Source organism: Gigantopelta aegis, chromosome 6 (genome assembly GCF_016097555.1).
Source record: "Gigantopelta aegis isolate Gae_Host chromosome 6, Gae_host_genome, whole genome shotgun sequence".
NCBI classification, from domain to species: Eukaryota; Metazoa; Mollusca; class Gastropoda; order Neomphalida; family Peltospiridae; genus Gigantopelta; species Gigantopelta aegis.
In genome coordinates, this window is record NC_054704.1 from 70,842,120 (window position 1) to 70,986,298 (window position 144,179).

At 36.8% G+C, this 144,179-nt stretch overlaps 3 protein-coding genes and 1 non-coding gene across 4 annotated transcripts in view; 2 read left to right on the forward strand and 2 right to left on the reverse strand.

The window, feature by feature from the left end:
* The first annotated feature begins 16,148 nt into the window (after positions 1–16,148).
* LOC121375736 (DNA repair protein RAD50-like) lies at positions 16,149–80,634 on the forward strand. Its single transcript, XM_041503341.1, has 40 exons — positions 16,149–16,262; positions 20,418–20,560; positions 21,093–21,176; positions 22,544–22,645; positions 23,325–23,429; positions 24,238–24,311; positions 24,814–24,919; positions 26,476–26,544; positions 28,533–28,622; positions 29,351–29,411; positions 30,286–30,363; positions 31,691–31,767; positions 33,107–33,208; positions 33,544–33,613; positions 37,817–37,917; positions 38,821–38,925; positions 40,184–40,285; positions 40,952–41,064; positions 42,221–42,319; positions 43,100–43,186; positions 44,461–44,553; positions 45,281–45,315; positions 46,181–46,271; positions 47,180–47,315; positions 50,513–50,626; positions 52,061–52,156; positions 53,344–53,491; positions 54,179–54,236; positions 56,834–57,035; positions 60,434–60,463; positions 61,872–61,952; positions 62,298–62,356; positions 63,172–63,319; positions 64,146–64,319; positions 65,858–65,983; positions 67,742–67,794; positions 69,562–69,647; positions 72,717–72,990; positions 74,356–74,484; positions 79,772–80,634. The coding sequence occupies exons 2-40, from the start codon at positions 20,432–20,434 to the stop codon at positions 79,821–79,823; spliced, it is 3,939 nt and encodes a 1,312-aa protein (XP_041359275.1). The 5' UTR covers positions 16,149–16,262; positions 20,418–20,431; the 3' UTR covers positions 79,824–80,634.
* Positions 80,635–86,114: 5,480 nt separating this feature from the next.
* Positions 86,115–86,196, reverse strand: Trnas-uga. Its single transcript has one exon. It is a non-coding gene; the product is annotated as a tRNA-Ser (tRNA).
* Positions 86,197–108,220: 22,024 nt separating this feature from the next.
* Positions 108,221–121,334, forward strand: LOC121375501 (G2/mitotic-specific cyclin-A-like). The gene is made up of 9 exons (XM_041502981.1): positions 108,221–108,626; positions 108,854–109,091; positions 110,374–110,501; positions 112,527–112,750; positions 113,644–113,719; positions 114,517–114,645; positions 116,377–116,490; positions 117,432–117,565; positions 120,392–121,334. The coding sequence occupies exons 1-9, from the start codon at positions 108,441–108,443 to the stop codon at positions 120,444–120,446; spliced, it is 1,284 nt and encodes a 427-aa protein (XP_041358915.1). The 5' UTR covers positions 108,221–108,440; the 3' UTR covers positions 120,447–121,334.
* A 5,262-nt stretch (positions 121,335–126,596) lies between these two features.
* LOC121375786 (exosome complex component RRP45-like) overlaps positions 126,597–144,179 on the reverse strand; it is a 17,891-nt gene continuing 308 nt past the window's right edge. Inside the window, exons 2-14 of the mRNA XM_041503431.1 lie at positions 140,421–140,515; positions 139,718–139,837; positions 137,805–137,907; positions 137,155–137,252; positions 136,009–136,048; positions 134,136–134,218; positions 132,773–132,905; positions 132,469–132,557; positions 131,302–131,448; positions 130,017–130,047; positions 129,206–129,383; positions 127,737–127,815; positions 126,597–126,790 (exon numbers count right to left, since the gene is read on the reverse strand). Coding sequence (XP_041359365.1) covers positions 126,664–126,790; positions 127,737–127,815; positions 129,206–129,383; positions 130,017–130,047; positions 131,302–131,448; positions 132,469–132,557; positions 132,773–132,905; positions 134,136–134,218; positions 136,009–136,048; positions 137,155–137,252; positions 137,805–137,907; positions 139,718–139,837; positions 140,421–140,515 — 1,323 coding nt within the window. The 3' untranslated portion in view covers positions 126,597–126,663. The remainder of the gene's footprint in view (positions 126,791–127,736; positions 127,816–129,205; positions 129,384–130,016; positions 130,048–131,301; positions 131,449–132,468; positions 132,558–132,772; positions 132,906–134,135; positions 134,219–136,008; positions 136,049–137,154; positions 137,253–137,804; positions 137,908–139,717; positions 139,838–140,420; positions 140,516–144,179) is intronic.

A 144,179-nucleotide genomic window follows, 5' to 3' on the forward strand; every position in this document is an offset into this window, starting at 1 on the left:
TGCATGTTTCCATTAGTTGCGAGGGATCTTTTATATGCACCATCCCACAGACAGAATAGCACATACCACAACCTTGAAAAACACGCACTCAACATATTTTCAACACATTTTAATTACGGTTATATATGGCGTCAGACCACAGAGATAATTAGAGAGGAAACCCGCTACCGCCACTCCATAGATGACTCTTTTCGATTAGTATCAAGGGAGATTTTATGTGCAATATCCCACAGACAGGTTATTTCATATCACGGCCTTTGTTGCACAAGTTGCCTACCAGAATACATACAATTATATAAAATCAGTAAAACGTTGGGGGGGGGGGGGGGGGTTTTGGGGGGGTGTGTGTTTCCATGGTGTCCTTACAAATACGTACCTGATTGGTGAGTTTTCAGTGAAATTCGATATATTAAAATGTCCACACAACCCGTATGTCATAACTCGTTTGTACAGGATCGGTGATAATAACGGAAGTGATGTCATAAATATAAGATAACTCACTTGCTTGCACAGGATTGGTGATAGTAACGGAAGTGATGTCATGAGTGTCTCCCAAACACACAATCCAATACGGCATGGTGTCGGAGCACGCCGTGTGACTGCAACTTCCGGCATACAGGTTGGTGTTCTTGTTTCCGTCTATGGCTTTGTCGGCGCTCGTCTGTGGTTTCAGTGTCGAACTCTGTGACGCTTTGCCGCCAATGGCTATATTTTGACCTAAATATGAATTATAAAAGTCAAATATGCAGCGGCTATTAAAGACATATTGTCACAGACCACTGACCTATTTAATGGTCTAACAAAGTATTACCTGAACAAAAATAATTTGATTTGTCCCTAAATGTACTTTATTCAACCATCATCATAACCACCATATTCCATTTATTCATGATATTTTTTAAAAATAATTGAATTATGGCAATGGTCCATAATTCAAAAACTAAAATTGCCGAGAGGGTTGACATGGATTTCACTAAATCATGGTTCAGTTAAGGTAATGTGATAGCTAGATTTGGTTTCCAACAATTAATGTAATTTTTATTTATTATCCATTTTTAGAGAAATAAGGTCCTTAAATCTGTGACATTATGCCTTTAAAGTGAATGTGTTTGCAAGCTCTTGTTTAACTGTTAGTATATCATATCAATGTCTGTATTTTGTACTAATTACGAATTATAACAGTCAAATGTACTGAATTTCATATCATCCGGCTGTTAAAGCGAATGTCTTAACACCATCTTGTTTTCTTCTTCTTCTGCGTTCAAGCTATAGTTAATCATGCTTTAGATTTGGAGTCCGGTTGTTGTGATAAAAAAAACGTTGCCTCTGTCAGGTCTTCTTTGGAACCCCAAAGCTTGACAGCCAGTGTTGCTCCGTTTGGCCAGTGCTTTATCCTGGCTTCATCGTAGAGGGGGGGGGGGGGGGGGGGGGGGGCAGAATTGCAGGATGTGCTCTGGGGACTGTGGTTCTGTTTGACATGGACATTCATCAGTGTCTGCCAGTACCGTCTTGTTCAACTGTTAGTATATTATGTCAGTATACGATGTTGAAACCATAAATTATATAAATGTTCGGCCAAGCAGTCAATTCCTTTTTATTTTTTGCTTGTTAACTTTAAAACGAATTTAAATTCTATTAACTTTTTCACCAATTGCCATTCCAAAAGTCTGCCAATTTCCAATTCATCACCCACTCCTTTCTGTACTGGACCCAGTCACTGGCGAAGTCAGAGATTGTGTCAGGTAGAGACGTGCTTGAGACTTAATTGTATATGGGCATGTTAATATGTTATCCTATCCTATCCTAAAACCATTTTTGTTGTTGTTTTAAATACACATTAATTTTACTTCATCAAACTAATTTTCAGTCTGTAATGTAAATAGCCTGATTGTCCATGCAATGTTGAAAAATAACAACTTTCGTTAATTTCCTTAGTAAATCAGTCAGTTTAAAAACAAACATATATGACTGTATATGTTACACACTGACGTAGGAAGCGGGGGGGGGGGGGGGCAAGGGGCATGTGCCCCCCCCCCCACACTTTTCAGATATATTGCTTTATATTTGCTTTATAATAGTGTAAAAGTGCGTAAATATAAAAGTGTGCCCCCCCCCCCCCCCACACACACACACACACACACTCTTTGGCACCTTCCTACGCCGCTGTTACAGGAGATACATAATATTTATTGTTAAATATTGTGTATAATCATTGGAGTTTTCACGTAATATGTCTTTATGGCAGATTCACTCAGGAAGTATGATAGAGGATAAAATAAATAATAATGTTGTACTGTTTAACGTACGATATCATAACAATGCATACGAAAAATGTACATTTTCCAACATTTTAGAAAATACCCTAGAATTTAGTGTGAAAAAGGAAACGAGGAAGACCGAAAGAAACATGGAGGAGGATAATAGAGGCAACAGTGGCGATCTTTGGTTACAGCCTTATGTGCTTGTTAGCACGAAGGGGATTAAGTAAGAAAGTAAATGTCCCAGGTATTAGACGTTTTAAAGTATTGCAATCAAGCGATATCATTCTATAAAACTAAAGCTTCTCCATAACACGATATCTGTATTGTTATATTTGTGGGTTACTATATTTTTATATTTTACACATATGACACGAGAATTTCAGGATTATACATCATCCCTGATAATACGTATTGTCTGTAACATATATAATATTATAATTTGACATGATAATGGTCTCAGAGATAATAGAACATGGTATGTAAAATAATTTAATAAAGTAAATAATTCTGGACTGATTGTGATAAAACGTTTGATTTTTTCTTTCTTTTATGACACAACCAGAGCACTTTAGTTAATCATCGACTATTGGATGTGAAACTTGTGTTAGGGTCTTTTTTTTAAATTGTGTCCAAAGAAATTAGGTATGGTTGGACGTCTTTTATTACTATTATTTTATTAAATTAATGTGTATCATTTTTACTACACTCAATGCTATGGCTCCAGATGTTCTCTTATCATTTACATATTAATAAAAAAAGAAAGAAAACAAATTAAAAAGAAGAAAAAAACATTTGTAAAAAAAAAATATATATATCGAAAACAAATTATAGTCGGTCCTTCAATCTAAGTAGGGTGGGGTTCCCGGAAACATACAGTTTTGTTTAGGCTTAATCAAGTTATATATGTGTTCATATAAAAGAACTGGAAGATAGCTTACCTGTAGAAAGAGAGTACAGTAAGGTTGTGAAAAATATGCACACTAAAGTCGACTCCATCTGAAAATATATGAGCGTAATATGCAAGTTAGTACGTGAGCATGCGGTACTTATACATTAAAAATAAATAAATACCATCCGAACTTAAAACAAAATTAGTTGGTATGTTTATTTGGCAGAAAGCAAATGAAAGTAATAGTAAAAGAACACCCCAGTACAGATCAAACTACGGCTATTTGGTGTCTAACATATGGTTATTTTCACATTCAAAGTTTGTTTTGTTTAACGGCACCACTAGAGCACATTGATTAATTAATCATCGGCTATTGGATGTCAAACATTTGATAATTCTGACACATAGTCATCAGAGAAAACCCGCTACATTTTTCCTAATGCAGCGAGGAATCTTCTATATGCACCATCCCACAGACATGATAGCACGTACCACGGACTTTGATATACCAGTCGTGGTGCACTGACTGGAACGAGAAATAGCCCAATGGGCCCACCGACGGGGATCGATCCCAAACCGACCTCGCATTAAGCGAGCGCTTTACATTGGGCTACGTTCGCCCCATTTTCAAACTTAGTCAAGAGGAAAAAGAAAGAAAATTCACTTCCACCAATACGGGATACTTCCGAAAAAACCAACAAGGGATATTTTATCTGTAATTTGTCATAGACAACCGGCCTCGGTGGTGTCGTGGTAAGGTCTACAGGCTGGTAAGTACAGGGTTCGGATCCCAGTCGAGGCATGGGATTTTTAATCCAGATACCGACTCCCAACCCTGAGTGAGTACTCCGCAAGGCTCAATGGGTAGGTGTAAACCACTTGCACCGACCAGTGATCCATAACTGGTTCAACAAAGGCCATGGTTTATGCTATCCTGCCTGTGGGAAGCGCAAATAAAAGATCCCTTGCTGCCTGTCATAAAAGAGTAGCCTATGTGGCGACAGCGGTTTCCTCTAAAAAAACAGTGTCAGAATGACCATATGTTTGATGTCCAATAGCCGATGATAAGATAAAAAAAAAATCAATGTGTTCTAGTGGCGTCGTTAAATAAAACAAACTTTACTTTTACTTTTGTCATAGACAGCACAGTACAGCACGACGTGTGGTTTACCAGACATGGGACACTTGTTGGTACGGAGAAAGAACCCCGAGTCTGTCGAGGGTAATCGATCCTACGACCCATCACGTCTCAGGAAAGGAAAACAAAAACAAAAAATCCTAATTGAATTTCTTAATCTCTCCGCTTTCCAAACACTGGAGAATATTTCGTAAACGTATAATATATAAAAAGCATGTCCAAACCCCCAATTTTGCATTTCAGTATTTCTTCAACAACCATAACAGGGGGCAGGATTTAGCTCAGTAGGTTGAGTGCTCGCTTGAGGTGCTTGCATCGCAGGATCGAACCACCCCGGTGGACCCATTCAACTGATTGTGGGGGTTTTCTCGTTCCAATCAGTGCACCACAGCTGGACAAAGGCCGTGGTATGTGCTTTCCTACCTTTTGTAAAGTGCATATAAAAGATTCCTTGCTGCACTAGGAAAAATGTAGCGGGTTACCTCTGATGACTAAGAGACAAAATAACCATATGTTTGACATCCAATAGCCGATGATTAAATTAATCAATGTGCTCTAGTGGTGTCGTTAAACAAAACAAACTTTTTTCAAACATAACATTACAGTTAAGTACATGAAGTGCATATTACTAGTAAAACCAGAATTTAGTACTCCTAGAATAACTGGGGAATGATGGAGACTTCTGAAAATATCGATCTAGCAAAAATACTTTACGTACACAATAACGAACACACTTCCCCCTATATAAGCAAAATATATTAATATTAAATTAACCACACAAAAATTAAATTAAGTTTAAAAAAAAAAGAAAACATTGGACACTTACCTTGCAGCTGATTTCTTGTAAGTCGATGAAGAGCCTCAGTATCTGGGTATGTCGGTACAGTGTTTAGGCCGGTATATATGGACGCACGTTAATAACCTCCGGCCAGGTTTAAAATATAGTACTCCTCCTATCAGATTTAGTCTGACCATAACCAAGAGCTTCAGATTATAGTCACTTCGATAAGAAGTGCATTAAAAAAGATCAAAGTAAGTATGTTTAAGACTTTTTTCTTTCTTTTTTAATTTCACATCATATTTCAAAATAATGCTTTTTTCTGTTAGTGTTTCTTTTTTGTTCGTTCATGTTTTGTGTAGTGGTGTTGGTGTAAAGTGTTCGTAGTGGTGGAAACTAGTGGGAATCTTCTTTTCGTTCACTCTAATAAAAAAGAAGTTTATTTTGTTTAACGACACCAGTAGAGCACATTGATTAATTAATCTTTGGCTATTGGATGTCAAACATCTGGTAATTCGGACTCAAGAGGGGCGGGACGTAGCCCAGTGATACAGCGCTCGCTCGATGTGTGGTCGGTCTGGGATCGATCCCCGTCGGTGGGCCCATTGGGGTATTTCTCGCTCCAGCCAGTGCACAACAACTGGTATATCAAAGGCCGTGGTATGTACTACACTGTCTGTGGGATGGTGCATATAAAAGATCCCTTGCTGCTAATCGAAAAGAGTAGCCAATGAAGTGGCGACAGCAGGTTTCCTCTCTGAATATCTGTGTGGTCCTTAACCATATGTCTGACGCCAAATAACCGTAAATAAAATGTGTTGAGTGCGTCGTTAAATAAATTATTTCTTTCTTTCGTATTCCTCAAAGGAAACCGACTACAGTTTTCCTAATGCAACAAGGGATCTTTTACATGCACTTTCCAACAGACAGGAAAGTGCATACCACGTTTGTGGTGCACTGGTTGAAACGAGAAAAAAAACAATCAGACAAATGGATCCACCGAAGTGGTTCGATCCTGTTTTGTTTAACGACACCACTAGATTTATTAAACGTCGATGTCAAACATTTAGTAATTCTGACATAGTCTTAGAGAGGAAACCCACTACATAATGACATTTGTTAAATGGTGCAAGGGGTCTTTTATATGCTCTATCCCACAGACAGGATGGCACATACTACGACCTTTGATATACTAATCGTGGTGCAATGGCTGGAACAAGAAATATACTCAATGGGCGCACTGACAGAGATCGATCCTAGACTGCCCGCGTATAAAGCGTGCGCTCTACCACTGAGCTATGTCCACCCCCACCCCACCCCCCTTAATGGGGGGATGAATGCATGAATATTTAACGACACAGCGTTAAAAACACATCGACTATTTGGCTATTAAATAACAATTGAAAAACGATCATTGAAGCACAGTTTAACCTGTCGGAAAAGTCATATTTATGAAAAGACAACGATGCATATAATGTCAGGGCCACACAACCAACTGTCTGAAGGAAGATGGCCGACTTTCTGCTGTAACGACTTCTGTGACTGGCCATTTGCTAGTCTGAACGCTCTTACAACGCGATTCCCGTCGTCTAACCCATTAGCTGTTCGATCCGGAAGGAAGGAAATGTTTTATTTTATGACGCACTCAGCACATTTTATTTACGATTATATGGTGTCAAACATATGGTTAAGGACCACACAGATACTGATTGAGGAAACCCGCTGTCGCCACTTCATGGGCTACTCGTTTCGATTGGCAGCGAGGGATCTTTTATATGCACCATCCCACAGACAGGGTAGTACATACCACGGCCTTTGATATACCAGTCGTGGTGTACTGGCTGGAACGAGAAATAGTCCAATGGGCCCAGACCGACCGCGCATCGAGCGAACGCTTTACCACTGGGCTACGTACTGCCCCTCGTAAGTCGGGAGTTGGAGAAATCAACTTTTTACAGGAAGTCGGTGGTCTCAACCTACCATTACGTAACAAACCAAACATACATTATCAAAAAGACATGGATACAGTACATGAAGATGTGGTAAAAAAAAAAAAAACACACATAATAATACAATATTGCACCAAACTAGCAACACAAAATAAAACACATATAGTGGGGATTTCCCAATTACTAGTATTTTAATTGGCAGAAATATTAGCAGGAGGAGAGTCTAGACTATAGCGAGCGAATTTTATGGGGGTGGGGAGGGGGAATTTGTTGAAAAAAAAAGAGAAGAAAATGTCCTTGAGCGGGTAGGGTTTCGACTCTCAAAACCAACCCCCTGCACATGCGCCTGGATAGAAAGCTAGACTCGCTAAGACCATAGTTCGAATCCCTTCAGTGGATGTTGGTTTATCTTTTACGTTTATTTTTACTTTCGTTTTCATTTCATTATTTCATTTTCATTATTTCATTAGCAAGCTGTTTTCACACTTATATAATTTAAATGGTTTAACTATACTGGTTTAGCTAAAACACGTTTGGCTGGAGATGACAAGCGTCCACACAATATTTCTGTTAGGTTGGTCGTCCTGTACTTTCAATAGCTACATATCATAGGAAGGAAGGAAATGTTTATTTAACGACGCACTCGAAAAAAAGTTGTCAAATGCTGCATATAAAAATCTATTTTGTAAATATGAATATGCTGCCCCCACCCTGCCCCCAGTATTGGTGTTTTTAATCTCTTTCTTAAGGTAATATATCCAGTTATTACTATTGATTAATAAATCAGTGTGCTCTAGTGGTGTCTTTAAACAAAACAAACTTTTTATATGAACTGAGTGGACATTTTGCTCAATGTATTGTAATGATTCACTATTCAAGTTTCAGAGTTCACTTAACCCTTATCGTGCCGTTGACGTGTACACGTCAAGCGTCATCACAATGACGTCACTTAAACTATTATCGTGCCGTTGACGTGTATACACGTCAAGCGTCATCACAATGACGTCACTTAAACTATTCTAAAATGTTTAATACAGGTCTCTGAAGATTGAAAATAACTTAACCAATTTATGCGTTACACGAACAACATTTCAGGTCACCCATTTTATTTTCCACTAAACAAGAAGGAAATGGTTTATTTAATGATGCACTCAACACATTTTATTTACGGTTATATGGCGTCGGACATATGGTTAAGGACCACACAGATATTGAGAAAGAAAACCCGCTGTCGCCACTTATTGGGCTACATTTAGCAGCAAGTGATCTTGTATATGCACCATCCCACAGACAGGATAGTACATACCACAACCTTTGTTACACCAGTTGTGGAGAACTGGCTGAAACGAGAAATAGCAAACGTGAAAGTCATAACAACTATGGACTGCTTATTCTGTCTATGACGTCACTGTCACGCAAACAAATTGACTTCATGCTAAAGCCTCGGTGGCGCAGTGGATACGCCATCGGACTACAGGCTGGTAGGTACAGGGTTCGCAGCCCGGTACCGGCTCCAACCCAGAGTGAGTTATTAAGGACTCGAGTAGGTGTAAGGCCACTACACCCTCTTCTCTCTCGTTAACCACTAACCATCTTACAACTAATCCACTGTCCTGGACAGACAGCCCAGACAGTTGAGGTGTGTGTCCAGGACAGCGTGCTTGAATCTTAATTGGATATAAACACGGACTTCAGGCTAACGCTTTTCAGACTGAGCTAGATCCCGCCCCGGCTAGTTGTTAGAGATTAGTGAAAACATATTTGAGACCCTTCAACAATAACGAAACGCTCAGGAGGGAGTGGCATAATGGTACGAGACAGGGAGGGGCTGAGGGGGGGGGGGGGTAGGTCAACTGCCCTCTAGTGCTGAAGCAAATCCTCAAATTCGGGAAAAACAATAGAGATATTCAGGGAAAACAGCTGGCCTGAAACCTTTTCACCATGTATTTCCATAATTTGACTTCCAATGTAATCCAAATTAACATGCGTAGGTATTCGTTTAAAACCCTATTTAGTTGCTTGGCTGTAATGCTAATATGAATTATGATACTGTTGTTATCCTGATTCGGCTATTTTCGTTTAATTCGGGCAAAAATTATTCTGCCGGTGGCTTATACCATATCCACTCATCATAAACTGAGATTGAACTGTGCATACGTCAAACGGAGCAATCGTTTCTGATACCTACTGATTAATCAGAGATAGGTCAGATATTTGTTCCAGTCCAATTGTCTGATGGATGTCAAAGGTAGGTAAATGAAATCATGAATGAACCACATCAGTATCAAATCGGACCTCTCCATGACCGACCTCGGTGGTGTAGTGGTTATGCCCTCGGACTTAAGGCTGGTTGGTACTGGGTTCGCCTCCTGGTACTGGCTCCCACTGGCTTTAACAACTCAATGGGTATGTGTAAATCCACCACACCGACTTTTCTCTCACTAACCGCTAAACCACTGTTCTGTACAGGCAGTCCAGATAGCTGAGGTGTCTGTCCAGGACAACATTCTTTAACTTTAATTGGATGTAGGCTTCTCGTTTGAAATTAATTTTTTAATTTTTTTTCAGAAATATTTAATTTTATTCATATTTAAATTGCAAAAATATATTACTGTCGTAATATGTATGTATTTTGAAAAGGCCTAGTAAGTTATGTAACTTGTGCCTAATCCATTTGTTCTTTAAAAAGCAATAAAATATGTTTCAATCAATCAATCTTTCTTTGTCAGCTTAAAATGATCGCTCTTCACCAAAACGTGACGCCGTGGATGTGTGCTGATAGTACAGAGGTCGAAATGGGGGGGGGGGGGGGGGGGGGGGGGGGGATGGGGAAGTGTTTTATTTAACGACGCCCTCAACACATTTTATTTACGGTTATATGGCGTCAGACATATGGTTAAGGACCACACAGATTTTTTTTAGAGGAAACCCGCTGTCGCCACATAGGCTACTCTTTTATGACAGGCAGCAAGGGATCTTTTATTTGCGCTTCCCACAGGCAGGATAGCACAAACCATAGCCTTTGTTGAACCAGTTATGATCACTGGTCGGTGCAAGTGGTTTACACCTACCCATTGAGCCTTGCGGAGCACTCACTCAGGGTTTGGAGTCGGTATCTGGATTAAAAATTCCATGCCTCGACTGGGATCCGAACCCAGTACCTACCAGCCTATAGACCGATGGCCTGCCACGACGAGGTCGAAATGGAGAACATATATTACAATCAAGAATAAATGAATGTGTCAAAAATGTAGGGCCACTGTTAGCGCGACATAAGATCACTCCATCCTTCCTGCACCGTGGGCGGGATTTAGCCGAGTCGATTTAGTTCTCGCTTGAGCTGCTACTGTCGCAGGATCGAACCACCTCGATGGATCCATTCAACTGATTGGGTTTTTTCTCGTTCCGACCAGTACACCACAACTGGTCAAAGGCCGTGGTATGCACTTTTCTGTCTGTGGGAAAGTGCATATAAAAGATCCCTTGCTGTATTAGGAAAAATATAACGGGCTTCCTTTGATGAAAGAAAGAAATGTTTTATTTAACGACGCACTTAGCACATTTTATTTACGGTTAATTGGCGTCAGACATATGGTTAAGGACCACACAGATATATAGAGAGGAAACCCGCTGTCGCCACTTCATGGACTACTCTTTGTGATTAGCAGCAAGGGATCTTTTATATGCACTATCAAACAGACAGGATAGTACATACCACGGTCTTTGTTACAACAGCTGTGGAGCACTGGCGGGAACGAGAAATAGCCCAAATGGGGTCACCGACGGGGATCGATCCTAACACGACCGCGCATCAAGCGAGCGCTTTACCACTGGGCTACGTGCCGCCCCTCCTTTGGTGACTACGTTTGATTACCAAATTTTTGACATCCAGCATCTTCATAAATCAAGGCTAATATTCGTTCCTCGTATTCAGCCTTGATACATGTAGTCAAGATTACTGATATCCACTACTAGCGCCCTCTATTGGATAAAAATGTGTAACACCGATTATGTCCCTTACACGATGACATCGCTGACCAATCACAGCATCGGTAACATGTGACAATCTTGAAAGCAATATCAGTGTCCGCCCGCCAACATGGAGTTTACATAACAAGAGAATCTATAAGGAGCGTTGCGATTCGTTGCAATCAGATTTCATCGCATCCAATGAAATTTAAGCATTTTGTGTCAAGGCTGAATACGAGGAACGAATATTAGCCTTGATTTATGAAGATGGACATCCAGTAGCCAATGATTAATTAATCAATGTGGTCTAGTGGTGTCGTAAAATAAAATAACAAAATAATTACTGATATATATATTATCTTTCTTCGTCAGCTTAAGATGATCGTGCTTCACCAAAATGTGATGCCATGGGTGTGTACTGATGGTACTAAGATTGAAATGGAGGACATGTATTAAAATCAAGAATAAATAAATGTGTCAAAATGTAGGGCCAGTGTTAGCGCGACATAAGACCCTCCATCCTTCCTGCACCGATTTTATTTTTAATTCCTTATTTTATTTTCTGCACTTATGACAGGTGGACTGATTTGTCAGAATTCAGGCTATTATTGGTTGCTTCAGTGATATTTAACGACGCACTCAACACATTTCATTTTACGGTTATATGGCGTCGGACATATGGTTAAGGACCACACAGATATTCAGAGAGGAAACCCGCTGTCGCCACCTCATGGGCTACTCTTTTTGATTAGCAACAAGGTATCTTTTATATGCACCATCCCACAGAGAGGGTACATACCATGACCTTTGATTTACCAGTCGTGGTGCACTGGCTGGAACGAATTAGCAGCAAGGGATCTTTTATATGCACCATCCCACAGAGAGGGTACATACCACGGCCTTTGATTTACCAGTCGTGGTGCACTGGCTGGAACGAAAAATAGCCCACCGACGGGGATCGATCCCAAACCGACAGCGCATCCAACCCCCAATGATAATGGAGCTTTGGTCGTACGGTCGAACCTCGTCAGTGGACCCATTACACACACACACATCAGTGCCCCACGACTGGTATATCAAAGTTTGTGGCACATGATGTCCTGTCTATGGGAAAGTGCATATAAAACATATCTTACTGCTAACTGAAAAAATACACAAATACAACGGATTTCCCCACTAAATTTAAAAAAATGTAGCGGGTGTTTTTCTGCAGACTACATGTCAGGATTACCAATTTTTGACATACGTTAGTCGATGATTAATTGTCAATGTGCTTAAACATCAACAACAACAACAACAAAAAACCACGTGGTTATTTAAAAAATAGTATCTACTACAAAGTTTAAACTTTTTCGTGGATACTATTTATAAATAACCACATCTTTTTTACCTCTTTTTTTCCAGATGCACATGATAAAACATTTTAGTTGCATGATACGCAAAGGTGGAAGAAGAAAAATATCAACGCTTTTCCAAAATTTTACTTAAATCGATGTTCAAACTTCTCCTCTATTATGTACTGCCAATTTTAACGTTTAAAATATAAAGGACATTTCAGCTCAACCTATTCTTGTACTCTAAATGAAGGAAATGTTTTTCTTTAACGACGCACTCAACACATTTTATTTACGGTTATATGGCGTCAGACACAGATATTGAAGGAGGAAACCCGCTGTCGGCACTTCATGGGCTACTCTTTTCGATTAGCAGCAAGGGATCTTTTATATGCACCATTCCATAGACAGGATAGCACATACCACGGCCTTTGATGTACCAGTCGTGGTGCAGTGGCTGGAGCGAGAAATGTACTCTAAATGAGACAAAAAGACAATCTAATTAAAATTAGCTCCACAATTACATGTGGATCTAAAGACAGCCAGTTGGAGCTCATGTCCACCAATCAAAACCTTACTTGCAGAATCCTGCCAGTGATTTAAAAATAATTTGAAAACATTCCGAATTATCCTGAGGGTATACGACATGTTTCGTGTGAATTACGAATGCCTTAAAACATGTTTTATTTTATAAAATAAATAATTTGTAATGTAAAACTGAAGACTGATTTAGGTTTTTTTAATTTTATAAATAAATAAATAATTTTTAATGTAAAATTGAAGACTGATAACCCACCCCGTACGTATCGGTATGGTTCGCTGTACTGCGGCCACTAAAATAGACTCGCCCGATATTTTTAGAATTTGTATGCTCCCAAATAACGTTATAAAAGGCGAAGTGTGATTGGTCAATATTTAAATTATTATTTACAGACGAAATGTTACCTGGACATTGGGGACTACGCAGTGTTGTTAGTTTTTAAATCACTGGCAGGATTCTGCAAGTAAGGTTTTGATTGGTGCACATGAGCTCCAACTGGCTGTCTTTAGATCCACATGTAATAGTGGAGCTAATTTTAATTAGATTGACAAAAAGATAACTTCATGTCAAATATAACCCAGAATGTATGCTGTTTTCAGCCAGGCCACAAATACGAATTAAGGATGAATTTGGCAGATTAATGTATTAATTCATCATCCATCCATTTTCATTCACATGGGTTTTTTTGCTTAACGACACCACTAGGGCACATTAATAAATCATCGGCTACTTGATACTTCTGACATTGTCTTCAGAGGAAAACCCGCAACTCTTTTCCATTAGCAGCATGTGGTCTTTTACATGCACTTTCCCATTGGAAACTGTCCTTCCAAGTGAATTAAAGAATTAGTTTATCTATCTGGGATTGTCAGTACAGCGACTAGATCAGTGTATACAAACACGTGTCCATGGCCATCGGCTAGTTCAAAAGTGGTCACCATATCTCATCTTAGCCAGTAGCTTCAGATTACTATCATTTCTTATAAACATTAAAATATAACTTTAATCTTCTTCTTCATATTTTGCTGACCTTGATACACCGGCCAGTCATTATCTTTGATCACTATAGGACTTCCGCTTCTAAACCGGTCAAGTATATGTCACCGATAAATGACACCAATAGGCGCGTGTGCAGGAAATTGCGGGAGAGGGTTCTAGACTGTTGGTGATTTCAGGCCATAATGACCCGAAAAATATATTTTAACAAAGAAAATTTATCTCGAGAGGTGTCGAGTGTGTGTGTGTGTGTGTGTGTGTGTGTGTGTGTGTGTGTGTGTGTGTGTGCGCGTGCGCGCGCGCACACGCGCCTGGTATATTCATGCAATGCCAAAAAATATATTTTGTTATTAGACCCCCAAATCTGAATGAAAAAAAGAAGAAGACATTACCATATATTAAAAAGTCGTATCTCTGCACAAAACAGATTAAAAGGACTGTTTTGACAAATGCTTTGATGTCATATTAAATCTTCACCATTCAGTAAACACACCTGTACATGACATGGGCTTTGCTACGAATTGTGTTAGTTATCTACACCCATAGAATTAATGCACGTGCAAACTGATTAGCAGATAAATAAAAATAAAACCGTAATTGGCATAAATATCGCGTGTAACCTCAAGGAGAATCAGTGCAGGTTTGTACACATCTTGACATCGACCAAATGAGACGATTCAGCTGTCCTTGTGAAATGTTGCGCCATTCTTCAACCAGAACCTTTCCCAGCTCATCTAACGATTGAGGATGGACATGGCGACGATAACCACGCCTACCAAGAATATTCCAGGCATATTCTATAGGGTTTAAACCAGGGGAACGTGCAAGCCAGTCCATATGAGTGATATTGCTTAATTGCTTGGTGTGCAGCATGCAATGAGTACTTGTGAGCGATGGGGTCTGACCTTATCATCGATGAAATATGAATTACATTATAATGATTTCATCCTGTATTCCACACCGGCCACCTGATGATAACAAGATCATGATCAGTGCTTTGATCGACTTGAATTCCAAGCCTATTCATAAGGCTTTCTCCACCAAAACGATTGCGCTGGGCAGAGAAACAATGTGCGAAGCGTTGTCTAAGTTGTTTCCATACTCTTCGTCGTCCGTCACACAGAATAACAGGGTCGTATGAACTGGAACGGGTTGGGGTACGAAAATGTACCGTTAAATTTTAATTCCTACTCTATATAAATAAATAAAAAAATATTGCTCGTGCCACCTCAGTGGACATTTAGTCGTTATATGACGCCTAATTATTGCCGAAGATGTCTAAATCACATGGGCTTCCACTTTATAAAACAAATTCAACTGTGCGGAAACATGTATGACATCCACGAGCATTGTGTTTTGCACAAGCATTTCCGTGGGTGTTGTTTTCAAGAGTAGATAACTATAGGGCGCAAATTCCATGTGTCCGTAATCCGTACACGTGTACGTATACGTAATTCATAAATGATCTTATACGCAGAAGTATAGGCGTACGGACAGAGCCAGTTTAAGGATCCGCGGGGCCTGTAGCACAAATAACAGCAAGACTGCCTTCCCAGGATATATATTTTGCAACCCCCTCGGGAAGAGGGGAAAAATGATCTGGGGAAAATAAATGTACACATCACCTAGGGTTCCCCCTGAAGCGCGATGCCCGTAGCACGTGCTACATGTGCTACTAGGACAAACCGGCTCTGCGTACGGAGACAAAATAAATAAATATAAATCTACTCAACCTATTTGCATAAAAAGTGATTGCTACAGATTACGTATTGCTGATTACGCATACGTATATGCATACGCTTACGGGCAAATGGAATTTGCACCTAACACAAAACGTGGGGGGGGGGGGGGGGGGGGGGGGGTACTGGATGTTGAAGGTTTAATACCACATCCAATAATTTTAAGAATATTTACAATTTGATAATTCATTTTCATACTAGATTGGTAGAACTGTAAGTAGCCCACTGGCGGTCGGTTTAGGATCAATCCCCTTTGGTGGAACCATTGGGCTATTTCTCATTATAGCCAGTGCACCATATGACTGTAATGCTGCATATAAAAGACTCCTAGCTATTAATGGAGAACATGTAGTGGGTTTCCTCTCTAAGAATATATGTAACCATTACCAAATGTTTTATATCCAATAGCCGATGATTAATAAATCAGTGTGCTCTAGTGGTGTGGTTAAACAAAACAAATTAACTACTTGGTTGTTGTTTAACTTTTTGTGAGGAGTATATATTGCTACGCTCCTCTATCCTGTTGCGGTCTCGCAGGACCAGTCTATGGCGGGAAAAATTATTCTAGAGGATTTGTTATATATTTTGTTTTGTTTTTTATTTAATTAATAATAGTATTAATTAGGTGTTGCGCCTGTGGGTGTTTCTTTTGACAAAGTCATTATACGGTAAATTCAATGACTTAGATGTCATGTCATGTTTTATACAACAATACAGTAACAAAAATGATACGTTTATCATTATGAACTTTATCTCCTATTTTCGTTTTGTGGCTGTATCATTTTATAGTATCTAATAATCTAGCACTAAACTATTTGTACTTTGACAAGTTCAGCAAAATATAAGTCCATGTCCAGGGCGACCAACCTAATGGAAATATTTTTAATTTTTAAGCGCGCGAACGCCCTTTTTAAAATAAAACACGCAAAAATGCCATTTTCATAAAAATAATTTAAACAGTGCCATGTTTGACACAATTGCAAAATGACAACAACCAAAGAAAGAAAGAAAGAAAGAAAGAAATGTTTTATTTAACGATGCACTCAACACATTTTATTTACGGTTATATGACATCAGACATATGGTTAAGGACCACACAGATTTTGAGAGGAAACCCGCTGTCGCCACTACATGGGCTACTATTTTCGATTAGCAGCAAGGGATCTTTTATTTGTGCTTCCCACAGGCAGGATAGCACAAATCATGGCCTTTGTTGAACCAGTTATGGAACACTTGTTGGTGCAAGTGGTTTACACCTACCCATTGAGCCTTGCGGAGCACTCACTCAGGGTTTGGAGTCTGTATCTGGATTTAAAATCCTATGCCTCGACTGGGATCCGAACCCAGTACCTACCAGCCTGTAGACCGATGGCCTAACCACGACACCACTGAGGCCGGTTACAACAACCAAAGAGATACATAACAATATATTTCTTTATTATTTATTGAACTGTTATGTATTCAATAACAAGAGTATGAATCAATCCATATAAGTGGCAGACTTTTTCTACTTCCTTGTTTATTATTGAACTTGTTAGGCATAGCCTTACTTCATGGTTTGTTTAGTAAAACATGTAGTGCACGGGGAACATTAAGGCAATACTTTTCTTAACGTGCACGTCCAGTTACTTCCCTCTATCTATGTAGCAAATTTAAAATGGTGCAGATATTTTTTATGTTGTTTGAAGATTTATTTTGTTAATGATGCAAGTACTTCAATCAGGATTTAATGAGTACGGTGGGTTATACATTTTTGGCTTGTGTGTCCATTTGTTGCACTATTTTAGTTGAGAAACGATTGAAACATGGTGCCACAAGTTCGAATACCTGCTATATATAGGGTATGTAATAAGATTCGGACTAGTAAACAGGGATTATAGAATTTTTATAAAATCCACTAGCCACAGGTTCAGTGATTTTAGAAATGTACTAGTCACGATTAAAAATTCACTCGCTCTGCGTTACTTAAACTTAATACAATTTTACTATATACTAGTAATAATCAAATATGTTACCTAAAGAAGGAGATAGAGCTTAAAAACACTAACATTGGGGGGTTGGCAGGGGTCGAATTTTACGTTATTCTGCAAATAGCAAATTTCGAAACGGAATAGTAAAACAATTCTTCCAATATTCCGTCATGAAAGTGAAAATAAAGCACGGAATACCGAAAATCACCTGCAACTATTCCGCTTACGCTTTTTCTTCAACCACATTTTTCTGCAGAACAAATCCTCGCGTTACTAAGACCTTTCTCATGCACTTACCGGTACAAAATAAACGTCTTTTTGATCGAGACTAATGTTTAGAGTGAGTTCGTTTGTAATTCCAGCTAGTACGCAGCATAGACTGGTATATAAACAATTGTTCGTTACACAATGTTGTACAGGGTGACGTAGCACAGTCAGGAAAACTAGTGGTACATTAATAATTGAAGGGATAGTACATTTTTAGATGGAATAATGTTTTTTGAAATTCACTATTCTTTTGGGATAGTGGTAAAAAAATTAAATTTTAACCCCTGGTTGGGGTGTGGGCAGGATATTCATATTTACAAAATAGACTTAACTGCAACATTTAACAAAAACAATTCACTAGCCGTCGGGCATGGCAATAGTAGTTATTTACTAGCCCAACACTGAATATCACTAGCCATGGGAGTGGGGCTACCATAATCTAGAAACCCTGGTAAAGCATGCTAAATATATTCATAAGTGTAATAAAGTTACTATACCCAGAGTTCAACAAATCCGCTAGCCCGACGCCCGTGGCTAGTGGTTTTTAAGTTCGGGCTAGTGAGAAATGTAAAACCACTAGCCCAGGGCTAGTGGTTTCCCCCCCTCCTCTCGTTATCGCTCGATCGTGGGGGTTTTCTTTTCTTCTTTTTCTCTCGGCTGGAATTTCGTTTAATATATTTGATTGTGACGTTTGTCATCGAATAATATAAACAACGCTATCAGTATATAATAATAATCTACTTGAGCTAGGTCTGCAAACTGCAGTAACATGCTATCTCTACATCGTCACAGTTACAGCATGAATTGTTTACTTTTCCCTTTGAAGTTTCTGGCACAGGAAATAAGTCTAATGACATGCGTGTTTTGATTGGTTGGACACGTCACATGGTAGTTAATCTCGCACATATGTTTTAGGCTAAGAACTTGGAAATCACCAATCGTGACGACAGGTTAATCTCAATCAAGTAAACCCCAGCCATGCTTTGAATTTCAGTATTTGTTTTATTTACCTATTGTTTTCTAATTTAACACTTCGCTGACATGTGGTTATTGGCAATTAGAAAAACAATTTACTTTAATGGTAACCGCATATGCAATGACTCGGCTTGGCCTATTACGTGTAGCGGTTTGGATAATACGTCACTGCTGTCGATACAAGATGATACCTTTTTTGTTCATCATTTAACAACGGATTAGATGTTGCCGTTATATTCTTTTGATATCGGTCTGACACGGGATAATGCCCTGTATTTGAGCAATTGGCATCACCGACGATGGATCACACTTGACAAAAGACCAAATGTATGACACGACAAAAAACTGAAAGTTACAACATGATTTAATAGTTTGTATTATTTTACTGTTATACTCGTAAATGTGTAATGTTACAAAAATTATATAAAAATCCAGTTATAATTTATCAGGAATTTGGGCTAGTGCTTTATCTTAGTGGGCTAGTGGTTTTGACAAATCCACTAGCCCTGTGGCTAGTGACTTTTCAAAAACACACACATTCTTTCAATTTGATGAGCTGCTATGTCTACAATAGAGAAGTTGTATAGTGTTCTCTGTTCTTTCAGTTTGATGAGCTGCAATGTCTATGAAGAAGTACAATTGAGAAGTTGTATTGTGTTCTCTGTTTCAGTTTGGTGAGCTGCAATGTCTACGATAGAGAAGTTGTATTGTGTTCTCTGTTCTTTCAGTTTGATGAGCTGCAATGTCTATGAAGAAGTACGATTGAGAAGTTGTATTGTGTTCTCTGTTCTTTCAGTTTGATGAGCTGCCATGTTTACAATAGAGAAGTTGTATTGTGTTCTCTGTTCTTTAAGTTTGATGAGCTGCAATGTCTACCATAGAGAAGTTGTATTGTGTCTCTGTTTCAGTTTGATAAGCTGCAATGTCTACGATAGAGAAGTTGTATTGTGTTCTATGTTCTTTCAGTTTGATGAGCTGCAGTGTCTACGATAGAGAGAAGTTGTATTGTGTTCTCTGTTCTTTCAGTTTGATGAGCTGCAATGAATACGATAGAGAAGTTTGTATTGTGTTGTCTGTTCTTTCAGTTTGATGAGCTGCAATGTCTACGATGGAGAAGTTGTATTGTGTTCTCTGTTCTTTCAGTTTGATAAGCTGCCATGTTTACGATAGAGAAGTTGTATTGTGTTCTCTGTTCTTTCAGTTTGATGAGCTGCAATGTCTGTGATAGAGAGAAGTTGTATTGTGTTCTCTGTTCTTTCAGTTTGATGAGCTGCAATGTCTATGATAGAGAAGTTGTATTGTGTTCTCTGTTCTTTCAGTTTGATGAGCTGCAATGTCTACCATAGAGAAGTTGTATTGTGTTCTCTGTTCTTTCAGTTTGATGAGCTGCAATGTCTGCGATAGAGAGAAGTTGTATTGTGTTCTCTGTTCTTTCAGTTTGATGAGCTGCAATGTCTACCATAGAGAAGTTGTATTGTGTTCTCTGTTCTTTCAGTTTGATGAGCTGCAATGTCTACCATAGAGAGGTTGTATTGTGTTCTCTGTTCTTTCAGTTTGATGAGCTGCAATGTCTACCATAGAGAGGTTGTATTGTGTTCTCTGTTCTTTCAGTTTGATGAGCTGCAATGTCTACCATAGAGAAGTTGAGTATTCAGGGCATTCGGAGTTTCGGTCCAGAGGACACAGACAAGCAGATTATTCACTTCTTTACGCCACTCACACTCATCCTAGGTCCTAATGGAACAGGAAAAACTGTAATTACATTTGTCACTATAGTAGCATTTAGAAATCATTTTCTCCTTATGCTATAGAACGGTGAAAGAGGCCTATATTGTTAAGACTTGGCCATCCTACATGTATCTATCTATCCATCCATATATATATGAGTAGACAAAAACATGTTTATTTAAATGAATATATGGATGTTTTGTTTGTTAACAAATTGGCAAAGTGGGCTTATTCTTGATCAGTGTTTTAAATCATTAATAGTGCTTTGGGGGTTGGGTTGTGTTTTTTTTTTGGGGGGTGGGGGGGCGGGGAGGAGGGGCAATAAGGGTTGAGTTTTTGGTTTTTGTTCAAACCAAAGACAAACATGGTTAGAAGTTAAGGAATGAAACATATTGGCTCAGGATGGAGAGGGGGCTGGGTTAAGAGCCTTTAATATTGCTGGGGATAAAAAATAAAAAAAATTCAGGGTCTTTGGGAAGCCCACAAATTAACTTGCTTGCTAATGTGAATATTGAATCTAGTGTAAGTACATATTATTTTATTAACTCTGTGTTCCAGACTATTATCGAGTGCCTGAGGTACATGACCTCCGGATTTTTTCCACCAGGAGCTAAAGGAGGAGCCTTCATTCATGACCCCAAGGTCGGTTTAATTGTTTGCTTTTATATGAATTGAGGGGCGAGACGTAACCCAGTGGTAAAGTGCTCGCTTGATGCACGGTTAGTCTGGGATTGATCTCTGTAAGGTGTCAATTGGGCTATTTCTCATTCCAGCCAGTATACCATGCCCAGTATATCAAAGGCCATGGTATGTGCTGTCCTGTCTGTGGGATGGTGCATATAAAAGATCCCTTGTTACTAATGGAAAAATGTAGCGGGTTTCTTCTTTAAAACTATATGTCAAAGTGTTTGACATCCAGTAGCCAATGATTAATAAATCAATGTGCTCTAGTGGTGTCGGTAAACAAAACAAACTTTTTATATGAATTAAGTAGACATTTTGTTCAATATATTGTCATGATTCACTACTCAAGTTTCAGATATCACTTAAACAACTCTAAAATGTTAAATACAGGTCTCTAAAAATGAAAATAGCTTAACCAATTTATGCGTTACACGAACAATGTTTCAGGTCGCCCATTTTATTTTCCAGTAATTATGACCATGTAAATCACATTCTAGATTTAGTGCATGAATAAAATTAACTTGGTTATGCAAATCAAGACTTGCACAAGCAACGAGTGAATGAAAAGCCGACGTGAGGTGAGCATTTAAGAGAAGCTATCAATTTGGCTCCCTGTGACTTCCCTGAGACAGGTCGATGACATTCATTCTTCACACCTTTGTTTTGGCTTCATACACAATAAATATAACATATCTTACTATAATTTCATTTGAAATCCATATTTCTTAAAAGGTAAAAATAAATTAATCACAAGACTTTCTTCAAACACATTCAGGTGCATTAGTAATGTTCAAACAAAAAACATTCAATAGCAATTTTGCATTGGAATCTTTCATGTATTTTGTTTATAGTTATTGAAAGGAAATGCAAAGTGACGTTGGAATACTGACGTCATTCAAATTCAAAATTAGCTATATTATTACAATGTCATGTTTTTATTTTTCACAATTCGGGACAAAATATTAAGTTTTAAAAGATGAGATAAATAAAAAGTACCTTTTGTCAAATGTATCATAACAAAAAATGACTATTGGATGTTTTATTTATGGTGTATGAAGCCAAAACAAGGGTACAAAAAGTGACTGTTGTCAACCTTAGTTCAAGGAGAATAATTGTTAGCTCCCTTAGCATATGAATTTAAAAAGAAGTACTTTAAATTAATTAAATATCAATGCTCAAAATGATAATATCTTAAATGACTCGTTATAACCTATGTTAGAGGAGCAATTCATCATTTCCCTTTTAAAAAAAATCATGTCACAATTTTTATAGGCCTGAAATATTTATATTGTTTTTCATGAATACATGGGGTTTTTTTTTTTCAGGTTGCTCATGAGCGTGAGGTCAAAGGTCAGATTCGCCTTCAGCTGCGTGATGTGACAAATCAACAGTGTATTGTGCAGAGATCTATGACGGCAACACAAAAGGTACCGGTATTCTATTTACCTATAGTCCATCCCATCATTCTATTAAAATGTAATTTTTTTGTAAATAATTTCGGTTTTGTTTCACAGGGAACAATATTTCAAAACCTTTGGTAACCAGAAGTCTGTTCACGTGAGTTTTACTTAGGTAACTAGTTTTTCGGTTACGTGAATATAGTTTTCGTAAACAATGAGTTAGGCCTACCTAATCCTAAAACATTTGAACTACGGTTCTGTGCTACATTGATAGTTCAAATGTATTTGAAAACAACCTGATTTTCAACTTCATTACTGTAGGGTACTTTTAATGTTAGAATGTAATTGTTCACCACATAACCGATTGGTGGTTCTCGTGATTTTAAAGTTGCATAATTGACAAGCGAACAGAACAATGGTTCTTGTGAAATATTGTGTGCATAAGAAGAAAAGTAAAAGTGTTTTGGAAATAACAAAAACAACCTAATTTTGTGTGCAATTTACAAACCATCTGACTCGGAAATAAATAACTTGTAGTAAATTCCATAGCATGAAAAAAGGCATTCCCTGTGGTACGGACTATAGGTTTCAAAGTGAATATTCAACTTGATATTGGTGGTTAATGTTTGTTTATCATGTCAACCACTTTTAAACTTATTTTAAAACTGTTTAAAACTTTTTTCTTTTTTTTCAACAATGATTTTAGTTGAAGAAAGTTGAAATGCGAACTTTAGATGGAGTTATCACAAGAAGAGGTGCTGATGGCGAGAAAAAAAGTATCACGTCAAAATGTGCTGAGCTAGACAGAGAGGTATAGTAACACATTCTTGATGAAAACGAATATCTTTGCCTATTGTTATTGGCTGAAAACGTTTTACTCCAATTTTGGAAAAAAGCAATTAACATTTTATAATTTGGATTGTTTTTTTTTTTTTAAATATTGTTATTTCAGTTTTATCAATGTTGATGTTCATTAGTATCACATTGCAATTTGCTATGCACATTTTAGAGACAGCTACTGTACACAATTGTAAAATGTTAAATAGTAGTTACTATTCAATTATCGCTCTAGCCAATGCACCACAACTGGTATATTAAAGTCCGTGGTATCTGCTATCCTGTCTGTGGGATGGTGCATATAAAAGATCCCTTGTTACTAATGGACAAATGTAGCGGGTTTCATCTCTGACTGTGTTAAAATGACCATATGTTTGACATCCAATAGCCGATGATTAATAAATCAGTGTACTCTAGTGGTGTAGTGAAACAAAACAAACTTTCTATTCAATTAAAAAACCCATTTAAAACAATATTCCCCATCAGAGAACATGTTATTCAGTATTGCATTGCCAATCGCCATGCATGTTTTAGAGATTAAAACTTTGAAAAACAATTATTCCTAAGATTTAAAAACAAATTGTGTGTTTTTAGGAACCCAAAATTACTTAGAAAAAAGAGCCGACCCTAGGTGAAAAGAGTACATGTATATATAATTTTGTTTTCAAAGCCAACCTGCCTAAATAATATTTTCCCCCATGTTCCCAACCACACAATTGTTTTCATTTTTTATTTCTGCCTAATTATCTATGATTTATATTTTTGTATTTCTCTCTTGGCAGATGGTTGCAGCTCTTGGAGTTTCGAAGGCAGTACTTGATAATGTAATCTTCTGTCATCAGGAAGATGCTAACTGGTAAATATATAAACAACTGTGTACAACTGTGTAAACAACTTTCATGTCACCATTCTGGATTTCCACATACTCATAATTTGTATCATTCCTGTGTCAGTGAGAGTTACATAAAATAGCGAGTCAAGTGTTTTGTTTCATACAGCAATGTTTTACTTCCAGCGCTGTATTTGAAAAGGCTTTCTTCAAGTTGCTTTTCACGTTGAAATGTAAAGATAAAGAGGCTGAATTTACGATGCCAGTAGTATACGATGCTAGTATTGTAAATGCATGTAGTTACACATGGCAATGCCGTACAAATTTGATACTCTCGGCTGAGTTTATTTATTCATATATTATTTACCTTCGACATTCAATAGCTGGTATATTTTTTCGTGCTGGGGTATCGTTAACATAGTTTTCATTTATTCATACATTCTCAGCTGATTTATAATAACACTCCTTTAATGTTTAATGCCATCATGTTTTAGTTAAAACTGTATATATTATGTGTATTTGCTTTCAGGCCTCTCTGTGAAGGAAAAGCCTTGAAGGAAAAATTTGATGCAATATTTGCATCTACAAGATACACAAAGGTTCTTGAGACAATCAGAAAACTAAAACAAGAACAGGTAGTAATTAGAGAATTTGTTTGCTTATTTCTTTTTATTCTTTATCATACTTACATAATTTGCTTTGCTTTCAGTCCAACATTTTGTCTGTGAGTCTGTCATTTATCTTTAAGAAAGATCCTCCACCTCAGTGTGTGCACTGTCAGTGTACTCTGACGGTATGCCACATTTTGGTGGAGTGTAAGGATCTGAAAGAAACTCGAAAAGATATATTTGGTCAAAGAAATGTGATGGAATCGTTTCAATTCCATCCAGAATTTGTATTAAATTTTTTACGTGATACTGACTTTTACTCTAAAGTTTAATTTAATCTATCTGTGATATTTGTATTTTTACACAATTCTTTACACCGTGTTTTAATTTAACTGTTGAATTTTTATATTGATGTTGATCATCACATTATTTTTGCATTTACCATAGTTTGACACCCAATAGCTGATATATTTTTTGTTAAACATTCATTCATTCATTCTGTCCCACATATAGTTTTCCAGACTTTCTTTTTCTTTTTTTGGCTATGCTTCAAGACATTGAGCTAAAATTTTGTGTTCAACTTTATCATGTACTGTTATAGATCAAGTTTAACTTTCATGGGGATTTACCCATTGTTGACAGAATTATGGCCAGATCAGGTTTGACTGATGATAATTATTCAAGGGTCATAACTCTTGTGTAAGATGGAAGTTATCCATGTTTGACAGTTATGGCCATTGAACTTGGGGAAAATAAAAAAATATGTGGAGCTCGGTAGGGGACATGTATTGTTTTAGCAGTATCTCAGAAAGCTTATTTCACATGAGAATATTTCAGTTGAATTTTGTTAAATGTTCTGCACAGGTTAACACCAAAATTAATTCAGGCATTTGAAAACTGAACATTTTGTGTTAACGGAACATTTCATGGGTTATACCACAACAACCTGAAGGGTCTGTGCTTATAAAATGTAAGAGTTTAGACAAGTCTTTAATGGCATCACATACATGCAGTTTGTATGGTATTGCTATGAGATTAAAGTCTCAAGACATTATAAAAGTCGTGAGTCTAGACTAGTGATGTTCCAAAGATCGATTATAATCTAAAATTGGATTGGTTTGGCTCTACCGATTTGATGATCAATTATAAAAATCCATAATCGATTGTGCGGGAACATGTTAACTGTAATTGTACCCCCAATTTGGATGCTAGAATTGATTTACATATGTTGGGGTTAGTGTTTATTTTCATGTCTACATAAATAAAAAGATAGATTAAATGGTTATTAAAGGTAAACTGTACCATCTGTAGGGTCCAGATCCCAGTGAACATGGCAATAGGTACATGACCCTTATTATTCAAATACACCTTATGTCCATATAATTCTAACCGATTGTGTAATCGAAAGTTGATTGGTTGGTGTCAACCGATTATAACCGATGATCGATGATGGAATTCCAACCGAATCCCAACACTAGTCCAGACTAAGCATTGTATAAGTACAGGGCCATTTCATTTTGTGTAACCTATTCAAACACATGAATAATGCCCAAATATTTTATGATGTATAAAATTTCTTACAGGATCAGAACATCAAGATTTGTCGGGAGGAACTCAAATATCTTAAACAACACAAGGAAAAGGCCAGTGAGGTGAGATGAGTCAGGCTACTCTACTTCTACTTTCTTTCTTCTTCATTCTTTTTAATGGAGGGCGAGATGTAGCCCAGTGGTAAAGCACTCGCTTGATGCGCGGTCGGTTTGGGATCGATCCCTATCAGTGGGCCCATTGGGCTATTTCTCTCTCCAGCCAGTGTACCACGACTGGTACATCAAAGGCTGTGGTATGTGCTATCCTCCTTATGGGATGGTGCATATAAAAGATCGAAAAAAGAGTAGCGTGTGAAGTGGCGACAGCAGGTTTCCTCCCTCAATATTTGTGTGGTCCTTAACCATATGTCCGATGCCATATAACTGTAAATAAAATGTGTTGAGTGCATCGTTAAATAAACCATTTCCTTCCTCCTTTTTAATGTCTTTTGGTCTGGGGTGAAATCTCCTGAGGTACTTTGGTCGAATGATCGAATCCCTTTGGTGAACCCATTCTCTGATTGTGGGGTTGTGTTTTTTTCTGTCCTAACCAGTTGACGCCATATAACCGTAAATAAAATGTGTTGAGTGCGTCGCTAAATAAAACATTTCTGTCCCAACCAGTATCCCATGACTGATATTGGTCAGCAGAAAAGCTCAGTGCAATTCAGCATTAAAATTGCATTGAGTTAAGTAGTGATGAAACAAGTTTGAATTTTTCACATATTTCGGATTTAATGGTTGCTGACCTTGGTTTTTTTAATGAAACATTCTTGTCAAGCAGGGTTTAAGCTATAAAAAAAATATTTGCAGTTTGGCCAATTTGGTCAAAAATGTTTCAGCCAAATTCACTTTCAGTTAGCCAAATAAAAGTAAATTAAAGGGACAGACCCGAGTTTTTAAACACTAAGGCATATTTTTCACTTAAACCCTAGTTTCAACCCATAACAATAGACACTAAGTTTGGTTAATTTACAAACCTGTAACAAATTTGGATACAATAGAGTCTGTGACGTTGAAATACTCTTAAAAATAGAATAAAATGCGATTCAATAATCATTACTTCTCAGACGCACATGCATTTTTAAAAATATGAAAAATGTATTATGTGGTATTAGAAATACCAGGATGACCAGAAACACTTCGAATGTACGGTAATGGATAATCTAAACAACAAAAATATAAGTAAGGTTTGATTTCAGTGATCATAAACTGCTCTAATAGTGAAAAATATGCCTTAGTGTTTAAAAAAAAGGGTCTGTCCCTTTAAGATGCTTTAAGATTAAAAGAAGAAGACATTATAAAATCTTATTTTAACAATTCTTTTTATAACATATTTACACAATCACTGTTGTACATGTAGATGCTAAACTGGCAACATGCTTGACGTCAAAAAAATATAATTTACTTTTATATTTCACCGTATAATTATAGAAGGTATTATAATAATTCAACACAAAAATACTATTGCTGATTCGATCTTTGATAAAATTGGCCAATGCAAACAATTCCAATGTTTTCTGATATGTCGGCACGTGTCCGATAAAACTCAAGTTGCTGCAGCCTGCAGCTTTACCAAGTTAAGACTGAAACTCAGAAAGATGTAAATGTCAGAGATGAAATTGCCTGAAGTGTATCGAATCATATGTAACGGAAAAGGACCGAGATATTTAGATTGACAACAATGCTGCTGAGTACGAACTCTTCGTAGGTTGTCTGAATGAACAGTGTACATGCGTACTTAGATGCGCAGATATAGGTGGAAATTACACCAGAAGTAAAAAGTAAATAAGTGGAGAACCAAAAGTCACAACAACGATAAGCCGGTAGATCAAAAGTAGCACACGATTTTCGAATTAACTTTTTGGCAATCTGATAATAAAATATATTTGCCAAATTTCATTTTAGTTTTTATTTGGCAAATTGGCGAATGACAGCTTAAACCCTCGTTATGTACTTTTCAAGACTTCAGTATTTTTTTTCACAATGACAGTCATCCCTGTTTAAGCCATGTTGCTTTTTGGTATATAACAAATAACATGATATTTCAGCTGGAAGGAAATCTGTCTGAACTAGAGGCGAAGTTTGCTGCATCAAAGGAATCAGTTGAGAAAATAAACACACAGCTGGTGCCAATTGAGGTTAGATACATAGAGAATAACTAGTTAATGACGTCGGATATCGGCTTTATCCTGTGACGGTAAGAATGGGAAATTTTGCGAGGCACTGCCGAGCGGAATTTCTCATTTGCCCAGAACAGGACAAAGCAGATATCCGATGTCATTAACTAGTTATTATCTTTATCCTGCAGACCATAAAAATTAAGGGGAAAAGCTATTATTTCTGTTATTTCAGAAAAGCTATTATTTCTGTTATTTCAGTATACGCTATGCGTGTGACGTCACATGAGTGATGTGCAAAGTCATTTCCTGCTAGTAGCAGGATCTGACTTTGCTTTATCCGTCATCCTATTCTGTGAGTAGAAACGGTGGTTGCAGGATAAAGTCTGATATACACTTAGATATAATGTTAAATATTTTGTTAAATATTATCTTAACCTCGCTGGAGGATCTGTTATGTTTATAAATGACTGTCAGACCAGAACTTTTATAACGAGTCAATAAAAATGCAATACATTATTTGTATTATATCAGGTACTGTATTTAATTGTGTTTCAGTTTAAAAAACAACAAATACTTGAAAATACTTTCATAAAATATTTGATTAAAATGGATAGATAGTTTGTGTTTTAAAAAAAAATTATGTTATCAAATTAACACATGTTTAAATATAGCAAACTAGTTGGTGCATCCTAAATTAGCTATGTTTGCAGATGATGTAAATTTACATTCTGTTTTTGCCATTGCAGGACAAACTGCAACAGATAAACACAAAAGCAAATGAAATCCATGACATAAAACTAAGAAAACGTAAGTGTTGCAGTGTTTTACCAGGGCTTCTAGATTATGGTAGCCGCACTCCCATGGCTAGTGATATTCATTGTTGGGCTAGTAAATAACTACTATTGCCATGCCCGACGGCTACTGAAATTTGTTTTGTCAAATGTTGCAGTGTTAATTTTGTAAATATGAATATCCTGTATATCGTGTATTCAGTACAGCTGGGGACAGTGTAGCAGCACAGAGGGCCGCACTCAACCCTGCAGTAGAAGATATGCTGATTTTCTAAAAGAAAAATATGTCCTAAAACATTTAGCCGGACAGCTGAAACTAATAAAGATCATTAAAAAGTTTATGCCTTCTGCTTTCATTAAAAAACCGAACCCATAAATATTAAATTTAAATAATATCAACTATATGGCAATACATATTGCAATATGGTTTCTTATATCACAATACAGTTTTGACCGTATCGTTGCACCCCTACCTATGGCAGTTGATATCGCAGCTATAAATCTTTAGTTGAGTTTCTGTTGGTAGGTAAGGGGTGGGACGTAGCCCAATGGTAAAGCGCTCGCTTGATGTATGGTCTGTCTAGGATCGATCCCCGTCAGTGGACTCATTGTGCTATTTCTCATTCCAGCCAGTGCACCATGATTGGTATATCAAAGGCCGTAGTATATGCTACCCTGTTTGTGGGATGGTGCATATAAAAGATCCCTTGCTGCTAATGGAAAAATGTAGCAGGTTTCTTCTCTAAGACTATATATCAAAATTACCAAAATGTATGACATCCAATAATAATAATTAATCAATGTGCTCTAGTGGTGTCATTAATCAAAACTAACTTACTGTTGGTAGGTAAGATGATAATAGATGCTCTGTTTTGTGTTTTTCTTTGTAGAGAAGGCAACAACAAACAAGGAACATCTGGAAAAGAGTATCGAAGAACTGCAAGAAAATATTGAAAATGATTTTCCAGGTGAGTGGGTGGTCATATCTGATCAGTTCACTCTCTCTAATGAATAATTTATAGCACAGGGCTTCTGGATTATGGTAGCCCCACTCCCATGGCTAGGGATATTCAGTGATGGGCTAGTAAATAATTACTATAACTAGCCCGATGGCTAGTGAAAAAAAAACTCTTGTCAAATGCTGCATTTACATATTTTGTAAATAGGAATATCCTTCCCCCTCTTTCCACCCCAATCTAAGGATTTTTAAGCTCAAGCTCCCTCTTTAGGTGACATATCTGATTATTACTATTAGTAAAATTGTACTTATTTAAAGTATGGCTAGTGAATTTTTAATCATGGCTAGTACATTTTTAAAATCACTGATCCCATGGCTAGTGGATTTTTATAAAATTCTAGAAGCCCTGTAGCACTTCCCTGATCATTTTGTAGAAATTTATAAATGTTTGTTTTGGCCATTTTCAGACCAGCCAGTGTGAAAACAGCACTAATCACTGATTTTAAGTATTATATACATCCTATAAGAAAGGCTGTCAGTATTACTTTTCTGACAGTGTCAACTTTTACGTTAAAGTTTCGCATTTAGATCAGTTTCTCACAAACTGCAAATCTTGAATCAATGAAACTTGGTTTATATTTGCACCTATGAATGTTCATCAGAGTGCATCAAAAAATGTTTATGGTAGGCAAGACATTTATTTCCGTGAAATGCTTGTCGGTTTGGCCCATTGGGTTATTTCTCTTTCCAGCCAGTGCTCCACAACTGGTGTAACAAAGGCAGTGGTATGTACCATCCTGTCTGTGGGATGGTGCATATAAAATATCCCTTGCTGCTAATCAAAAAGAGTAGCACATGAATGGAGACGGCGGGTTTCCTCTCTCAATATCTGTGGATCTTAACCATATGTCCGACGCCATATAACCATAAATAAAATGTGTTAAGTGAGTCGTTAAATAAAACATTTCCTTCCTTCCTTCCTTCCTTCCTTCCTTCCTTCCTTCCTTTACTTTGTTAGTCCCCTACCAGTCCAATCGGAGGGGACTATAGGTTTTATCTCTGTCCTTTTATCCGTCTATCCATCTGTCTCATAATTAGTTTACTGATATTTGTTTTTCACAATGCTAGATTATCGTACAATTACGGATCAAGTTTGACTTTCATGGTGATTTACCATTTTACAGAGTTATGGCCCTTGAACATAGGAGATGACGAAAATATATTGGGCCTGGTAGGGGACATGTATAGCTTTAGTAGTACTCTCAAAGTGCTTGTTACATGTAATGCTGTAGAATGATATGTTTGGCAGCCAACAAAAATAAATACACTGTTTTCAGGTTCAACGAGTGAGTTGAAAAAAACATTGTCACAATTTGAAAGAAAAGTGCAGGACAGTCAGGAAACATTGCAGGAGGTAGAGATGGTTTTATTAACCTACTTTTTATATATTTTTATTTAATGACTGTAGTAAACTTTCACAGCCTTTCATAGATGTGTGTAGCTCTGGGGGTTTTAAGTATCTTTACCCCCAGTGATTATGTGCAGAATCGATATTTCTACTTAATTTAGGACATTGGCACAAAACCACTTAAATGTACTTTATTTTTCCAAGATTCTTTTGACATAATTTCTTCAGTTTTGTTAAACATTGTGATACGGAAAGAACAAATAAACAGTATACATGTGTATCTCATAATTTGGTACTTTATATTTTCTTCTGTGTGGTGTATTGGACAGACAAATTATAAATATCATAACAATAGAGAAAACTAAAACAATTTAAAGGATTATGTAAAATACATCAGATACAGTGCAATCTGTTCAAACCGACATCTGTATAAATCAGCATGCCACGTTGCCGTTAATGTATTAGCAATAAAACTCTGCCTTAGTCACATGCTGTCTATTCCAGGTTTTGGATGTAGATTCAAGAATTAAAGATATATTTATGAAGTAATTGGCTCTGTCTACACCGACGGAGCAGGACGTAGCTCAGTGGTACAGTGCTCGCTTGATGCACGGTCTGTTTAGGATCGATCCCCATCGGTGGCCCCATTGGGCTATTTCTCATTTCAGCCAGTGCTCCACAACTGGTGTAACAAAGGCTGTGGTATGTACTATCCTGTCTGTGGGATGGTGCATATAAAAGATCCCTTGCTGCTAATCGAAAAGAGTAGTCCATGAAGTGGCGACAGCGGGTTTCTTCTCTCTATCTGTATGGTCCTTAACCATATGTCTGATGCCATATAACCGTAAATAAAATGTGTTGAGTGCGTCATAAAATAAAATATTTCCTTCCTTCCTGTCTACACTGGAACGCGATTTTACGTTTTGAACAAAGTGGCAGTTCCTCAGTAATTAGGACACCTAAGTGAATTGAAATAATTGCAGCCTATTAGATTGTCAATAGACAATGAACACCACCTTCTGTAACGTATGCGGCTTGATCATTCGGATTATTATGAGTGTCTGTTCATACCTCAGTGCATTCTCTCATACCATTTTTTTGTTTTTTGTTTGTTTTATGTTGGTATTTTCCGATCATAATATCGCAAGAAAGAAAAACACAGGATGAAATCTGTCTATACTGGAACTGTGTGTAAATTAGCATATTTCGTTGGTCTCAGGTGAATCCAGTTTAGACTGTTCACTGTATATTTAAAGGTATAAATGGTATTCATTGGCACAGTAGCTTATGGTACTGAACTTGATCATTGTTTATATGACAAACTGATGTTTAAACAATTTTCTAGTTCAAACATCGACAGGATGAGCTAAGCAGGGAGCTAGATCGGTTAGGAAGAGAGAAGTCGCAGATTTTGGTCGAAGTCGGGAAACTTGAGCAGGAGGCTGAGGTTTGTAAACTGAAGGAGATACAATACAGTATCATTGGTACAATTCTTTTTAGAAATTCAGTTTGTGACTTTTGTCTCTTAAATGTTTATGGATAAATAGCTCCAGATGAAAGAAAAACAAAACATGATTTAATAATAAAGAAAAGAGTCGAGTAAGAAGATCTGATTAACAGAAGTCCTGTTTAAGTGACTCGTAAAGTACCTTGTCTACTATCACAGTCTTTCTTGGAGTGAGTTGAAGGCATGGCAATTCAAAGTAGACTACTTATAATCTTTAGCTTTAATTTTGATTTTTGTTTTGAAAAGAGTGTACATCTTTTGATGTACTCTTTCAGAATCGTGAAGACAGTGTGAAGAAAAGAGACTCTATCATTCGTAAACTGGCTACAGAATACCAGTTTGAAGGTCAGTATTATTTAATTACACATCAGTTATTTTTGGCTGCATTAAACTCTGCTGTATAAATGTTTTTAGTTTATTGCAGGTACTTGTTAATGAATAGTAATCTCCTTTGTAATCTAATGATCTATTTGATCGTTTGTATCATCCTCCCCTCTATTTTCAAGGGGGTAGGATGAAGGGGCTGAAGTAGACAATCGAACACGTTCAGTGTATTTTGTTGACTGGCATTCATATTTAAGTTGTTATCGCAATATCAAAAAACAAATACATCAAAAAAATTATCTAAATTTGTGTAAACGTAATGTACATATGGGTTCGATTTCTTGCTATTTGTAAAATATTTCTTTTAAAACATGTTGGACATTATTATTTAATAACAATTGAAGATTTTTAAAGGATATATTCTTAAAAAATAAATGATGATACAGATAGTGCTGCAACGATAAACCGGTATACCGCGATAATTGATCAGCTCGATACGAACCGCGGTACAGTTTTGCGTCTCACGATTTTTACACGCTATTTTTTCCTTGTATCTTATTTGACTCGAAATAGGCAAACACACAAACAAAAACAAAACCCCCATAATTTTATTAATTGGTGATGACAGGAAATGTAACAATCGTGTCAACAGTGTTCGAGATTAAAAATTTTGGTCAGTATCCCAGTTGGATACTAACATTTCAAAATCTGGTATCTCACCTGAGAATTTAGTATTATATGGTATCCCGGTGGGATACTGGGTTCTTGAAGTCTGGTATCCAAAATTAAATTCTGGTATCCCCGGGATATCGGGATACCGTTAATCTCGAACACTGCGTCAAGCGTAGTCAGCTTACTTGTTGGCATACGAAGTGATAGGTCGGTTGTACTTGGTTCTAACTTCTAAACAAAACATGTTTAAGTCCAATAAAAATAACCAGTTAACGATAATTACAAATAAATGTTTTGTTACTTACACATTATTATTCATTGTTCATTTATGTTGGAATATGGAGCTACGGCTATCATCTTCAAAGAAATAAACCAACAAATGAGAATCGCTGTTTTTCCCTGAACTTGGAATATTTCGGCCGATCGTTCCAAACACCTCAGCCAATAACCTCTGGTTCGGTTGATCTGCCGAAACATTGCGACTCAATACATACATTTCCGTGTCAAGTGAGCAGCAACGGAAAAGCCTGATAGTAAGGATTTCTGAATGTGATAATTTATAAATAGTCTGACACTGTCACAACGGTGTTCTCGTAGACTAGTATTGTGTTAAAAAATAAAAATGACCAAGAAGAACATTATGCTACTAATAAATGTCGTGGTTTGTATAATCATTTAGGTCTATGATGGAATCAATATTACAAATATTTCGATTTATATACTTAGTATTGCTTATTTAACATCTAAACCTAAAATGTCTTTATTTAATCATGCTTTCAGTTACTCTGGACTAGTACTTTGGAATCAATTACCTAAAGCTATCGGATCATCGCCAAATACTGCTGTTTTTAAATATAGACTCAAGAAATATTTTCTAAAATAATATCATTTGTACATATGTTTATTGCCATATATGTATTTTCTATTTGTTCATAAATGTATATATTGTAATTCTGTATTGTTTGTACCTGAGGGCCTCAGGGAAGATTAGCTTTTGCTAACTGTGTTACCCTCACTAAATAAAGAATTTATTATTATTATTATCTGCTTTCATTAAAAAACCCAACCCATAAATATTAACTTTAAATAATATCAACTATATTGCAATACGGTTTCTTATATTGCAATATATCGCAATGCGGTTTTGACCGTATCGTTGCACCCCTAGATACAGACTTTGAAGAAGATGATGGATAGGATTACTTGTCGTTGAATGAAAGTGAAAATAAACTTTGTGAAAGCGTCATAAACAATGTCAAGAATCATGATTGTAGGGTTTTAAAATATATTTTTAAAATAGTAATTAAGTTATTCTGTAAATTTTATTTGAGTATTAAACTCAATAAGATGTCGCCTAAAATATTACACTCATCAAGAGAGTAAGGATGGGATGGTTGATTTTTTAAAGTTTTCGATTCAATTTTCGGTATTTGGTCCACGGTTCGATTTATTGACGATGCTTTCGACAAGTAGTAGTACAAGTTCACCAATTATGACACATACTTTTTTATAAACTATTTTAAGAGCAAGACACTTTATTTTTAATTTTCATTTGTAAAGTAATTGTGTAAATATAAAATTATATCTTAACTAGAAAACCAAAATTGCATTTTTACCATGCCATATTAGCGTGTTGGGACTGAGATACTTGGGCAGTGTGTTTGCCAAGATTTGAGATCAGAAGGTTGACAAAATAATTTGGGGGCGACATTGGTAGGGGGTCCGGGGATAGTCTCCCATATTTAAAAAACAAAATTCTGTTGTCTTTAGATGCTTTTTGGAGTACATAATATATGGATGTAACTGTGTCATGTACACATTATAGAAGTCTAAAAGAAAGATATATGTCGAGACATATTTCTGTAATGTTTATTATTATTTTGATAGTGTCAAATTTTGGATGAGAAGGGTAGGGTTTTTTTTAAAGTATGAAATAACTCGAATAAGCACATTTACATAATATATAGGCCTACTGTTGATTATTTAATTGAACACAAGTTACATGAAAAGGTATCACTGATTTAAAAAAAAGAAGAAAATAAACAAGCACAAGTACATGCACATGCACATAATATATAATAGTCAATTATTTAACTAGTAATAACTAGTTTTTGGTTTTTTGCTCATACGGAAAGTGAAAACAAATCTGCAAAGAAATTAGCAATGTTGAATCGTTTTAATATGACGGAAATTGGACGCCATTTTATAATTCTTGAAGTTAACACATATACTTTTTTCAATTTTGGGAGGTTATAATTTTTATGGTCCCTGCAAGAACATGCCAGGTTTAAGGGAATCAAGCGCTGTCATTGGCTAAAATACATGTACCATTTTTAAAAAAAGGCGAAAAATCGCAATGAACCGCAGTGCACAAATTGGGAAATGGTGCACTGAACCGTGGGCCTAAAACAGCGATTTTCAGTAACATCGAATAATCATCCCATTTCTACAAGAGAGTGTCATGTTGCTTTCTTACAGATTGAGGTTGACATATTTCAAGTTGGAAACTTGGGTCAGTGATGGCGTTTTCTGATTGTAAAGCTAGATGCATAAATTAAATTGATTTTTGGTCATTGTACAATGTAAATAGGCAGCCTGAAGTCTTGATTGACTACAGGTATTTTACCGTTAGTATTTAATTATACTTTCAAGTAGTACCGTATTTGACCGGAAATTAGCCCATGTCTTTGAATAAGCCCCCCTCCATTTTGATAGCATTTAAGAAATTAGGCCCTCATTCGTAAATAAGCCCACCCCCAACTTTGTCACCTTATAAATAACACAAAACTGCAAGTTTGCTCAAAGTTCATTTAAAAGGTCATACCTCCTGCAAATAATTAAACACACAAATGTAACACAATATTTTACCACCAGTGAGATTTAGTAGTCTAACAGTAACAGTGTGTAACATTGTTTTCAATTTCATGCCTGCAGTATTTCTTTTGAAGTACCCAAACCCAAGTCTGAACTAAAACCAATGTCTATTTTTACCACCACACTGTGTCCGCAGTTAATGCTAATTAGGCAAATACCGTATTCTGATTGGCTAAGAACAATGGCCTAGATTGACAATTCTTTGTAGTGTAAGCTGGCTGCCTGTCAGAAACGTGTGTATACACTATTGAGTTTGTTGTTTTAAGTCTTCTCCGAATTAAATTTTGAATGTAAATAAACAGCACTGGTAAGTAATTGTAACATAGAAGGTGCGTTTCTGATAATTAGATACTAGTAAAAAAAAATTTTTAATTAATAAACTATTATTTATTAATAACAAATGGAACACTAATTAATAGATGTGCTACTGGACGTTTTTCATTTTCTTCCTAGTTCATTTAATTATTATTTATTTTCATTATTAGTTTTTTTGTGTTTTTTTCAACAAAACTGGCCCCTTGTCTGGGAATAAGCCCACCCCATGCTAAGCTTACAATGAGTTGTCTTGGCCCCCTGGGCTAATTTCCGGTCAAATACGGTAAGCTAATGTTTGTAACAAAAAACAGTATTGTCTTCTTTTTCAAATTTCAAATTTTAAATAATTATTATTCATTTCAGGTTTTGAAAGAGGAGATATAACAACTGAGAAATATAGGAACTTTTTTGAAAACATGAAGAAAAAGTTGGAGACTATGATGAATGAAGCAAAAGAAAAAAAGGTATGTTTAATGTAATGAAATATGGAACATATGGAACAACAGTTTTTACTAAACAGATATATAGTCGGAGTAATATATATCTGCTTATAAATGTTTTACAACCATTAAATATTACGATAGGTCAACTTTGTCAGATTTTATCAGATAAAATTTAACTTTTGTATTAGATTGCAAAAATTAAACACTAAGCAGCAACTTTGTACTAAAAACACAAAGGGCTAAAGGTACAAATAATATTTATCTTTTAGTTAGGGGTGTAGAAAGGACATAACTAGTCCAGTCGCCAAATATGAGTTAAAATGCTGATAGATGAGATTTTTATAGTTATAACTACCAGTCCCACAGGCCACCTCCATTTTCTGTCGGGGAGAAATAAATAAAGGTTTTATTTTCCATGTAGTCCAGATGCTACATGTCACAATTTCAAACTGTCTTGAACTGCTCAGAATAATAATGAAATATCTACCGCATCCACCATCTTGTATGTAGTTTTAACTATCTGTGTTCTCCTGAAGTTATGTAGGAATACTGTTTGCTCTCGGTGTCAAATTCATATTAATTTTGAGTAAAATATATTAGTAATATCAGCGTGTGATGAAACAAACAGTTTTTAATTTTGCATGGACACACACAAATGAGAGCAATTGCTCGTGTCAGACCACAAGATCTGTTCATTGAATGAACACATTTGAAGCAATATATTCTGCTGTAGGCTGATAAACTAACAGAGAGTTTTGGTGGACCAGTATGAATTTTTTGTTTTTCGGGTACTGGTCTGGCACACAATAATTAGACATTTCTGTCTCTCTTGTTTTTTCTTCATTACTCATATTAAGCTTTCTGTTGATGATGGATTGTTTTATTCTGTATTTTATTGTGGTTGTTTGTTGACGTTTTTTCTAGGCTCAGTATGAAGATAGAGAAATGGTGATACAGAAGAAAATAGAAGAGCTTCAAGTAAACAAGACAAAACATGAACAAAGCATCCACATGAAACAGAATATAATGGTGAGCAATTCTGTGTGCTTGGCATTTTTCAGCACAAAATGCTGTTCTGAAAGTTACAGTAATTGACTTTTATACAGTCATAGATGTGTTAATGAAGTTTTAAAACAGGTATCTGTTATAGAGGGGTTATAGATGGGTTAAATATTCTTTAATATACTGTGATATATATTCTGTGAAGTTTTAAAACAGGTATCTGTTATAGAGGGGTTATAGATAGGTTAAATGTTCTTTAATATACTGTGATGTATATTCTGTGAAGTTTTAAAACAGGTATCTGTTATAGAGGGGTTATAGATAGGTTAAATGTTCTTTAATATACTGTGATGTATATTCTGTGAAGTTTTAAAACAGGTATCTGTTATAGAGGGGTTATAGATAGGTTAAATGTTCTTTAATATACTGTGATGTATATTCTGTGAAGTTTTAAAACAGGTATCTGTTATAGAGGGGTTATAGATAGGTTAAATGTTCTTTAATATACTGTGATGTATATTCTGTGAAGTTTTAAAACAGGTATCTGTTATAGAGGGGTTATAGATAGGTTAAATGTTCTTTAATATACTGTGATATATATTCTGTGAAGTTTTAAAGTGACAGACCCTAGTTTTTAAATTGTACAACCTATTTTTCACTATTTGAGCTGTTTAGAATGTTAATGTTAAAACCAGGGGCTAGTGTAAATAAAGAATGTGCCAGCAGTGAATGATAAAGCTATGAATATGCTATCCTTCTGTCTGGGGACAGGACTCTCACCCTACAAGGGGCAAGATGTAGCCCAGTGGTAACGTGCTCGCTTGATGCACGGTTGGTTTGGGATCGATCCCTGTCTGTGGGCTCATTGGGCTATTTCTTGCTCCAGCCAGTGCAAGACGACTGGTATATCAAAGACCATGGTATGTGCTATCCTGTCTATGGGATGGTGCATATAAAAGATCCCTTGCTGCTAATCGAAAAAAGTAGCCCATGAAGTGGCGACAGTGGGTTTCCTCCCTCAATATCTGTGTGGTCCTTAACCATATGTCCGATGCCATATAACTAAATAAAATGTGTTGAGTGCATTGTTAAATAAAATATTTACTTCCTTCCCACCCTACAGAAAAAAAGGTTTTGACTTTGCAGTGGTCGGGTTTGGTGGATTTTAATTGATATGCAAGCATGTGTGAATATTTGAATCAATAGCAGCTACACCCCTCATTATTACCACAGAGTAACATAATTGTAAATTTTGGTACATTTTTCATACGGTTGTATTTTTCAGACAAAGAATTCTGCTGAGATTCGAAACATCAACCAGAAACTGAGTCAGATGGACGTCTCCGTGGGACGTCTTGAACATCTCATCCGTGATCTTAAACGAGCTGTACGTTTTGTTGGGTTTCTTCCTTTTATTCTTCATGTATGGGAAGATAAGTATGTAGTTGGTTGTATAAGTGAATGTGTATTGACTTGCTGTTAGACTTCCCTATAAGTAGTTTGGCTCAGTTCATCCATCATCGGCAGTGATCCACATTAGTCTAGCCACTACCTTTCAACCAAACCTGCTAGGGTGACCCTACAAATAGCTGAAGGTCTAGTTGGTATAACTTTCCACGGAGTCATGTTGTCTACTTCACCTCGGCAAGGAATGGACCTTGAAATAAGAGATGAATATTAACACGTTTTTTGGTTGTTGGTTTTTTGGGTTTTTTAATGTAGATGAATTACACGTCATTAGGCTATTATTGTGTAGTTTATTGGTATTACTGGTAAAGTCGAATATATATTTTTTACTCAAAGCATGGTTAATTATGCGGAAAAACATGTTTTTGTGTGTGTGTGTGTGTGTGCGTGTAAGTGTGTCAGAGAGAGAGAGATAAAGAGGGACAGAGACAGACAGACTTTTTGCAGTGATCATGTCTGTGTTGTACTGTTAATAAATCCATTTTGTGCATTATTATCAAATGGGACTAAATACAGAGAGGCTGGGAGACGGCCGTACACACCTGTACTTGTATTGTATACAGATCTGGTTGTTGCCTTGTTTCAGGAGCATGACCTAGAGACAGCAGAGCAAGCTGTAGACACAAACGAACTGAAGAGAGATACGGCTGAGAAAGAGAAAGAACGAAGACGCTTGGATAGTGCACTCAGTGAACTCGAGTAATATTAGACTCTTTTGCTTCTTTTTTTAAAGACACGATCTTGAGTATAATTTTTAGTATTTAAGCATGTACAATAGATCAATCTGATTAAAATTAGCTCTACATAGTCCCAAATGTTTTCAAATTCTTTTCAAATCACTGGCATTATTTTTCAAGTAAGGTTTTGATTGGTCGAATGAAAGGTCAACTAGACATGAGCTCCAACGGGCTGCTGTTAGGTCCACATGTAATAGTGGAGCTAATTTTAGTTAGATTGTACTATAGATTTTTCAGGGGTTTTTTTGTTTTTCAGCTGTTAAGTGTAACCTCGATTTTAATCAAATGCAGTCTCTACTAACTCCATTCTCAGCAGGTGGGCACCATCCTTTTTAGTTGTAGCAGGTTAAAATGTTTGGCAGCAAGACGTGTTTTGTATTAAATCACTTGACAATATGCACTAATAAAAGTCATAGTTGTGATGTCTTTAGCATCAGTAAGGCAACTTAAGTTATGTGGGTGGTTCCAGCCTGTGTTCCATGACTGGTGTAATAAAAGCTGTGGTATGTATTATCCTGTCTGTGGGATGGTACATATAAAAGATCCCTTGCTGCTAATGAAAAAGAGTAGCCCATGAAGTGGTGACAGTGGGTTTCCTCTCTCTATATCTGTGTGGTCCTTAACCATATGTCTGAAGCCATATAACCCGTAAATAAAATGTGTTGAGTGCGTCGTTAAATAAAACATTTCCTTGTTTCCTTATGTGGGTGGGTTAGCTGTTATGTCATTAATTAAATTGCATCCTTAACATGTAGGGTGGTATGGACTGAGTTATTTTAATAAAGAATAACTAGTTAATGATGTCGGATATCTGCTTTAGCCTCGCAGAATTTCCCATTCTTACCTTCACAGGATCCAACGTCAGTAACTAGTTATTATTTTTATCCTGCAGACCATAAAAATTAAGGAGAAAAGCTATTATTTCTGTTATTTCTGCCACATTGTACGATGACCTAAAGGTCAAATGATCGATTTTGTAATGTAGCTATGCGTGTGACGTCATATGAGTGACGTCAAAAGTCATAATCTGCTAATATACGTTTATGACTTTGCTTTAATTGGCCATCATAATCTGTCAGTAGAAACAGTGGTTTCAGGATAAAATGGTTTATTTTCAGCTCTGAAATGAATCGGCTTCATCGCCAGTCGAATGCCCAGGCACAACTCGACATGTTCAAGAAGGACAAAGTGTCGAAGACTGAGAGCATTGAACGTTTGTAAGTTCACGTCACTCGTTTTGTCATTACACTTGTTGTGGGGTGAGAAACTCATTGGCTTTACCAAATTAATAATTGAAACAAGATGTTGCAAGTAATGTGTAATTTGATGGTGGGAAAAAAACCTGTAATAGCTGGAATTATTTTTCACTGCTTTTTAAATAGTCAGTTCCTTTAAATTTTCATTGCTATATTTTATTTATGTAAACTTATTTTACACTGCTTTTTAAATAGAATCAGTTCCTTTAAATTTTCATTGTTATATTTTATTTGTGTGAACTTATTTTACACTGCTTTTTAAAGAGTCAGTTCTTTTAAATTTTCATTGTTATATTTTATTTATGTTGAAATGTAAACAAGACTCATCAGTACTCCAGGGAGCAGAATGTAGCTCAGTCGTAGACCGCTTGCCTGACATGCTGCTTTTGTAGGATCGAACCCCCTCAGTGGACCCAATTACTGACTGATTTCTTTTCCACATCCCAAACAATGCCCTACAACTGGTATATTAAAGGTTGTGGCATGTACTCTCATGTCTATGGGAAAGTGCATATAATTGAAAACATGTAGCAGGTTTCCTCTGAAGTCTACGTATCAATATCACCAAATGTTTGACATCCTACGGCCTATGGCTGTGTCATTAAACAAAACAAACATATGTCAGAATTACCAAATGTTTGACATCCAATAGCTGATGATTAATTAATTAATTAATCAATCAATCAATGTGCTCTAGTTGTGTCATTAAACAAAACAAAAATGTTTTTAAACCTGTTTCAGGAAAGCCAAACATGAGGATGCTATAACCTATCTGATTGGTCACATGCCGCAACAGAATATCCGTGGTCAGATACAGGACTACATGGGGTCAGTATGATTATAGAGTTACTCTTATTATGCAGACATTTCATTGGTCGACATGGTGTGGGCATGATTATGTACTGCGCGGTCGGTGTGAGATCGATCCCCGTCAGTGCTATTTCTCGTTCCAGCCAGTGCACCACGACTGGTATATCAAAGGCTGTGGTATGTGTTATTCTGTCTGTGGGATGGTGCATATAAAAGATCCCTTTCTGCTAATCGAAAAGAGTAGCCCATGAAGTGGTGACAGCGGGTTTCCTCTCTCAGTATCTTTGTGGTCCTTAACCATATGTCTGACACCATATAACCGTGTTGAGTGCGTCATTAAATAAAACCTTTCTTTCATACTCTCATTGGTCGACATGGTGTGGGTATGATTATGTACTGAGGTTTCAACATGGAGTGAGTGCAATTATGTGGTCCATCTTTCAACATGAACTTGAACTGTTTTAATTAAGACTTCAGGCATGTCCATCCCTGGTTGGGTCTCTGGCAAGGCCAGGGACCAGACCCAGGACATAATTACTTAACATCGGGCAATTTTGATATTAACCAAATTGCAGAAAGGGGACATACATACTTTTAAGAAGCATCAATCTAAAAGAATAAAAAATTATTTTATTAAATTATGACGAAATAAAATTTGGAGCAAGCATTCCAAAAACCAAAATTATAATTAAAACAAAATTATAATTAAATTTATCATTTTAAATTTCTAGCCCTAGGAGGTTAGGATAAGGAGGTTAGGATAGGGAAGTTTGGCCCAGGCCTCACAGGGAAGATGGATTATTTAAGAATGAAGAACACCAATCTTATTCAGAACTTTGATGTGACTAACTGAAAGAGAGGTGGGGAGAGAATGGGAGGTCAGAACCAACACTTAACAACCCTACACCCAACCCTCCATCTTTCAAAGTAATTGGGTCAGTCATAAGCTGACTTGCCATTTTACTCATTATTAACCATGTGTCATAAGTAGCCACTTTTTTAAAATACTGTAAAAGAATAAAATAAAATAAAAATAAATTATGTCTGAATTGAAAAACTGAATTGGGCTGATAGTTACAAGTCGTGTTACAGCATGCGAGTTTTAATATACTCCTTTCTATATTGCAGTTCTTGTTTTAGCATAAACACCATATGAATTCATGTTTATATTAGTTACTCAGTTCTATGCTTTATTTCTGAATACATGTTTATATATGACTATCTTACAATTACTGTTTTAGTACAAACAATGTGTGAAGACATACATGTGCTGCGTGTTTGTTATGTTTTAGAACCCAAGATGAGATGGTCAAGTCTTGTTCCGTGGAGCTTCAGAAGGCGAAACAAGAATGTTCTGCAAAAGAAGCAGAGAAAAATATGATTAGGTAGAGCACATTAACTGATACTTCCAGCACATATTAAATGGTTCCATCATGTCACTAATCGCGTCCTGGCACATCATCACATATTCTGATGGTTCCAGTATTTCATAATCTGATGGTCCCAGTGTTGTATACACCATTCTAATGGTTCCATTACATTTAACACTGATTTGTTGTAATATACTGACGTCCAAAAGAAACCATACTAAGAAACATTTATTTAAATTCCTTTATAATTTGGATAATGGAAATGAAATGGTGGTTAAATGTTTCTGCTTTTAGTGAATGCAATTTTGTGCACAACATGCCAAAACACCACTCTTATGAATATATGTCTTTTGGACATGCAAAAGATATTCAGTAGTCTCTCAGAGTCTTGTTATAGTTTCTTTTGGATGTCAGTATATTTGATGCACCACTCAAAGGCCAGAAACAAATTAAAACTGACTCTGGGCCTGGTGAGTCTATCCCTGTCAAAATAAGCTTATGTCTATATTGTATGTTGCCAGATCCATAGTTCTTTTCAGCACACATTTGATTCGGTGCATTTCTTTTTCGACTAGTACCACACTCACCAGACCCAGATTCACCTTTGGTATGCTTTTAGACTTAATGGTCTCCATATTTCATACACCAATCTGGTATAGTCCCAGCATTTCAAACACAACTCCAGTAATCCAAGCATATGTCATGTGACTGAAGATTTTCTTCTTGTTTTGTTTTTTCCCAGTGTTCAGATAAAACAGTGTGAAAGCAAGATAAGAGGTAAGCTCTTTTCTTAACTGTCAGTTTTACTCTGTGAAATTTTCTTTAACACCTTCTGTCAGTTCTGATTTAATTTTTCTAAGTGAAATTTTGTTAACATCTGTCAGGATTACTTTAATTTCCCTTGGTGAAATTTTCTTCTACAATATCAGTAAATTTTACTTCCCGAAATAATCAGTTCACATTGACTTGAAATGTCTTTAGATACTCGTTATTGCTTTGTTGAAATATTTACACGATGGTCAAAAAAAGGTCAGAAAACAAATGTAATAGGATGCAGAAAACAATTACTGAAAGATTTTTAAATATTAAGATGATGGGAATTATAGGCAAAGAGGATGGAAATTTTGAACACTGATCGACATGATAGTCCTCCCTTCAGGACAGTGTGAATTTTAGTCTTGAAGACGGCAATGATGGCATGACTTTTTGTAATTTAGGTTAAGTCTTTATCTCTTTTTCTCAAAAGCTGTAAATTTAAAACCAGTGAAACTTTAGTGAGACTATCTGCTGTGGATGATCCACTCAATTCAGGTTTAAAAAAAAAAAAAAAAAATTGTCTTTTTAAAAGTACAGTGAAACCCCTCTAAACCGGACACCCTTGGGACCAAGACAATTGTCCAGTTTTAAGAGGGATTTGGTTTTTGGAGGTTACGTTCTGTACTTGTGTTACAAAGGGACTTTGTAAAACGTCCGGTTTTGACGAAATTTCGGTTTACAGAGGGTCCGGTCTTGAGAGGTTTCACTGTAAATGAATTTTTTTAAAGTAAGTCTTAGCAGTTTTTACAAGCCAGTCATCTTAAAAGGTTTTCATGTTATTTAGTTCCATGTGGTGTTGTGTATTTTATTGTTTTCTTTCTATCAGATATGGAGGAGCGTTTGAATAATGTGTGTAGCAGTGAAAACTTTGGTGAGGAATTCGAAACAGTTCAAACCAAGGTCGAACAGGCACAAGAGTGAGTTTTCTCTTGCATCAGTTTTATTATAATGGAACACTTTTATAGCATATTTATTGATTGTTTGATCTTAACTATTCTAATTTTTCTTCGTGGGGGGAGGGGGTGTAAAAATAGCTTTGACCTTAAATTGTTATTGTTTGTTGCCTGTCTTTAGCTATGTTTAAGCAGAAATTACATTATTGTCAAAGTTTTGTTGGAAAGTGGGTTGCCAAATTAAGATTGTTTCAGCCAATTAAAATATAACAAAATACAGGCTTATTGAAAATGTAATTTTATCAAATTAATATTTTATAGCAAATTTATTTTGAAATATATTAGCGTATTTCAACTTGAATTTGCATTAACCATCACTCAAAGAGAACAACGGTTCCCATAAAATGTGTCCGTTGCTTAATAGGAGCCAAATATTTGATTACCTTGGTTTATATTTTAGTGCAACATGGTCCTTACTGGAGGCTGAACATTTCATTGTGATATTGGTTAATATTTTAGTGCAACATGGTCCTTACTGGAGGCTGAACATTTCATTGTGATATTGGTTCATATTTTAGTGCAACATGGTCCTTACTGGAGGCTGAACATTTCATTGTGATGTTGGTTTATATTTTAGTGCAACATGGTCCTTACTGGAGGCTGAACATTTCATTGTGATATTGGTTCATATTTTAGTGCAACATGGTCCTTACTGGAGGCTGAACATTTCATTGTGATATTGGTTTATATTTTAGTGCAACATGGTCCTTACTGGAGGCTGAACATTTCATTGTGATATTGGTTCATATTTTAGTGCAACAGGGTCCCTACTGGAGGCTGAACATTTCATTATGATGTTGGTTTATATTTTAGTGCGAAGGGTTATCTAATGGAGGCTGAACATTTCATTATGATTTTGGTTCATATTTTAGTGCAAAAGGGTCCCTAATGGGGGCTGAACATTTCTTCAAGAAGTACGTGAAGGATCTGGAGAAGGAGAAGCCATTTTGTCCTCTGTGTCACCGCGGCTTTGATGACGACCAGGAAGTTCGGGAACTCATTCTGGAGGTAACTGTTCATGTCAGCACTTTTTTGGAAATTTTATTTCACATTCATTAACTGTTCAAGTGCGTACTTTATTGGAAATTTTATTTCACATTCATTAAAGGGAGGGTCAACTCAAATTTGAGCTTCTTGTGTTGGATGGATGCATACCCGGACGACCAACACATACTGACACTAAGAAATGAAAAACATGTAATTTTAGAGTTAATTAAAAAACATGATTATTCCTGCTAACTGAGGGCAGCCATTTTCTTTTGTTTCCGGTGCGTCAGGAATTCTAGCTTGGGGCAAAGTGACGTCAGCTCTGACCAACTCCAGTATGCACAATGTATAAACAAAGGCAATCATTTACGACAAGGAGCTTCTCTTTTATCAACCTGACTTGTAAAACAACATAAATGACTTGTTAATATAATAAACTATTTAACTAAATATACTTCAGCTTGCATTAATAGAATGAAATGGGTTTATAGTATTTTTCTCTCTTAAAAAATCCAAAGAAAAAATGCATATTATTAGGCCTATTGGTAGGGTACGTTGGAGTAAAAACGATCACTTATGATACACAAGTGATAATTTTCTCTCTTTTTTTTTTGGACTGTAATTGATCAGTTTTGTGATTTTAGATGGGGAAAGTCTACTTAATCAAGGGTTTCACAGAATTATTTACAGTAATAAAGCATAACGGCTGGTAATGTCCATTATCATTTTAAGGGTAGCTGCACGGCTACCCCACAATGCCCTGTGATCTTAATAAAATGTGCACTATTTTTTTTGTATGTGTCTAGACACATTGACTGGGGACCGTCTAAATAAACACCTGCCAATCAGGAACCACAGGTACAGGCCACGGAGAGAAAAGACCAATTAACTAAGAAAACACTCCAATTATCATTTCAGTACGTGGGTTAATGTAGGGACAAAACACAATACAGTTATTTCGACACTTTGACAATGATGATTTATTTTGTATTGAAAAATAATATATACTCATTGCTGGCTTACTGGGATGGATATTATTACAGGACATTGCAATGTATCCGCAAAAATCAGGTATGTTTTGTTTCTTCAATTCTAAAGACTAATTCCTGACATGACACGTTAAGTATTAAGTAACCACCACCGGCTCGCCAGAGGGCATATTCACTGGGATGGTATAAAATGGCTGCGCCCGTTATATATACTAGCCATCACATTTAACCGTTTTATTAATTAACTATAAGATTATACTTGTTGATATTAAGCAATATATAATGAACAAAATAAGAAACTTCCGTTAACTTTGCTTGAACATAACTTGATGAAAACAAACCGGGGGAATAATTGTTATATATGCGTTTAAAGAGTATTCCATGATGCATCGTTTGGTGCAAAAATCATGGCCATAGGTTAACAGAAACTGGGAGAAATTTTGACCAAGTGTGGTAGGGGTTAAAAAAAAAAAAAAAAACTTAATAACGGGTATGACCACCTCTTGAATTGACCACTGCAGTGCATCGCAGGCACATAGAATTGACTAAAGTGTTGATTTCTGCCTGTGGAATATTGTTCCATTCCTGAATGAGTGCTTGACGAAGTTCGTTGACGTTAGCGGGTGGGTTGGGACGACGCCTCAATCATCTGTCCAGACTATCCCAGACATGCTCGATGGGGTTGAGATCAGGACTTTTAGCGGGCCAGTCATCAATGAAATCAATGTTATTTGTCCTAAGAAAATTTACAGTGTCTCTAGCTGTATGAGAGGTGGCATTATCATGCTGAAAAATCGAGATGTTGGCATTGTTATGGAACAGAGGAATGACGTGATGAGCGAGAATGTCATCGCGGTAACGTTGAGCATTTAAATTGCCATCAATGACGACTAGTGGTGAACTATACCCATGGGCAATGGCTGCCCAGACCATGACACAACCCCCACCCCCGAAACGATCTCGTTCAAGAACACAACAGTCAGCATAGCATTCATTTCTCCTACGGTAGACACGCACCCTGCCATCACCACGTTGTAAAGAAAATCTGGATTCATCCGAAAAAATAACGGTATTCCAGCGTCGCCATATCCAATGAGTGTGTACACGTGCCCAATTAAGACGATTTAGACGATGACGTTGCGTTAAAACGCATCCGACGTAAGGACATCGTGCATGTAAACCGTTATCCCGCAGACGATTATGAACAGTTTGCCCACTGATTCGGTTATTATGAAGCCCAGGTGTGTTAGCAGCAGTAGCAGTGGCAGTTTGGAATCGATTGCGCAAATGCTTGTTCATGATATAACGGTCTTGACCACGTGTTGTGACACGCGGATGTCCACGACGTGGCAAGTTGTTGGTGCTTCCTGTCGTTTGAAATCTTACGCGAAGATTTCGTATCGCTCGACTAGAACTCCCAACATGCCTTGCAACGTCTTCTGTCGACATGCCAGCATCAAACATGCCAATCGCCTGTTCGCGTAAATTATTGGGTATTCTTGGCATACTAAAAATGCTACAATGTAAAAAAACTTTTAAGTTTTTTACAAATTTTGAAGCGTTTTCGTTCACTTGACAACAATGTCAGTAAGACAAGTAATACAAATTGACCAAATACTACACGGGACATGTCGAACCATGCATGCACGTGCAAATTGAATTTCACGTTGTCGACGATTAACAGTGCAAAAATAATCGATAAAATTCATGAATCCTGATAATACAGCTCAAGACCAATACTACCTATATAATTTCATTACACAATGAATTCTTTAACACAACAAATACTATATGTACAAATCGGAAGTTTCTTTTTTTGTTCAGTATATATCGTTGACTATGCATACCAGGCCAGATGCCTTAATTGTCCCTTTTTTCTAACTGTTCCAAGTTCACACTTTATCAGAACATTTACTTCACATTCAGTAACTGTTCAAGATCACACTTTATCAGAAATTTTATTTCACATTCAGGAACCTAACACTGTAAATTTTTACCTAGAGATGAACACTGACAATCTACATAACATCTCAAGACTTAAATGAGACATTAGAAACATTCCTGAGTTTACTGACAGTGATGCATGTGAATTATTTCATAGTAACATGTTGGGTTTACACAACAACTTGGTGCAACATGTTACGCTATTCAGACTCTTTTCTTTTTTAGACATCAATAAAAAAAATTCCATAAGTTTTTTCAAATTGTTTTCCTGTTTTTATTTTCTAGTTGAAACAAAAGTTGCGTCTTGTTCCGGCCCAGTTAGAGAAAGCGGACAGCAGCTTGTCGGAGTATAAAACCAAGTACGACAACATGATTCAGCTGAAGCCAGTCAAGGAAAATGTAAGTTTAATTTTTTTTTTAAGCATTTAGCTAGCTGGGATTGATCCCCGTCAGTGGGACCATTGGGCTATTTCTCGTTCCAGCCAGTGCACCACGACTGGTATATCAAAGGCCATGGTATGTACCACCCTGTCTGTGGGATGGTGCATATAAAAGATCCTTTACTGCTAATCGAAAAGAGTAGCCCATGAAGTGGCGACAGCGAGTTTCCTCTCTCAATATCTGTGTGGTCCTTAACCTGATGCCATATAACCATCAATAAAATGTCTTGAATGCGTCGTTAAATAAAAGATTTCTTTCTTTGCATTTAGCAAGATGCTGTACATGGGATCAGAATGGACTAGTCCCACTTGCCAAATGCTAAAAAGTTTTTAAAAATGAGCAACCTGTTTTCTGATTGACTGTGCAAATTAAATATCTCTGTGGATGAATATTGTACATCTTTCTGTCGGAGGTGGGATCTAGCTCAGTTGGTAGAGATGTCGTAGGATTGAACCACCTCTGTGTATCCATTCTCTGACATGTTTTTCCCTCATCCCAACCAGTGCCCCATGGCTGTCCTGTATGTGGGAAAGTTCATATAAAAGATCCCTTGCTGCTGGTGAAAAAGTACCAGCCTCGGTGATGTCGTGGTGAAGCCATTGGACATGAGGCTGGTAGGTACAGGGTTCGCAGCCCAATACCGGCTCCCACCCAGAACGAGTTTTAATGACTCAGTGGGTGGGTGTAAGACTTCTACAACCCTCTTCTCATTTACTAACCACTAACCAACTAACAACTAACTCACTGTCCTGGACAGACAACCCAGATAGCTGAGGCGTGTGCCCAGGACAATGTGCTTGAACCTTAATTGGATATAAGCACGAAAATAAATTGAAATGAAATAGTAGAAAAGTGGGGGTTTTCTGAAGTTCAAAAGTCAAAATTGCCAATTTTCGACATCTACTAGCCAAGACCGACCTCGGTGGCGTAGTGGTTAGGTCATCGGTCTACAGGCTGGTAGGTACTGGGTTCGGATCCCAGTCGAGGCATGGGATTTTAATCCAGATATTGACTCCAAACCCTGAGTGAGTGCTCCGGAAGGATCAATGGGTAGGTGTAAACCACTTGCACCGACCAGTGATCCATAACTGGTTCAACAAAGGCCATGGTTTGTGCTATCCTGCCTGTGGGAAGCACAAATAAAAGATCCCTTGCTGCCTGTCGTAAAAGAGTAGCCTATGTGGTGACAGCGGGTTTCCTCTAAAAAATCTGTGTGGTCCTTAACCATATGTCTGACGCCATATAACCGTAAATAAAATGTGTTGAGTGCGTTGTTAAATAAAACACTTCTTTCTTTTCTTTCTAATAGCCGATGATTAATAAATCTGTGTCCTCTAGTAGTATCGTTATATAAAACAAACTTTAACTTTTTAACTCTCTCTCTCTCTTCAGATTGCTAAGCTACAGAACGCTGACCTTCCTGCTTTGAAGGCTGATCTTCAACGACTCAGTGACGAAATCCGCAGTCTAAAGGAAACAATACAAAATGTTAGTAAAATTTAGATTCTCATTAAATGATTTATAGAAATATAGAACATTTACACTGTCTGTTTGTTAGTGATATATATGTTTTAATTAGGTGGTTATTTTCTAATGTAGTCACCAAGCAGATAATTTTACTTTCAACGCTGACTCTTATTGATTTTTCCGTATAGTTAAATGTGTGTTTACAGGCTTTAGGATTTCAAATTTTATGAGAATAACTTTTTAGTTTCATGATCCTCAGAAACTGGGTTTTTTGGGGGGGTTATTTTATTGTTTTTTTTTGTATTCATGGTAATGGTGAATCTTGTGACATGATAATGAGTTCTGTAGAGGTGGAACATAGCCCAGTGGTAAAGCGTTTGCTTGATGTGTGGTCGGTCTGGGATCGATCCCCATCGTTGGGCAAATGGGCTATTTCTTGCTCCAGCCAGTGCACTACAACTGGTATATCAAAGGCTGTGATATGTGTTATCCTGTTTGTGGGATGGTGCATATAAAATATCCCTTGCTGCTAATAAAAAAGAGTAGCCCATGAAGTGGCTACAGTGGGTTTCCTCTCAATATTGGTGTGGTCCTTAAACATATGTCTGTTGCCATATAACCATAAATAAAATGTGTTGAGAGTGTCGTTAAATAAAACATTTCCTTCCTTCGGTTCTGTAATTTTGTCAACACACTACTGAAAACAGTAATTTCTATGAAATTCATGAGCCTGACTTATTGTATTAATTTGATAATAATATGGGGATCCAACTGAAACCCTGAATGAGAAACTTGCTATACATGTTTGATCATTAGGAGAGGGCCTAGTAAATTGGCAAATTTGTGCCCACACCTTTTGTTGTTTATGCAATAAAATCTTTTCTTTTAAACATCACCTGTCCTCTAACAAATGCATATTCTCCAAAGGATTTTAGGCCATCCCATTGGCTGTTGGGGTGTACAAACCAGACTCCTATCCTTAGGGGAATATGCATTGCATTTGTTTGAATAGAATAGAATAAAATTGATGTTTAACAACACCCCAGCATGAACATTTGTTAGAAGACAGGTGATGTATCTATAAAAGAGAAAACACCTCAAGTTTTCTCCAGTTTTTAATCAATCAAAACAAATAACTTTATGGAGTTGTGCGTATTTTGGCAGTGTTGTTGTTTTTAACAACCCGTGTCCTGTTTTGTGTGTCTCAGAAAGAAGACGAGCTTCAGACGAAGGATGATGACGCACAGATGGCAAAGAACATGCACTCGGACATCGTGCTGATGGACCGGTATTACGGGGAGATCCGGGAACTCGACAAGAAGATAGCCAGTCAGCAGGCCATGATGTCGGGAACGGGTTGGTCTATTTACATGTCAGGGGTGGAATGTAGCTCAGTGATAAGAGTGCTTGCCTGAAGTGTAAAGGGTTATTGGTATTTAGTACACAAATTAAAAATCAAATAATGTTGGTGAAGTTATATCACAGCAGGGTGTGGGGTAGGTGTAACAGAAATAATATGTAATTTCAGATGGAGATCTAGAGGTGGTCTTAGCATTTGTAAAAAAAAAATATCTTGTTGCTGTTCTTTGAATTTTGTATATTTGAAATGTACTGATGGAAAGAAATAAGTGAACACATCAAATTGTAGACCATATTTAATTCACTACTAGCGTAGTAATGTCTGTATTTCATACCAAGTTGTAATGTGGGATTGAATGTCTGTAGTGAGCTGCCTATATGTTCCCAGTCATCATCTCTTGTTGCTATCTGTGTGATCCTTTATTTCTTTCCATCAGTATATGACTACATACAGCAAAACAATCATTCAATTAAGTTTATTTGCTGCATAAGTAACTCTTTTTCTTTTAAATGGCATAGGCAGGCTCAAAGTTGCTGTTGGTGGGCCATTTCACCTTGGGCATTTAAAGAATAATTGCCATGGGCAACAAATTCTTATGTTTAAACCCTGGTCTTAAAATGGAGAAATTGTTTGTTGTATCAATCTAACTAGGTTGAACCTGGAGGTTTTGTTTTTTTCTGCAGATTCTGCGAGAACATTAGAGGTTGTCATTCAGGAGAAGGAAGATATCCAACTTAAACTGTACGTGGAATCATTTTTAAATCATGTAATTTCTAATTGGTAAAAGGCTATAGCCATTATTAAAGGGACATTCCTGAGTTTCCTGCAATTTTTAAGATGTTATCGATTAACAAAGACTTTTTAACGATTGTAATTACATATCAAATATATTTTTCTGCATAAAATATTAGTGACTGTATATTGAACGTGTTTCTGGTCATTCTAATGTTTGTACTAGGTTAAATTTCATTTTATTTCCTAAAATATAATTTTTTCGTACATAGGAAATTATTTGAAGACAAAATCCAGTTTGGGCTTCTTACAAATATTAAGACAACCAGAATCAAATTGAATATACAGACACTGATATTCTAAACCAGAAAATATATTTAATATGTAAGTTTAACGGTAGAAATATTTTATTAGTCAGAAACATCTTACAATGCAGCAAACTCAGGAATGTCCTTTTACGGCTGCTCTCTATATTTTACAGCATTTGGCATGGCCAACATTAATTTTACATAAATTTGTCTTGTTAAATATACATGTACATAATTTGTCTGGTTAAATTTAATGTTGGCCATGCAAAACGCTGTTAAATGTAGGGAGCAATCTTAATAATTGCATCTGAAACAACAGAGTATTTCAACAATATACTAATGACCTAATCAGAAGCCCTTTTTTCTGCCGGCACCTAGAATCAATTCTACAAAAATTTGGGTTGGAACACACCCCTTAGCACTAAATTATTGATCCATTGATTACCTCAGAAAACAATCTTCATTGCCACATCCGAATTACTGATATGACAGCCGTAAAAGGACTGAATGTAAAATCTATCAAAATACAAACAAAAAAAACACTCAGAAGATTGAAAATAGAAACAATTGGGCTGGTGGCGTAGTGGTACAATATAAAACCCTCATCTCGCTGATACTGAGGGATAACTATGTTGTATTTGACCATTTGCGGACGTTCATGCTGGTTATACAGTTGCAAATTTATTTTTACCAGCGGTGTGGAGATGAAAAAACTGATATTTGCGACTGTACAACCAGCGTGAACTTCTGCAAATGGTCAAATACAACATAGTTATCCCCATTCTAATTTAATAAATGCATATTCTTATTAAAAATTGTTTAATTAATAATTTTTTGAATGAACGCAGCATTAACAAAAACCTGGTCACTACTATTGTGTTTGAAGTCATCTGCCTTATAAAATAATTATAGCGCAAGCAGATTGAAAATATGTTTTTTCGTGTAATACAACGGTTGCTCCTAATATCATTTGTGTATTTTATTGTTTATTATTACCGATTTCACTTATTCCTAATACACATCACGACAACTGGTGCTCGATAACAAAGATTCATAATTCGGCATAGTTTCCGTTACTTACTTCCGCATTCCTTTCAGCGTTACACAGGTAATGTCACACAAACGTTTATAAACAGCATTTATATCAATTTTTTTTAGAGGAGCACTCATTTTGCTTTAGAAGATATTTTAAAAGTAAGTGCATCCAACTAAACGGCGAGAAGTAGTGTATGAATATGTAAATAGGCTCTTTGGGAATCCCCCCAAATTTCTGACAGGTACCTGCTCATTATACTGTCGCAAATGGATTTGATTAGCCAATCAAAGTTCATGTTATATGCAGAGTGAATTAGAATTATTAATTGGTGCTTAGTAATACAGAACAGATAAAACGTTTTACCAGACCAAAAAGGGCTTCTGATTATGATGTCACTAGTATATTGTTGAAATACTCTTGTTTGAGATGCACTGTATATTTGTTTTATAAAGGAAAAGGTTCATACTGTGGAAGAAGAAAACAATTTATGCTTTATTTAGGTCTTTACTTTGCTATGTTCATGTAGGGCCTAAATGTTAAATGTGTAGCAGTACAATATTCACTGTTGATACTGTCAATTATTGTTTGATATTTATTTACTGTCCATCATCGTTTGATATTTACTGTCCGTCATCGTTTGATATTTACTGTCCGTCATCGTTTGATATTTACTGTCCATCATCGTTTGATATTTACTGTCCGTCATCGTTTGATATTTACTGTCCGTCATCGTTTGATATTTACTGTCCATCATCATTTGATATTTACTGTCCATCATTGTTTGATATTTATGCCTTTAAAAAAATCTGTATGTTTCTGGTACCCCAGCCCTACCTATCAACTTACCATAGTCTGAAACTCAATAGCCAATGTGTATTTTAATGCTGGGGTGTCGTTAAACATTCAAAACAAATTTCAATGTATTTATATATTTTCCCCCGATTTTTATTAACGTATTAATATGTAGGTGAAAAGAGTACATACATAACTTTTTATCTGGATTTATAGGGGTGTATGTGGTAATAAAATTTTAAAAGCTGCCCTACACTAGCTAAATGTTTTTGTGGGGGCACCTTCCCAGAAAAACACTTTTTTTCAGGCCTTATTCTCAGTCACAATTGCATTTTCACTATCAGTCATTTATATTTACTATTGGTCATTGAAATTTACTGTCGGTCATTTGATACTCATTGTCAGTCAATTGATACTGATACTCACTGTCTTCGATTGTTTGATATTTACTGTTGATCGTTATTTCTCAGTGACACCCTGAACCGACAGCTGGATCGACAGCGTCAGAAGCTGAATGACCACTTGGACAGTGTCCAGCGACTGCGAGTGACCGTGAACAAGCTGAAGGAAGAGAAGTTGAAGATTGACAGCGAGTTACAGCAGAGGACGAAGTTGGAGGAGACGAAGACGACACTTGCCAGCGATAACAAGACGCTTCAGGACGAGATAGAGGTTAGTTTTGTTTAACGACACCACTAGAGCACATTGATTTATTAATCATTGGCTATTGGATGTCAAACATTTAGTCATTTTGACATATACCGTATATCTTCGCCTGTAAGTCGATCTCGGCTATAAGTCGAGTCCCTAATTTCAAGCCCTGAAAACTTATTTTTTTATTGACCCGTTTATAAGTCGACCCATGAAAAACAACTTATAAATATTGAAGTATTTCTTATTTTCAGCACATAAGAACAATAATGTACAATATTTGAACAAAAGAAAATTATTTTACAAACTTCGGTTTTCACGTTTTGTACATCGCAATCAAACTACATAGCATCAAAACTAAATATTCCCTTTGTAGATAGTGAAAGCTGTTTGACTGTTACCATATGGCACTGTACAGCATGGTTTTGTGCACTGACAACAACTTTATTTATAAACACTGACAACAGATCACTACAATAAAACTGAAAGTATCAGTTAATCACATGTTTTGCCGCCATATTAATACATGTAAGGAGGATAACTCTGGAAAGTACACTGGTTTTTATGTACGTCCCTATTGCTCTAGTGAACTGCAGATATCAGTCTAAGCTGATTTGAGGGAAAGCTCAGTAATATTCATGAAGTTAATCACCGACAAAACATTGTTTGAACAACCATTAATGCCAGTGACCAGATTTCAAAATAAACTCAGGCAACAGGTAGTTAGTATTGTTTACATTTTTGCTATTAGTGATGACTGTTACTTTAACTAAGTGGACTGTTCTCTTGGTATGTGAGTGAGATCGCACGCCTTTTTGCATAACCAAAACCGTTCTAATGCCAAAACAGAAAAAAAGGTTATAAAAAATAAATCCCAAAACGGTAATATATTTGGGTGAATTTTTTTTACCCTCTTATAAGTCGACCCCCCAAGTTATAAAATAATTTTTGGGTGAAAAAAATTTGACTTATAGGCGAAGATATACGATAGTCTTAGAGAGGAAACCCGCTACATTTTTCTATGAGTAGTATCATCTCACAGACAGGACAGCACATACCATGGTCTTTGTTATACCAGTCATGGTGTACTTGCTGGAACAAGAAATAAGAAAGAGGTTAGAGATCATGTTCCAAATTATAACTGGTGTGTCAAATCAACAAATTACGGTTGATAAATATAGTGCATAATAAAGAATGTCAAAAAGCTAATTAACTGGCTTATTGAATTTTATTTTGGATAGATATTTGTAAGCCAAATTGCTATTAGTAGTCACCGACTAGTCCATTTACGTCTGTTTGTCAGTCCGTCTGTCCCACATATAGTTTTCCAAGTGGGTTTTTTTTTCCCAATGCCTAGAGATATTGAGCTGAAATTTGGTATATATGTACTGTTACAGATCAAGTTTGTCTTTCATGGCGATTTAGTAATTTTTGAGTTGTGACTCTTGATGATGAAGATGATGATGATAACTAGTTTAATGTTCCCATATACCACTAGGGTTTCGAACACGCTCATCCCGAGTCCGACCTCCGATAAGATCGGTGGCCTGACTCGGGATGGAGGGGTGGGGGGTGTTTGAAAATGGGCAGAATTTTGAAAATAGCAATTAGTAAAAAAGTTAATAGAATAAATAAAAAAAATAAAAAGGTTACAAGCCAAAAATAAAAAGAATTGACTGCTCGGCCGAATATTTATATAATTTGGAGCATTTTAGAAGGACAGTCCCAAATTAAATAAGAGAAAGAAGAGAGGATCGAACTATTTAATAATATTTAAAAAAAAAAAGTAATTTCGACATCAAATTTTGAACGCAGATCTAAAACTTTAAAGTCCGATCGATATGTGCACGCGAGTGGCCTCGTTAAGGTCGTTTGGGTGCACAGCTTAAAGGGATGAGATGGGTTGCATCCAGTCAAGAAAACCCATAAATTGACAGTCGATAGACGTTGAAGGTGTAGTGCTGTGCTGAAATACAGATCTTGAGAAGCCGGATCTGTCTGAACAAGAGAGAGTATCAGACTAGGGTATAGTCCAGTCGTCATGGTTTGGTATAGTGGTGCGGACGGGCCTGACATTCTGCAGAATGGCCGTCATACGAGTCATGAAAAAAAACAAGTTGACAGTCAGACGGAGAAATGACGTGGAGGCAAGGAATCTCGCTAAAAAAGAATCCAACCTGGTGGTGCAGGCTGTCGAAACGAAAAGCATTCAATCAGTTCGTGACTCTTGAATTTTGGAGATACAAATATTTGTTGGGTCTCACTACACAGTTGACTTCCGGGTCAGAGTTCATTCATCACAGTCCACTATAGTTCCTAATTGTGACATGTTATGGTTCACATATTCACTTATTGGATTTGGGGAAGAATTAAAACTGTATTTTGCCCATGTTATTTTGTAATATTGTGCATTGACTTTTGGGACATGGGTGTATAGCGCAAAAGACAGCCGGAACAAACCACCTGTTTAGACCGGTACTACAGCCAGATGTCATATAGCAAAAAACTGAGACGGAAATGTTCTAAATTTTTGGAGTGAAAATAAATGTTGATATAATGTATGTTCACAAATGGTGTTTGTTGTCAGTGCCAACAAGAACTCGTTCTATTGCCAATCTTCATTTGAAGTTGGGCGATTTAACATGGATTTCAATGTCAGATGACATCTGTGTAATGAGAACGTGGGCCCTGTACATTCAGAATGCTTGTTTTGAATAGTATCAGTAATCGCTGTGACTGAAATTGACAGTACTAATTACTTCTTTAACAGATTGACTAAAGAGATTCGAATCATGGATTCTCAATATGATAGTGCAGTAATTTACTAACAGGGCTAATATATAGAGAATAATACATGAGTGGCCGTTAGATACCATTCATCTCACGAGTTGTTTTAAAATGTATCTTAACAATCGAAAGCGAGTTTGATACATTTTTAAACAATGAGTTGTGAAATATATGGTATCTAACGGACACGAATGTATTATTCTATTTCTTACAATATCCTCAAAAACCAGGCTTTAAGAAAATTTTAATCTCTTTTTCGACTAAAAGTTATTTACAGCCGTTGCACTTGTAGCTGACTTACGCATCACAGACACATGATTGTCAGGTTAACTATATGTCAAAGTCTAATCGATTTCCATTGCACTGGGGGTTTTATTGGACGTATGGCATTGGTGACCTGGTCATCAGCTAGGAGCTGCCAGTCGTATGTCTTGAAATTGTTAACACACATACATGTGTTAACAAGTATCTGTAATCCTAAATAACACATGGTGTTCTCACCAACGGGTGTGTAAGAAAAATGTTTCATTACTTACTGCCAGTATGAGCTCTTTGTACCAACATTATTACAATTCTAGAAATATAATTGCTTATGCTCGTAGATGGTAATTATTGTGCTTCTTTTGTTTTAGGATGCAAAAACGGAGCTGGTGCCACTAGATGTAAGAATTTTCAATTGTTAATGTTTATTATGTGACAAGTAAAATACTCTAGACAATGTCCTTTGTCCAAGCCGGAGTGATTTTGTGTCTAAAACTAAATCAGCACAATTTCATTACAAAGGGCACAGTTGTAACAGTGAAGCCCTGCAAAATCACACCCTCTGTAAACAAATATTCTGTTTTAAAAAACCCAGATGTTTTTGACAGTCCATTTTTAAATATCAGTACAGAACATAATCTCTCACCGGGTTAGAAGTGTTTTTCTGTGTTTAGTTTTTGTAATGCAACTTTTTTTATGAGTTACCTCCCTTATTTTAATTTTTCTTTTTTAGTGGCAAAGGTACAGTTTACAAAACATATTACAAAATACAAGGAAAAAGAACAAAACAATATACGCACAGCACATAATTAAATACAAACAGTGATTGAAAAAAAGTATGTACAGCTGATGTTTCAGGAAGGTATAACAATAAACACATAGGTTATTTCACAAGAGATCTCCTATTTACACGATTTATATATTTGCTTAGATATATTATCTATATTATTTTTTAGATACATTAAAAACCAGTTGATTAAATCAACCTTAAGTCAAAGGAAACGGAGAAGAAGAATTATTCACAGGCTTCTAATACCACAACAAATGGGCACCATTTTTTGAATATGATTGTCCCCTTGCAAATTTATTTGTTATATTATTTTTTCTGTCATATAATAATCCTTTACCATGGCTAGAAGATGAGGAAACGATAGTGAGATGTTCGCTACACAAGCATTATATATATATATATTGTTTTGTTATTAAAATTAAATGATTAATTATTTTTTGTCCTGTTTGTACACCAAATATTATCTTTTTATCATCAAAAAACCAGATTCCAAATTTCACCACAAAAAAGACACTTTTGAAATACCTCACCTAGCTTATGAGGTTTTCATTCATTTCATTTTAACTTATTTTTATGCTTATATCCAGTTACGGTTCAAGCACGCTGTCCTGGGCACATACCTTAGCTATCTGGGCTGTCTGTCCAGGACTGTGGGTTAGTTATTAGTGAGAGAGAAGAGGGTGTAGTGGTATTACACCTACCCATTGAGTCGTTAAAACTTGCTCTGGGTTGGAGCTGGTACCAGCCTTATGTCCGATGGCATAACCATAAAACCACTGAGGCCGGTATAGGTTTTCAGGTTTTGATTTGGATGTCACAATGACAGTTATAGTATTCATCCTATGTCTAATTTTTCTGCTTCCTTAAAAACATTTACTCCTCAGGGTTTTTTTTTTTGTAGGGGGGGGGTTATTATTATTGTTATTATTATTATTATGATTATGATTATTGTACAGATTTTTTGAAGTTATTGATCGAGTTTCGTTATTTTCAGTATTCACATTTCGTTTTCTTTTCAGAGTCAAATTACTAAGCAGAAAACTGAAAAAGACAAGATTACTGCAGAAAAAGAGAAAAAAAATGATGAGGCAAAAGATGAGGTAGATGAGAATATTGTTTAATTTATCACATTCAAAATGTATTGTCGTACTTACACAGTTGATCTCAAATAGAGACACCACACATACTGAGTGTCTTCAAGTTTTTATCAATTGATATTTAATTGATAAATTGACTTATTAAAAGTGATTTATATTTGCTCAGAAAGTACTCATGTGTTTTTGTTGTAAAATAATTGAAAATGAGGGCATATTCAGCTAACGAACGTAATTTCCACTTCATTAAATATAATTATTAAAAATATGTTACTATCATTCTGAGTGTCATCAAATACTTGGATATTTCTTTGACGGAAGTATATGACAGCTAATGTGTTTTTGTTTTAGATGGAACGTGTTCGTCGTAATGGCAGTGAAGTAAAAGCCGTGAATCAGGACATTAAACAGTAGGTTTATGATTGCCTTACATACAATATTTACAATTCCGTCATAATTGTGTAATTTGTAAATCCTTGTATAACTGATATCAATGTACCTGCTAAGGGGAATATTCATTTGTGTTGAGGATAGGTGAAGGATCTAAAAAAAAATGAAAACACCTCAAGTTTTCTCCAATCTTTCATGTTAAGAGGTACAGAATTTATTAATAAGTAATAATTCTGTAACTCATCAGATATCTTTGCATACTGGTAACTGGACCTCACCGAATTAGGTCATATGAATTGTGTGTAGATATTTATATACTGTTAACTGCTGGAACTTGTACGTTAGGCCATGTGTTCCTTGACTGATCTATCAAAGGCATTGGTATGTACTGTCCTATCTGTTGAAAAGTGCATATAAAAGGCCTGATGTTACTTTAACGGAGTAACAGGGTTTGCTTGGGGGTTTTCTTTCTCTCATTCTCTGGGGCGGGATTTAGCTCAGTCAGTTCAGTACTCGTTCGAGGTGCTTGCATCACAGGATTAAACCACCTTGGTGGTCCATTCAACTGATTGGGATTTTTCTTGTTCCAACCAGTGCACCACAACTGGTCAAAGGCCGTTGTATGTGCTTTCCCGTCTGTGTGAAAGTTCAAATAAAAGATCCCTTGCTGCATTAGAAAAAATGTAGCGGGTTTCATCTGATGACTACGTGTCAGAATTACCAAATAGTCGATTATTAATTAATTAATGTGCTCCAGTGTCGTTAAACAAAACAAATTTCTTCTTCTCTCATTCTTGTTTAAATATAACTGTTGTTTTGTTTATACTATTTTTAGATACGATCAATCAGGTAAGGGTGAGAAACTCGTCAAGTGTAAGGATCGCCAGAAGACCTTGGTATCGAGTCTCGGAGAAAAAGAGCAGGAGCAAGAGGAGATAACTGAGAATGTAAACGCACTGACGAAGGAGCTAGCCACACAGCAGGTGAACATGAAATATTTACACTGGTGTTCATCACAACAATAATCAAATATGTCATGTGGCACTGTTATTACAATGATCATATAGGTAATGACTGCAGGACTCGAACTTAATGACGGCATTGATGGTATTTGCCGACATTGAAATATAAACTGGCATCGGTAAAGCTCCTCAACAATGGCAAAATGTATATACCTGGTGTATATTATCTGCCAATATTTAACATTGGCACATTTTAAATATATCTACATACAGCAAAATAACCTTTCAGTCAAGTTTATTTGCTGCAAATGTAACTTTAAAAAAAATTCCAACAAGCAAGCTCAAAATAACTGTCAGTGGCTTGTTTCACCCATTATAATTCTTTTAAAAATTGCCGATCGAGACAAATTCTTAAGTTCGAGCCCTGCATTGATGATTAGAAGTACTGTAGTATTAATAGTAATAGTAGTAGTACTTGGTAATAATAGTATTAAACAAGATTGAATATCATGTTTCCAAAATACATGTTGATATTTTGAGATTGTTGGCTGCTAATTCCAATTAAGATATTTTTAACAATAATGTAGTTACTTTCAGATGCAATATTTAATCACATCACAAACGATATGTTGCAATAGTTTACTAAAATTAAAGCTGGAAAGTAAATATTTATGATTTCTGTCTCGGATGCTTTAAATGGCAACTTTGATCTCATCTCAACAGACAGTTGAAAGTTATTTTGCATTTGTAGTTAACATCAAAACTGATAATTAAGATGTAAAAAGTATTCTGCACATGTAGTTGAGATCTAGGTTGTTAATTAAATATTAATTATTTGTAACTTCAGATTCGTCAGCGAGAGCTGAATGACATTCTTCAGCTGAGAAATAAAGAGGAAGAAATCAAATCATTGCAAGTTCAGATAGAAGAGCTGACAAAGCAACTGGGCGGTTTTGACGTAATGAACCTTGAACGAGAACGTCGAAAATTGGTTGATAGTGCTGACAATTTACAAAAAGAGGTTTGTCTGTTTATGTTATGTTAAAGATTAACATTTAATTATGTTAACATTGGGGGAGGGGGGGGGGGGGGCTGACTAAGATTGATGGCGCTAAGCAAAGTTTTTAGGGGGTTCGTGGGTATGCTCCCCCGTAAAATTTTGAAAACTACATGTAGATGTTCTGAAATGCAATTTCCTGCATTCTACAAGTAAAATTCCTTTCTGCCTTAAGATTTACTACAAGTAATATTTTTGATTCAGAATTATTGGGGGTCTAGGCCCCCTCCCAGCTCCCCGTGCTCCTCCAGGCCTGATGTTCACATGAAAGATTCCCCCTCCCCAGCCTCCCGTGCTCCGCCATGCCTGATGTTCACATGAAAGATTGGTTTGTTTTTATGGGGTTTTCTTAGTCTGATGACTCGTTTGCATTGACATATTGCTTGATACAGTCAAGACTTTCCCAAGCATCAACCTGTTAGCAGCATTCCTGGTAATCAAGTCCATTGACATACTGCTTGATACAGTCAACACTTTCCCAAGCATCAACCTGTTAGCAGCATTCCTGGTAATCAAGTCCATTGACATACTGCTTGATACAGTCAACACTTTCCCAAGCATCAACCTGTTAGCAGTATTCCTTGTAATCAAGTCCACTGACATATTGCTTGATACAGTCAACACTTTCCCAAGCATCAACCTGTTAGCAGCATTCCTTGTAATCAAGTCCACTGACATATTGCTTGATACAGTCAACACTTTCCCAAGCATCAACCTGTTAGCAGCATTCCTCGTAATCAAGTCCACTGACATATTGCTTGATACAGTCAACACTTTCCCAAGCATCAACCTGTTAGCAGCATTCCTGGTAATCAAGTCCATCGACATATTGCTTGATACAGTCAACACTTTCCCAAGCATCAACCTGTTAGCAGCATTCCTGGTAATCAAGTCCATCGACATATTGCTTGATACAGTCAACACTTTCCCAAGCATCAACCTGTTAGCAGCATTCCTGGTAATCAAGTCCATTGACATATTGCTTGATACAGTCAACACTTTCCCAAGCATCAACCTGTTAGCAGCATTCCTGGTAATCAAGTCCATTGACATATTGCTTGATACAGTCAACACTTTCCCAAGCATCAACCTGTTAGCAGCATTCCTGGTAATCAAGTCCATTGACATATTGCTTGATACAGTCAACACTTTCCCAAGCATCAACCTGTTAGCAGCATTCCTGGTAATCAAGTCATTTGGACTCAAAATTACAAAATAAATGTATTGAAATCACTACAGTGAATGTTAAATGTTCCATAAGTAAATTCAGTCAAATTTATTATCTAAAGCATCTGTAACAAGATATGAGATATTAAGAATCTTCACAGTAAAGAATACTAGCACCCATTGAGTCAGGTTAATACACTGTACAGTGACAACCTCTAATTAGTGGCTACCTGTTTCAAACAGTCACTTTTGACTATATATAATAGCTTTTTGTATACGTTTCCCAGTATTCACAGTGTGTGAATTTGTGTATGGGTTTTTTCTCTCGTGTACAGCGGAACATAGCACAAGGACGACAGCAGGGTTTCCGGGATCAGATTCAGACATCACGTAAAGAACTTAAGACAGATATGTTCAAGGACGCCAAGGTCAAATACCGAGATAAGATGATCGAGATGCGGGTAAGATACGACTTGTATGTTGGTTACTAATAGACTCCATCGAGATGCGGGTAGATATGACTTGTATGTTGGTTACTAATAGACTCCACCATATGTGGTCATGTGGGATAGAAAAGGTACAACAGAGGTGGTGGAAATTGGTATACTTTTTCTATCCCAGATGGCCTCATATGATGGAGTCTTTTTCTCCCATCCATTCGATAAATAAATCATTATTTTACATGAACAAAGATGGCTGAAAAGGTGACTTCTTTATTTGACCATTTTATGATAAATAAACTACACTGTCATATTTGCTGCATCTGTTTCATGTGTTAAATATAATTTAACGCTACAAATTAACAAGATAGCTTTTATAATGAAGGTTTTAATAACAAAATATCGATTTAAAAGTAACCAACTTGCATTGATATGACATGGGCTGACATCATGGAATGGGTCTGTTTTGCATGGCTAGGGATGGGAGAAATTATTCTTGCTGGCCACGAGACAGAATCGTGAACAGCTCAGCTTTTAATACTGTTTTCCTTTGGGGCGGGACATAGCTCAGTGGCACAGCGCTCTCCTGATGCGCGATCGATGTAAGATCGATTCCTGTCGGTGGGCCCATTGAGCTACTTCTCATTCCAGCCAGTGCTTCCACAACTGGTGTAACAAAGGCCATGGCATGTACTATCCTGTCTGTGGGATGGTGCATATAAAAGACCCCTTGCTGCTAATCGAAAAGAGTAGCTCATGAAGTGGCGACAGCGGATTTCCTCTCTCCATATATCTGTGGTCTTTAACCATATGTCTGATGCCATATAACTGTAAATAAATTGTGTTGAGTGCGTCGTTAAATAAAACATTTCCTTTCTTCCTTTACTTTTTTGTCTCAACTTTACAAAGTAAACAGGTGAGATTTACATATCACTTTTCTGATGGTGGCGACAGCATTAACTTTGGTGTTAAAGTTTTTTTGTTTTTGTTTTTTCATTTAGATTAATTTCTCACAAATTATAAGTCCTTGGTCAGTGAAACTTGGTTTACAGTTGCACTCACGGATGTTCATCACAGAGCACTCTAAAGGTTTATGGCAGATGAGGCATCTAATTCTGCAGAATTCTTGTTTTATCTTCAGAATGTTTCTTTGTGTATTGAATTTTATATTGAATAGCACATGTATATACTTTTAAATGAACATTTTATTGTTTATTTAAAATAAATATCAGAAAATATTTCTCTATTACTAGGTCACATTTCATAACTAATTTTAGTTTCATTCAATGCAGTATTTACATTAATGTGAATAATTTAATATTTATTAAGTGAAATCTTTTACTTTCACCAATAGGGTCTAAACACAAAATTTGTTTTAGGTTTCATCTTTGGGGAAAATAGGGTAGGTAGGTAGGAACTTTTTTTTCTTTTTTCTTTTAAATCGAATGAAACGGAGAAACCATAATCGGCCTGGGTGTTCTGAATCTGGTTTACTGATTGCAAAAAATCAGGGATCATGATTTTTGTTTTTGTTTTGTTCTGTTAGGTCTTTGTTTCAAAATATTCAAAATATTTCTGGGTTGCTACATAAAATTTGAATAGGTCTGGAAACCAAAAACACGCATATTTTTTGTTAGGCCATAGCTAATAAATCAATGTGATCTATAGTGGTGTTATTAAACAATATAAACTTGTTTAACAGCTCAGCCCAGGGATTTAGTTTGGAACAGATCTTGCTGAATACTTGCAACCCGTCTGATTTATTGTTTTCTTTTTAAGACAACAGAATTGGCCAATAGTGATTTGCAGAAATACTACACAGCAATGGACAGGTATGGCGACAGTGTTTGACTTACCATTACTCACTTTTTGGGTTTGGACGTATGGTGTGCGTGGTGAGGTGTGGATCCCATCATGGTGGGTTCGACCCCGCAATCGGTCAGAATGATAGATCTTGGGTTTGGACGTATGGTGTGTGTGGTGAGGTAAGGATCACATCGTGGTGGGTTCAACTCCCAGTCGGTCACTGTAATAGATCTAGGGTTTGGATGTATGGTGTGTGTGTTGAGGTGAGGATCACATCATGGTGGGTTTGACTCCACAGTCGGTCACTGTGACAGATCTTGTGTTTGGAGTGTGGTGTGTGTGGTGAGGTGAGGATCACATCGTGGTGGGTTCAACTCCCAGTCGGTCACTGATGGATCTTGGGTTTGGAAGTATGGTGTGTGTGGTGAGGTGAGGATCACATCATGGTGGGTTCGACTCCCAGTCGGTCACTGTAATAGATCTCGTTTACTGTGTTGGCTTCACATCAGGCACACACATATAGTAGAGGTATGTACTCTATACAATGCAGCATGCTTGAACTATAATTGGATACAAGCACAAAAGTAAAGTTAAAAATGATTTATAATGATCCAAAATGTGCCTAATACAATGTTTTTTAAACTTTCATTAACTCAAATAGAGTTGGGTGGTATATTGTAGGGTATCTAGTGTTCGAGATTAACGGTATCCCAGTATCCTGGGGATACCAGAATTTAATTCTGGATACCAGACTTCAATAACCCAGTATTCCACCGGAATACCATATAAGGTTCTTGGTTTTTTTTACTGGTGAAGTTAAGTAACAGTATTTTTGAGTTCTTACTCAGTCTAATGATATGCTGTAACAATATCTCCCCCAACTCGTACACAGTCTAATGCTGGGAACCGCTAAATCACTATTGTTCTTGTTGGATGTTTCCTCCCTTCAAATTTTATTTTGAGATATTGATCTGCAGAAAATTGATACAGGTAGGTTTATCGTTAGTAATGTCAGAAACACTTATTGATTACTGCTAAATATTAGTTTATGTCAATATTACGCAAAAATAGATGCAGCAAATCTTTTTGCCAAATCCGTTTGATTGCGAATTTCACGAATTCTGCAATTTTGATTGCGGTGTAGCAATAGATTGGGAACGAGAACGGTGTCGTCCAAATTTGTTATGATGTTATTTATGAATTTCATTTAAGTGATATACTAAATTCTCAGGTGGGATACCAGATTTTGAATTGTTAGTATCCAACTTTACTGCCCAAAACTTTTAATCTCGAACACTGGTATCGGTATCATATCATTACCGATTTACCGTACTGAGCAGATACCAAAATACCGAAATTTCGGTATTGAAAAAATGTTCCTCACCATTTAGTACAGCACTAACAATCTATCCGACAGTCGCAAAATGACTGAAAAGAAGAGCGGATGGGCATCATTCTTCCTTAGAATCGACAGAAAACCCCCAGATGAGCAGCATTAACTGGGGCATGCATTTAAAGCTGAGTATACCAAAAATACTGTTCAATATCAGTATTGTTTTAATACCGAATACTGTACCAATACCGAGATAAATCACCCCAAAAATACCTATACTGATATCGAACCTGGAATTTCAATACCACCCAGCTTTAAACTCAAATCATCCACCATTCAAGATGATTTCACTTAATTTTGGTGATGAAGAATATTCTTTTTACTTAAAGAAAGAGTTGTTTTTGCTTATATGAAATATCTCCTTTTTTTGTTAATATGCTGGGTTTTTTTTTTTTTACAGAGCCATTATGAATTACCACAATCAGAAAATGAGTGAGATTAACAAGATAATTCGTGAACTGTGGAGGAACACGTACAGAGGAAATGGTAAAGTCTTTCAAAATCTCTACTTAGACCTTAAAAAGAAAGTGTGTTTCTGGGAACCCAACCCTACCTAGAAAAAAAAAAGACCAAACCTACCGTATATCTTCGTCTATAGGTCAATTTTTTTTCTCCAAAAACTTATTTTATAACTTAGGGGTCGACTTACAAGAGTGTCAGAAAATTTCATTAAAAAATATGACCGTTTTTGGAAAGATTTTGCAAGTTTTATTGTGGAATTATGCTCTGTATTTATACTTAAATATGTTAATTGGAAAAATTTATGTTTTATAACTTACCATTTTGGTGTTAGATCGGTTTTGATTATAGGGAAAGAGTTGCAATCTCACTCACATGTCAAGGCAGCAGTCCACTTACCGTATATCTTCGCCTGTAAGTCGATCTCGGCTATAAGTCGAGTCCCTAATTTCAAGCCCTGAAAACTAATTTTTTTATTGACCCGTTTATAAGTCGACCCATGAAAAACAACTTATAAATATTGAAGTATTTCTTATTTTCAGCACATGAGAACAATAATGTACAATATTTGAACAAAAGAAAATTATTTTACAAACTTCGGTTTTCACGTTTTGTACATCGCAATCAAACTACATAGCATCAAAACGAAATATTCCCTTAGTAGATAGTGAAAGCTGTTTGACTGTTACCGTATGGCACTGTATAGCATGGTTTTGTGCACTGACAACAACTTTATTTATAAACACTGACAACAGATCACTACGATAAAACTGAAAGTATCAGTTAATCATATGTTTTGCCGCCATATTAATACATGTAAGGAGGATAACTCTGGAAAGTACACTGGTTTTTGTACCAAATGATGTATGTCCCTATTGCTCTAGTGAACTGCAGAGATCAGTCTAAGCTGTTTTAAGGGAAAGCTCAGTAATATTCCCTCCTACCACGGAACCCTCCACTGGCAAAGTCAGAGGTCGGATCCGTGGTAGGCGTGCCTGAACCTTTGTGGATATGGGCACGTTAAATGAGTTTCCATTCCATCCATTCAGTAATATTCATGAAGTTAATCACCGACAAAACATTGTTTGAACAACCATTAATGCCAGTGACCAGATTTCAAAATAAACTCAGGCAACAGGTAGTTAGTATTGTTTACATTTTTGCTATTAGTGATGACTGTTACTTTAACTAAGTGGACTGTTCTCTTGGCATGTGAGTGAGATCGCACGCCTTTTTGCATAACCAAAACCATTCTAATGCAAAAAAAAAAAAAGGTTATAAAAAATAAATGTGTCAAATTAACATATTTGAGTATAAATACAGGGTATACTTCAACAATAAAACTTGTAAAATAATCCCCAAAACGGTAATATTTTTGGGTGAATTTTTTTTACCCTGTTATAAGTCGACCCTCCAAGTTATAAAATAATTTTTGGGTGAAAAAAATTTGACTTATAGGCGAAGATATATGGTAGTTAAAATAACAACCCTAACGGTAATGTACATGAATAACATTGTATTTTAACCTGTAGGGGTGAATGTAGTAAAAACTAAAAAATTAAAAGCTAATCTATTCTACCTAATTTTTTTTTTTAGATCTTATGCAACCGTTAGTTATCCCTTTATTCATGCAGTGAATTAATTAGTCAATGTGTTCTGGTAATAGCATTAAATAAAACAAACTTGTTTTTTTTATGCATGCAGAGAAGTCTTAAAATACCTTGTACAACATATTAACTAGTCCAGTAACAAACAGGCTTATAATAACAGGGCTCACCCAGCCCATTGCCAGATTAGCCAATTGGTAATTTTTACACAAATTGGCTAAAAAAAAATCAGTGTTTGGCTAATAAAATATTCCTTAACCTTCTGACTACTGCAGGCGAGATATCTCGCCCCAAAGTCACCGCAGTCGACATACTGTATACTGTATACAGTGCATTCCCCAATTCATATTTCCCGCTGTTTTGCATACGACACTCACCGGAAAGACTTGTATGACAGGAAACAGAAGACAAATCAGCTTCCTGTATCTTTTCGGCAAGTGTTTTCGCTTGACAACAATGGCGGCACATCACGGTCATTTTCAGGGATCGATAGCTGATTGTGACGCTAATTTGATAATAAAATTTGATTGTTTTACCAACAACAAAAATCACCCAATATTGGGATATGAATCGTAGTTCGGTTTGGGTTTTTTAAATTCTTTTGAGAAAACCACGGTTATCGGGAATTATAGACATAAATACTGGACAGCTGGCCACAAATGCCGGTAAGTAAATGCGACTTTTTCAATTTTTTGCCTGATTTTAGTAAACATTAACTGATCTAAAATATCATAAAAATTATAACAACCCACGAAAATAATACTTAACGATTCAAATATGAACTTTATTTTATGTATTTATAAATTATTTAAGTGAATATATGTGAGTAAAAATTATAAACTTGTGGTTTTTGTCAAAAATTAATCAAGTAGTCTAAAGGTTAAATTAACCACATTTTCTATCTAAAAATTTGCTAAACCAAACTTCGTTCCAGTGTGAGCCTTGCTTATATATATCTAATGAATGCAGTGAGGTGTATAAATACGATAATTGTAAGTATTAAAAGTGGGCAACATTGCAGGCTGCAGACCCTGCTAACATTAAATGTTGTGGTAGTGACTGTATGTATTTTATTCTGCAACCACAGTTTCTGTTAGCCGATTATGATGACCAATTAAAGCAAAGTCATAAATTATGTATACTAGCAGATTATGACTTTTGAAATTGCATCCAAGTGACATCACATGCATAACTACATGAAACATTATTTTCATTTGACTAAGATCATCATACAATGTAGCTTAAATAGATGGAAATACTTTTTTCGGACTGCAGGCCGATTGGGAAATTCCACTCTGCAGAGCCTCACAGAATTTCCCATTTTTACCTTCACAGGATAAAGCCGATATCCTACGTCATTAACTAGTTATTATCTATTTAGACCGAGAAACCAGAAGATACACATGTACTTATTACAGTGGTGTGTATTTAGTCGTGATAGAAACAATAGAAATTGTAATGTTGTAGTGGTGACTTTATTTTGTTTTAGACATAGAAACAATAGAAATCTGCTCTGGCAATGAGGATGGTGGTGAATTGAAATCCCGGCGGAGCTACAACTACCGCGTTGTCATGGTGAAGGGTGATGCTGCGTTGGACATGAGAGGCCGATGTAGTGCGGGTCAGAAGGTGTTGGCGTCGTTAATAATTCGACTAGCTCTGGCGGAAACATTCTGCGTCAACTGTGGAGTTTTGGCTCTAGACGAGCCGACAACGAACCTTGACAGAGAAAACATTGAAAGTCTGGCGTATGCCCTGGTTGAGTGAGTTAATTTTTTTTTTTTTTTTGTTTTTCATGAATTCAGTTTGTTCATTTATATATTTATTCATCAGCATTTTTTAAATTATTATTATTATTTATTCTGCAATTAACCATAAAGGCTGTAACCTCATCCTCCATATTATGACATCATTTGCAGGGGTGGGAATTCTCCTGGGATCAGCTGTTTTCCTCTCATGAAACATTGTGTTTCCTCGCATTTTAATCGTCCTTTCCTCCAAAATGTGTCGGATGGCACAGATTTTAACCAAGGATTTCAAGAATTTACGGGACCCTCTAGATTTCCTCTCTTTTACAGTTCACCAATTCCCACCCTTGCATTTGGTGTTCGTTCCAGGCAGTACACCACAATTGGTGTATCAAAGGCTGTGGTATGTGCTATCCTGTCTGTGGGATGATGCATATAAAAGATCCCTTTTTACTTATGGAAAAATATAGTTGGTTTCGTTTCTAAGACTACATGTTAAAACTGCCAAATGTTTGACCTCCAATGGCCGATGTTTAATGTGTCAATGTGCTCTAGTGGTGTTATTAAACAAACTGCTGTAAACTCCTACTTTTTATTCTAAATTTCAGCCTAACATCTTAAGATTGGCGTAGGAAGCGGGGGCAAAGGAGGAATGTCGTGTCTCTCTCTCCCCCCCCCCCCCCCCCACTTAATATATAATATCAGCAGTGATGGATTTTATATATTTATACATGTATTTATATATGTGTGTGTGTTTGTGTGCCCCCTACTTTTTGGCACCTTCCTACACCTGCGCTTAATATTTATGTAGAGTGTCTGCCTGAGGTCCAATGGGTCACAGAATCAAATACCCGTAATGGACTTTGTTTTGTTTTCCCCCCAATCCTGCCAGTGCCCCATGACTGGTACATCAAAGTCTGTGGCAATGCATAGTCTCTCTCTCTGTCTTTGTTTCTGTCTCTCTCTCTTTCTCTCTCTCTCTCTCTCTCTCTTCTCTCTCTCTTCTATCTCTCTCTCTCCTCTCTCTCTCTTCTATCTCTCTCTCTCTTTGTCTCTGTCTGTCTCTCTCTCTCTCTCTCTCTCTCTCTCTTTGTCTTTATGTCTCTGTCTCTCTGTCTCTTTTTCTCTCTCTCTCTGGAATGAAAAATACCCAGTGGGCCCACCGACAGGGATCGATCCTTGGCCGACCACACAGCAGACGAGTGCTTTATCACTGAGCTACATCCCAGCCCCTTAAAGGCTATAAACACTGTATAAGTATGCCCAAATTAAGTACAAACATGTTGACCGTAAAACATTTCACCTCAAAACCACTGAAATATTGAGCGTTAATTGCATTGAAGTAACTTGCATAATTGCAATTCTCTGTCTTTGTTACAGAATCATCAAGGCCAGATCTCCACAGAAGAACTTCCAGCTCGTGGTGATAACTCACGATGAAGACTTTGTGGAGATGCTCGGCAGGTCCAGCTATGTGGACGAGTTCTACAAAGTGAGGAAGAACCCGGCGTAAGTGCATATTACCAGCTTAATACAGCAATGTATTTTTTCAGTTTTCGTGTTCATGTGATTTCAGCTTCAAAGTAGATTGGACTGGATATTAAATGCTGAAATATGACCTTTATTTAACTGTTGTATATACTGTTTACACAAATATGTGCATGAATAAAATATATATACTGATAAAATATATACCGAACATACTGATAGAACCTCAAATTAAATTGCGCGTATCTTATTACCGATTAAGCTGTGAATAATGCTCATAGATACAAAACATATTAATCACACTTCAGTATATAAAGAGAACACTGTTTTATGTTAAGACAGATGCTTGTATTTCTGCGATTATTTTATGTGATAAATTTGTACCGATAAATCAGAAGCTATCGGAGAAGTTCTCGCTTCTGATGAGAGTGCTCATATCTGCTATAGGGGCAGGATTTAGCCCAGTGGTAAAGCGCTCGCTTGGTGCGTGATCGGTCTAGGATAGATCCCTGTCGGTGGGTCCGTTGGGCTATTTCTTGCTCCAGCCTGTGGTATGTGCTATCCTGTCTATGGGATGGTGCATAATATAAAAGATTCATTGCTACTAATGGAAAAAATGTAGTGGGTTTCCTTTCTTAGACTATATGTCAAAATTACCAAATGTTTCACATCCAATAGCTGATGATTAATAAATCAATGTGCTCTAGTGGTATCGTCAAACAAAATCAATCGTCTTTTTACGAGTGCTCGGTCTCTTGAACACACCTCTGTTTATCCACCGATGGCCAAAATGTTTTGTGTTCTCGGCCCAGTAATACACGCTCGCTTTCTGTCTGTCATGTTGTTATAGGCCAGACAAATGTATTGTGGATTATATTCTCTGGAGACCAGTGGAAACCATCAGTAAAGATTATTTGGTTTCATATGTGCTGTGCATTTTTTAATGTTTTACATTGTACATGTGGTGCATGTGTTCAATCGATAACCTGTCTTTATCGGAATACTGACGTCATGAATACAGCATGACGAGATTGTTTGAGTTTATATATAAAACTGTCAACTGTTTGATAAATATTGATCATTTTTTGTGTTGAAAATTAACATAAAAACCATGGTCGCCAGCAGGACCAGTTGAAGACAAATCTTACTGGCCATTCTCAAATTCAACTAGCCCTCCAATTATCACATTGGAATTTAATAAATGCACAGCCAAAATCAAAACTAGAATATTCTTTGTTGAATAATGATCATGTACTCACCGTATATAGTCTGTTTCTTTCAAAAGGAAACCCATGAATTGGCATGTAACTTCATAATGAATACAGTTAAAATTCATATAAAAACATACCAACTCAAATAAAATATTTTGAAAAAAAAGAAGAAAGAAATCCAGTATAAATAAATAAAATTCTTTACAAATGTCCATTAAATTATGGTGATTAAATTTCATTTTTTATACAGGGGTGAAAACAAAATTCTAGAACAGCTGAGGTATACAGCTTGACTTGCATTGTATCTGAAGTAAAATGAAATAATGCAATACAAAGAGAATAAAGGTAGAACTGCATGTGCTTTAGTATATAAACTTAGTCTTAGGGTGGCAGTCCTCTTTGTGGCGATGCAAGAAGGGGTACAATCTCCAGTATTGAATTTCCTCGGGAATGGACAAAGCATTCACACATGTGCGTTTAATTTGGATATTATAAATGCTACAGTAGTAGACTACTAATAAAACAAATATCAAAAGGAAAATAAATCTGTAAAAAAAAAAAAAAAAATTTACCAAAATATACGATGTACTTGGTTATTATATTACATAGCATAACGGTGTACTTATTGTGTATTACAGTAATATTTGGACAGTTATGTCATTAGGCCAAAAAAAAAGAAGAAGTTTGTTTCAGGTAACATGGCCCAAAAAAGGTATGGTAGGTAGGTAGGATTGTTTTTGATTTTTTTTTTAGTTCAAAGAAAGGTTACCCTACCTTAAATGTGTTTGCCAGAGAAAAACTCAATCTCAAGATGAAAGACATGAAGGCAAGCTGTCTGAAAAATCTTAGTTTACTCTTTGCAGCCAGAGAGAAATAAAAACAATCTCACTGTCAATGTCAGTTTTAAGTTTCACATGCCATTTTCAAAAGACAGAAAAACTAAAAAAAGTTCAAACTATTCCTTTCACCAATAAAAATCAGTAGATGACTGCACAGAAACTTCACAGCTTTGTCCAGTTTTGTCATAGGATGACTGCACAAATTTGTCCAAGTTGGTCAATAGATGTTTGCACAAAAAGTTCACAGATTTATCCAACTTGTATTGGAAATAACAAAACAATACTAATTTTGTGTGCAATTTACAAATCATTCGGCTTAGAAATGAATAACTTGTAGTAAATTTCATAGTAATAAAAAAGGCGTTTCTAACCCGAGTACTCTGACTGTAAGAGAGCTAGACGGACATTTGGACATAAATAATGAGAGCGTGTTTATGTTCAAATGTCCGTCTAGCTCTCTTACAGTCAGAGTACTCGGGCTAAGGCGTTCCCTGTGGGACGGACTTATAGTTTTAATGTTTATTAGCCTATTGAACGGACCCATGCTAAAATCACTCAAATTAATTTATTCCCAATTAACTGAAACACTGAAATAAATGTGACTGTTTAATGTTAGTGGTTATTCTTGAATATTCCGTTTATTTAATTATTACCCATGCTCAGCAGTTGATAGGCCTATCTACATCACTGGCGTAGGAAGCGGCATCGATGGTTTATATATTAATTTTATACGTGTGTGTACCCACCCACCCCACTTTTTGATATCTTCCTACAGGCTACACCCGTGTATATTAACAAATTCTGGGTACTAGGCCTAAGCAGTAGCCAACAACGAAAATTGTACAAAGTCTTTTTCATATGACCTTCACCTTTGCATGTGGAAAAATTGCGATGACTTGTAGTCTGTGCATGTGGTATCAAGAAATCCTTTTTTGTTTTGTTGAGATCGCATGTTGTTGTTTTTGGAAAATAAACCTACATTGTATGAGATGACTGGAGTTAGATAATACGATAAATTTTCCTCTATAGGCCTACAGTATTTAGCAGTTTGTAATAAAAGCCGTTTAATCGCCACACACGTTACCGTACTGTCATGCGATCTCGTGTGTCACCAATTACCGTGGTACCTAATAAGAGCACGTGTTATTAACAGTATTCTACACTCGGTTTTATAACTTACTCTTCTTTGGCTAGTGGACCAACAAAATTTACTAGCCAAGCTTAAAATGTTACTCGCCACAGTGCGACACTACTCATTTTGTATCATTTATGAATGTGTTGTAAGTATCTGGATTGTTTTCGCCAAATTACTAAAATCAACGATGAGTTCCGAATTGTACCGACAATTAATACGGAATTCACAGTGATCATTTGGACAACTTCGTAAATAGTGAAATGTTCCGACTGCACAATGATGTCAACAAATTTCATTTGTTTTCGCTGCTAGGACTCTGAACGCACATGGCAAATAATTTAATACTTAGACGTTTTTGGAGTCAGGCGACGATAATAAATTCAATCGGTCGCCACGCCAACATTTTGGTCGCATTGGCGACCATTTTGGTCACAACGTAGAACACTGCTTAATGATTCCAGTTTCAGTGGGGGTGTATAAAAACCATCGCTGCTGCCCCCGCCCCCCCCCCCCCCCCCCACGCGCACACACCCCTCAACCTCCATTTAACACACACACTGATGTGTAAGAGTTATCCTACTTGAGTACTTCTGTCGTCTGCTTTGTCGATCCGCGACCACAACTTCTCTGTGTGCTTCCCTCCACCCCAGCAGAAAAAAAAAGTGCAGGGTCGGTGGCAAAATTTAGGGTTGGTCGGGTGACCGGAAACAAACCATTTTTTTTGTTTGGCCTTATGTAAGTCTTGGTGTCAAGACTGATATGTTCTTTTTTAATGCAATTCGCTTTCATTTAAAAACAATATTGACAATGACAATCAGTTAACTGACCTTTGGATTAAGCCCTTGGCTGTAGTAATGAAAAAGGTCATTGTTATTTGTATATATGTGCATCTGCTCACGTTAGTGTGAGTTAAAACTACAAGATAGATTTTGATTTTGTCCCAGAATAATGTAAGCTAATTAAATATGATTCCTTTTTACCATAACATTGAATAACAATTTTCAAATAGTAGCTCTACTAGATAATTATGGCGTATCCAGTCCATTCTAATAAGCCAACGACTTCTAGATTTAAAAAAATACATGCAATGTCTTCAATACGTTTTGAGCTCTATTTTTAGAAGACCCAGCCTAAAGACACAGAATCTGAGTCTGGCGCTGTTAAAATATAGAACATGTTCTATATCTTCTGCTGCAGTAGCTCACGCCAACACAGATGCGATGTGTTTTGTCACATTCAATTCAGTTTCAGTGTCTTTGCTTTTTAAGTGGTACCATACTCGCCAGACCCTAATATCGATGGTCGCCTAACGGACTACCTTTGTAAAATTCTTAGTCGCCCATAGCCAATAAAGGTCGCCTGCTAATTTTCAACCCTGTATACAGTAGTTTAATAAAGGTTTTAAAGATATTTTCAGCTTTTAGTTTTAAAAGGGAAAAATGTTGTTTATATTAGTAGATCATATGAATGCTGGTCAACACGCCCCAAAACCAACTCGCTCACTACCAACTTGCCTCAGTGTTTGGTCAACTCGCCCTAAACTTTACTATCCATAAATAATTGTGACAAAATTAAAAATGGACGTCTACAACTTTGGTGTCATTTTGTTTTGTGATATTACAGTGAAATTCCGCTATTATGACCACTTATTAAATGGTTTTATATTGGGGAAATCCTAATATCAGATAAATAATAATCTATTACAATGAACTGTCAAGCCTATTTTAATGACCTTTGGGAGTTATTTCCTTAAAGGAATGATCAGGCAAGGCATTTGGACTCCGACTGGTGTGCATATTCAACAATATTTAATTCACATTATTGCTTAAAATATTGGTATATTAATTAACAAAATGGTAATGATATGAATTGACTACACAGTTTGGGGTGAGTTGACCAACCGCTGGGTCGAGTTGGTAGGAGGCGAGTTGACCTGCTCCCAATCATATTGAGGTTTTTGGAGGGTTTTAAACATGTTAATCTGAAATGAAAATTCACATATAAACTGTCCCATTACAGTCATATAAACTAACCCTTTTGATTTTGGAAAAAAAGTAGCAAAAATACAGTATACTACCTTGATTGTTTGTAGATTTAAGTCTGTCTTGTTTTTATTCTTTCAGAGGATGTTCCCAGATTGTGAAGGCACGTGTGCAGGATTTGCATATGAGATAACTAAACAGTGTGTCTCATTCCACTAGTCACAAGATACAGTTTGAACATGAGATGGCTTCACCATGTTTTTATTTCTGATGTTCACAAGATGCTGTTTAAAGTGACAGTCCCTAGTTTTTAAAACACTACAACATATTTTTCACTATTAAAGCCATTTTTGATCATTTAAATTAGAAGCACTTACATTTTATTATTTTGAATATTCCTATTCGTACATCTGAAGTGGTTCTGGTCCTCCAAGGTTTTGTAATACCCCGAAATACATTTGTCATGATTCTAAAAACGCACGTACGTCTGAGAAGAAGTGGTTATCGAGACAAGCTCTAGTTACCGATATTTGTAGACAGTATTTCCCCGTTTCAACATCACAAACTTTACCTGCTCTGTGTTATAACATTATGCAGATGAGTTGCAGGTTTGTAGATTAGTTAAATGTTGTGTTTATTTTCACGGACTGAAATTATGCATCTTTAAGACTTGTTGTGGTGCTACTTCTTTGACTGATGCTTATTATGAGAGAAATAAACTGTACTGACATTAAAGAAAAGTGAGGATGGTAGTCAGTTTATGCTCCTCTGAAGGGTTTCAGCAAATATTGGGCCGCTTACCAAATGCGAGTGAAACTTCTGATAGAAGACTTCAAAATATAACTACTAGTCTGACCGGTGACTTCCTATTTCTGACTAGCAAATAAAATATTTATTTTTAGTGTGGTTATTTTTTTTTAGACTTTTTGGGATCGATCCCCATCAGTGGGCCCATTGGGCTATTTCTCACTCCAGCCAGTGCACCACGACTGGTACATCAAAGGCTGTGGTATGTGCTATCCTGTCTATGGGATGGTGCATATAAAAGATCCCTTGCTGCTAATCGAAAAGAGTAGCCTATGAGGTGTCGACAGCGGGTTTCTTCCCTAAATATCTGTGTGGTCCTTAACCATATGTCCGACGCCATATAACCGTAAATAAAATGTGTTGAGTGCGTCGTTAAATAAAACATATCCTTCCTTCCTTCTTTATACTTTATTGGTTATTTTTCTTTATAATTCATTATTTATGTTTTATCCATTTTAAATTTAGTATCAATATAAAGAGAACAAAAGATTTCAACATATTTTAGTTGTGACAAATAATCATTTGAAGTTTGTATTATAGCAACATAGCACTGATCTGTAGGCTGACACACTGGTAAAATGTAGGCTGGAACTGGTCCTTCGTAATAGTGAGATCTTTTCTCTCTTTTTTTTCTGCCCCACTGTTCTGCGTCTGAACTGCATTCCCCAAGATGGAACATGTTTCTGTTGACGAGTTCTTCCTTGAACATAACACTTCTTTTCTACTTCACCTGGCCTCCAACAAATGCTGAGGGAAAAGAAGGACGTTACTGTCAGGTTACTGGGTCAGGAAGGAGGACTCGGCAGCTTTCGAAATAAGCACTTGTCCGTTTGTCCCGACAAGTGAAAGTCTATTCAGACAAGTAAAATGTACCATGGTAGTTATCCTGTGGACAAGTAAAAATCTTAATGCAGTTTCATTTTAAGCAATCAAAAACATCGTCCTTGTACTTGAACAAAACAAACCATTTATTTGGACTAGCAAAACATTCTGCTTATTTCTGTCACTCAATGGAAGATTTTTCGGCCATCCCATTGGCTGCTGGGATGTTCGGACTAGACTAATATCCCTAGGGGAATATGCATTTGTGTTGAGACCCAGTGAAGTATTCTTAAAAGAGAAAACCATCCAAGTTTTCTCCAAATTAAACCAGCTAGTACTGAATAGTTAGTATCATGTCACTCGTATTTTGTTTACTTTCCATTGCCCTTTATTATAGAGGCCTTAGTAAAGAATAATCATCAAGGAATAGTTTTGATTTAAATACCAATAAAACTTGTTATTGTTATGGCTGATTGTTTATTTTAAAATCATTTGTTGTTTATATATGCAAAATCATGTTCACAATTACATTGTACTATATTATAGTAGTGTTAATAAACATGGTTGTAGTTTATTGAGTTTTTGGTAATTTCTTTCTCACTCCAGCCAGTGCACCACAGCTGGTATATCAACGTTTATGTTGATATGGCTCCTTATAAATCGTAATTTGTACAATGTGTTACAGGGCAGATACTTTGCAATTATGCTAAATCGAGTGTGAAATGTTATAGAATGTTTTTTCTTGTTTTGTTATTACTTATAAAACTTTAATTATGGTGCTCGATAAAAAGAATCTATCATGAGTGGCTGCTGAAGACGGTCCCTCTAGCCAGTGCACCACGACTGGTATATCAAATGCTGTGGTATGTGTTATCCTGTCTGGGATGGTGCATATAAAAGATCCCTTGCTGTTAATCAAAAAAGAGTAGCCCATGAAGTGGCGACAGCGGGTTTCCTCTCTCAATATCTGTGTGGCCCTTAACCATATGTCTGATGCCATATAACCGTAAATAAAATATGTTGAGTGCGTCATTAAATAAAACATTTCCTTCTTTTCCTGTTGAAAACTGGGAAATCCCAACCCTAGAGATGTTTGTCTGTATCTCTATCTGTTATGTACTAAAAACTGTTTATTCGACTACTTATGACTTCCCATTCGTCAAATACCATTCTGGACCAAAAAAATGAGTTTTTTTCCTTTATTTACCAAATATTTTGGTCACGGATTACAACAAATGTGCCTATGATTCGCCAACGCAGTGAATATATACAGTATATGCATTTGTGTTTATATGTACAACTTGTATTTGGACGGGTGGGAAAATCTAGATGTCAGAAAACATATACCAATGTTTTCATCACTATAGTGCATTCTTGTATGGCAGTCGTTGCCTCATAGACTGACCACCAGAAAGGGTTGTCATATTTATAGAGTGGAGGATACCCTGTGTGAGTGGTCCCTATCCGTTATGTATTAAACACTGTTTATTCGACTAACTACTCACCAACATATTTTTCTTCATTTATTTACCAAATATTTTGGCTGAGGACTAAAATAAATGTGCCTATGATTCACTCATGCAGTTAATGCATACGATATAGTCGTGAAAATAATGATATTTATGTTTTGATATCTGTCACCCCACCCCTCCAAACACAAATTTATATATCATATGTATTCACTGCACGGGTGCATCATAAGGCACATTTATTTTAGTCCTTGGTCCAAATATTTATTAAATAAATGAAGAAAAAAAACTAATTTTGGGGCCAAATTCTCCCGGAATCAATTTTATCGAATGGTGAGTCATAAATAGTCGAGAAACACACAGTTTTAGTACATAATGGATAGGGACCACTCACACAGTGTATCCTGCACCCTATAAACATGAGAACTCGTTGTGGAAGTCGGTGTAATATGAGGTAAAGACCTCCATACAAGACCGCACTATAGTGATGAAAACATTGATATTTGTGTTCTGACATCTGTCGCCCCACCCCTCCAAATACAAGTTGTACATATAAATACAAATGCATATATTGTATGTAGGCTATTAACTTCGTGGGCGAATCATTGGCACATTTGTTTTAGTCCTTGGCCCATATTTGGTAAATAAATTTAAAAACTAATTTTGAGGCCGAATTCTGCCCGAATGATTTTTGACGAATGGTGAGTTATAAGTAGTCGAATAAACAGAGGTTTTTTTTAGTATAAACCGATAGTGACCACTTATGCAGGGTATCCTTCACCCTATAAATATGAAAACCCATTGTGAAAGTCAGTATAGGAGGTAAGACCTCTATACAAGACCGCACTATAGTGGAAAACATTGATATTTGTGTTATGACATCTATGTCGCCTCACGCCTCATACAAACATACATACAAACACAAATGCATATATTGTATGTATTCGCTGCGTGGGCGAATCATGGTCACATTAATTTAGTCCTTGGGCCAAATATTTGGTGGAAAAAAAAATGTCCGTATGTATGAGGTAAAGACCGAAATACAAGACCGCACTATAGTGGTTAAAAGATTGATATTTGTGTTCTGACATCTATGTATTAAATGCGTGAGCGAAATATAGGCACATTTGTTTTAGTCCTTGGCCCAAATATTATTAAATAAATGAAAAAAACTAATTTTGGGGCCAAATTCTCCCGGAATGAATTTTAACGAATGGTGAGTCATAAATAGTCTAATAAACGGATAGGGACCACTCACACAGAGTATCCTGCACCCTATAAACATAGTAACCCATTGTAGAAGTCAGTATATGAGGTAAAGACCTCCATACAAGACCACACTATAGTGGTGAAAACATTGATATTTGTGTTCTCTGTTTCACTCCAACCCTCCAAATATAAGTTGTACATAGAAACACAAATGCGTAATATATCTTACGTATGCACTGCGTTGGCGAATCATAGGCACATTTATATTAGTCCTTGGGACAAATATTTGGTAAATAATTGGGAAAAAAACTCATTTTGGGTTCGAATTCTCCCGGAATAATTTTTAACGAATGATGAGTCATAAATAGTCGAATAAACACAGTTTTAGTACATAACGGGTAGGGACCACTCACACAGGGTATCCTCCACACTATAAACATGAGAACCCGTTGTGGAAGTCAGTGTATCTGAGGTAAAAACCGCGATACAAGACCGCACTACATTGATATTTCTGTTTTGACATCTATGTCACCCCACCCCTCCAAATTGTTGTACATATAAACACAAATGGATATATAGTATGTATTCACTGCGTGGGCGAATCATAGGCACATTTATTTTATTCCTTTGCCCAAATATTTGAAGTGCGTACATACGATATATACACTTGTGATGAAATGTACACATTTTAGTTGAAAGGGTGGAGTGAACTAGATGTCAGAACACATATATCAATGATTCCACCGTTTTTCTTGTATGGCGGTCATTGCCTCACATACTGACTTCCAGATAGGGTTCTGATATTTATAGAGTGCAGGATACCCTGTGTGAGTGGTCCCTATCCATTATGTACTATAAACTGTGTTTATTTGACTAGCGCCTACTTATGATTCATCGTTCGTCAAAAATCCATATTGGAAAATTCGGCCCCAAAATTACTTTTTTCATTTATTCACCAAATATTTGGGACAAGGACTAAAATATATGTGCCTATAATTTGCCCCCGCAGTGTGTACATACAATATATACACTTGTGTTTATATGTACACCTATTAGTTCAAAGGGTGGGGCGAACTGGATGTCAGAACACATATCCATTGCCTCATATACTTCCAGAAAGGGTTCTGATATTTATAAAGTGAAGGAAACCCTGTGTGAGTGGTCCCTATCCATTATGTACCGAAAACGTTGTATATTCGACTACTTATGACTCACCATTCGGCAAAAAACAATATTGGAAAATTCGGCCCCAAAATTAGTTTTTTCACTTACTCGCCAAATATTTGGATCAAGGACTAAAACAAATGTGACAATAAGTCGACCTAGCAGTGCGTACATACGATACATACATTTGCGTTTATATGTACACATTTTATTTGAAGTGGTGGGGGTGAAATAGATGTCAGAACACATATATCAATGCTTTTACCAATATAGTGCATTCCTGTATGGCGGTCATTGTCTCATATACTGACTTCCAGAAAGGGTTCTGATATTTATAAGAGTGAAGGAGACCCTGTGTGAGTGGTCCCTATCCATTATGTACTAAAAACTGTTTATTAGACTATTTATAATTCACCATTCGTCAAAAATCCATATTAGCAAAATGATGAATATATTTAGCATGTTTTACTAGACAAGCCATAAAGTAGGCCTATGCCTAAAAAGGAAGTAGAACAATTCTGACACTTATGTGGATTGATTTATACTTTTATTATTGAATACATAACATTCCAATAAATAATACAGTTTTCTTATTGTCATGTATCTCTTTGGTTGTTGTTATTCTTTAAATATGTCAAATATGGTGCTGTTTAAAAACAAATTGCGTTTTTGCGTGCTTTAAACTATTGTTTTGAAAGGGGCGTTCGCACGCTTAAAAATGAAAATACCAGAAAATTCCGGAAAAATATTTCCATTAGGTTGGTCGCCCTGTATCCCTGTTGCTTGACAGGTAAGGGTGTAAGGCAGGACAAAATGCGATTGACCCCCTTCCACCACCACCACCACCCAAAAATAGTAAATAACTTTAAAAAAAATATATATATATATAATTATAATAATAAATAAATAAATAAATAAATAATATCAAGTGTGATAAAAAAAAAAGGATCCACATTAGATAAAGGGTTAGGCCTACGTGATTTGACCGCAAACAAAACAGAAAATATAAAAGACGCTGTGAGTAGGGTTCGAACCTACGCGGGAAGATCCCATTGGATTTCAAGTCCAACGCCTTAACCACTCGGCCATCACAGCACGAGTATAAACTTAGAAAACCGACATTACGTTAAAATACAAAATTCGACAGAACAAAAAAAGTATTCTTTATAAAAGCATCATTAACTAAAAGTATTTGCTTTCATTTGGAAATGGTTTATTTAACGATGCACTCATCACATTTTATTTACGGTTATATTGCGTCGGACATATGGTTAAGGACCACACAGATAATGAGCGAGGAAACCCGCTGTCGCCACTTCATGAGCTACTCTTTTCGATTAGCAGCAAGGGATCTTTTACGTGCACCATCCCACAGACAGGATAGCACATACCACGGCCTTTGATGTACCAGTCGTGGTGCACTGGCTGGTGCGAGAAATATATCAATGGGCGCACTGATAGGGATCGACCGCGCATCAAGCGAGTGCTGTACCACTGGGCTACGTCTCGCCCTCGAGGCTGAAAAGCACCACAAATTATTTGTTTTTGTTTTCCTTCAACGATACCACTAGAGCAGATTGATTTATTGATCATCGGCTACTGGATGTCAAACATTTGGTAATTTTGACATATAGTCTTAGAGAACAAACCCGCTACATGTTTTCCATTAGTAGCAAGGGATCTTTGATAGTACATACCACGGCCTTTGATATACCAGTCGTGGTGCACTGGCTAGAGCGAGAAATAGCCCAATGGACCCACCGATACGGATCGATCCCAGACTGACCGCGCATCAAGCGAGCGTTTTACCACTGGGCTATGTTCCGCCCACACACCACATATTAAAGGGAGAGTAAACTAAAACAAGAGCCTTATGTGTTGGAAAGATGCATACCCGGACCACCAACACAATCTGAATGAAATGAAAAACGCGTAATTTTAGAGTTAATTAAAAAAAAACCTGATTATTCCTGCTAACTGGGGCCAGCCATTTTCTTTTGTTTTTGGTGTGTCCGGAATTCTAACAGGCACGTATTTTTTGTGTCTAGACACCTTCACTTGTGACCGTCCAAAATATACACCTGCCAATCAGGAACCACAGGTACGGGCCACGGAAAGAAAATACCAATTAACTAAGTACGTGGGTTAATGTATGGACAAAACATAATACAGTTATTTCGACACTTTGACAATGGTGTTTTATTTCGTATTGAAAAATAATATATACTTCGTATTGAAAAATAATATATACTTATTGCTGGCTTACTGGGATTGATATTATTACAGAACATTGCGATGCATCCGCAAAAATCAGGTACGTTTTGTTTCTTCAGTTCTAAGACTAATTCCTGACGTGACACGTTAAGTATTACGTAACCACCGGCTCGCCAGAGGGCGTATTCACTGGAATGGTACAAAATGGTTGCGCCCGTTACATATACTAGCCGTCACATTTAACCGTTTTATTAATTAACTATACGATTATACTTGTTGATATTAAGCAATAAAGTGCATTATATATCGTTGAATATGCATACCAGTCCAAAAACCTTGCGCGAGAAATCCTTTAAGTCGGAAAACAAATACGAAATGATGCAATCTAATTAAAATTAGCTCCACTATTACATGTGGATCTAAAGACAGCCAGTTGGAGCTCATGTCCACCAATCAAAACCTTACTTGCAGAATCCTGCCAGTGATTTAAAATAATTTGAAAACATTCCGAATTATCCTGACGGTATACGACATGTTTCGTGTGAATTACGAATGCCTTAAAACATGTTTTATTTTATAAAATAAATAATTTGTAATGTAAAACTGAAGACTGATTTAGTTTTTTTAAATTTTATAAATAAATAAATAATTTTTAATGTAAAATTGGAAACTGATAACCCACCCCGTACGTATTGGTATGGTTCGCTGTACTGCGGCCACTAAAATAGACTCGCCCGATATTTTTAGAATTTGTATGCTCCCAAATAACGTTATAAAAGGCGAAGTGTGATTGGTCAATATTTAAATTATTATTTACAGACGAAATGTTACCTGGACATTGGGGTCTACGCAGTGTTGTTAGTTTTAAATCACTAGCAGGATTCTGCAAGTAAGGTTTTGATTGGTGGACATGAGCTCCAACTGGCTGTCTTTAGATCCACATGTAATAGTGGAGCTAATTTTAATTAGATTGGAAATGATGATGAGAGAATGAATTATCGAATTTTTTAGGAAACCACTCTTGTTATCCAGTATAAAGACTTTTTTATAATTATTATTCTGGAGTTTATTATGCAAACATTTTGCGTAGGATTGATTAATTTGTAGTTATTTATGCTAAATAAATGTGAGAAAAACGAAATATTCAACTATGACATAGCACCTTTAAAGGCATTTAGAATTTGCTTTTATGACAATTTGCATTTAAACCAAATAAAATTACTAGTAATTAGCTCTGAAAGAAAAATCTGGATTTCCAAAACTTTAAACAAATTACAGTATAACCTCGATTTAACGCCCACTGGTGTACTTTTGGCGTTATATTGAGTTGGCGGTATAGTGAGTGTGCCTTGGGTTTACTGCCAAACATATTTTGTACAGAAACAAACGACAGTTTGATGATCACGTGACAGATAGGTCCATTCGATTCGTTATTTCATTCGTGGATTAATTATTTCAGGTCTGGTAATGATCTCCATTCTGTTGACATTTAGCAACTTCAAACAAAATGTCTAGTAGTACACCTAAGGCACCCTCATTACCTATTTGCTATAAGTGTTATGTAATACTTTATGCAATAAACATGTTCTGTTCCATACCTGTCAATTCTCACGCATTTAGCGTGAGTCTCACGCATTTGTAACAAACATCACGTTTTCACGCAACGTTACTATAATCTCACACTTTTTCTAAAAATAAAAATATTTTATAATCGTGGTTTATATTTTAGAGCTGAATGGAATTATATATACCGTCAACTCGACATAACGCCAAAATTGCATTGGTACATGTACATTAGTGAGCGTTAAATCGAGGTTATACTGTATTAGAATGTATGGGTTTTTTTTTAATTCATTGCATAGAGGTTGGCAACTGAAAGGGTGGGTAATATATTAATCTGACTATTTAAGCCCCTGGAATACACACCAAGTAGATCTATATAGATCAGGTCCTTTTAAGGGCTCCTGTGGGCAACCTAGGGAGACACCTCAATACCCACTAGGTCCCTTTACTCTCGGCATACTAAAATTCAAAAACAATATGTAGCTCCCATTTTATATTTTGACGGACCGTTCAAAATTGCGCCCAATCTCCTTCAGTAAAACTGCGCACCCTTTTCCCTTGGCATTAATCCTACGGTACATTCCAGATTCCATAACACGAAAAACCACCCTCCGCCCGTTACCGGCCCCGGTCGGACTGCTGGTGCCTCCTTGCACCTGCCAGTGCAGGCGGTCCCCTCTCCAACCCACCTCACACCTTTCCTGCCCTGGACAGAGGAGCCGGCTGGGAACCTGTGCCCAGGACAGGCGTGCGTTACAACGGCTTGCTCTGAATGCGCACGTTAAATACCCTGACCTGATCTGACACCCAGTATGAACAGTACACAAACTAACAGTTGCTCAATGTAGACATTTGGAAATCTTATCTTGATGTTTATTCACTGAAAGGTTGTAAAACAATACATATACCCTCAAGCCCAATTAACCCTACAGACGTGTCTTACCAACAAAAAAGCACAGGATCTATACAAATACTGGCCTCGGTGGTTAAGCCATCTAGCATAAGACTGGCAGGTACTGGGTTCGCACTAAGACCACTATGTACATACATCTCTCTCTCTCTCTCTCTCTCTCTCTCTCTCTCTCTCTCTCTCTCTCTCTCTCTCTCTCTCTCTCTCTCTCTCTCTCTCTCTCTCTCTCTCTTTCTCTCTCTCTCCAGGTTTTAGGATAGACATTTCTTCAATGTTTTTTCTTCAAACGCCTGTTATGTTAGGCTACTTTATATTAAGCTGCTGCAACTGGTGATGATAAAGTTACATGGGTAATGATGGTGTGCTGCCTTATTTGGCCCACCCTTGACGTTAATAAATAAAAACTGTTTTTAGAATGGCCTTTAATGCACTTAAAAGCATCTGCAATTCAAAACAATAGTTGGAGCAAACATTTATATGGTCCCACCCAAATCCACCAGTCGCCCATCGCACCACCATTATAAAGTTATCTTCCACGGTACTGGTTACATAACACTAACTAGAACCGCAGTTCAGTGATGTGTGACTGGTTACAGCGGCCTAGAAAGGGTGTTTATAATATATTGTACATGTTGGCATCTGCTGAGCTCGTCTCTATAATGAGGTGCGTGCCCCCATGTCGGGGATATTTGCTGCCTTCCTACAGGGTGGGGATACCCGGGGTTAACCACGGAGAGACCAACTCCCGTGTGAACAACTCGTGTTATTTGGCGACCATGACACCTTTCCGTGGCCTGCTTCTGAAAACGCGTTCGTTACTGCCGGACTAGCTGGAGTCGCCTCCAGCCCTCCCCTTATTGATATGTCCAATACGAATGTAGGGCAATTGCTCACCGGACAATACCTCACCGGACAGTACCTCAGCGGACAATTGCTCACTGGACAATTGCTCACCAATAAAGTGAGAAATAGGACAATTGCTCACCTTTAGGGTTTTTTAATTAATAATTTTTTTAGAAGGCAATGGAGTTAGGTAATCGTGGTCACCTTTGATATTTTTTCTTTTGTTAATAAAAAACCCCATAAAACATAGAATTTCTAAAGGCACAACTTCAAAGTTGTGTTAATTACACAAGTTTTTGAGGTTCCTATAAGTGTTTAATTGACATTTCTATGCTGAACTGATGTGCTGAACTTGTTTAAAATATAGCTGATTTAGAATTAATTTTGTTATTTTATTTAAAGGTGTTTAATAAACTGAGTTTACGATACCCACTGATAATATCAGAGATTTCCACTCCCACCCAACCATTTACACACACATACCATAACCTAAATTAAATGTGTATTGATAAACAAATCAGCAATTGTGGTGAGCAATTGTCCTATTTCTCACTTTATTGGTGAGCAATTGTCCAGTGAGCAATTGTCCGGTGAGGTATTGTCCGGTGAGCAATTGTCCGGTGAGCAATTGTCCGTACTCCGTCCAATACAACATATCAATAAGGGGAGCGTTAGAGGTGACTCGAGTTACTGCGGGACGTGCAACAGTTATACTAGTCCCTCGATTTCAGATTAAAAATATTTAGTTTTATCTCTTTGTTATTCAAATCGAGATGTGATGCAACGACTGTCTAGTATATATTGTTGACATTCAGGTGCATGTGAATGGATTTTAGCGGGGGTGGGGGAGAGGAGGGTTTAGAAAGTGGCGAAGTTCCTCGGGAAATGTATTGAAAAAAATTGCTTGAGCAGGGAGGGGGTATTCGACCTCCAAAACACACCCTCTGCACAGGCGCCTGTTTTAAAGAGGTGCTTTCCTTAAAAGCGATTCCCTATCATTTGAACAAAAGGTCATACTGTGTACTATCCTGTTAGTGCATATAAAAGATCCCTAGCTGGTAAATGAAGCGTTTGTTTTGTTTTAACGACATCACTACAGCGCATTAATCTCTTAATCATCGGCTAATGGATGTCAAACAGTTGGTAATTTTGACATTTAGTCTTAGAGGAAACACGCTAATTGTTTTTATTAGTAGCAAAGGATCTTTTATATGCATCATCCCACAGACAGGATAGCACATACCAGTCGTGGTGCACTGGCTGGAACGAGAAATAGCCCGATGGGCCCACCGACGGGGATCGATCCCAGACCGACCGCGCATCAAGTGAGTGCTTTACCACAGGGCTAGGTCCCTCCCCCGCTAATTAAAGAGAGTAGCCCATTATATGGCGGACACGGGTTTCCTTTCTCGTGTATCTGATGCCATATAACGGTAATTACAATGTTTGGGCGTTATTAATAAAACGTTTCTTTTTTAACAAAATGTTTAGCTGTCACGAGTTATTTCTGTTGATAATATTTCTTTTAAATATATATTTATAGTAGGAAAAAAAATGTAAAAACAAAAATCCCAAATACTTATATAAATACGTTTATGACAGACTGTCTTGGGATACTACAGACTATATATAGATATGTGTAGTTATCTTTCCGCATGGAGCAGGGCGTATAGCCCAATGGTGATGAGCGGTCGGTCTAGGATAGATCCCTGTCGGTTAACACATTGGGCTATTTCTAGTTTCAGCCAATGCACCATGATCGGTATATCAAAGGCCGGTGGTGTGTGCTATCCTGTCTGTGGGATGGTGCCTATAAAAGATCACTTGCTACTAATGGAAAAATATGGCGGGTTTCCTCTTTAAGACTATATGTCAGAATTACCAAATGTTTGACATCAAATAACCGATTATTAATAAATCATTGTGATCTAGTGGTGTCGTTAAACAAAAAATTGTTTCTTGTTTTTCAGATCTGTTTTACTACGATGATGCCAATCGCAATTTGCGTCCCCTAGATTTTTTTTTAGCAATACACTGACACGGTGTTCAGAAAGTTTCGCGTGAAAACGAGAAGTTTGCAAATAATAAATTCCGCTGGCATCCTCGGTTGCGTCCCCTAGATTATTTTTTCACAACATACTGACACGATGTTCAGAAAGTTTAGTGTGAAAACAAGCGACGTTTGCAAATAATAAATCCCGCTGACATCCTCATTAAACCGTAACGAAACATGAGCGCTGGATTATTTCGTAATCTGTGGCAGAGACAAGACCGTTTGTTGAGCGGGAGCCAAGTGTTGGCACCGTCCCCCACGGTTTACACCACACCCCACTGTTCGCACGATTTGCGTGTAATTACCGTCGCCGATACTGCGAGGAAAGTTCACTTTACGTACGTAACGTTTATTACGCGTCTTTATAACACGTGACAGCTTAATTGAAGCCAGATAGCTAAAGTGTCTGATGTTGCGTCATATGTTCACACAAAATATTTTGACAAATTGAACATAAAGTATGATGGATAGCGTCAGATATTACCACTACTGTAAGCGAGTTTGAAAATGCTTTCATGTTTATTGCTGAAAACGTAACTGCGTAACGATTGGACAAACGGATGTTAGCAACTGCGGATCAAACTAGACAACTTTTGAAACGGCTTAAACTTTTATACAGCTTAATAAATCTCGTTTGTCCGTACTCAAGGACCCAACTGTATGCATACTACACAAACTATATGAGTACAAGTTTAAGATGTGGAAAGATATACGACAGGCCAATATATACATAGTTTGTATAACAGTCGTGGTGCATTGGCTGGAACGAGAAATAACCTAATTGGCCCACCAACGGGGATCGATCCTAGAGCGACCGCGCACCAGGCGAGCTCTTTTCTTCTGGGCTATGTCCCGCCTCTTAATCCAATCCAATCCAAAAGGTTTATAACGTGCACATTCTATGCAAACTGTTTTAGCGCACGTCTGTCCTGGGCACAGGTGCCAGCCATGGTCGGCTTCTCCGTCCAGGACAGAAAAAGTTGGGGTGGGTAGGAGGAGGGACCGCCTGCAGTGGCAAGTGCAAGAGAGCACTAGCAGTCCGGCCGTGACCGGTAACAGGCGGAGGGTGGTATGGTGCTATGGAATTTGGAACTGATAATTACAGCCAATTACAGAGAAATGGTGCGCATTTTAGGTGAAGGATTTTTGGCGCAATTTTGTACGGTCTGCCGAAAATGAAAAATAGGGAGCTACGAGTAGGTTTGGAATTTTAGTACGCCGAGAGTAGCTCGTTAATTGGACCTATTGGGTGCTGATGCGTCTCCCTAGGTCTCCATCTCTCCCGTCAAGTACCCGTTGTGCCTTTGCCCATGGCAAGTTTTGGGGATTGGTAGAGAGAGCCGGTATTCTTTTGTCTAACTCTCTCTGGGTGCATTGCAATTGTGCGCCTCTTAAGAAGAAAAAAAACCCCACTTAAATAGTCCTTCGTTGAGATCTCAGAATGTACAAGATAACAAAAACAAAGATGAATTTTACTTCATGTAATCATTCCACATGCCAAGGAAGGAGGGACATAGCCCAGTGGTAAAGCGTGCTCGCTTAATGCGCGGTCGGTTTGGGATCGATCCCCGTCGGTGGACCCATCGGGCTTTTTCTCGTTCCAGCCAGTGCACCACGACTAGTACCTCAAAGGCCGTGGTATGTGCTATCTTGTTTATGGGATGGTGCATATAGAGAAGCCCTTGCTATTAATGGAAAAACGTAGCCGATATTTAATAAATCAGTGTGCTCTGGTGGTGTTGTTAAACAAAAGAAACGTTATAACTTTCATTCCAAATGCCAGTAACTGGAGAAGCCAGTTACATGGACTGTCCTCAGTTAATAGCCATTATAAAATATTTCCGACCAACGAATCTTTTTGACGAATAAAAGTACGTATTTAGATATATTTTCTAATAATAAAACCAAAGTAAAGTTTGTTTTGTTAACGACATCACTAGAGCACATTGATTAATTAATCATCGGCTGTTGGATGTCAAACATTTTAGAAGTCTAATTCGTAGGCATCAGAGAAAACCCGCTACATTTTTCCTAATACAGCAAGGGATCTTTTATATGCACTTTCACACAGACAGGAATTATTGATTAGTTTGGTATTGGGATAGGCTTTTTAAAAAATCATTTTAAATATGGATGGGAAGTATGTTCTAATGCTGATGAAAGAACATTTGCTGACACCATTACTCGTGTAGCTTGAAGACGGGTAGGATACTTAGCTTGAAGACGGGTAGGATACTTATATTAAATCCATTACGCATGTAGCTTGAAGACGGGTAGGATACTTATATTAAATCCATTACTCGTGTAGCTTGAAGACGGGTAGGATACTTATATTAAATCCATTACTCGTGTAGCTTGAAGACGGGTAGGATACTTAAATTAAATCCATTACTCGTGTAGCTTGAAGACGGGTAGGATACTTATATTAAATCCATTATTCATGTAGCTTGAAGACGAGTAGGATACTTATATTAAATCCATTACTCATGTAGCTTGAGGAGAATTAGGATACTTATATTAAATCCATTACTCATGTAGCTTGAAGACGGATAGGATACTTATATTAAATCCATTACTCATGTAGCTTGAAGACGGATAGGATACTTATATTAAATCCATTACTCATGTAGCTTGAGGAGAATTAGGATACTTATATTAAATCCATTACTCATGTAGCTTGAAGACGGATAGGATACTTATATTAAATCCATTACTCATGTAGCTTGAGGAGAATTAGGATACTTATATTAAATCCATTACTCATGTAGCTTGAAGACGGATAGGATACTTATATTAAATCCATTACTCATGTAGCTTGAGGAGAATTAGGATACTTATATTAAATCCATTACTCATGTAGCTTGAAGACGGATAGGATACTGACATTAAATCCATTACTCATGTAGCTTGAAGACGAGTAGGATACTTATATTAAATCCATTACTCGTGTAGCTTGAAGACGGGTAGGATACTTATATTAAATCCATTACTCATGTAGCTTGAAGACGAGTAGGATACTTATATTAAATCCATTACTCATGTAACTTGAGGAGAATTAGGATACTTATATTAAATCCATTACTCATGTAGCTTGAAGACGGGTAGGATACTTATATTAAATCCATTACGCATGTAGCTTGAAGACGGGTAGGATACCTATATTAAATCCATTACTCGTGTAGCTTGAAGACGGGAAGTATAATTATATTAAATCCATTACTCGTGTAGCTTGAAGACGGGTAGGATACTTAAATTAAATCCATTACTCGTGTAGCTTGAAGACGGGAAGTATAATTATATTAAATCCATTACTCGTGTAGCTTGAAGACGGGTAGGATACTTAAATTAAATCCATTACTCGTGTAGCTTGAAGACGGGTAGGATACTTATATTAAATCCATTACTCGTGTAGCTTGAAGACGGGTAGGATACTTAAATTAAATCCATTACTCGTGTAGCTTGAAGACGGGTAGGATACTTAAATTAAATCCATTACTCGTGTAGCTTGAAGACGGGTAGGATACTTATATTAAATCCATTATTCATGTAGCTTGAAGACGAGTAGGATACTTATATTAAATCCATTACTCATGTAGCTTGAGGAGAATTAGGATACTTATATTAAATCCATTACTCATGTAGCTTGAAGACGGATAGGATACTTATATTAAATCCATTACTCATGTAGCTTGAAGACGGATAGGATACTTATATTAAATCCATTACTCATGTAGCTTGAGGAGAATTAGGATACTTATATTAAATCCATTACTCATGTAGCTTGAAGACGGATAGGATACTTATATTAAATCCATTACTCATGTAGCTTGAGGAGAATTAGGATACTTATATTAAATCCATTACTCATGTAGCTTGAAGACGGATAGGATACTTATATTAAATCCATTACTCATGTAGCTTGAGGAGAATTAGGATACTTATATTAAATCCATTACTCATGTAGCTTGAAGACGGATAGGATACTGACATTAAATCCATTACTCATGTAGCTTGAAGACGAGTAGGATACTTATATTAAATCCATTACTCGTGTAGCTTGAAGACGGGTAGGATACTTATATTAAATCCATTACTCATGTAGCTTGAAGACGAGTAGGATACTTATATTAAATCCATTACTCATGTAACTTGAGGAGAATTAGGATACTTATATTAAATCCATTACTCATGTAGCTTGAAGACGGGTAGGATACTTATATTAAATCCATTACTCATGTAGCTTGAAGACGGGTAGGATACTTATATTAAATCCATTACTCATGTAGCTTGAGGAGAATTAAGATACTTATATTAAATCCATTACTCATGTAGCTTGAATGAATGAATGAATGAATGTTTAACGACACCCCAGCACGAAAAATACATCGGCTATTGGGTGTCAAACTATGGTAAATGCAAATAAATAAAGTGATGATCAACATCAATATTAAAATTCAAGGTTTAAACAAAAACAGTGTAAAGAACTGTGCAAAAAGGCAAATACAAATATCACAGAATTTTACGGACACCGAATTTTACTCTAAACTTCAATTTGTGCTGTATTGGCCATTCTCAAAGAGAATGTTACACCCCTGCACCACGGTGAGGTTACAGCACACGCAGGGGCATGTAGCTTGAAGACGGATAGGATACTTATATTAAATCCATTACTCATGTAGCTTGAGGAGAATTAGGATACTTATATTAAATCCATTACTCATGTAGCTTGAAGACGGATAGGATACTTATTATACAATATGTCCCTTCATCGTTTACATGGATCCTACCTTTTGTGCATCCATTTGTCGAATACATTATTTGTACGTGCGAATTTATTATCTGAAATTAAATTAACAAGTGTTTTTTATAGGATGTCTTTGAACGCTCCAATTTCAGTGACCAACCAAAATGAAAGCAAAGTTCACTAAAATTAAGTATCATAAAATGAATACACCAGGTGTCCTTTTTTTCTATAGCCATTTTCCTAGATTGACTTTTTGATATAGAAGCTAATCTCCACAGACACACATCCCATCGGAATAGCCAACTGCGAAGGATTGTTGACAGAAATAACACTTCAACTACAGAACCAAAACAAATACGCAATCCAGAATTTTACTTTTAATTCTTGGAATGTGGAACAAGCGTTATCGGGATATCGGAGTGAAATCTAAACGCCGCGTTTCCTCTTGATCGACTTGCTAATTGTCTGTATCAAAGCAATGTGTCGGCCATTTCTGAACAACATTGTTTCATGGTGGTGTCAGTTACCTTGTCCAGGAAAGAAAAATAAAACAGCACTGTATTGATGAAGTCGGCTGCTTTTATGTGCACGTGCATGCGCATGGCTTTTATTAGCAATGGCCAGTAAGTGAATCATCAATGAATTATATCTACTGATAGTAGACCTCTGACTTGAAATGGTGCCAGTTTACTATAAATATATCTAGTATAACTAGTACGTATAATGCCATCATATTATGATGTATTCTCGCGAACTGGTCTTCTGACTCAAGTTACACTGGAATTTGGTGAAGTTAAATGATGCATAGAGATACGTCACCAGATAGCAGAACTCGATAGGAGTTTGGCATAGATGACCTTAGGGATATTGGAACCCTTAGGTAGCAATAGAATCGGTGGGCCCTTTCGAAGGTTCAGTTATAAATAAAAAGATGGACAATTTTATATAAATTTTTCTTTGGTAGGGGTAATAGTTAAAATCTAAATTAAACTTTTGTTAACTAATAATAAATTATGTAGATCTCAGGTGTTTGGTTGGTTGGTTGGTTGGCGGGATGGTTGGTTGCCTGGATGGTTGGTTGGTTGGTTGGTTGGTTTTTCGATTTGGTTTTGATTTATTTTTGTCCAAGATCACCACTGAGCGTGGTTAATTAACAAGTTTAAAGTTTGTTTTGTTTTGACTACATCACTAGAGCACATTAATTTATTAATTATCGGTTACTGGATGTCAACATTTGGTAATTTTTACATAGTCTTAGAGAGGAAACCCGCTACATTTCCACATTAGTAGCAAGGGATCTTTTATATGCACCATCCCACAGACAGGATAGCACATACCACGGTCTGATATACCAGTCGTGGTGATCTGGCTAGAACGAGAAATAGCCCAATGGGTCCACCGACGGGGATCGATCCTAGACCAAACACGACCGCTTAACCAATGGGTTACCCCTACCACCACCACCACCCCATCTTCACCCCACCCCACCTCCACCCCACCTCCGGTTAACAGTGATCACAAAAGTGTACATGTATTTATTTAAATTAACTGTCGTCAGTTTTAAAATTGGTTATTAATACGTTATTTATAAAGACGTAGAGCAAATGATTAATGGTCTAGCTTTATTCATAATAATAAAATCCGGTTTTAGACTACTATTTTGAAAAGTGAACATTTCATTAAAAATAATAATGAAATAAAAATCATCCCTCGTTTTTCTTAATATTATTTTTGGAAAATTCTAACAAATATTGTCACGTTATACATGAGTGAGTAAGCCTACTTTTGTCAACACCATCGTCCTCAAATACAGGTCTTTGTCGTCCTCATATATTATATAACGAGTATCTGTCAACACCAAATAAGCTGTCATATCCAAAAGATACCCGAGCACGCCTTTCCTGTACGTAAATACCAACATGATCAGAGATCTCCATCCAGGCCAGGAGAGAGGCTGGGACGTGCGCTTGCTTGTTGCGCGGTCGGTCTATAGTCCATTCCACAGGGAACGCTTTTTTTCATACTATGGAATTTACTACAAGTTATTTATTTCCGAGACAATTGTTTTCTAAATTGCATACAAAAATAGTATTGTTTTGTTATTTCCAAAACACACTTTTCTTCTTTGCTATAAGATTGATCTCCGTCTGTGGGCCCATTTGGGCTATTTCTCGCTCCAGCCAATGCACCATGGCTGGTATATCAAAAGCCATGGTATGTGGGATGGTGCATATAAAAGATCCTTTGCTACTAATGGAAAAATGTAGCGTATTTTCACTCTTAAGACTATAATTCAAAAGTACCAAATGTTTTACATCCAAAAGCCGATGATTAATAAATTAATGTGCTCTAGTGGTGTCGTTAAACAAAACAAACTTTAACCGTCGAGGACAGGAGACGTCCAGATCACATTGTAATGCAACGGAAGCCGCTCTCAATGGAAACAAAAGAACAAAGAAGACACAATGGATCGTTTCCAGTTGGTCAGCTCGGTATGACGTGCGCCAAGCCGATTAGTCGTCTTACTGGCAGCGCGGCGAGGTAAATCCGGGTTGCTTCACACTCTACCTGTAGCCTACAGGAACTTCGTAATCCCAATCCAAACAGTGACGTCACCATCGCATTCCTCGTCACTTCGCGATTCACCGGTCTGCCGGTGTATCCATGTGTTTGTCTGTTGGCTATGGTTGGCCATGCAGCTTCAAAGCGAGAATCACCCATCCATTTTGAAACTTACTTAATATATTGGTTTAACAGGATTAGTAACACTTCTTTTTTCATTCTTTTTTTGGAACGTATATCGGTTAGATCAAGACAATTTGTAGTGTGCTTGAACAAATTAAGTTAATTTAATTTTATATTTTAAAACCGTAGCTATTGTCTGGAATGTAATTGTATTGTCAAGTACATTGAGATTGTAGGATTGTAGACAAGGAAATACCAACACAAAAAAATAATTAGGGGTACTGGCCTTGGTGGTGTCGTGGTTATGCCATCGGGCATAAGGCTGGTAGGTACAGGGTTCGCAGCCCGGTACACCGGCTCCCACCCAGAGCAAGTTTTAACGACTCAGTGGATAGGTATAAGACCACTACACCCTTTTCTCTCTCATTAACTATTAACCAACTAACCCACTGTCTTGGACAGACAGTCCAGATAGTTGAGGTGTGTGCCCAAGACAGCGTATTTGAACCTTAAATGGATATAAGCACGAAAATAAGTTGAAATGAAATGAACTAGGGGTGGTAAAAAAATGAATCACATCTTTTCTATGTAGACAACATGTCTCTTCAAAACTGAAAGGAAGGTGTCTGCTCTGGAAAGGATCTCAGACGCAAGTTAGACACTGTGCCTAAAACGAACATTCTTGAACATGTCTGCTAGTGACAAAAATGACGTTATGACACTTATATATCCCCTGCGCGTGCTGTAACCTCACCGTGGTGCAGGGGTGTAACATTCTCTTTGAGAATGGCCAATACAGCACACAGTTGAAATTTTGAGTAAAAGTCAGTATCTATCTGTGATATCTGTGTTTTGCACGGTTCTTTACACTGTGTTTTTGTTTAAATCTTGAATTTTTATACTGATGTTGATCATCACTTTATTTGTTTGCATTACCATAGTTTGACACCCAATAGCCGATGTATTTTTCGTTAAACATTAATTCATTCTATTACATATGTCTACTATCTGATGTTATTTTAACAGTAGCTACAAGCATATACATAGTTATATATATTCATTTCAGACCAGAACAATGGCCACCATTAAGATAGGAAAGGATTGCCGAGTAATATAACTAGTGTGGGGGTAAAATGTGTTTTAACTGATCTCGGACTCACTCCCATGTCCACCGAATCGGCAAAGCTACCATTAAAATCACTGACCGATTTTGGCACTTCTGAGCTAATACACTAGCCGATGATTTCTAGTTATTTGGTGGGGTTTTTGGTTGGTTGTTTGGTGTGTGGGTGGTTTTCTTGGGGTGGTTTGGAGTTGGTTGTTGTTTGTTTTGTTTGTTTGTTTGTTTGTTTGTTGTGGGGTATTTTTGTGGATTGTTGTTGTTTTGTTTGGGGGGGGGGGGTGTTTTGGGTTTTTTTGTAGAATAGAAGGTGATGATCGATAGTAGCATTAGTAATAAATCTAGCAATAAGTAAACAAGAGGGTAAACATTAATACATTTCTGATGCCGCCATATAGAATTTAGCAGCAAAGGTTTTTTTTTTTTTTTTTTTTTTTTTTTACATAGACAAGGCAACACTTACTATGGTCTTTGATATGCCAGTCGTAGGGAACTGAATTGAATTAGAGAATGTCAAACGGGTTCACTAAAAAGAACTCTACCATTCGGCCACAACCTGCCTAGAGGAGAAAGGAAATAAGTGTTATATTATTATTAGCGGCACCCTACCACAGCATAGTTTGACTGACGCTTAAATGTAGCCACCAGACACTATTGTGAAATGTTATTTGGAGAATCAGATAATAAACCTGTTGCCTGCACAGAAGTAAAGTTTGTTTTATTTAACGACGCCACTAGAGCACATTGATTTTTAATCTTATCATCGGCTATTGGATGTCAAACATATGGTCATTCTGACACTGTTTTTTAGAAGAAACCCGCTGTCGCCACATAGGCTACTCTTTTACGACAGGCAGCAAGGGATCTTTTATTTGCGCTTCCCACAGGCAGTATAACACAAACCATTGCCTTTGTTGAACCAGTTATGGATCACTGGTCGGTGCAAGTGGTTTTACATCTACCCATTGAGCCTTGCGGAGCACTCAGTCAGGGTTTGGAGTCGGTATCTGCATTTAAAATCCCATGCCTCGACTGGGATCCGAACCCAGTACCTACCAAGCCTGTAGACCGATGGCCTAACCACGACGTCACCGAGGCCTAACTAGAGAGAGAGTTAAATTAAAGAAGCATGATTCTTTTAATTTATGTAAGTACTGCTCCTCTCCCACAGTTATTTTACGTTTGGTGCGGCTACCGATACCCAGTACTCGTACATTGCATACCGTCTTGATTCACATGGTCGTTCCTAGAAGGTGAGTAATGGGGTAGCTTTGCCCCCCCCCCCCCCCCACTCCCATCCCATCTCCCGGAAAAAGACCCCCCCCCCCCCCCCCCAAAAAAAAAAAAACACCAGCCCTTTAGTTTAAAAGAACCTTTTATGGTCTGCCAGGAGAAAACCCTCTATTACTGTGCCTTGATTGTTTTTGTACCGGGGCGGGGCGTAGCTTGATACGCGGTCGATCCACGATCGATCCCCGTCGGTGTGCCCATTGGGTTATTTCTCGTACCAGCCAGTGCACCACGACTGGTATATCAAAGGCCCGTGGTATGTGTTATCCTATCTGGGATGGTGCATATAAACGATCCCTTGCTACTAATGAAAAAAATGTAGCGGGTTTCCCCCTAAGACTATATGTTAAAAATTACCAAATAGTTGACATCCAATAGCCGATGATTAATAAAATCGATGTGCTCTAGTCGTGTCGTTAAACAAAACAAACAAACTTTAACTTTTTTTACTGCCCTGAATTTATAATTTTAAGTATTTTCATATATCGATAACAGACAGTCGAAATTTGCAGCATTATATACACCTACAGACGTGCACAGACATCGTATTAACGAGCAGTGCTCCGCCTTTGGCGGTAACTAGTATTACGAGGTCTGGTAGAAACCACTAAACGTTTAACGTATGAGGGCCAACATCGCCTGGGGAGAGACGCTCACAAAAAGTACTAAACGTATAGTGTGAGACCAATAATAACGCCTGGCCCGGAGTCAGCTCCGTCACGCACTGATTTCAAGTACTTACCGTCTCCCAGATAGACAGTGCTTGGCGTGTCGGAGAGGACAAATGGCGACACAATTTCTGCTGTTTTATTGTTTTATATTTAATTTCCACGCAGTCATATTGGTTACTGGGACGTTTTGACCTCAGGTACACGGTTTGACAACAAAAAGAGGTTGTGTAATCCATACTAGTCTGGACAGATATAAAATAAAATAAAAGGTCGATGGATTTCAGTTATGGTCGTGTAAATACTTACATTGTTACAGATGGTTTCTCCATCTCTCCATCTTATAATATAGCAAAATACAAACACAACTACAATTTAAATAAACTGTGTATCATGTCGCCATTCATAAGCGTACGAGATGGAGGGGGGGGGGCAACTGCCCCCCCCCCCCCCCCCCCAGTGCTGGAGCAAATCCTCAAATTCGGGAAAACCTGATATAGTTATTCGGGCAAAATGTGCTAACCTAAGACCTTTTTAGCATATATTCCCATCATTCCACGCGCAAAATTCGTTTGCCCAGTCATTCGTTTGTAACTCAAAATAGCCGTTTGGCAGTAACGCTAATACGAATAAATGTTGTTATCCACATTCGGGTATTTTCGTTTAATTCGAGCAAAGCCCAGTCTGTTCCCCCCCCCCCCCCCCCCCCAATAAAACTGCGCCTATGTCGCTATTTTTGAAATGCATTGTCCCACTAAACATCCATTTAACTATTCTTCTGCAAGTATTTTTTTTTTAAATGGCATATGTATAATTTTCAGACATTTTTTAGCCGGGACTGAAAAGAAGAAAGAATTACAATTGTATATATATGGCGTTGGACATATGGTTAAGAATCTCATAGATAATTAGAGAGGAAACCCGCTGCTACCACACCATGAGCTACCTTTTTCGATTATAGCAACAAGGAATATTTGTACCATCCCACATATATGTACCATCCCACAGACAGGATAGTACACAGGCCTACCTCGGCCTTTATTACACCAATTTCTCGTTTCAGTCAGTGCACCACGACTAGTATACCAAAGGCCGTGGTATGTGCTATCCTGTCTGTAGTATTGTGCATATAAAGGATCCCTAAATCAATGTGCTCTGGTGGTGCCGTTAAACAAAACGAACTTTTATTTTGTTACACCAGACCTCTTAAAAACTGCGAGAACGATCGTTTCGTTCTTGCGTTGATCGCGTGAATCTAACTTTGCATAACCTATTGTTTGTTCGCGCAAATTTTGTAGCACCATTTACTTGGATATAACGGGTTACGTAAAAAAAAAAGAGGGTTACTTGGATATATAACGGGTCACGCAGATTTTCAATTCTCAGAGGCCTGCACCAGTTGTGGAAAACTAGCTTGAGAATTAGCCCAATGGGACCACTGATGGGGATCGATCCTAGACCAACCGCACATCAAGCGAGCGCTAAATACAACTGGGCTAGGTCCTGTCGGGACTGGAGTACGAACCTTTTCATTTTCATTTCAACTTATTTTCGTGCTTATATCCAATTAAGGTTCAAGCACGCTGTCCTGGGCACACACCTCAGCTATCTGGGCTGTCTGTCTAGGACAGTGGGTTAGTTGTTAGTTGGTTAGTGGTTAGTGAGAGAGAAGAGGGTGTAGTGGCCATGCACCTACCCATGGAACCCTTAAAAACTCGCTCTGGGTTGGAGCCGGTACCGGACTGCGAAACCTGTACCTACCAGCCTGTAGTCCGATGGCTTAACTTCGACGCCACCGAGGCCGGTGGAGTACGAACCCATATCCCTCAGTACCTAACAGCCTTTTAAAATCCGGGTGATGTAACAGTGCCACGCAGGGCGGTTGATGGGTTGACACGTCTTGTCCTTAATATATTCGTTAATACCCAGTCGCTCCTTTGATGTCTGAACAAGTTTTCTCGGTTCCTTTCTGCGCAACATTACGTAATGGCTGGAAATAAAATGTATAATTTAGACATAACGTGTGTATTGTCCATGAAGCGACTTGCTATAAACTCCAAGTAGTCTAATTATATGAAACGTAATACAGTCATCTGTTAGAATACCATGACTGTTAGACAATAGTTGTTAATTGAATTATCACTTGGCCTAAACCACATATTGTTGCAATATATAAATCTAAGTTCACCTTGTCTCAGGCCAGAAGGAGGCTTGCGTGGGAGGGGCATAAATTCGCTTTGATGAGCCGACAAAGTCAGTCCTGGCGGCGGCAACGATCAGTGGACATTAAGATTGAGTAACAATAAATTGTATTGGTTCAAGTTTATTGTCTTCAATATCATTCGAAATTTGCTTGGTTGCACACACAGTATTACCAAACCCGCCCAATCGCGGCATGGGTCATTTGCGCATGCACTTACGACCAATTAATTGTTTTTCTTAGTTTCATATTTTTATTATTTGTTTTATTTTCCGTGTAAGCTTATTTCAGAAAATATTGCACATTGTCAATATTTTTGTATTTGTAACAGACATAACTTAATTTTTTTTAAAGTAAGTGAAATTTTGATTAATCTGGGAGCGGGTGGGGGGGGGGGGGGGGGGGGGAGGGGGTCGACCTCCGAAAATTCTCCCCTGCACAAGCGCCTGTTCTACCAAAGGATATTAAAATATAAGTTTATAAATGATTCATAACCATGTTTGACTGTAAGAGCATATTTATCAGAGCCCTCAAAAGTACCCGGTCTCCGGCGGCAAATCGCCGCCTGAAACAGCTTTTGCCGCCGCCTTCTTTTCGTTGATGGTAAAAAAAAAAGTGCTTTCTCTTCTTTAATAAAGTCTCCTACAAAAGGAATCCAAACAAGGTGCCAAAATAGTTGTTTATTTGTCTTGATTTGCGCTAACAGAGGCCATGAGAATGCATCTCAGAGGTTCGAATTTTCAAATGTTTCTCGGGGAGGGCCCCCAGACCCCCCCCCCCCCCCCCCCGCTTTGCCCCCTGCTATCATCACTGTTGTAGCCTGCTACTTCTTAAACTATTGAGGGCCCTGATTTATACTGATTGTTTTAATTGACCTACTGATATATATATTTTTTTATGGTGGGGCGGGACGTAGCCCAGTGGTAAAGCGCTAGTATAATGCGCGGTCGGTCTAGGATCGATTCCCGTAGGTGGGCCCATTGAGCTATTTCTCGTTCCAGTCAGTGCACCACGACTGGTATATCAAAGGCCGTGGTATGTGCTATCTTGTCTATCCTCTCTAAGACTGTCAGAATTACCAAATTGTTGACATCTAATAGCCGATGATTAATATATCAATATGCTCTAGTGGTGTTGTTAAACAAAACAAACTTTAATAACTATTTTGACATGAGTGAAGGAAGGAAATGTTTTATTTAACGATGCACTCAACACATTTTATTTACGGTTATATGGCGTCGGACATATGGTTAAGGACCACAGATATCGAGGGAGGAAACCAACTGTCGCCACTTCATGGGCTACTCTTTTCGATTAGCAGCAAGGGATCTTTTATATGCACCATCCCATAGACAGGATAGCACATTCCACGGCCTTTGATGTACCAGTCGTGGTGCACTGGCTGGAGCGAGAAATAGCCCACTGGGCCCACTGACGGGGATCGATCCCAAACCGAGGGTGTTTTGTTTTTGTTTAGTTTTTTGAGTATATATGTATGAGTGCTGATGTTTCATGCGAGCGTGGATGATAAACGTATGATTTTCTGTGGGCATAAATAAATAAATAAATAAATAAGATCTTACATTTTAATATTTGAAATTTGAGAAGATAGGCCTACTAGTAGTGTCGTTAAACTTTAGTTTTTGTTCAGAAGATGGTTTTTTTTTTTTTAATGACATCACTAGAGCTATTCATTTATTAATTATCGGCTATTGGATGTCAAACATTTTTCCATTAGGTCAGGTCATAGGGTTTTACGTGCACATTCAGAATAAGCTGGGGGCGGGATTTAGCTCAGTCGTTGGAGTGTTCGCTTGAGGTACTTGCGTCGCAGGATCGAACTCCCTCGGTGGATCCATTCAGCTGATTCCTTTTCCCCCGTTCCAACCAATGCTCCACAACCGGGCAAAGGCCGTGGTATGTGCTTCCCTGTCTGTGGGAAAGTGCATATAAAAGATCCCATCCTGCATTACAAAAAAAAAATTGGGTTTTCTCTGATGACTACAAGTCTGAATTACCAAATGTTTGACATCCAATAGCCGATTATAATTTAATCAATGTGCTCCAGTGTTAAACTTTCAGAACTTTCAGAAGCGCACGTCCTTTTTCCATTAGTAGCAATGGAGCTTTTGTATGCACCATCCCACAGACAGAATAGCACATACCACGGTATTTTATATACAAGTTGTGGTGCACTAGCTGGAACGAGAAATAGCCCATGGGGTGAGACGGTAGTAGCCTACTTAAATGTTTGTTTTCTGTAAGTCTATACTTTATAACTTTATGTTATAGACCTACGTTTCCTCAACCGACTTAATAATAATGATTGGTGTAGGCCCTATAATAAATAAGCATTTGAAATTATATTATATGTATAGGGCCTAGGTAGTTTGACAGCGCATCGAACCTCCATTCAGTGGTTTTTTTTTTGTTGTTGGGTTGGGGTCTTCACGGGTTTTTTAAAGTTAAATTTTGCTATAAAATATATTGGCCCAGTTTCTTACAAAGGTGAGCCTTTCAAAAAAATTCTGGTAACGCCCACTTGTGTAATATATATGCATACCTTTAATTGGTAAATGTGTTAATTGAGGTCACAACCAGTGTTAAGAGAGCGTTACTAACTACAATAAAAGCATATGGTCCTTACGCTCATTAGCATAACAACAGTATTATACAGTGCAATCCGAATCGCATGTGCATCTCAATAACCTTGCCTGCACATCAAAAGAAGCAGCTGGTGGAGAAAGCTCGCCTCGTTCCGAAAATAAATTGTATATCACGTGACGAACCTGTATTTTTCTTATTGGGCATTTCAAGCTACAGCGGGGAATTCAATCAGTTGAAAGCAACATCACGAGAGCTGTGACCTATGTTCAGAAAATAATTTTACAAAACTTATGTTTTGTGACTGCAAGTCATTCATTGCAGTACATATTAGCATTGCATTTTACCAGTCAAGTACCTTTTAAGTCTGATATTTTTGTGATAAGTATTATAAAGGAATTATTTGCAGATATTACAGCGAAGTATCAACGGTCGGACTTTAAGCATGTCGGTTGTACATGGTACGAGCTTCCAGAGCGTTTCAAACGCTGAAAATGAACAATTTCAAAATGGAAAGACGACGAAACGTGATGTTTTGACAAACAAAGGTTCAAATGCACTTGTTCCAAAACGGACGGCACTCGGCACCATCACGAATCAAATAAGAGTTCAACCATCCCGTGCAGCAAAGGTTGGCCTAACTTTTTTGAATTTTTTATTTTTGAAAATGTAAATAGGGTTTTTATTTTGAAATTAGAATGCCTTGTACAGATTGCACAATACTAATATTTTGCAGGTATCGTGTATGGTTTAATTTTGTTTTGTAAGTGAAATAATTGTACAGAGTAGGTCTTTTAATGATATGAGACATTTGTTCGTAAATGCTAGTTCACGTGCTTCCGGGTTTCTTTGTTACAGGGACAAAGTGAAAATGCGTCGGCGAAACAAAAGTCTTGCTGTGTTCAACTTGATACGTTCTCGATATTTGTTGATGAACCAAAGGAAAACGCCACCAAACCATTGTGTGCATCAAATAAAAGCAATACTGCCCTGAGAGAAATTCAGCTGAATAAAGCCTTGACGTCCTTGCCTTCCACAGAGGAAGCTTTGACCTCCTTGGAATCCGTGGAAACGATTGCTGATGATGAAGATTTGGGTATAAAAATATTTAACAAATATAAAGTGTTTAATTAACTTTAAAAAAGTAGAATTAAAATGAATTATGACTAGAAAAAACCCTAGTTGTAATGAGCATTGTCTGTTGAATGTTTTTAGAAATATTTAGGAAATACTTTCATTTGGCACCGTCACTAACCCTAACTCTATAAGTATTTATAATGTTCTTTATACGTGACAGTGCCAAAGGAAACTCCTACCATTTTTTACATTTTTATTTCTGTAATAACCGACAGTTTTGGGATTGGCCAACTAGAACTAGACAGTATTTTGTATATATCTTTCACGGGGATTTATCCAGGATTTTTCACCAGGAAAATTAGCACACAAGTAAATCTTATTTGGGACATTTTTTCAAGCCACCGAATGATGCAGTACGGAATGCATTGATAAATCCCTGGTTCAGTATCAGTATTATGTAAAACGGGTATGGCACCATACCCAAAATATTTTGCAGATTCTTTTTTAAGTTAACCTTTTGATAAAATTACTCTTACTGTATGATTTTCTTAATCCTAACCTTGAACTTAACCCATTTTCTTTCTGGGGGAGGAACTGTGGTTGTATTCAGTTCCATAGAACCATACCCAAAAACATTTCTGGCAGAAACATGCTTGTGTCAACGGAAAGTATGAAATTAGCGAGTGAGCCTCAACTATGGGATGCATTTAAAGCAGAGTATACCATAAATACTGCTCTATATTGGTATTGTCAACACCGAATACCGTACAGATACCAAGGTAATTTAGCATGACTTTGACCTGTAACCCCCTGTAAATGGTTGGGGTTAGTCTTAGAACCTTTGATATAGGGAAAAATATCCGCCCGGTCCCCCCTTACCCTAACCCTAACCTTAACTCCAACCCCAACCCTAGCCATAACGCTAACCCTAACCCTCAACCCTAACTAAAAATAATAATGGAGGGGACCGGACAGATATTATACCAGCTTCTTGTGTCTTCCTTTACAGTAAGATAATTTAGTTTCAAGTCTATGAATATTGCATTGCAAAAGTGATGTTTTACACATATTTATTCAAGCTTTGTTCTACGAAGGGATGAAATAGATGTTTTTCCCACCAGATAATCCAATTAGAACCAGCAATGTATTGAATACAAAGGATCGAATTCAACTTTTAAGACCATAATCATCAAAATACCAAATTAAACTATGCAGCAGCATAATTAATATTGTTGCATAAGATATCTCCCCCACCCCCCCACCCCAGTAGTTAGCCATTTTAATTTGTGAATATTTTCCAGCGTCTCCGATGGTTCTGGATACGACTCTGGACACCATATCGGACAAGACTCCATTGGATCGAGAGGCTGTAATACTTGACGTACCAGAATATGCTGAAGATATTTTTGTTTATCTCCAGGAAGCGGAGGTAATCACATTATTTACGGAATTAGAGAATTTTTATTTACTTTTTCTATCATTAGTTGTCAAAAAAAAATTTCTAGTCTTTAGTGTGCCATAGAATCCTAGGAAATGCTGCAACTGTTCAAGCATATTAGTCATTGAATTTGCTTTTATCAGTCCTGAGAATGAAAATCTGCGCAACCCATTTATCGGGTTGCGCAGAACTAAATCCATGTAACCCATTTGTTTTGCGTAACCAGTTATATCCATACAAATGGTGATCAAAATTTGGTGTGAACAAAACATAGGTTTCGCAAAATAAGATTTGGGCGAGAAACGCACAAACAAAACTGTCCTCGTAATTTTTCAGAGGCCTATGTTTATACATGAATCATGCAAATTTATTAAAAGGCTACTAATGTCTAGGCTGGAGTTAAAACAGCAAGCCTGGAAATAAGTAGCTGTTCATGGACACTGTCCAGTACAAACTTGCCATTTGTCAAGCTTCGACAGTCACAAACTAAGATTAGCGGTCATTTTGTCAAGACACAAAACAGAAGTATTGATGTAGTCAGAAACTAACATAGAAAGGTTTCTTCATGTAACATTGGTACTGGTTAACATGTAAGTTTAATGTCATGACTGGGGCTCGAGAATAATTAAACTAAAGCACTTATCAGATTTAGGGGTAAATGTGTATTTTAGACACAGTAGCTTGCAACAATTTGGTTGTCGACAATTGCCAAAACAACATACAGACTTTCCTCTAGCCTTACCCCACATACCAATATCAGTAAGGGGTAGGACCTGGAGGTGACTAGAGCTAGCAGCATGCTCATGCTCATTTTGGAAGTGTTGCTAGAATGTCTTTTTGCGTTTGCCTGGAAATGGGTGTTTCCCCATGTCTATTAATCAGGGCTAGCTCCCGCACTCGCCAAATTCGCCAATTGCCAATTTTTAAAGTAGTTGGCAAATTTTAGTTTAGTTTGACAAAATAATTTCATGTAATAAATGATTTTTTTTAGAAAATACCTGACAATTTCTGCAATTTTTTAAAGTTTAATAGACAATTTGGTGAATTGTTTTGCTCACCCAGAGCTAGCCCTGTATTAATACTTTAGCAAGCCCAATCCTTGGCTTGTGAAAAATCGCACACCTCAAAACACTTAGTGAAAATTTGCGTTCGTCAAAATGCTACGGCAAGTGAAACCAAGCCTTATTAATTTATGGAGTAATTGGTACATGTAAATGTAGACACGTTGCAAAAATGTTTTCTTCTAATTTTGTTTCATAAATGTAGTCACTTTTCTCTTTCAGGAATGGAGATATAATTTATAATTTTCAGGAATAGTGTTATTGAAATATAATTGACATACACCGATGATTTTAATTTTTTTTTTATTACAATATGTACTATTCAGATAATTTGATGCACACAATTATAGACACCTTTTCAGTGTTAGGTGGTTTGATGAACATGCACCTAAACATGTGTAGGAGTCAAACTGGTCTTGAATTTTATTATATAAAACGAACATGATTAGGGATAGTTGGGATGGGAATAACCCACTGGTTCTGAGGTGGTTCAATTAGAAGGATAACCCAAGCATCTCAGGTGTGCACTACCGACTGAATGAAATCCCTCATATTATTTTAAAAATTAAACTAGTTAAATGTAGGCCTACAATTAGTTCAGTTGATGGTCTGTTGTATTGACATTCACCTGTGATTTATAATTAAACAATTACGCAGCCAGTCTGCCTCCCTCGAAGGGGCGGCACATAGCTTAGTGGTAAAGCGTTTGCTTGATGCACGGTTAGAGGCACTGATTTTCCGTTCCAGAGTTTTTTTCGTTGCAGTATTAAAACAAATTCTGTTTTTGTTTCACACAGACTTCGGACATTTTCGATTTTCTTTACGATATGTTCGGGAAAATATGGCTGACATCCAGTAGCCAATGATTAATTATTAATGTCCACTAGTGGTGGTGTTAAACAAAATTAACTTCTCTGTGCAAGATGATTAAATGTTAATGTTTACCTCATTACAGTTGAAGAACCGACCAAAGCCTGGATACATGAAGAAGCAGCCTGACATCACAAACTCGATGAGAAGTATTCTGGTTGACTGGCTGGTCGAAGTGTCTGAAGAGTACAAGATTCACAGGGAGACGCTGTTTCTTGCCGTCAACTACATTGACAGGTTTCTCTCCCAGCTGTCTGTGTTGAGGGGCAAGCTTCAGCTCGTTGGGGCAGCCAGCATGTTTTTGGCTGGGTTAGTATAATACTTACCTTAACATTTTTAATAACATTGCCGATGTTAAGTTTATGCACTCAACTGTTGGGACAACTGGATTAAGTTTTGACAAAAATCACGTTGAGTTGGTACAAGTTTATAATTTTTACTTTCATAGATTCATTTAAATGTTTTATAAAAGTTCATATTTGAATCAAGTACTATTTTCGTGTTTTTTTTTTTTAATTAAGATATTTTAGATCAGTTAATGTTGATTAAAATTATGCAAAAAAACATTTATGTATGGGCATTTGTGGCCAGCTGTCCAGTATTTATTTCCATTACTCCAAATAACTGGTTTTCTGACTGTAAAACGATAAAAAATTATTATAAAATCTGACGGCTATCGATCGCCATTAAGCGAAAATACTTGTAGGAAGCAACTTTTTGAACTCAAAATGCCAAAGTATATTTATTTTCAATTGAAAAACTAAAGCAGCCATGCTCTAAAACTAAACTGTTTCCTATTAAATATATATTTCCGGTGAGTGCAGTGTGCAAAACAGCGGGAAATATGAATTGGGGAAATTCAGTGTACAGTATTTCGACTGGTGTGACGTCGGGCAAGAAATCTCGCCTACAGTTGTCAGTTTAACTTAAATTCTTTCTGGGAATATTAGTACATATTTCAGTGTTTTGTAATATTAAAAGTTCACAGGAGTCTAAATGTATGGGATTTTTGTATTTTTAAAACCCATCACTTTTGTAAGATGTATGCAATTTTTTATAGAAGCACCAGTAATGTTGGTTTTAACTTAGAAACTTATTGTAGTGTTTATTGGACACACCTACATTGATCATAATAGTGGTATGTTAGAAACAAAACTTAACATTGGAATATATAATTTATCATTTGTCTTGTTTTTTCTCAGAAAATATGAAGAAATTTACCCCCCAGATGTTTTGGAATTTGTCTACATCACAGATAACACATACACTAAACAACAGGTAGGTCACAGCAGTGTTCTTGATTAAGTGTTGATCAGTGTTTTATTATAAATGTACATGGACACTGTCCAAACGGTAGCATTCTTGGTGCATATATGCACAATTTAGAAAAAATAATTCTATTAGGCGTAAAAAATAAATTTTAAAAATGTGTTTCCGGTTTCCCCGACAGACCCTAATTTTACGCTGCGACCCTAAAAGTCCGCAAACTAGGTTCGTAATACTTCGGTTTATATAATTTAAAAAAAAAAAAAAAAAAATCCTACTACCTACCCTATTTTTTTCCAGAGATGAAACCTGAAACACACACACATATTTTTTTTGGACCTTAACGGTCTTCACCTGGAAGGGTTTAGGAGAGTGGCAAAATTGATTGTTGTAAAAAAAAAATAAAAAAATATATATATATATAAATTTCAGGGGCTGGGATGTAACCCAGTGGTAAAGTGCTTATCTGATGCACGGTTGGTTTGGATCGGTCCCAGTTGGTGTGCCATTTGGGCTATTTCTTGTTCTAGCCAGTGCACCATGGCAGATTTATCAAAGGCTGTGGAATGGTGCATATAAAAGATCCCTTGCTACTAATAGAAAAATGTAGCAGGTTTGTCAAGCAGCCTCTTCTTTAAGATTGACTTTAAAAATTTTTAAAATTGATTAGCATTCTCTAAAGTTAACTGGTGACAGCTAGCAGTTCCAACTATTAATGTAACAAATGTGTATTGAATTGAAATTTTGACATGCATGTGAATAAGGTAAAGAAAAAAAAATAGCTTATCAACGTGTGTTGACCGTTTCAGGTATTGCGTATGGAACATCTCATCCTGAAAGTTCTTTCATTTGACATCGCTGTCCCGACGACAAACTGGTTCTGTGAGAGATTGCTCAAACTCGACGAAGCCGACTCCAAGACAGAATCTCTAGCTTTTGTAAGTGTTACCTTGGAATTGGTTGTTGCAAATGGCTTGTATAACAAATTGTGCTATCTTTGCCAACTAAAACGTCGATGGTTTACCAGTAGGCTATACACGATACTTGTTTCATGCTTGCTAAGGGAGCATTCCACGTCGGATCATTCACTTTTAGTAATTATTAGTACAGTAATTAAAATAAAGGTAACCCGTTTCTAATGTTAAAGACAATAACACATTTATGGATATCTGATCACGAATGCATGTAGGATAGCATTCAAGATAAAGAAAAACTGCCATGTGTGTGAAGTGATAAAAATTGATCCCCGTCGGTGGGCCCATTGAGCTATTTCTCGCTCCAGCCAGTGCACCACGACTGGTACATCAAATGCGATGATATGTGTTATCCTGTCTGTGGGATGGTGCATATCAAGATCCCTTGCTGCTAATCGAAAAAGAGTAGCTGAAGAAGTGGAGACAGTGGGTTTCCTCCCTCAATATGTGTGGTCTGTAACCATATGTCTGACGCCGATATAACCATAAATGAAATGTGTTGAGTGCATCGTTAAATAAAACATTTCCTTCCTTATTTTGATGTAAGAACATCCAAAATGACGTCATTCCATTAAAAAATACACCGCGCCACATATTCTTACGTCTTTTGAATATCTAGTAATGGTGGACTGTAATTAAAGTTGCGTGTACAGTTTACAAAAACACGTATTAAGCTTGAGCTTATGATAAAAATTACTCGTGTATTTCGGTATCGTCAATATCAGGAATAAAAATAATGTATTATGCTCGCCAGAGGCTCGCATAATACAATTTTTATTCCTAATATGATATTGACGATACCGAAAAACCTCAGGTAATAACCTATATCTCCAATAAAGTTGTGAAAAAAAAATTGGCGACTATATTTTGGGGGGTTACGGTCAAAGGTCATGTCGAACTATAACTTTTTGGGAGTTGATTTTGTAGTGTGTTCGGTACGATTAGTTTATGGGTTAGTAAGGGAACTTGGGATTGTTTTGAGTTCTTAATGGCAGACTATTAAAGTTCAAGAAACGTGTCACTATTATTCGATAGTAACATAAGATTTGTTTAACATTTTGTATATAATAAATTTTATTCTATCCAAGACATTTAAAGAACCATTTCAATTTTTTTTTCTCTTATTTCTATTAACAAATAAGTTAAGAGCCTTTTGAAAATGGGTGGTACCCTTAACGATGTCAAGTTTAATAACCTGTATCTCATCAATTGAGTTAGTCTAAAATTTTGGTTCAGAGGTTTTCTCATTGACTACTATAAGTGTACTAAATTTCATTAAAATGTGAGACGGTGTCCTAAAAGTGATTGATTTGACATTGAATGCCCCCTTAGCAAGCATGAAACCAGTACTGTGTATAGCTTACTGGTAAACCATGGACTTTTTAGTTGTCTTTGTCAAAGATTGTCTAAATAAAACATCTTGCTTATTGCCACTAAATAATTTTTAATTAGCAAGTATGTAACTTAATGAGCCTTGGAGGTTAGTCCATGTAGTTGGGAAATTATTGTAATAATGAAATTAAATTGATTAACTTATATCTTCGTGGATGCGCATCATGATTATCATTTGACTTGGCCAGTCCAAATACTTAATCGCCGATATTTTCACTATCAAATATTAGCTTACAAGGAATAGAAACACATTACTTTGTGGTTAAGTTAGATTTGTTTTTATTTGGATTTTATTTTTCATAGTACCTTGCGGAGTTGACAATGATTGACAGTGATCCATTCCTAGACTATGTGCCCAGTGTTTTGGCATCTTCGGCACTGTGTTTAGCCAACTACACGCTCGGAAGAGAACCATGGGTGAGTTGAGCAACCATTCCTTGTATTGTGCACACGTTTATTCATTGTAATTGAGGGTGTGGGTAGTAGTAGTAGTAGTAGTAGTAGTAGTAAAGGGCCTGCTTGATGGGCAGTCGTCTTAGGATCAATCCCAGTCAGTGGACCCATTGGGCTATTTGTTTCAGCCAGTGCATGACGACTGGTATATCAAAGGCCATGGTATGTGCCATCCTGTTTGTGGGATGGTGTATATAAAAGATCCCTTGCTAGTAATGGTAAAATGTAGCAGGGCGCACACATACCAATAACACCAGCCAATGCAACAAGCTAATCGTGGTAAAACTGAACATTACGTGCGACTAGTCGGCATTAGTTGGTAGGTGTGCCAAGCATAAGATTCCCAATAACTGATTAATATATCAATGTATCAGTGGTGTCATTACACAAAACAACTTCTCATTGTATTTGCATTTAGATGTAAGCAAAGTGGTGTGCAGTTTAACTTTTAAATTTGTTTTATACCAGTTAAAAAGGTGAGATATAGGTAATACTTTGCAAACAGATTGCATTAATTTTTACATATAAATTGGTTTCTCATAAACTATAAGGACTAGGTCAGTCAAACTTGGTTTATAGTTGCACCTAAGATGTTCATCTGTGCACCGAATTTTTTTTTATAGTAGGTGAGACATTTAAATCCACAATTGTTTTTAATAATCATGGAAAAACATCACTTTGTTGCATTCTTACTGATAAGTGAATGACTGAAGACTATTTCACTTGTCACCAATTCTTTTCAAAGCGTAAGGAATATTTTAGCTACCATACTCTTTAATTTTTCTAAACCAATGCTGTGATTTTGAGGGTACGAATCCATAACCTTGGAAAATTTGAAGGTATGCCTCCAGATTTGTTTTGTGTATGAAAAGCAGTGTTAATGAAAACTACTTGCCAATTTTCAGTCGGCCACGTTGGAGCGACACACTGGGTACAAGTTGTGTCACTTCTACAAGTGTCTGGAGGATCTGTTCAAAACATTCAACAATGCTCCCAGTCATCCGCAGCAAGCCATCAGGGAAAAGTACAAAGCATCGAAGTAAGATAAAAATTTATAAATGCTTTTGACGGGTGTCAGATGCTCAGTTGTGTAGAAAACAGCAATTGAATTATTCACCAGAAACGGGGCCCAGCAACATAACATAAGTAACATCTTTGTTAAATAGAGAATACTACTTGCCTAACAAGTGAAAGCGTTTGACAGTCAATCGAATTGTAAGATAAATAGGATCTATTTAGTACATATCCTGTAATAAAAATGAAGTCCGTTTAAAACCACAACTTTAAAATCTCAACATTTCATCAACTAAATGTTGACAGTCAGGAAAAAAAACCCCTAAAAACACAACTTTACATATCATGAAAACAAAGTTTAAAATTTAAATTCTTTTTCCAAAGAAAACCTATTTATGGCCCTTGCGCTTAGTTAACTTGTGTATCAGACGAGTCAATTTCAGGTCATCTTATACATCATGGAGTGATCGATTCAACCGTACTTTATTACGGTTTATTGTTTGATTTTGAAATGTACCAAAAGTAGTACAAATGTACTGTAAAATAAAATATTCAGATTATATATTCAATAAAATTAAGGGCATTAAAAAATATATATATATATACTGAACAAAAAAAAGAAACTTCCCATTTGTACATATAGTATTTGTTAAAGAATTCATTGTGTAATGAAATTATATAGGTAGTATCAGCCTTGAGCTGTATTATCAGGATTCATGCATTTTATCAATTATTTTTGCACTGTTAATTGTTGACAACGTGAAATTCAATTTGCACGTGCATGCATGGTTCGACATGTCCCGTGTAGTATTCGGTCAATTTGTTTTACTTGTCTTACTGACATTGTTGTCAAGTGAACGAAAACGCTTCAAAATTTGTAAAAAAAATAATGTTTTTAACATTGTAGCATTTTTAGTATGCCAAGAATACCCAATAATTTACGCGAACGGGCGATTGGCATGCTTGATGCTGGCATGTCGACAGAAGGCGTTGCAAGGCATGTTGGGAGTTCTAGTCAAGCGATACGAAATCTTCCCGTAAGATTTCGAACGGCAGGAAGCACCAACGACTTGCCACGTTGTGGACGTCCGCGTGTTACAACGCGTGGTCAAGACCGCTATATCATGAACACGCATTTGCGCAACGATTGCAAACTGCCACTGCTACTGCTGCTAACACACCTGGGCTTCATAATAACCGAATCAGTGGGCAAACTGTTCATAATCGTCTGCGGGAGAACGGTTTACATGCACGACGTCCTTACGTCGGATGCGTTTTAACGCAACGTCATCGTCTTAATTGGGCACGTATACACACTCGTTGGATACGACGACGCTGGAATACCGTTCTTTTTTCGGATGAATCCAGATTTTCTTTACAACGTGGTGATGGCAGGGTGCGTGTCTACCGTAGGAGAAATGAACGCTATGCTGACTGTTGTGTTCTTGAACGAGATCGTTTCGGGGGTGGGGGTTGTCATGGTCTGGGCAGCCATTGCCCATGGTTATCGTTCACCACTAGTCGTCATTGATGGCAATTTAAATGTTCAACATTACCGCGATGACATTCCCACTCATCACGTCATTCCTCTGTTCCATAACAATGCCAACATCTCGTTTTTTCAGCATGATAATGCCACCTCTCCTACAGCTAGAGACACTGTAAATTTTCTTAGGACAAATAACATTGATTTCTTTGATGACTGGCCCGCTAAAAGTCCTGATCTCAACCCCATCGAGCATGTCTGGGATAGTCTGGACAGACGATTGAGGCGTCGTCCCAACCCACCCGCTAACGTCAACGAACTTCGTCAAGCGCTCATTCAGGAATGGAACAATATTCCACAGGCAGAAATCAACACTTTAGTCAATTCTATGCACCTGCAATGCACTGCAGTGGTCAATTCAAGAGGTGGGCATACCCGTTATTAAGTGGATGTTGTTGTTTTTTAACCCCTACTACACTTGGTCAAAATTTCTCCCAGTTTCTGTTAACCTATGGCCATGATTTTTGCACCAAACAATGCATCATGGAACACTCTTTAAATGCATATATAACAATTATTCCCCCGGTTTGTTTTCATCAAGTTATGTTCAAGCAAAGTTAGCAGAAGTTTCTTATTTTGTTCAGTATATATATGGTTAAAATAATAGTTATCTCCTTAGAGGCAGGTTCTTAAATTTAATTACTTATTTGTTCAGTAAACTGTTTAAATATGTTAAGAATCCAGCTGGGGGGATTATTGGTTAATTTTTTTTTTAACATTTATCTGCATTTAGTAGTTACTTCATAAATTATAAATGTTTTAAGTTTTTACTTGCCTTAAAGTAGCAAATTTTGATGTGTACAATTTTTGCTCACCTAAGCAATAAGGTGTGCAATTTTCCACTTTTTTTTTAAAGCTATGGTCAGATATTAATTTTAACATTGTGTTAAAATAGCTTTACTGTTTCATTATGGGATGTTGGATTTGTGGATTAAATGATTCGGGCAAGTGTACAGTTTGGAACCAAAACCTACAGATGAACCAATTGTCTCATGGTAGATCCATAGAGAAACTGCTCAATATACATCATACCACTTAGTATTCTAAAAATAAAAAGGTACATTTTTGTAAATTAAATTGTTTATAGGTTTGGGTTTTTTGTTTTTGTTAATTTTAATTCCAGTAATATATATTAAAAACATGACATCCTTATTTATTTTTTTATGCAGTATATAGGAATATAAATTGAGTTTACAGAAATATTTATCTTATACATGTGTATGTGTGTAAAAATAATTTGTTTGTCCTCCAATAAATGATTCATTTACTGCATTTTTGTATTGCACATTGTGTTTAATTTTTCAGATTTCATGAAGTGTCAACGTTAAGTCCACCAGTGTCGCTGGCTTTGCTGGTGTAAGATGCGATTGTTACGGATACCCTTGTTCTTTCACACACAAAATTAGTCGACCTGCCAGTCACAGAGCTCAACCAACACCAGACATCTTGTGACCGATCGCTTTTGACTTCATATATATATCATTTTAGAATTCATCTTAAAATTTTAACTAGACCATTATTTTAACCTGTGCAATAAGTATCTTATGCGTGAAAGTGTGTGAATGGAATGTGTGCGATTGTGTTGGTGAATGAATGTTGCCTATATGTATCTTCAGGATTTATAAAATGGCCTCTTTTGGAGGAGATATATTTTATAAAAAAAAGTAAGTTTTAATAATACTGTACAATACAGCTTGCACAAACCAATATTAGAGTTGAAAGGTTTGTGCACTGTGATTGACGTGTGTGTGTGGTAAACACACAAAATGTACTTTTTAATCATGACAATTGACTGCCGACGAGTCTGGTGATTTTGACACGACTGCTTGACAAACTTGTAAATAAATACAGATCAACTGAATTGTTATTAGCTGATAACCACTTTTTACACACAACATATTTATAATTGTCCTGTTTTAATCTTGTGTTGCTCCATTTCATTTTCTTTCTTTCTGCTTCTCTCTTTCTCATCTCTTGTATGGTTTCATTGTTGACTTTATTTATTTTGTTTCGATGCCAAAAATAAGTGTGCTAAGTTTTCCTGACTTTCTTCTGTTTTTTCTCTTCTGTCATTCCGTTCTGATGTGACGTCGAATAAATGTCGGCGTAGTGCTGCTTACGGTGCATGTGTACAGGTAAATTTCTGATCATGCCATTTTAAGTGAAATAGTATATTTTTAGTATCCTTGTATTTTAGCAGTCTTTTATGTATAACATGTACAATTAACAAATAAAGTGTATAAAGTTGTCCAAGATTTTATTTTCTTTGCTTTAACTAAAACAGAAATTCTAGAATTGAGATTCTGCCGTTTGTTTCAAGTCGATTTGGGATTCCTGGAGCCTTTGGACCATGTACTGAAATTATAATCGGAGTGTTTTCTTAGTTATTGGTAAAAAATTTCCGTGGCCTGTATCTGTAGTCATACCAGCCTCTGTGTAGTGGTTAAGACATCGGAGTACAAACTGGTATGTAGTTTGCAGCCCAGTACTGGCTCCAACCCAGAGCGAGTTCTTAAGGGCTCAATGGGTAGGTGTAAGACCACTAGACCCTCTTCTAACCCACTGTCATAAAAGGTATGGTCACCAGTCAAGGTGTCATGTTTTATTGAGATCACAGGGTATTGTGGGATAACTAGCCACCCCTGAAATGGTCATGCACTATCAGCTGTCCTTTATTACTGTAAATAATTCTGTAAAACCCTTAATAATTCTGTAAAACCCTTAAAGGGACACGCCCTAGTTAACCATTACGCTGTTTTTCGCTATTGAACCAATTTTTTCACAAATAAAATTGCACTTTACTTACCGTTTATTTAGAATATACATTTCCATTCACCTGAAGTGTTTTTTTGTTAATCCTGGTGTTTGTAATACCACAAAATGCATTTTTCGTATTTCATAAAATGCCACGGGCCTCTGAGAAAAAAACGTTCAGCAGACATGGTCTAATCTATTTTTAGAGGGGATATTCTCATTTCCCATTTCAATGTCAGACGTTGGTATGTGTCCGACAAAAATGCTATAACCCCATTTCGTTCCTATTAATGCAAATTGAAATTTACTTGTTTTCTCGCTCCAACCAGTGCACCATAACCGGTCAAAGGCCGTAGTAAATTATTTCCTCTGTGGGAAAGCCCTTGTTGCTAATGGAAAAAATTGGAGGGTTTCCTCTAATGGCAGTTTTATTTTATATCAAATGTTTGACACCCAACAGCCCAGGGACGTAGGCTAGTGGGGTTCGGACGAATCCTCCGCTGAATCAAATGGTCCGCTTTCAGAACTAAACGGAGTTTTTGGTGGTGCAAAAACAAAATAGAAAACTGTCCTTGGTTCATATTCGAACCCCCCCACCCCATCAGGTCCAGATCACACTGCAGCCGATGATTAATTAATGTACCCTAGGTACGCCACTGATCAGTGCCAAACAATTTTTTTTTATCGTTTATGCAATAGGAGACCAACTTGCCAAACTATAGCGTGATGTCGGTGAAACATTCTAGCAAGATTTAGCTTAGTGGGTAGAGCGCGAGGTCGGGTAGGATGTGAAGTTGAAGCTTTTTTCTCGTCCTAACCAGTGTTCCACGATTCATAGATCGTTGTTTATGTTGTAGAAGCCAAAAGTTCGCTTTGAAGCTTACAACAACTATATGACAATGTTCAGTTTTTCTCCAGTGTCAAAGGGTTGTTAGACCGTTGTGGAAGCCAAACTTCACTTCCAGGCGTGAAATAATTGCATGACGTCATTTGTCACGAACATAATGGAAATATTGATCTTAGTGGGTAGAGTGCGATGTCGTGTATAATATGATTGAGGGTTTTCCGCGTCCCAATTATTTATACTGTGAAAGCCAAACTTCTCTTCCCAAGCGTCTAGAGCACTCGTGTTAGGAACGGTATGTTGTAGGATATGAACGATAGTGTTTTTGCTTTTCCGTCCCAACCATTTTGTGTGTGTGTGTGTGTATATGTATATGTATATATATATACTCTTCAAAAGAAGAAACGCAAAAGCACATTGTCGTAACATTTGGAGAATTGATTTAATTATTGAATGGTGCAGGATTGTTCACAATTCACTCTAGTCCATTGTGAGTAAGTGATAGGACACACCACCAAGGTCACGGTCATCTGGAGTCACCGGGTGTGGCCTCCGCGTGTGTTGACAACTGCCTGGCACCGCCTGCCCATTGAAGCAACCAGAGTACGGATGACGTCCCGGGGGATGGTGGCCCACTCGGCCTGCAAGGCTGCTGCCAGCTTGGGCAGGGTCTGGGGCTGTGGTTGTCGCTGCCGGAGGCGTCGGTCCAACTCGTCCTATAGATGCTCAATTGGGTTCAAATCCGGTGATATCGATGGCCAAGGAAGGACATTAATGTTGTTGTTCTGTAGGAAAGCCGTTGTGAGACGTGCTGTGTGAGGCCTGGCGTTGTCATGTTGGAACACTGCGTTGGCGTTGGCCATAACTGGAACGATGTGTGGCCGGAGTATCTGGTCAATGTAGCCCTTTGCATTCAGGTTGCCCTGCACGTGGACCAGGTCAGTTCTGCCAGTGTGTGAGATGGCTGCCCACACCATGACACTACCCCCGCCGAATCTGTCCACTTCCTGCACGCAGTTTGCCGCATAACGTTCACCACGACGCCTATACACGCGACATCTTCCATCATGACGTCGGAGCAGAAATCGGGACTCGTCACTGAACCACACCTGTCTCCACCGCAGTTGAGGCCATTGTCGATGAATCTGGCACCACTGCAGTCGGAGTCGACGGTGTTGTGGTGTTAAGATGACACCTCGAACTGGACGTCTGGCACGAATTCCTACCTCACGTAGGCGGTTCCGTACGGTCTGGTCGGATATCCTGCGCAAACCTGGTATTGATGTGGCTGTGGAGGTGGCAGTAGTCAATCGTTCCCGAAGGTGGCGTACCCGGATGTAGCGGTCCTGCCCGGGGGTAGTGACCCGTGGTCGACCGGATCTAGGGAGGTCACGTGTTGATCCATGTTGCTGGTAACGGTCCCACAGTCTGGAGATGGTGCTTGGGGACACATGGAATGCCCTGGCAACGGCCGTTCTGGATTCGCCTGCGTCTAGTCGGCCGATGGCATTGTTTCTTTGCGGTTCACTGAGACGTGGCATGTCCTGGATTGTAAACTGTCGGCCAGATACAGAGGCCAGGCAAGCGAACACCCTGCACTTTTATACTGTCGGTGTTCATGTTGCACGTGCAGACAACGCACGTGCAGTGGTGACATGGTTTGCACGTGGCTGCGTTTTTGCGAATATTCACATTTTGGAACTTTATTGTACAGTAGCTGCGTTTTATCGAATGTAACCGTGGGAATGTGTTTGGGACATGCAATGACCTTATATTCACACAGCATGAACCGGTAGGAAACATAAAATCGGAGTTATAACCCATTTGTACCCTTTTGCGTTTCTTTTTTTGAAGAGTATATATATATATATATATATATTATATATATATTATATAATGTATGTATATGTATATATTTATGGTCTCACTACACAGATCACTTCCGGGTGAGAGTTCATTGATGACGTCCACTATAGTTCCTAATTGTGACACATGTTATGGTTCACATATTCACTTCTAGGAAATGGTGAAGAATTAAAACAATATGTATGTTTAATGGTAAGCCTTCTGGCTGTATTTTGCCCATGTTATTTTGTAATATTGTGCATCGACCTTTTGGGACATGGGTATATAGCGCAAGTGACAGCCGGAGTGAATCGGTTAATGAACCACCTGTTCGGACCGGTACTACAGCCAGATGCGGTCATATAGCAAAAAACTGAGACGGAAATGTTCTCAATTTAGGAGTGAAAATAAATGCTTATATAATGTATGTTCGCAATGGTGTGTTGTTAGTGCCAACAAGAACCCGTTCAATGGCAGATGACATCCGTGTAGTGAAACCTATATATATGTATGTGTGTGTGTGTGTGTGTGTGTATATATATATATATATATATATATATATATATATATATATATATATAATCTAGTGCAATCCAAGATAAATTGAAAGAAGTCTGTAGTCGTAGAGAGGAAACCTACATTTTTCCATTAGTAACAAGCGATCATTTATATACACAATCCCAGACAGGAGAGCACATACCACGGCCTTTGATATACCAGTCGTGGTGCACTGGCTGAAACGAGAAATAGCCAAATGAGCTCAACGACCACGCTTTATTGCTAGCCTACGTCAAGCCCCCTCCACCCCCCCCCCCCTCCCCAATTACATTAGAATGACAAATGACGTCACGCCATTATGTCACAATCACAAATGACGTCAATTTTGCTTCCAAAGCATAAACTATCTAAGAATCGTGGAGCACTGATTGGGATGAGAAAAAACAAACCTCGACTTGTATCCTACACCACATCGAGCTCTACCCGCTGAATATTGTCATGTTATAATGACAAATGATGTCACGCAATTCTTTGTTGATTGGAAATGAAATTTGGCTCCCAAGACAAGAACAACACCCAAGAACTAGATCGTTTGGCACTGGTTGGAATGCGGAAAAAAGTATCGACTTCATATCGGAAAGGGGCCGGAACGTAGCTCAGTGGTAAAGCGTTTGCTCGATGCGCGGTCGGTCTGGGATCGATCCTCGTCGGTAGGCCCATTGGGCTATTTTTCGCCCCAGCCAGTACACCACGACTTGTATATCAAAGGATGTGGTATGTGTTGTCCTGTCTGTGGGATGGTGCATATAAAAGATCCCATGCTTCTAATCAAAAAGAGTAGCCCATGAAGTGGCGACAGCGGTTTTCCTCTTTCAATATCTGTGTGGTCCTTAACCATATGTCCAATGCTAGATATAAACCATAAATAAAATGTGTTGAGTGCGTCGTTAAATAAAACATTTCCATTTCCTTTCATATCGGAATGAAAAAAAAAAAAAAGTACTTGAAAAGATTTTCTACTTAAACTGACATAATTTTCCCAGTTTGGGTCCTGCCCATAATTCTCCCTGTACTAGTGAATTTCCCCACATGTGGTTGAAATTAATTCATTCATTTTGGAGAAGTTGAAGAAATAACAGATTAAATGCATTTCTCCATATAACTATAGTAAATATTACCCTCTTACTGTGGAAAAAAGAAGAAGAGCATACCGTTAATGTCATGAACAAATTAGATAAACAACATTATTTTTTAGGCATATGAAGATTATTTGGTTATAGCTAACGCGTTCGGTTTGAAATGTCATTTAGCGGGGTTAAATGCACAATAAACTACTTCCAATCTGACGTCAGATGATGTTTATCTCCTAAATGTGCTCTAGGTTAATGAAAACAAACTTTTTTTATTTTTTTTATTAGTTTGAAGGCCAGTTGTGCCTGCACAGTGTTGTCATACGTCATCTTATGGTAACTGTTATTTTATTAGTTTGAAGGCCAGTTGTGCCTGCACAGTGTTGTCATACGTCATCTTACGGTAACTGTTATTTGCACAAGTCGAAAAGATCTGAGGAACATGATAACCAATTTTATTGTCTTTATGTACACAACTATACAAAAATACAAAATAATTCATGACTTCATTTTCGTTTCTTTTTCTTCGTTTTTGGATTTTTCCCTGTCGATTTTTCACTTTTTTGTGATTTTGTCAGATCAATGATAGCCGAACCAGTGAGGTCTATCTGTTCTGGGATTTTTCTCATCTTGCTGAAAAACAGATTAAGAATAGGATATTAACAAGTAATGGCATATAGTATTATAAGTTAGTTTAATATTAAAAAAAGGTTGCATGTCCCCAAAGGTCTGCTAGTCCCAACCCCAAAATAACGGAGCAGATTGCACGCCTCCCTCTCTACTAGGCCTATCACCTACGGCCAAAAACATTCACTTTTTATTTGTCCTACGATTTTGTTCCTTTAGGTCTGATACCAAAGAGCCTAACCAAAACCGTAAAATTCTAACTTTGGACGTAACCCATGTTGCAATAGCATGTACACAAACACCAAAAAAAAGAGTCAACTGGACAATTGTCAAAAAAACTGCTTAAAAATAAAGTTTGAAAAACTAAACATACACATGTATTACGAAAGTGTATGCTGCTTTATGGGGTAAATGATTTGTAACTTTAGCAAGTTCAGGATGATAATAGCATAGCAATATCAAGTTTGTAAACAGGTGGTAATCTTTTGTTTTGAAGTTAAAAAAGTGAACAAGTCTTGTGAGGAGGGTTTTATTTCTAAAACTGGACTTGACGCCTATGGTTTTGACTTAGGGAATTTTTTTAGTGTCGTTTTACAAAAAGATTGGGAATTTTCAGATTCATTTCAAAAACATCTTGTTAAGCTAACTTAAAATTTATGTGTTTGTATGTACTTGTATTTATTTAAACTAATAAATTTCTTTTGCTTTATAAAATGTTGGGGGGGGGGGGGGTAGGGAAAGGGTGTTTGTTAAGTGTTTTAAAAAGTTGTCTTTATATCATAAAAAAGGATTTATGTACATTCAGATTGTGAATTTTTTACTCCAAATTTGGGACAAAAAATGACATAGCTTTTGGCAAATGGTGGGAAATGATGCTGATTATCCGAGTCTAGAAACTTAGGTGAAATAAGTCTGAAGAGTCCCTAATTCCAGTCATTATGATTGATCTCACCTTTGAGACGATCCCTCCACATCCTGTAACACAACCACTGACTCTTCTTCACTGTCTTCACTACTGTGTACATCGGTTTCTGGTAATAAATAAAATACTAAATGTATTGTTCACTAAACACTACAGCAGAACATTTCACCACTGTCAAAAATTGCTGTACGATATTTAACAAGATAACAGTAAAATCAAAACCTGTCCTTTCTGTGAAAATATAATTTAGTTATTGTATTTTTTATTTTTTTGTCTTGACATCTTGTCTTTGTAACAACAGACTTCTCTTATGCCACCAAATATTTAGTGTATAATAAGGACCTGGAGCCAAATTCACAAAATATTGTGGGCCGAATTTACAAAGCCTGTTTATGTCTTACACACGTGTAACTACATACATTCAGATGCTTGAACACCTGTGTTTAAGAAAAACAGGCTTCGTAAATTCGGCCCTGTAAGTTTATGTTTATAATTAGCATTCATACAGGTATTTGTTATCTATGTCATGCAGAAAATTACACCAATATCGAAGATGAGTCATGGTAAAGACAAAAGGAAGTTATTTATGTACATTTTGAACTGTATTATTCTTACTGTTTTTGTAATTGCTACAACAGTTTATTAGTTCTAAATGTATGTGGAAACAGCGAGTTCAAAATAAATAGATAATAACTACTTAATGATGTCGGATATCTGCGTAATTTATCATTCGACCTGAACAGGATAAAGCAGATATCCGATGTCATTAACTAGTTACTATCTTTATTCTGCAAACCATAAAATTAAGGAGAAAAGCTATTATTTCTGTTATTTCAGCCACATTGTACGACGACCTGCCATATATTGCTGTGATTAGCAGGTTTCTTAAGCCTCTAAATACCACCAAGAGAAGAGGAGTCGGCCAATACACGGAGTCAACAAAGAATGTACAAGAAAATACAACAAAATATAGGCGTGTATGGAAATACGATACTAACGAAACCTTGTTTGTCAATCCAGGCTTCAAAACTTTACTGTTGCATTATTTAACCAGTATTTTTAACAGTGTCCCATATCAGTGTCCATTTGATTGATTTGTGAGTGTTTAGTCCCCAGAAGCCCATTTCACTAAACATCGTAAGTTTATGTCTGCTACTAGCAGTTATACCGATCGTGCATTTATACGTGTTTGGCATCTATTTCACGCAGACAATTACATCATTATGGAAGCTGGAGTGTTTTAAGGACAAAAGAAATATTTGTTGAACTATACCATGTTTTGTGAAATTGGACCCTAAATTCCTTGTTATTAACAGAAGTAATTGTTTCAACATTTTATGCTTCATAATGTGTTAACCTCATGTTCTGATTAGTTTAATGAAGTAAAACAAAGTCATATCAGCTTCCATTGCTCTGGTCAAATGTGTTAACCTCGTATTAACCTCATATTCTGATTTGTTTTGTGATGTAAAAAAAATAAAAAAATAAAAAAATCTCACCTTTCCTTGCTCTGGTCAAAAACTCCTGCACTCTCTGTTCTATTTCAGATTTAGATTTTCTTTGCTGTGCTGCATTAACATCAGTTACTTCCCCTTCCTCCTGGAGCTCTTCTTCTATGTCTTCGTCAACGTCCCATGTATTCGGGCCTCCCTCTCCAATCACTGCTAGACCCTTGCCCTGCAAATAGAAGATATTACAATCAATTTACAATTTATCACAATGCTGAGATTTCGTTCCACAATTACATAATACTCTAAGGGGTAAGAGGTATCATGGGATGTGTTACCAAAGCACAGAAGAGGAGATTTGGGTATTTGATAGAGTTATGTAATGTATTATAACCAATGTCTTTTCTTTGTTATTATTCATGAAGTATTTCAATTTGTACTATTACAGATGATATATGGTGTCTAGCATTTTATTACCAAACAAACAGAATAAAAATACAAAAAGAAAACCCAGTAGGTTTGTCAAAATTTTGTCACAGTGGTTATGTGGACTTTGACAAAGAGTGTTTAGTTATTATAGAGAGGGAAATGGTCTTAGGAGTGACAAAACAAATGTGAAGATTTTTCATTACCATGATGTTCAGTTAAATAATTTTCCTTTGGAAAGTATTTTTTTATTATAAGGAACATAACTTATGACAACTTTGAAATCATATTTGCTATGCTATACAGATTTTTTGTGCATCTTAAATTATAAAAAAAAATTCCCCCTTAATATATGATACTAACAACGCATGATAATAAATAATTTACTAGTATATGCTTACTAAATACATCTATGGTTTTCAAAATATTAACGTACCAAAATAGAAACCTTCACACTGTCACCAAACCTGTAAAAATAAAATCAAAATACTGCGTAAGCATGCCGTGTTTAAGAAGTATATTTTTTTTCTAAACTTAGCAATTAAAGCTAAACCAAAAAACCACCAATATGATTTAAGGTCGACAGAAGGATGTAGAAGTATAAACAGTATCAAGTGCACTGCTAGCTCTGGGTAAGCAGAAAATTGTAAAAAATTATTTCTTAAAAGTTCAAAAATCACAGAAACCAAGAGTTATTTGCAACAAATTGTCAATAATTACATGAAATTATTTTACCAAATTAAAATAAAATTCACCCGTTGCTTTTAAAATTGACATTTAGCAAATCTGGCAATTGACAGAATTAACCTTGAATTGTTTTTAGGAAAAACCAGTCATAAAATGATATATATCCTCGTGACATTTTCTTAAGTTTTTCTAAATTTGTGCTAAATAAAGAACAGAATTCATCCAAGATCTACAATTCTGCAGTTGTTTTTGACAAACAGCCAAACAAAGGAACATTTATTTCATGAAATCGTAGCATGTTTTTAAAACTACTATTTGATGTTTAACTTATGGTTAGTTCAACACTTGGTTTAGAGTAAACAGAAATCTGTTGCTACTAGGGGTTACTAATACGGTCAGTTTAACTATTGCAATAGTATTACAATATTGATAGTATTATTGCAATAGTACTGTGAATTCTTAAATTGCTTGATAACAGCAATATGAATAGATATTTCTTCAAATATATGTGTGTGTGTGTGTGTGTCTGTGTGAATGTGCATACATATGTATGTCTGTGTTTGTACTTAGTTATTTGTAATAATGTCACTAGGTAGTAAAATCATATTTAATACATTTATAATAGAAAGACCACACATTGTTGTTGTTATGCTTTATTTTTGGTGGTGTCCAATGTTTTTGCAAAAAGATCAACTTACTAGTAGACTTTTTATTTATGGTTTTGAAAATTCTAATTTGTAGACTTAACTACACTCCCATAGAAAGTCCCAAATTATGGCCTCTTTTGACTCCACATTGTTAAGGATGTGAGAAAATACCCACCCACACAACCTATATTTTTAAAATATAGATTCTTTTTGCCACATTCTCTGGCATTTTGCTGACATTGTTTGGCAATATATTTCAAGCAGGATTAATGACTCCATGAATTCTTTTGCAGTTTAATTAAAAATTAAACCAAATATTGGTCAGGCTAAAATTTGACCTGCCTATAACCTTGAACTACCAGATAAATACGAAAAACAAAAAATCACCCGTTCTCTCCATTGCCTGTTTCCATATTATTCTCATCTCTGTTGACTTCCTGCCCGTTCATCTCAACATCCTGGGCCTCGGTCTGGTGGACGTTGATCTTAAATACATCTGCTGAGTCGGCAAACCCACATTTTCCTCCTGACTCCCTACAAATACAGAGATCTTATTTTTATTACATACCCATTTAATTTTACTGTGGTAATAAAGACAATTCTGACTGCAATAAAAAAAATCTCACATGCAGAGTACGTATGTGTTTACCCGAATGACGTCATGTCCCTAGCCAGGATATTCAGCGTTCGTCAATTCCATAAAATTCAACCAACTTTCCAGACAAATTAAGTTGTGTTATTTAATTAAACTTTTGTTAATCATAATATAGCAAGGTGGTATTTAATAAATACAGAACCACATACCAGTTGCTTTACCATGTTATTTATTGCACAAGTTAATAGCGCACAAGATTTATACCACAATATAATATTCTTGCGCACTATAAACTTGTGCAATAAATAACATGGCAAAGCAACTGATATGTGGTTCTGTCTATGTATCACACAGTATCTCCTTACTGCACAAATAAGACAATGTTGCTACTTGTAATACAAACATTAACTCCCAACTCCGTACTTGATAGGTCCCACCAAGAGGGATCGATCCCAGATCAATTATTCATCAGACAATCTCTATACCATTGAGCTACATGCAAATCCTCACAACATCAGAGATTAAAAATACATTGACAAAAAATACACAAGATGTTCGGACCAGACTACTAGCCGTAGGGAGGTGGGGAGTGCACTTGTTTGAGGACAGGTAATGTGGAAGAGAAATGGGATATTGTGAGTCTTTCATCAAAGAACAAGAACAGAAGTCATTATTGGACAGTGCAAAAATCCGGAATTTGGAAAAATTTCAGAGCATTATCATCACTGCAACGTAACCCTTTTTATTGGAAACACAACAATATGAATATTTGTTACACTATTAAAGAGAAGAAAGTAAAGATGTCCAAGCCTGTCATAACAGGTTTCAAATCAGCCTCAAAAGTAACAAATCTTAGCTGAGAACATAGAACAATGTCTCACTGAAATCTGATTACTTGGGTTTATTTTCTTAAAGAGATAAATTTTAAAAATAAATTACTGCCATTAAAAGAAGCCTACCTCTCCTTTTTGTCATTTAAGAGAGCTTTCTGGATAAGTTCTGTGATTTCTGTAACTTTGACAACAGCAACATTGGAACATCTCAAAACCTTCAAGACAAAAAATAAACACAGTAACATAATGTCAGAGAAAGTAGTAAAGAGGGTTAAAATTGAAAACATTAATCAATATTTTATTATAATATTCCGGAAGATTGTTTTAGACAAAATAAAATTTCTTGTATACCGTATGTAAACATGTCAAATTACTTAGAATTTTCCCCAATCTAATACAAGATACAACTCTAAACCAACAGAAAACAAACCTGATCTTTGAGCAATAACATTTCTCCTGTTATTTGAAGCATACAAATCTCTCTGTGTTTATTCATCCCTATTACCATCTTTCCATCCATCACTTTCTCTTCCTTAAGACTGGGGTCTACTAACAGAAATTTTCTGCAACAGAAAAAACCTAATTAGCTTGAATAAAACTCCTGATTTGGACTTTAAGTAGCATAAAGAAATTGAACATCGAAAAATAAGTACAGCTGCGTGAAATCTTTTGTTTATATTTAATCATAAATACAGGTTTCAACATATGCTAAATTTTCAAAACTGACAAGATAGGGTATTCTTAAAACAAATGTGCATAACCTATTTAAGTTTCTGTAGTGTTGTCAATCCGCATGTTTTATTTTCAGTGGTCCAAGTTTTTGTGTCCTCGCCTATTACTATTTAGTTTAGTATTAATAAAAAACCCAGTCTAGTAAATGGCTTACTACTTAACCAGTTGCTTCGTGTCATATTTCCTTTCAGGAACATTATAGTTTCCATAACCTTTTTTATATTTAAGGATTTTTTGTTATTTCTTTCACATTCATCGGGGTAAGAAAAAAAAAATCATCCACAAACTGTGTGAATCAGCGAAGACATAAGTTTGCAGATGATTTTTTGTTCATACCCAGATGAAAGTAAAAGAAATCACAGACAATACTTATAATTAAATTTGAATCATACAGGCTAGTAATGACACTAAAACATCATCCTTTATTTTGAATTATTTTTTATTCATTAACAATAACGCTCAATAGGACAACTTTTTCCATATAAAATGACGTTATCAGATATGACGTTCCCTGACGACGTAATTTTTACGTTCATCAAAAAATGAACAAACTCCTGTTGCTACGTCTGGACCTATGGGATGACGTTATGTTGTAATGAATGTAAAGGAAATTTAATTATTATTGAAATAAACAAAATAATACTTGCTACCACAGATCATTCAGTGAATTTTACACAAATGATATAACAATCATGACAGTCATGACCGATGCACAAAGAAAACGATTCCTGCAATTTGTGTATACCTAAAAATGCTGGCTACAAGACAAATGTTGAAGAAAGTCTACTGGCCTCGGTGATGTCGTGGTTAAGCCATTGGACATAAGGATGGTAGGCACTGGGTTCGCTGCCTGGTTCCGGCTTCCACCCTGAGCGAGTTTTAACAACTCAGTGGGTAGATGTAAAACCACTACACCAACTTCTCTCTTACTAACCACTAACCAACTGTCCTGGACAGACAACCCTGATAGCCGAGATGTGTGCCCCGGACAATGTGTTTGAACCGTAATTGGATATAAACATGAAAATAAGTTGAAATGAATGAAGAAAGTCAAATCTTACCCTTGTTCAAAGAACGCAAATGACACACAGACTGGCATGTGATGAATACTCAGTGGAACAGGGTCGCGGTCCTCCGGGGGGTGCTAAAATCACAACATATATACATATCAGAACATGTCACTGTTGGTGGTGCAACCATAAAACACATTAACAGATCCAGTGTAATTACAATGGTTACAGCTGATAGGTACTGCATTCACATCCCAGTATCAGCTGCATTTCTGATTGAGGGCCCACTACACTGTATTTCTTCTAACCATTCATTCATTTCAACTTATTTTCGTGCTTATATCCAATTAAGGTTCAAGCACACTGTCCTGGGCACACACCTCAGCTATCAGGGCTATCTGTCCAGGACAGTGGGTTGGTTGTTAGTGAGAGAGAAGAGGGTCTAGTGGCCTTACACCTACCCGTTGAGCCCTTAAGAACTTGCTCTGGTTTGGAACCGGTACCGGGCTGTGAACCCTGTACCTACCAGCCTGTAGTCAGATGGCTTAACCACTGCACTATTGAGGCCGGTTTCTAACCATTAACCTCTATCCTGGACAGAGTTAAAGTTGTTTTGATTAACAGCATTAGAGCACATTGATTTATTAATTGATCAGTTAATGGATGTCAAACACTTGACCATTTTGACATATAGTCTTAGAGAGGAAACTCACTATAGTGTTCCATTAGTAACAAGGGATCTTTTATATGCATCATTCCACAGACAGGATAGCACATACCATGGCTTTTGATATACCAGTCATGGTGCACTGGCTGGAATGAGAAATAGGTCAATGGGCCATCAATGGGAATTGATCCCATACTGTCTAATTCACAAAGCTCTCTTAGGCTCTGCTAGACAACAAAGCACCCTCTTTGCAAGTCTTTTAGCACCGCACTGGAAGATTGCAAAATTGCAAGAGTTTAGTAAACTAGGCCCCAGATATTTAAGGGGTTAGCCCAGACAGTGTGCTTTAACCACAAATGGATGTAGGCACCAAGAAATCTAGCTGAAATGAACAAATTAAAAAAGAAAAAACATTTGTCCATTTGTTTTGGACCTATATAATATTAGATATAATTGATAATTGTGAGGGCCATTTTTCACATGTGCAGTTTTTGACACACTGCCATGTGGACACACTGCTACTGATAATCACAGAATCTTTTTTTTATTATGAGTCTATTTTATGTGTCACACTGCACCCACACCAAAATTCACTCAATTGGAAAAAAGGCCCCTAGAAGAGTTATAATTTCCACACATTTAACATCTGGGTCCAGTTATTCAAAATATAGTTCAATTAACACTGGGTTAGTGTAATATTTTCCTTTTAATTATTTTTGTACAAATACAAACTAAATTTTAGATTTGATCATGTATGGATGGATAGCTTTGGTTGTTCTAAATCAAGTTTTAACATTATATTTTCAATTACAGTGAAACCTCTCAAGACCGGACCCTCTGTAAACTGGAATTCCCTCAAAACCAGACGTTTTACAGAGTCCCTTTTTAAAACAAGTACAGAACGTAATCTCCCGAAACCAAATCCCTCTTAATACCGAGCAACTGTCTTGGTCCCAGGGGTGTCCGGTTTAGAGGGGATTCACTGTATTTGTATTGATTCAATCCTGTATTTTGAAAATTTCTGTTAACTACCGATTAAGCTAACTAACATTTGAACAACTGGTCACTAATCCTGGGGTCTCATCAGATACTTTTAAAAGCATCAACTTTGAAGTTAACTCTGTTCTTATTGTTATACAAAACAAAAACCATGTTTATTTGATACCACAGCACACTGTTTAATTAGAAGACTTGAGTCGCTCATTAAAACACACATCAAGCAATCAGTTAATAGTTTTATTAAGAGTTTTAACTTACAACAGTCACTTCTTCACCAGATACAGTCACATCGGGTCGTCTGCAAAATACAAAAAGTTACAATCATTAAGACAATAAAATGTAATGTACCAGTACATATAATAGCATGGATTCACATTTAAGTCAGAATCAAAATTTTGTAGAAGTAATATTATAACTCAATTAAAAAATCTAAAAATCCACTTTTCATTTTGTCACCACTGGAGGAGTAACATTATTTCACACACAATACATATCTATATGTTCATGAAAGGATTGTCAATTTTATATTTATTTTGATAACAGGAAAGGTGAACAAAGTAAAGCTGAGTGGTATTAGTCAATTAAAAGCAGATTTTAGGTCAGGATTTCAAATTTTTGTGTAAATCCTTTTGTCGATTCCATGCCCTGTGATCACTGGAACCCATCAGAATCATTTTTTTATAATACTTTGGATTATGCTACATAATACTAAATAATGGACTTTTGGTTCCATGATTTTGCCAATATGCTACCAACACACTGCTGAAAACAATGGTGTCCATAAAATATCAGGGTTCATACACTTAAAACATTTTCATTTTCCAGGACTTTTAAGCACCATTTTGGTTCCTTTTCCAGGACATTTTTATATTTTTCCAGGAGTCTGAATACATTACTTGGAAAGGATTTTTTTTAACGACACCCCAGTAAAGTGTTTATTCAGTGGTTGTTATGTCTCAAACATAAGCTACACCTAATCTAGATATATCACATGGATACTAAAGTTGTAAAAATACATAAATAAAAAATATTGTAGTGTGCAGATTTGACTTTGTGTGTGTGGGTGGGTGTGTGCATGCATCTGTCTCTCAATGCTGGATCTTACAGCAAAACACTCCATAGCCATAATACATATCTAACCACATTGTGGAAACTGTTTTAAGGCATTCAATTATTTTTGGTCAAGATCCATTTATTTTTGGTCAAGATTCAGAATTATATAACTTTATATAGATACATATTATATGGATGCCTGGATCTGAGTTATCACTCTAATGGTCGACTAACTTTATTATTAATAATGGTGACAAATATCCATTAGCCCAGCAATTTTTTATATATATATATTTTTTATATTTAAAGTGATTGTACACTCTAAACTGCTATGTATGAAAATTAGATTACCTGAAATGTGCTAGGGCTGTGATGGCTGCCATGCTGGCACAGTCGAGTAAATTCCCACCATGATTGAGAGCATGAACATCTACACGAATGCTCCAAACCTGGAATGTACAACAAATTAAAAAACAAAACTAAAACTCCAAAGTTTAAACTTTTATTAATATGGATTAGAATTGAAATACAAAAACATATTTCCAAATAAATTAAGCAAAAAGGATTACATCTGCAAAAGAGATCAATCCACAATTTACGAGGGGTTGTAGGTTGTATTCCAGTAGCAGAGTGCTCACCCGAAGTGCAAACAAGTCAAATAAGTGTCCTGTGTCTGGTATATCAATGGCTGTGGTATGTGCAGTCCTGATGGTATGTGCAGTCCTGACCCTGATAAAGTGCAAATAAAAGAATTCTTGATAGCACCCTAATCAGTGTTTCCTAAAGGTTGTGGTAAGTGCACTCCTGTCATTTGCTGCTATTTGATAGGAGCAACATATATGACACTCGTGGGTTTCTCCTCTTACTATCATGACCAAAGATTACAATAACTATACTTTAAACACATAACAGATGTCGTTGGGGAGTTGTTAACCAATTATTCCTTTCCTGTTCCAATAATGATAACAACACAGAAGTGTCTAACAGAGGAAACAACTCACTTTCTGACCAGCAACGATGCACAGGGATTCGGTGTCAATGCAGCGCGATTCTTTGAGGCATCGCTCCAACAAACGGGTTAGCTCAACTCCAAACTCAGATTGGCTAAACAAACCAGTAAAACAATAACTATAAGTTCAGTATTAGAAAGTTCTATCACCAGACATTTTATATATCACATACATACATGCGTGCATACATTCAAGGTTTTTGTGTTGTTTTTAAAACAGTTTCCTTATTTCAGCTTTTATTGTTTAAAAAAAATATCATTAAATGCAAGAATAAACATATTAAATACAGTGAAACCCAATCTAACGACCACCCCATTATTAAGACCACTCTACTATTAAGACCACTTTTTTTAAAGACCGGAATATTTCCTTATCATTTTATAGGTAAAACCACCCTGGTATTAAGACCATCCCGCTACTGCGGATTACGACTAGTAAAGTTAGTCCCAATGGTCATTTTTAGTGCATTTCCACCCTGTCAAAGAGACCATATTAGGATAGCAAAATTTCTTTATTTTTCCTTTACATAAGTGTTAAAAAGTCACGCATTTAATTAGTGATGTTCCAAAGATCGATTATAATAAAAAATTTTTATCGGATTGGCTCTTACGATGTGATGATCGATTTTAAAAATCCATAATCGATTGTGTGGGCAAACATTAACTGTAACTGTTCCTCCAGTTTAGACGATAAAATTGATGGAAATATACAGTGGTTTGGGTTTGTTTTCATGTGTGCATAAAAACAAATAGATATTAAATAGTTATTAAAGGTAAATTTAGGCATTTGCAGGGTGCACGCGACAATAGGTACATGATCCTTATAATTCAAAGCCTTCTTATGATCATAAATTGGTAACCGATTGTATAATCCAAAGTTGATTGGTTGGTGCCAACCGATTATAACTGATAATCGATGATGAAATCCCAACCGATTCCCATCACTACATCTAATGATTTCTTTTTTCTTTCCGATTGTTAACAAGTGACAGGGAGTACAGTCAAAGAGTAATCATTTTAGTTTACTCTGTGGAGCATAAAAAGGATACCGGTACTTTTAGTTTCTGGAAAACATTGTCACCTAGTTAATATTAATGAGCAATTAACATACTGATTGGTTGTTTTCATACTGCAGTCAGTCAAGTGACCCACAAGCCTGTACACATTCCGATTACAATAACATGCTAATTAAATAAATTTATAAAAAAAAAACACTGACTATACAAATTATGTAACTTATTAAGCGGAGCATCACTGCAATGGTTTTTAATGCCCAGACCATAACATTGATTACTCTGAAGTTGCCTCAGCACATGTATATTATCGTTTAGTTGAAGATACACATTCACTGTCATCCCAACAAGATAGAGCAGATTCAATTGTTAATTGGAATATTGCTCCATCAAGGTGACCAACTGATCCCATAGGTAACAAAACAAGTGTTATTTAGAGAGGCGACATTGACAAAGTGAGTTTGTGTATTTTGAGTGAGTTGTGTCAAAGCACTGAAATAAACACATGAATGTTTAGGTGTCGTACTATCACTATTTTGATATACTTTTATAAGCAACATCATTATTAGAAATGTCAAATTCAACAACAGACACGTTTTTCATATAATTCGACTAATATTCAGTATTTATAAATTCATATTAACATTAGTTCTTAATTCTATTTTAGTACTCACTATAAATAATTCAAATAAATGTTTCTTATGTTATAATTGTATATACATTGTAATTTGGAATCAAGTTAAAAAGAGAGTAACCCACTAATAAGACCACCCAGCTTTTAAGACCATATTTATTAAGTCCCATGGGTGGTCTTAATAGTGGGATTTCACTGCAATACTACAATGCAAAGTTCACACAGGTTATACTTGAATATTAATAAACGTTTACTTACCGACCTGGTTCAAAACTAGGGCTAGCCATTGGAGACAGCTCAACATTAACAAAGAGAATTCCATCTGTTGGGCGAGTTGGCTTAGGAACAGTAATTTCACTAGACACCTGTGCCAGAACCCTGTAGGTCAGATAAAACACATGTATTTTTTTTTTTAAATGTCTCATATTGGTGGTATTCTGTACAAATAATTGTTCATATATGTGAGGTACCCAAAGGAAAAAGTAGTGCCAATTCTTTTTCATGTTAATTTACAATTTAGTTTTATACATACAAAAAATTGGCTTTAGGCTGTCATTCACTAAATGAAATAAATTCATTATTAATTTGCTGAAAAGCTATTTAGATGTACTGCCATTTTGGCTGTTTGGTTAAGTAAAATTTCAATTTAGCTACCGATTTTCTCACTAAATTTGTCAAATTGTGAAGAAAAAAATTAAATTGGGGGTGGGGGGGGAGTAAAGAACATGGTTTGCACCCAGACAAATAAAGTTTAGGTAAACCATCCTGGGCAAACTCTTGAACATTATCTGGGCTGTGAAATAACCTTAGACCTCCCCACTAAATATTTGACTCACTCTGGGTTGGAACCATTACCGCGATGTGAACTCAGCACTTGCCAGTCCTAAATGTCCACGGCTGGCATCACAAGATCCAACATGAAAACACTTCCACCCACAAACAGAACTATAATCACACATACCTGGTGTCACCAATCTGAACCTGACAAGACCCTCGGTCAATACCAAATGATATTCGGATCTTCCGATAGTCGTACGTTTGTCTTCCGTCCAGTCGCTGAAATAGTATTAACATTGCTATTAACAAAAGTAAAATGTTGTGACTGAAATTTCAAGGTACAGGGCATTCAAAATGGTAATGTTTTATATGACAATTGTAGTCCACTTTAAACATGTATTTCTCCCATTCCACACCCTGTTATTTTTTTTACTGGACAAAAACATTAATTTGATGGGTCCTGCAGTGAACCTATATTAATGGAAATTGCAGTGGCGTAAGCAGGATTTAATTTTTTTGTTGGTTGTTTTTTTTTTTTGGGGGGGGGGGGGGGGGCACTTGTGTAGTGGGATATGACACAGAAACCTTTTTAAAGTTATTAATAAGCGAAAAGGTAAACATTTCCTGGGATTGGGGGGGGGGGGCATGGCCCCCTGCCCCCCACACACCCCGGGCTACGCCACTGGGAAATAGTCCTATTAGGCTGACATTTGCTGGGGTGTTCTTTCATAAGCTACGGCCCTAGTACGAGCATTTTTTAAAGTTTGCATTATTACCTGATATTATTTATTTAGGCTTGACCGCTAGCTGATGGATGGCAAATCAAATATTCAAATACATTTACATCAGGTGGCCCTTGTGTTATTGCAAATTCATTATGGGAGGGGGAGGGGGAGGGAGTCGTTAAAAATTGAGGTAAAAGCCAATGTCTGATACTGCATTACGCTAATGTTGAATAGTCCTTTGTTGATCTTTGTGTCATTTAACAATACGTAACGCAAAATCTTGCAGTTTCAATACCCCTCTCCCCTTGTAACGTTTTGTGACCGTGTCATATTTTACTTTGGGGTCTTTAGTAATACATATATGTTAAAACAAAATGGCAATGACTGGTTGCATTTTACTTTATGAATTAACATTACGTTGCACAATAACCACCACCACACCCCCCCCCCCCCCCCAATTATGTTTTGTCACATCCCATAATTCCCACTCTCCTTAGTGCATGTTGCGTAGTTCTCGAATGACCCCATTATTCAATTGTAAATAATAAAGAAGTAACATACCGCTGGTCGGTAAATGTTATATTTGACCGAATCAACTTTAATTAAGTTTCCATATCTATAATACGCAATCTAATATCTCCCAGCAGAACTATTACATTGTAACAGTGTTCAAACTCGCACATGCTGTTCGTCACATGGTGTGACATCGGGTATGGCCATTACTTCAAAGGGAGTGAGTAGCACATTTAAATTAAAGGTGGGTTTTTTTCACTTAATTTACAACTACTGTAGTAACATTTTTTGTTTGTTTTTCAATTACAAAAACCATACCAAAAATGATTTTAAATAATAATAATAATAATAATAAAATATTTGAAAAAAAATGTACGAAACATATGTACACACCTTTTTATAAAATAAGATCGTCTGCTTAAAATAGCACAGCAAATGATAGTGCAGGGTGCACAATAAGTCAATACTTATCTGTTCGGACTATGTAAATAGCGGATTGGACGTGTTGCAATAGATCCCAATGGATAAATTAAAACAAAAAGTTGTATTCTTCTACCAAAACTGTATTATATCAGACAATGTAGGCATTATTACTAAAAACTACGACACAACAGATTGTATCAAAACAGGATAAAACTAATTTGCATATCCAGGTCAGACTTGTTCGTCACGTGTCCGTAATCGAAAAATATACAATTAGCTAAATTTTAAAACATTTTATTTTTATTCGCGATAAGAGCAACTTTGGGAATCTTTATTGGGAAACTGTTGGGTCGTAATTGGGAAAAGGTTTGATATTGGATTTGGAATTTACGTTAGGGGAATGGGGCCGTTCATCGGTAGATTATACCCATCCGATAGGTATCTAAAGGGGGGTCAGTGGGGCAAAGAAAACGGCCGAAGTGATTCTCATTTAAAAAAAAAAAAAAAAGACTTAAAAAATAATTTTCACAATTTCTCTGACGACGGAAATCCATCTCACGACGGACAGTTAACAGCCATGTATTAATATAGTAAATAAATATATGAGTACTGTCCAAATGAAGTTAAAATAGCCACGGGAAAGTCAGAATATATCCAGCTAAAAGTTAATCTCAGTAATAAACTAATGGGAAGGTAAATTACATCCAAATAAAAGACAAGAAAAACACCCTAATGTTATTAACCAGGATTTTTTTTCAAGACATTTTCCATGACCATATTGGAGAATTTTCAAGAGTTTTTACAATCATTACTGCAACCTAATGATAATACAATGTTCTGATGTGAATTATCGATTTCTTTTGCATTATTATAAATAGGTAAAACATTTATTAATAATTTATAATTAAATTCACGAGACAGTCCTCAGCATTGAACTTGAATTGCCCTTTTCAGGAAGATTGTCCATGTATATTCCCTTCTGACTTTGGACCCCTCACCAGCCAAGAAAATATGAGGTTAAGCAATTATCCCAAGGCATAATTCTCACCCATAATTACTTGACTCACCTATTCACCTCTAGATTATGCCCTGCATTTAACTGTATAATATACAGGTTGAGCCCTGTATATATATATATTTTTAATTGTAATTTGTGATCTGCATTCTCACACAAAATCAAACTGCTTAAAAAAGCTGGAATCCTTCCACATTATTTCCACCCAAATAATCCCACAGTCTTCAGAAAAATCTACCCTGTATTCAGCAACAGTGAGCGACGATAACATTGTAACAATCGTGAACTATTTGACTTGACTCTAATATGATAATTTGGTTTAACTACAAAGCAAAGTTTGTTTTGTTTAACAACACCACTAAAGCACATTGATTTATTAATCATCGGCTACTGGATGTCAAACATTTGGTAATTTTGTATGTATAGTGTTAGAGGAAACCTGCTACATTTTTCCATTAGTAGCAAGGGATCTTTTATATGCACTATCCCACAGACAGGATAACACATACCATGGCTTTTGGTATACTAGTCATGGTGCACTGGCTAGTGCAATGGGTCCACCAACGGGGATCAATCCTAAACTGACTGCACATCAGATGAGTGCTTTACCACTGGGCTACATCCCGCCCACAGTTTAAATGAAATGAATGAATGTTTATCGAAACCCCAGCACGAAAAATTCATCGGCTATTGGGTGTCAAACTATGGTAAAGGCAACTTCAAGTGCATAAATTAGTCTAGTAAAAGCTTTTGGGGGGTTAGTGTGGCTGATGTCAGCCCTGACTAAACCCTCAAGTACAAGACCCATGGCAGGTCTGTGTTTTAGTTTTCAGTGTTAAACAGACATTTATATTTATAACAAAGTGAATTTTGAATATAATAAATCTGATACAAGCCAATCATTTTATTAAAATGTTTTTTGTAAATAATTTCAGTTTGGTTTGACGTAAAAAGAAAACTAAAAGTGTGTTGGAAAAAACAAAGAAATATAATCTGTGTGTGCAATTTACCAATCAATCGGCTCGGAAATAAATAACATATAGTAAATTACATAGTCTTATCATTATCATACTAAAATTGTATGAAAAAAATTAGTTCATAAAAATAAACTCGAATGTAAATCATAAAAATAAACTCGAATGTAAATGCATTTACATCCGATTTTATTTTTATGAACTAGAAAAAAATGCGATCCGTAGAATTTGTCTTTGTGTATGTCTGAAATCTCTTTGGTTCAGACCGTTATACGGTGGTAAATTGTTGTCCA

What these genes read in the sequence shown, in the direction of transcription:
- LOC121375736 (XM_041503341.1), top strand. Translation starts at nt 20,432, where the DNA reads ATGTCTACCATAGAGAAGTTGAGTATTCAGGGCATTCGGAGTTTCGGT. An exon ending in ACAAGGAAAAGGCCAGTGAG is followed by an intron (nt 26,545 to 28,532) that starts GTGAGATGAGTC and finishes ATGATATTTCAG; the next exon opens with CTGGAAGGAAATCTGTCTGA. An exon ending in TCCGTGATCTTAAACGAGCT is followed by an intron (nt 40,286 to 40,951) that starts GTACGTTTTGTT and finishes GCCTTGTTTCAG; the next exon opens with GAGCATGACCTAGAGACAGC.
- LOC121375501 (XM_041502981.1), top strand. Translation starts at nt 108,441, where the DNA reads ATGTCGGTTGTACATGGTACGAGCTTCCAGAGCGTTTCAAACGCTGAA. An exon ending in TGCTGATGATGAAGATTTGG is followed by an intron (nt 109,092 to 110,373) that starts GTATAAAAATAT and finishes AATATTTTCCAG; the next exon opens with CGTCTCCGATGGTTCTGGAT. An exon ending in AGACAGAATCTCTAGCTTTT is followed by an intron (nt 114,646 to 116,376) that starts GTAAGTGTTACC and finishes TATTTTTCATAG; the next exon opens with TACCTTGCGGAGTTGACAAT.